At 44.4% G+C, this 141,658-nt stretch overlaps 11 protein-coding genes across 25 annotated transcripts in view; 3 read left to right on the top strand and 8 right to left on the bottom strand.

Annotated features, from left to right (window-relative positions):
* ube2m (ubiquitin conjugating enzyme E2 M) overlaps nt 1-5,994 on the top strand; it is a 7,669-nt gene extending 1,675 nt beyond the window's left edge. Inside the window, exons 2-6 of the mRNA XM_033645218.2 lie at nt 3,279-3,373; nt 3,486-3,524; nt 3,645-3,748; nt 5,178-5,241; nt 5,830-5,994. Coding sequence (XP_033501109.1) covers nt 3,279-3,373; nt 3,486-3,524; nt 3,645-3,748; nt 5,178-5,241; nt 5,830-5,970 — 443 coding nt within the window. The 3' untranslated portion in view covers nt 5,971-5,994. The remainder of the gene's footprint in view (nt 1-3,278; nt 3,374-3,485; nt 3,525-3,644; nt 3,749-5,177; nt 5,242-5,829) is intronic.
* Nucleotides 5,995-15,294: 9,300 nt separating this feature from the next.
* btr30 (bloodthirsty-related gene family, member 30) lies at nt 15,295-30,292 on the bottom strand. 5 transcript variants are annotated; one of them, XM_033645208.2, is made up of 13 exons: nt 30,204-30,292; nt 26,944-27,070; nt 26,365-26,814; nt 25,659-25,763; nt 25,485-25,580; nt 25,007-25,240; nt 21,665-21,848; nt 21,362-21,451; nt 21,150-21,176; nt 21,036-21,062; nt 20,017-20,192; nt 19,777-19,932; nt 15,295-17,503 (listed from the first exon to the last, which is right to left on the bottom strand). In XM_033645208.2, the coding sequence occupies exons 2-13, from the start codon at nt 27,061-27,063 to the stop codon at nt 17,297-17,299; spliced, it is 1,872 nt and encodes a 623-aa protein (XP_033501099.1). In that variant the 5' UTR covers nt 27,064-27,070; nt 30,204-30,292; the 3' UTR covers nt 15,295-17,296. The 5 variants fall into 5 exon arrangements, with proteins under 5 accessions (XP_033501099.1, XP_033501095.1, XP_033501098.1 ...); XM_033645204.2 differs by having other exon boundaries at nt 15,296-17,503; nt 21,647-21,848; XM_033645207.2 differs by lacking the exon at nt 30,204-30,292 and adding an exon at nt 29,603-29,623 and having other exon boundaries at nt 15,296-17,503; nt 21,647-21,848.
* Nucleotides 30,293-34,778: 4,486 nt separating this feature from the next.
* Nucleotides 34,779-37,028, bottom strand: LOC117268725 (scavenger receptor cysteine-rich type 1 protein M130-like). Its single transcript, XM_078161064.1, has 5 exons — nt 36,671-37,028; nt 36,304-36,594; nt 35,351-35,680; nt 35,023-35,102; nt 34,779-34,921 (listed from the first exon to the last, which is right to left on the bottom strand). Exons 1-5 carry the CDS (start codon nt 37,026-37,028, stop codon nt 34,817-34,819), a joined length of 1,164 nt encoding a protein of 387 aa, XP_078017190.1. The 3' UTR covers nt 34,779-34,816.
* Nucleotides 37,029-43,197: 6,169 nt separating this feature from the next.
* On the bottom strand, nt 43,198-49,779 carry utp18 (UTP18 small subunit processome component). The gene is made up of 13 exons (XM_033645210.2): nt 49,411-49,779; nt 48,789-48,934; nt 48,491-48,586; nt 48,355-48,419; nt 47,957-48,069; nt 47,491-47,616; nt 47,223-47,397; nt 45,731-45,831; nt 45,033-45,123; nt 44,734-44,857; nt 44,121-44,295; nt 43,884-44,026; nt 43,198-43,644 (listed from the first exon to the last, which is right to left on the bottom strand). Exons 1-13 carry the CDS (start codon nt 49,630-49,632, stop codon nt 43,620-43,622), a joined length of 1,602 nt encoding a protein of 533 aa, XP_033501101.2. The 5' UTR covers nt 49,633-49,779; the 3' UTR covers nt 43,198-43,619.
* A 7,876-nt stretch (nt 49,780-57,655) lies between these two features.
* wipf2b (WAS/WASL interacting protein family, member 2b) lies at nt 57,656-70,794 on the bottom strand. 3 transcript variants are annotated; one of them, XM_078161693.1, is made up of 8 exons: nt 70,640-70,794; nt 68,218-68,315; nt 67,348-67,627; nt 64,150-64,275; nt 62,883-63,542; nt 62,023-62,247; nt 61,088-61,189; nt 57,656-59,349 (listed from the first exon to the last, which is right to left on the bottom strand). In XM_078161693.1, exons 2-8 carry the CDS (start codon nt 68,281-68,283, stop codon nt 59,309-59,311), a joined length of 1,500 nt encoding a protein of 499 aa, XP_078017819.1. In that variant the 5' UTR covers nt 68,284-68,315; nt 70,640-70,794; the 3' UTR covers nt 57,656-59,308. The 3 variants fall into 3 exon arrangements, with proteins under 3 accessions (XP_078017819.1, XP_078017820.1, XP_078017821.1); XM_078161694.1 differs by having other exon boundaries at nt 59,162-59,349; nt 62,167-62,247; nt 70,640-70,778; XM_078161695.1 differs by having other exon boundaries at nt 59,162-59,349; nt 67,495-67,627; nt 70,640-70,778.
* Nucleotides 70,795-72,951: 2,157 nt separating this feature from the next.
* Nucleotides 72,952-80,613, top strand: LOC117268612 (uncharacterized). Its single transcript, XM_033645212.2, has 9 exons — nt 72,952-73,029; nt 76,868-76,964; nt 77,493-77,616; nt 77,748-77,905; nt 78,033-78,175; nt 78,250-78,427; nt 78,517-78,656; nt 79,648-79,810; nt 80,341-80,613. The coding sequence occupies exons 1-9, from the start codon at nt 72,986-72,988 to the stop codon at nt 80,404-80,406; spliced, it is 1,113 nt and encodes a 370-aa protein (XP_033501103.1). The 5' UTR covers nt 72,952-72,985; the 3' UTR covers nt 80,407-80,613.
* Nucleotides 80,614-86,997: 6,384 nt separating this feature from the next.
* On the bottom strand, nt 86,998-103,517 carry nr1d1 (nuclear receptor subfamily 1, group d, member 1). Its single transcript, XM_033645203.2, has 8 exons — nt 103,201-103,517; nt 91,804-92,067; nt 91,466-91,554; nt 91,187-91,331; nt 90,310-91,073; nt 90,001-90,186; nt 88,852-89,062; nt 86,998-88,670 (listed from the first exon to the last, which is right to left on the bottom strand). Exons 1-8 carry the CDS (start codon nt 103,271-103,273, stop codon nt 88,450-88,452), a joined length of 1,953 nt encoding a protein of 650 aa, XP_033501094.2. The 5' UTR covers nt 103,274-103,517; the 3' UTR covers nt 86,998-88,449.
* A 2,719-nt stretch (nt 103,518-106,236) lies between these two features.
* LOC117268615 (uncharacterized) lies at nt 106,237-108,178 on the bottom strand. 2 transcript variants are annotated; one of them, XM_033645216.2, is made up of 2 exons: nt 108,077-108,178; nt 106,237-107,390 (listed from the first exon to the last, which is right to left on the bottom strand). In XM_033645216.2, exon 2 carries the CDS (start codon nt 107,345-107,347, stop codon nt 106,418-106,420), a length of 930 nt encoding a protein of 309 aa, XP_033501107.2. In that variant the 5' UTR covers nt 107,348-107,390; nt 108,077-108,178; the 3' UTR covers nt 106,237-106,417. The 2 variants fall into 2 exon arrangements, with proteins under 2 accessions (XP_033501107.2, XP_033501106.2); XM_033645215.2 differs by lacking the exon at nt 108,077-108,178 and adding an exon at nt 107,654-108,052.
* Nucleotides 108,179-109,250: 1,072 nt separating this feature from the next.
* LOC144458610 (uncharacterized) lies at nt 109,251-117,484 on the bottom strand. Its single transcript, XM_078161380.1, has 2 exons — nt 117,437-117,484; nt 109,251-111,444 (listed from the first exon to the last, which is right to left on the bottom strand). Exon 2 carries the CDS (start codon nt 111,388-111,390, stop codon nt 110,413-110,415), a length of 978 nt encoding a protein of 325 aa, XP_078017506.1. The 5' UTR covers nt 111,391-111,444; nt 117,437-117,484; the 3' UTR covers nt 109,251-110,412.
* A 1,271-nt stretch (nt 117,485-118,755) lies between these two features.
* Nucleotides 118,756-138,094, top strand: med15 (mediator complex subunit 15). 8 transcript variants are annotated; one of them, XM_078161218.1, is made up of 18 exons: nt 118,756-118,918; nt 121,397-121,484; nt 121,583-121,634; nt 121,771-121,794; nt 121,963-122,127; nt 122,316-122,629; nt 125,666-126,025; nt 127,452-127,574; nt 130,938-131,093; nt 131,373-131,491; nt 131,569-131,696; nt 133,498-133,632; nt 133,735-133,798; nt 133,884-133,950; nt 134,249-134,406; nt 134,841-135,007; nt 135,098-135,196; nt 137,462-138,094. In XM_078161218.1, the coding sequence occupies exons 1-18, from the start codon at nt 118,851-118,853 to the stop codon at nt 137,596-137,598; spliced, it is 2,424 nt and encodes an 807-aa protein (XP_078017344.1). In that variant the 5' UTR covers nt 118,756-118,850; the 3' UTR covers nt 137,599-138,094. The 8 variants fall into 8 exon arrangements, with proteins under 8 accessions (XP_078017344.1, XP_078017342.1, XP_078017343.1 ...); XM_078161216.1 differs by having other exon boundaries at nt 127,452-127,601; XM_078161217.1 differs by having other exon boundaries at nt 122,313-122,629.
* An 871-nt stretch (nt 138,095-138,965) lies between these two features.
* thoc6 (THO complex 6) overlaps nt 138,966-141,658 on the bottom strand; it is a 3,360-nt gene continuing 667 nt past the window's right edge. Inside the window, exons 2-13 of the mRNA XM_033644047.2 lie at nt 141,263-141,354; nt 141,107-141,171; nt 140,925-141,028; nt 140,806-140,843; nt 140,657-140,705; nt 140,482-140,553; nt 140,287-140,389; nt 140,158-140,207; nt 139,911-139,973; nt 139,717-139,827; nt 139,498-139,626; nt 138,966-139,184 (exon numbers count right to left, since the gene is read on the bottom strand). Of these exons, the coding sequence (XP_033499938.1) occupies nt 139,104-139,184; nt 139,498-139,626; nt 139,717-139,827; nt 139,911-139,973; nt 140,158-140,207; nt 140,287-140,389; nt 140,482-140,553; nt 140,657-140,705; nt 140,806-140,843; nt 140,925-141,028; nt 141,107-141,171; nt 141,263-141,354 (957 nt within the window). The 3' untranslated portion in view covers nt 138,966-139,103. The remainder of the gene's footprint in view (nt 139,185-139,497; nt 139,627-139,716; nt 139,828-139,910; nt 139,974-140,157; nt 140,208-140,286; nt 140,390-140,481; nt 140,554-140,656; nt 140,706-140,805; nt 140,844-140,924; nt 141,029-141,106; nt 141,172-141,262; nt 141,355-141,658) is intronic.

Here is a 141,658-nt window from a genome sequence, read left to right as displayed (position 1 = left end):
CACACACAGGCCCCGATCATACACACAGGCCCCGATCACACACACAGGCCCTGATCACACAGACAGGCCCCGATCACACAGACAGGCCCCAATCACACACACAGGCCCCGATCACACAGACAAGCCCCGATCACACACACAGGCCCTGATCACACAGACAGGCCCCGATCACACACACAGGCCCCGATCACACACACAGGCCCCGATCACACAGACAGGCCCCGATCACACACACAGGCCCCGATCACACACACAGGCCCCGATCACACACACAGGCCCTGATCACACAGACAGGCCCAGACAGGCCCCGATCACACAGACAGGCCCCGATCACACAGACAAGCCCTGATCACACAGACAGGCCCAGACAGGCCCCGATCACACAGACAGGCCCCGATCACACAGACAGGCCCCGATCACACACACAGGCCCCGATCACACAGACAGGCCCCGATCACACACACAGGCCCCGATCACACACACAGGCCCTGATCACACACACAGGCCCCGATCACACACACACAGGCCCTGATCACACAGACAGGCCCAGACAGGCCCCGATCACACAGACAGGCCCCGATCACACAGACAAGCCCTGATCGCACAGACAGGCCCAGACAGGCCCCAATCACACAGACAGGCCCCGATCACACAGACAGGCCCAGACAGGCCCCGATCACACAGACAGGCCCCGATCACACACACAGGCCCCGATCACACACACAGGCCCTGATCACACAGACAGGCCCAGACAGGCCCCGATCACACAGACAGGCCCCGATCACACAGACAAGCCCTGATCACACAGACAGGCCCAGACAGGCCCCGATCACACAGACAGGGCCCGATCACACAGACAAGCCCTGATCACACAGACAGGCCCTGATCACACAGACAGGCCCAGACAGGCCCTGATCACACAGACAGGCCCAGACAGGCCCAGACAGGCCCTGATCACACAGACAGGCCCCGATCACACACACAGGCCCCGATCACACAGACAAGCCCTGATCACACAGACAGGCCCAGACAGGCCCTGATCACACAGACAGGCCCTGATCACACAGACAGGCCCAGACAGGCCCCGATCACACAGACAGGCCCAGACAGGCCCCGATCACACAGACAGGCCCAGACAGGCCCTGATCACACAGACAGGCCCAGACAGGCCCCGATCACACAGACAGGCCCAGACAGGCCCTGATCACACAGACAGGCCCAGACAGGCCCCGATCACACACACAGGCCCCGATCGCACACACAGGCCCCGATCACACAGACAGGCCTCGATCACACAGACAGGCCTCGATCACACACACAGGCCCCGATCACACACATGCACTGCACTTACTTTTGTTTTTGTTTTTTTTAATTGAATGCCAACAGTAAAAAAAAGTCTCGCTGCATCTTTGAATTGTTGCCTGGCAACAACCTCATCACCTGCCTACCCTAACCTTCCGTGAAATCAGTCTGCCGTTTATTTTGGCTGGTTAAGGTCTCAATCAAAGGAAGTGTTTCAGCAGCTGGAGGCGACTTTTTGTGACAGTTACTTATGAGAATTGGAGATGTACTGATACCACTTTTTCCTACCCGATCCCGATTCCTGAACCTTAGGTATCTGCCGATACCGAGTACCGATCCGATACCAGCGCGTAAAATAAAAAAGGATGGGATACGAATTGTTGTATGTCTCAACTCCTAAAACTCTGTGTAAAAAATAAGAAATAAATACATAATAGTAGAATGAATGCCATAAAACATTTTATTATTATTATCCAGTGTTGACACAGATCAAGACACAGATTAAAGTGCAGCCACACAATTTGGTAAAAAGACAATTTAAAGGCTACAGTAGAATGCTTTTTAAACTCTGCTCCGTTTCTGTTTGGTTTGCCTGTATCGTGTGCATGTGTAATGACGTGAGGTATTACATGGTATCGGATTGGTCATAGGCTGTACTCGCCGATACCCAATACCACATTTTAGGCAGTATCGGAGGCATTTCTGATACTGGTATCGGTATCAGTACAACTCTAATGAGAATGAAGCTTTTTGCGTTGCTACGCGCCTGGTGTTTTTGCGCTCTAAGCGCCTTGTGTTTTTGCCAGAGCACTCTGAACGGAGCAGAAAAGCGCTCAACGCCATCTCCACTTTTTTCCCCATTGTCCCCCATGGGATGATTTGAGAGGCGGGGCTTCTGTGGTGGTCATGACAACAAGACAGTGCAGTACTGTAAACGTCCATGATGGAGGAGAAGCTCCTGGACCAACTGGTGGTACTCCCCATGATCCAGCCTCTTTTTTAGGGTCTCATGTACCCACACAGATCTCTGTTTATCTGCTGACAGCCTCTCACCCTCAACCAGAGCTACAGACAGCACCCTCTGCCTCAACATGGCAGCAGCTACACACTGATTACTGCAGGATACACAAACTGTAGATTTATCACATGAAAAGGTTAGGGTGAGGAGGTGATGGCGTGGTTGCCTGGCAACAATAAAAAGGCGCAGCAAGTGTTTTTTATGAGTGGCATTTCATTTTTTTAAAAGCAATGTGGTGCGCTTCGTGTTTTGCAGCCTGCAGAACACTCTCTGTGGGATCGAGGCCTCAAACTACCGTCTTATTATGGGGAGATGACGTGAGGCGCTTTTCTGCTCTGCGTTTTCCAGCTCGAGGGGTTCAGAGTGCTCGGGCAAAAACACCAGGTGCATTGAGCGCAGAAACACCAGGCGCGTAGCAACACAGAAAGTTTCATTCTCATTAGTAACTGTCACAAAAAGTCGCCTGCAGCTCTTAAAGCACTTCCTGTGTGATCGAGGTCGTATCCTGGCGAACCTTGAACCTGTCGTCGCCGCTGACTGAGGTTCTCTTCAGAGCAACGTTAGTTTCCTTTATTTTACTCATTGTGTTTTACACGAGGCATCTGGAGTTGTGAACTATCATCAGGATTTTATCAACACTGGTTTAAGTTCACTTTGTGCCCCACTGCTGCTGTTTGCATCTTCCTCCTCTTCCTCTTCATCGCTCAGTGAGATGTGAACACACAGACATGAAGCTCACGTTGGCATCAGTCGGTCTCAGGCTCTCTGATGGTCGTCCATAGTAAACATCAAGAATCAGGTTAAACATGACAGGTCAGGACTGGTCGGGGTTTAGGCTCAGAGTAAGGTCAGGGGTCAGATTATGTGTGAGATCTCTGACACTGACAGAACGTCCCCTGCTGACAGTGATGATGTCACCTGATGTTACCTGACGTGTCTCTGTTTGTTCTTGTTTCAGACATCAATGAGTTGAACCTGCCAAAGACCTGTGAGATCAACTTCCCTGATGACGATGACCTCCTTAACTTCAGACTCATCATCTCACCAGACGAGGTGTGTGTGTGTGTGTGTGTGTGTGTGTGTGTGTGATTCTGTCCAGGACGAATCACGTTTCAGTGACGTATCATCAGAAGAACAATGAGTAACATCTGTGTCTGTCTTACAGGGTTTTTACAAAGGAGGAAAATTTGTCTTCAGCTTTAAGGTGAGAAACACCTGTCCCCTCTGTCCCCTCTGTCCCTCTGTATTTTACTGTGCAGCACTCTGGTTGTTTTCAATCCAGATGTCTTAATAAATCTGATTTGTAACATCTGTGTGTTTCCAGGTAGGACAGGGTTACCCCCACGACCCCCCCAAGGTAAAGTGTGAGACGATGGTGTATCACCCCAACATTGACCTGGAAGGAAACGTCTGCCTAAATATCTTAAGGTGTGTGCACGCCGTCAGTAACTTCAAATCTCAGTCTTAATTTAAGAAATAATCTGAACTCGAGGTCCTCGCACTCATTGATGATGTCACACGCCTTTTTCGGGGCAATGGGGGGCGTGAGCAAGTAACAAAACATGTAGCTCAGCGTGTGACGTAACCAGTGACGTGGGAGGGAAGCCGCGGCTGGTCAGTCCATCGGCGATTCTCTCATAAGTCGGCCCGTTCTTCACCGTCCCCGTCATCTGACGGTTAATGGCCTCTTCGTTTGCGAGGACAAGGAAGGCGCGCAATTCCTTGTTTCCCCAGTTGCTCATCTTTAAGGTGCGGACACACCAAACCGACATCAAAGAACTAGCGGTGACGAAAGCCAACTGTTGCGTCGTCTACATCACCTCACGTCGCCTCACGTCGCCTCACGTCGCCCTGTGTCAGTTGCATTTGAACACACTACACGGACTACATCCGACGGCCAAGTAGCACGTACGTTCTGCGCCTGCGTGAGAGAGAGCGGAGTGAGAGAGTGGTACATCCTGTCAGCCGAGGGGTTTCCTATCTGTGCAGCCGAGCACCGCAGCACCTCCACGGACTATTACATCCAGACGGTCCCGGTGTTTCCTCCTCAGGCTCCACTTCACTCAGCTGCCCGATAAACCCGCTGCTTCTTCCCACTTTAACCTGAATAACAAACCAGGGCTCGGTGCTCCGGTTGGATCCAAACGGAGAGCCGGGGCTAGCTCAGAGACTAGCGGAGGCTAACTGGCTGTGCTTCCCTCCGCTCACGCTGCAGCTAACGCTCCGCTAGCCGCTCCCAGCTAGCTCCGGTTTGTTATTCAGGTTAAAGTGTGAAGAAGCAGCGGGTCTGTGGGGCAGCTGAGTGAAGTGGAGCCTGAGGAGGAAGCACCGGTTAGCCCCGGTTTCACTACAGGCAGATTCACTCGCTACAGGGGCAAGGAAATAAAACCTGAACAGCCAATCAGAGTGATCTCTCTCACCGACAAGCTCCACACACCGCAAAAACTAGGGCGACGGACACTCGCAGACGGCCCGACTTTGGTCAACGGTCCACCGTCAGCTTGGTGCGTCAGGGCCTTTACAGTGTCTGTCAGGTTTGTGTTTCCCTCTTGCTATTAGCTGCTCGCTAATTCCTGCTATCAGCTGTTTCCTGTTTATCCACCGCCAGTGGCTCGCACATGCAGCGTCATCAACAGCTCCTCCTATGGCAGAAGGCTGCCTCGTTCTGTTTAAACCAAAAAGGGTTCTACCAATATGTCTACCCTACGAGGCGGAAAATTGGGCACCTTGGATCAACTCGCCAACCCGGCTCTGTGTCTAAACGCTCGCAGCTTGCCGGCAAAACGGCCCAACATTCACCGAAAATCTGGCAGTGTAAAAGGGGCTTTTGTAACTGTTTGGTTCTTGTCGTCCACAGAGAGGACTGGAAGCCTGTGTTGACAATAAACTCTATCATCTACGGTCTACAGTATCTATTTCTAGTGAGTTCACCACACACACACACACTCAGTTCACTGTTTAACATGTTACTGGATGTTTTAGTTAAAGTCTGTTTTCACTGTTGCAGATTTGGGGTCACTCTCAACAACAGGTGTAGGTCATGTGACTGACAGATCGTCATGTGCAATATTTAAGATCAATAATAAACACAGGTGATGTTTAGCATCAGTGTTTGTGACGTCATCATGTTGTTCGATCACGCAGTGAAAAAATAGAAAGTGCAGAGATTTGACCGACAAGTTACCGACTTGTCTCCGCTGAAGTTTTGATTCATGGACTTTTCGGGGGGGCAGCCATGAGACACAGTTTGAAATGTCAGAGTTCGACTAGTTCAACAAGTGTTCACTGATCAGCTTCATATGCTGTACGTTTAAGCTAACGATGCTAATGAGAGAAAGCAAATGACCACAGTAGAGGAACATGAAGAAGCTCAGCAGGGTGCAGGAAAGTTAAGGAATCATAATGTTCTGCAGTTCGTCCAGTGGATCCATTTACACAAGCTAATCCTGTAACTTCATGTGCCTCCTCCCACCTCCTCCCCTGCCCTCCTGCCCCCCCTCCCCCTCCAGGAGCCTAACCCTGAGGACCCGTTGAACAAGGAGGCGGCAGAAGTCCTGCAGATGAACCGGCGGCTCTTTGAGCAGAACGTCTATCGCTCTCTGAGGGGAGGCTACGTGGGCGCCACCTACTTCGAGAGGTGTCTTAAATAACTCGGCGTCCCATGATCCTCCAAACTCCCCCACCCCTCCCCCTACACTCCTCCTCACCTCCTGCTCCCCCTCTGCCTCCCCCCTCCCTCCCCCTTTTACTCCTCAGTCCTGCTCGTTGGCAGAAGCAGGAGCTGCGGCGACAGAAAGCAGCACGCCAGAAGACGCTTTTCTGTTTTAAAACAAAAGAAGACAAAGAAGCTCCCCCCCTCCACCTCCTCCTCCTGTCATCCCCCCCTCCTCCCCCCTCCTCCCATATTTCTCTCTGTTTTACTTCCAAGACGCAACGTTCAACCGTTTACACGCCACAGGGGGACGCCGATACACAACATACACCAGAACTGGACTGAAAAAGATGGCCGACAGTGAGCGGCGGCCGAGGGTGATGATGATAGAAGATGGGGGGAGGGGGAGGAAGGGGGGAGGAGGAGGAGGCGGGTGTGGGTGATTAGTGAATGTTGCTTGGGTGAGTCGATGATGATGATGGCGATGATGATACCCACATGATTTTCTTTTATTTTTTATTTTTTGTGAGGCGAAGATGCCTACATCTGGCAGGCGGTCAGAAGGACACGCCCCCCTCCATCTCGCCGCCGTTGGTTCGTTGTTACATGGCAGCAAACTCCAAACTTACAAACTTAAACTTTGTCCGTTTCAACAGGATTTCTGTGCAGGGCGTCTCCGGGTACACGGCTGGTTACCCTGACAGCTTAACAGCGCCTAGCAACCATGCAGCGCCCATGAGACTTCAGGAGGTCACTACGCTTGGATATTATTTGCCAAGAAATAGTTCCTCCTGATGCCATAAACATAGTTGTGTCTTTAGTTAGCACAACGAGGGGAGGGGCTTGTTACCATAGCAATAGGGGCCTGATGGAGTGGGAGGGGCTTGTTGGTAAGATTAGGAGGGGCTTTGAGTCTTGGTGAGAATAAACACTCCTCAAAACGTCGTAACAGTTTCCATAAGGCGAGACTAGAACTAAGCTTCCAGGCTGCAGTGACTCCACACCTGTAGCTACAGTGATGTCAGCACAGTGGGAGGGGCTTGTTCATAACAGCACTACTAGGCACGCCTTAAAAAGTTCCTGTAAGCAAGACAGCAAAATAATTTTCAGCCAACAGTTGGAGGTACACTGATGTCAGCGCCAGGGGGAGGAGCTTCTGAGTCAGGGTAGGAGGGGCTTGCCAGAGAGGGCGGGGCTTTGGAGCCACAGTGCAAACAGGTACGCCTTACAAAGTTCCCGAAAACAAGACCTCTGTAGTTTGGCCTGCAGTGATGCCACAGATGTGATGTCACAGTGTCTGTGTAGGAGGAGGAGCTTATGAGTCGCAGTGGGAGGTGCTTGGTAAAATGTGAGGAGCTTTTTAGTTTCAGCAATAGCAGATGCTTCTTAAAATCAGTCTGCAGGTGAGACAGGTGTGACGCGCTGAGACAGTTTGGAGTTTGCTGCTGAATCACACAAACATGAACACACACACACACACATACACACTCTCTCTCAGCGTCAGGGGGCGGAGCGTCGTGTCAGGTGGGCGGGGCTGTTGGGGTAGTGTGTTAGTTTAAGAGAGGGGGGGTGGGTGGGGTTTATGGGGAGGGGCTTTTGTTTTCATTGAGGGGGGGTTGTTGTGGGCGGGGTCACGGGGGGAGGGGCTTAAAATGTTAGGATTCTATTGTGTATATTGAAACCCCAGCTGTTCACATTGACTGCAATATGATTTATGTTAAATAAAATATGAACTTGAATGATTGTAACTGTTGTGACGTCCGTTTGACACCAGAACGTTTGTGTTTAACGACATGCTGGAGTTTATTAATCGTCTCCAGCTCTTTAATAATGAACTTAAAATGAAATGAGTCAGATTGTTGAGTGTGTGTTCTCAGTGAGGGAGCAGACACACCTGACCTTTATAATTATATTAATAATCTAATATAAAATCATTTATTTAAAAAGTAATATTGATCATAAACAAAAACAATGAAAGTTCTACTGTTTAAAAACTTCTTTAGTCAAACTTTCACTCACATAAACTTCAGCTCAACTTTCTAAAATGTTTCTGACAAAACAAAAGCTGTGATTATTAAAAGAATGAATAGAGTTGAATTCACAGATCATAAATCCCAAAGAAAACATCATCACCAGGGTTCTCCGGCAGCTCATCAGTGGCATTGTGGGAAATGTGGTCAATAGTGAATTTAAAGGGACGGTTTGGATGTTTTGGAGCAGGTTGTATGAAGTGATCAGGTGACATCATTCAGTTTGGAAAAGCGGACTGGAGTCAGACACTGAGGCTAACTGACATACTGCTGTGGGCGGAGTCAGCAACTAAATGGATCTCAGACACCTAAATAATCAATATTAGTTTAAAGAGGCAGCAGACAGCATCTTCTCCTAAATATATCATGATGAAAATAATGTGGGTTGCACAGGGTAGTGTCCACAGTAAAATCAGACTATCAGTGTTTACATAGGTTACTTAGTGGCTCTGCAATCTTTGCAATAAGCTTCTGCCACCAGTGCCGAAATTTGGCAGAAAAAATCTGCTTTACGGCAGGAAACACGTCATGTATTGTGAAACTGGTCGGTCAGCCAATCAGGGACTGGAGCTGGTCCTTATGAGGAGTTGGGCATGAGATAGTTGAGTCACGAGCACAATGGCAGACGGACAAAGTTTGGAGACAAGTGAAAAACGGCCTAGCAAAAGAAAAGGAGCTCCTCTGTGTGAGGAGGCAAAGAAGAGCAAAAAGGAGAGTGATAAAAGAAGAGGAAAAACAAGAGTAAACCTCAGTCAGGCGTTCAAGAGATGGAGGGAGCTCCGTGACCAAAGAGGCTTCAAAACCCATGTCCAGCTAGCTTTCTTTCTAATGGATCAGTAAGTAACACGGCTAAATGTTAGCTAGACCAGAGAGGACTGTACTGTACTGGCTGCTAGTTCATTCCTAGCTGGCCAGCATCGCAAATCGCCGCAACCAGGGAGCGGGTAGCGAGTGTTGGTCGGCTGACATCCTGGTTGCCATTCTACGGCAGCCCTCGGACAGTGATACCCCCCTCCCTTCCTTCTGTTCTCTTCTCACGGAGGCAGCTATCCACGGACATCGCCCAGCTAAGTTATGCCCAGCTAAGTGAACACTGGACTTTGTTTCCCATTCAATTTGAGCTCCAACCGGCCGCATGGTTTCCATACGGTAGTGTTTATTCTAGAATGGGGACTGTTTACATGTGCATATTGGTATAATTCCACTGTGTCTACTGTTGTTTGTACTGATACTGTACATATTGGTATCATTTACTGTGAGCTGTTTGTACTGGTACTGTGCATTCTGCTATAATTATTTGCTTTACTATTTGTTTTCTCTTCAGATAAATCTGATAATTGTTGCTCGGTCTCTTTACTCATTTATTTAGTAGAGTGTCCACACACCTTCTCATTCTACATATACATAGAGGTATACTGGTGGCTTTACAGCCTGCATTTTATTCATTATGTCTGATCCCCACGCTCAATTTGGTCGTTGCCACGATGCAACACCACTGACGCTAGGTGGCGCCAAGCTAAAAAAAACACGAATCCTATCTGTCGCCTCTTTAAGTTTATGTTATATTAATAATATTTTCACTGCTGCACTTTAATAATGTCACCTGAAGCTGTTATCTCTCTGCTCTCATCACAGTCAGACTCAACTGATAAAAACACAGTGAAGTGAGGAGCTGTTGGTCGACTGCTGCCTCCGTCAGGTAGTTATCTCAGTGGAACGGGCTGCGTGATGAGTTGAAACAAAATACAAGATATATAGACGAGGACAGTTTGTGTTATTTACTCTGTAACACTGGGTGTTATTGGACTGTTAATAAACTGGGCTTATTACTTATTTATTTATTTGGGTGGTAAACACACTGGGGATAGTTGCGTATTAGTTGTAAATAAATTTGGGAATTTGTTGAAATTAATAATTGAGTTCAAAGAAGAAATATAAAAAAGTCACAGTGACACAAACACATCAGTTAATGAGGGAGACAAAAGCATCACAGCACTGTAAAATAATAATGGACGTATCACGAGTTTTCAGGATTTATAAAGAGTTGTTAATTAGAAAAGTTGAGAGATTTTATTATAAAGGAACTATAACACCAACGCCTTTAAACAAACTGTGTGATGTAATGGTGCAGGTCTACAGAGGGTCAAGGGTCAAGGTGACCTCAGGGTCAACCCAACACCTCAGAGACCTGAACACTGAACAGCTTCATATGTGCCAACAACACACCACTATAGCCTCAGAGACATGGAGGGAGTTTGGGTGGGAAAATGTAATCTATTACACCTGAAATAAAGAGTAAACAACCTGGTCATGTTGGAGGAAAACCAAACACTCATTCTGGGAAAATGTAAATGTTGGAATTAAACACACTCTGGGATATTTAACGCCTAATGAGTTATGTAGCTTGTGTTATGGATTATGATCAATATCTGATGGTGGAAAACTCAGCAGCGACACAGGTTATTGAACTGTGAGGTTTTGTAGATATTTAGATTGTAGATTGAAAAGGAAAAGGCTGAAGCTGTACAGTTTATTTAGCCTTCCCTTAATCCGTCCCATCAATAAATGATTGCAAGAATGCTAACACCAACAAGAAGAAAAAAATTCGGAAATGTATCTATCAAGAAAACAAATAGTCAATAATTAACAAATGAAACATAGATAAGAGTCACAATACACATGATTAATCTGATTGTGCACTACACTTTTCATGTAGAATATATTTAAACTTCTTTTTAAACTGAAAGATATTTTTACTTTCTTTCAGTTCATCCGGTAAACTATTCCATAACTTCACCCCAATGACAGAAATACACATACTTATAAGTGTTGTACGAACGTTAGGTTGTTGGAAATTAAATTCACCGCTTAAATCATATTGCCTGTCTCTGTCAACAAACATTTTTTGTAGTAAATACTTTCTTGCCTTATATACTACCTGTGCTGTTTTAAGATCCACTATATCAGGGAACTTTGATACCCTTAATTTAGAAAACAGTATATTGGTGCGATGGTTGAACCCTACGTTATTTACAATTCTTATTGCCTTTTTCTGCATAGTAATTAAATCAAATAAACACAAGAAGTTTGTGCTCTAGAGAAAGGATCAGCACTCAGTGAATAACCTCCTAAGCCCTATGATAAACTATTATGGCAAGGCTTAACTATACAGACCAGTGAGCAGTGATAACTAACATGTCTTTGGGGTCATCAGGTGGGAACCTCCTTTCACCAGTGTTTCGTCTAGTTGGTCCCACGACACCTCCAGGAGGCTAGACAGTGATCTCTGGTGTCCCAGAGACACTCCCCTAATGCCAGGTCTCACTGCTCCCCACACCAACCCAATAACCTCCTTTACCTTACTTACACATGGCTTTCTCAGCCCAAACAGCACTGCCACCTTCAGCAAACCCAGGCTCCGTACATGCGAGCTCCAGGTAGAGACAGTGCTGATACTACCTTTCCTAGCACATTCACCATACTCTATTTCACACGCTACATAGCATAACTACAATATAAGCTAAAGTTAAAGGAGATAAATAAACTCACAGGATCAGCAAACACACTCACCTTGCAGCATGGCCTCAAACAAAAGGGATTCAAATAGGCCACTCCCACACTTAAATAACCTTCCTCTTCCTGGATTTCCTCCTGAGAGGAAGTGGATCTCTCCACCTGATCTCAAGGAGTTATGTACCCTGTTTAGTAGTTCCCCCTGCTGCCCCCAACTGACATTATTCCTCCTCATCCAAATCCACTGACTAGCTCTGACTGCTTCATCTGACATTTCCCTCACTGTCTTCCTCAAACTCTGTCCCCGCACTCCGAGTTCCCCCAGGAGCGAGACAGCTGATCTTGCTATGAATCCCCTACACCTTTCATAAAGTTTGGGACCCGTACTTAAAGTACATCGGACCTACACTGTCATCTGCTACATGACAGGGGTTTCCAGTCTCTGGACACTTCCTGTAAATTAACCCTCTGTCACCTTGTTGTCGGAGGTGATGAAGGTCGGGGATGATGTAATGCTCACCATTTTTGTTCCTATCAATTCTTTTTTCATTGCTCCTTTATTTTCTTATTTACAGTTACTCCTTCTAGTTGCCGTGTCGTGTCGTGCATCGTGTGTCATGCCATGTCATGTCATGTCATGTCATGTCATGTCATGTCATGTCATGTCATGTCATGTTCTGTTTTTTATGTAAAAATGCAATAAATATATTCTTTAAAAAAAAACAAGTGATGGAGGCAGCAGCTGACCAGCTGACCTGTGTTCACTGATGTTAAATCTCTGGCTGTGACCAGAGCAGAGATTAGAACTGAAGACAGTCACAGTGTCCCCATCTCAACAGGCTGTCTGATGGTAATGTAAAGTGGTGAAAATATTTTAAATAAAAGTGAACAGTTAAACTCACATCCATATTTTTAAGTGACTAAAACATGTTTCATTGCTGACCCGTCCACAGCAGTATGTTAATGAGCTTTCATATCAGAGTTTGCTGACTGACCTCGACTACAGGTAACCCATATGGAAAAGAAATAGAAAAAACTTATAAGAAGTTCCATCACCTTCAGTTTATGTTTTATGTATTGTGGCTCATATAAGGCTTATATGATCTACTCTTGAAAGTGGCCACTTTTGCATTTTTTTCATACAAGAAAATAAAAAGAATTACATAAGAATCATGTGTAATCTATGTATGCGGTATATAAGGAAAGTACATGTCAAAGTATGTTTTCCATACATGTTACATATAATTTTTGCAGTTTTTCCTATATGTCTGTTTTAAAGACATATGCTTTACATACAGTACAGGCCAAAAGTTTGGACACACCTTCTCATTCAATGCGTTTTCTTTATTTTCATGACTATTTACATTGTAGATTCTCACTGAAGGCATCAAAACTATGAATGAACACATGTGGAGTTATGTACTTAACAAAAAAAGGTGAAATAACTGAAAACATGTTTTATATTCTAGTTTCTTCAAAATAGCCACCCTTTGCTCTGATTACTGCTTTGCACACTCTTGGCATTCTCTCCATGAGCTTCAAGAGGTAGTCACCTGAAATGGTTTTCCAACAGTCTTGAAGGAGTTCCCAGAGGTGTTTAGCACTTGTTGGCCCCTTTGCCTTCACTCTGCGGTCCAGCTCACCCCAAACCATCTGGATTGGGTTCAGGTCCGGTGACTGTGGAGGCCAGGTCATCTGCCGCAGCACTCCATCACTCTCCTTCTTGGTCAAATAGCCCTTACACAGCCTGGAGGTGTGTTTGGGGTCATTGTCCTGTTGAAAAATAAATGATCGTCCAACTAAACGCAAACCGGATGGGATGGCATGTCGCTGCAGGATGCTGTGGTAGCCATGCTGGTTCAGTGTGCCTTCAATTTTGAATAAATCCCCAACAGTGTCACCAGCAAAACACCCCCACACCATCACACCTCCTCCTCCATGCTTCACAGTGGGAACCAGGCATGTGGAATCCATCCGTTCACCTTTTCTGCGTCTCACAAAGACACGGCGGTTGGAACCAAAGATCTCAAATTTGGACTCATCAGACCAAAGCACAGATTTCCACTGGTCTAATGTCCATTCCTTGTGTTTCTTGGCCCAAACAAATCTCTTCTGCTTGTTGCCTCTCCTTAGCAGTGGTTTCCTAGCAGCTATTTGACCATGAAGGCCTGATTGGCGCAGTCTCCTCTTAACAGTTGTTCTAGAGATGGGTCTGCTGCTAGAACTCTGTGTGGCATTCATCTGGTCTCTGATCTGAGCTGCTGTTAACTTGCCATTTCTGAGGCTGGTGACTCGGATGAACTTATCCTCAGAAGCAGAGGTGACTCTTGGTCTTCCTTTCCTGGGTCGGTCCTCATGTGTGCCAGTTTGGTTGTAGCGCTTGATGGTTTTTGCGACTCCACTTGGGGACACATTTAAAGTTTTTGCAATTTTCCGGACTGACTGACCTTCATTTCTTAAAGTAATGATGGCCACTGGTTTTTCTTTAGTTAGCTGATTGGTTCTTGCCATAATATGAATTTTAACAGTTGTCCAATAGGGCTGTCGGCTGTGTATTAACCTGACTTCTGCACAACACAACTGATGGTCCCAACCCCATTGATAAAGCAAGAAATTCCACTAATTAACCCTGATAAGGCACACCTGTGAAGTGGAAACCATTTCAGGTGACTACCTCTTGAAGCTCATGGAGAGAATGCCAAGAGTGTGCAAAGCAGTAATCAGAGCAAAGGGTGGCTATTTTGAAGAAACTAGAATATAAAACATGTTTTCAGTTATTTCACCTTTTTTTGTTAAGTACATAACTCCACATGTGTTCATTCATAGTTTTGATGCCTTCAGTGAGAATCTACAATGTAAATAGTCATGAAAATAAAGAAAACGCATTGAATGAGAAGGTGTGTCCAAACTTTTGGCCTGTACTGTATATGAACAAATACCATTATATATATGTTTTCTGTATGTAAAGTCAATATATTTTGCAGGGGAATTATGCTTTATTTATATGCTTTATATATGCTCATTAAAGGTAAAGTTCCACTGACTGTCACACACCTGAGTGTGTGAAATTTGTTCTCCACATTTGAATCATGTGGTGATCTAACCCCCAATTCCAACCCCTGATGTTAAGTGCCAAGCGGGGAGGCAATGAGTCCCATTTTTATAGTCTTCAGTATGACCCGGCCAGGGATCGAACCCATGACCTCCCAGTCTCAGGGCGGACATTCTACCACTAGGCCACTGAGCTGGTTATATGTCATTTAATAAAAACCAGTAGGCTATAAAAACATATATGAATATGTACCATTACATATAGTTTTTTTGTATGTTAAGGGACATAATGTCATGATAAACTATGTTTTCTTTATGTTTTTTCTATAAGAATTCTTAAATGTCAGCCTATGAAATTTGAAATAAGATTATAAAAAATACATACTTTATATACTTTTACGAATCTATACAGTCAGTTTCATATAAGTTTCTGTCATAAGAAACACATGACTCACATATGAAAGTGACAAGACTTAATTTGTCACTTTACTACTGCAATTGGATCAAACTGTGTAACAAACTAGCAGTGCACTAACTGCTTGGTCAGCTCCCAGAACAACTACTGTCTACCATTCAAATTACATAAATGTTGTCTTTCAGTACCTGTAATACTCAAAAAATGGCTGTTAGGCAAATTTTTAATTCAACGAACTTTATTCACAAAACAAATTAGGCTTAGTCACTTATATTGACTAATATTTACCACTGCTGAACAATAATCATTTCACATGGAACAGTGTGTTTGTTTTCAACAATCTGAGTACTGATATTACACAACAAACAACAAACAGCAACAAAGCTCAATTTAAGGGGATGCTTTACTTTTGGCACGGAGCTCTGTGATCTTGGCATTGATTGTGATGCCAATGCTGGAGGGTTGGGTCCCTGCCACCTCTTAAGAGTTGCATCTACAGTACATATATATATATATATATATATATATAGATATATAACTATTTCTACAAGAATGGGATGAATAGTCTTTTTCAATCTCTGCATTACATTGAATACATTCGACAGGGAATATTTGCTGTGTTGATTTAATCATTTTTCCTAACTTATTGGATATAATTGCTCCTAAAATGTTACAATATTACCCATGTAATAATTTTAGGAAAATTAATTAGTTTAGAGAGAAGAATATGATGCCTGGTTTTGCAAAAATGCTAAACTTAGCAACATTTTAACAGTCCTTTGTCATTACATGTTGAAAACCTGCTTTCAGTCAACTCATATGCTTTTCCCTTCAATTTTATTATCAGATTATGTTGTTTGTGGCACCACAAGTAAATCTTGTAAGTATTTTCTATAATACTTACAAGAGTTTAGTTTCACTGATTATTGTCCAACTCATATAAGTTTGATATTACATTTTTCTACTAAGGATATTGTATGTGGAATTACTGTCATATAATGTTCTTATAAGTACCCAAATCATACAAGTTTCATTTTATACAAATTTAATAAGGATCTTATATCTGGTTTCACTGTCGTATGCATTACATACAAGTTTCAGACAAAAGAGATACAAACTTTATAAGATTTATCTATATCTTTTCCATATGGGAACACACTGACTGTGGATCAGGACGTCACAAAAAACCCACATCAAAAAAATATGAACTGTCCCTTTAAGTAAAGCAGACAGAGTCGGTATCAACAGGACATTTCTGCTTCAAACACTTCATGCTTTTTAACTTTGTCTTTTATTCTGAAATGTACAAAACATAAAACTTATTTTGGAAGGTCCACAGGAAGGTTCAACACCATCCTGCACTGACATATATGACCAGTAGAAGGTGCACACTGCAGCCCGCTGACAGTCTGATCCAAAACCACCAACAGCTTCTGTTTTAATCAGATATTCTGTCACAGTGACGTTTAGACTCGTCACAGCAGGAAGTGTCAGATGACTTCAACCATGGATCAGTTTGATTAAATGTGCCAGTTCATGATGATGAAAATATGATGATAAGCAATAACATTTATGGTAAATACATAAAGTCAAAATGAATAAATGAAAAAATAAACCTGATTTAGCAAAGCACGCCCCCCATCATCATCATCATCATCATCATCCACGTAAAGAGGAAAATAAATAATTAAATGTGTAAAAACAAAAGAAGAAAGAAAGTGGGATAAAGAAAATCATTTTGCACATAACCAGTTTTATTTGATCTGACTGAAGGATAAAGTCAAATATTTCTTTACTTACTAACGATCAGTGAAATCAGTCAGAAACATTTGTGACGTTTTACTTTGTTTTTATTATTAATATTGTTTATTACAGACTCACTCACATGTTGCTTCAGACAGGCGACACAGGTGTCCTCATCAGCTGACAGATTTTTGTTCTTATTATGACGACGTTTTAAAACAACAGCTTTTCATGAGCTAGAATAATTTACTATGACACACTTTATAAATACATGTTCATAATTTGATTTAGTTTTAATGAGAATAATATTTTAGCCTGTTTCATGATGAACTTATTAAACTAAACTTTTTAGATCAGTAAACTCAGCAGATTTTCGTTTTGTGGCAGCGACTCGTCGACTTCTGTCAGATCTTTGAAATCTGTTTCATCTGTGGTGAGACTGTGTCTGTCCTGCTGGACGTCCCCACATCCACGTCCTCTGACAGCTGTTAATGTCCAAGTGTCCCCCTCTGTCTTCTCCCATTATGTCCCCCAGATTTGGACCTCCGTGTCCCCTCCTCTGATCACATCCCTCAGGCCAGTTGGTGCTGTGTGGTCATGAGGACCAAGGGGACCTCTTTGTCTCCGGTCCCCAGCAGAGGAAACATCTTCTCGGTGAACTCGGAGGATCCGGTGAAGCTGTAGATCTCTGAGCCAGACTTGACGTTATAAAAGGACACCTGACCCTCCTCCACGTCCAGGAACACGCCCACCTGACGCAACTTCGGAGAACTCTTCACCTGTACGATCCAACACAGAGTGCTGTTTGTTAGTCCTGCTGCGTGTCAACAACAACTAAACTATCACAACAACTAAACTATCGGACAACAGCTAAACTGTCAGACAATGACTAAACTATCACAACAACTAAACTGTCAGACAACAACTAAACTATGGGACAACAGCTAAACTATCAGACAATAACTAAACTATCACAACAACTAAACTGTCAGACAACAACTAAACTATCAGACAACTAAACTGTCAGACAACAACTAAACTATCAGACAACAACTAAACTATCACAACAACTAAACTGTCAGACAACAACTAAACTGTTGGACAACAACTAAACTGTCAGACAACAACTAAACTATGGGACAACAACTAAACTATCAGACAATAACTAAACTATCACAACAACTAAACTGTCAGACAACAACTAAACTATCAGACAACAACTAAACTATCGGACAACAACTAAACTGTCAGACAACAACTAAACTACCACAACAACTAAACTATCAGACAACAACTAAACTATCACAACAACTAAACTATCAGACAACTAAACTATCGCAACAACTAAACTGTCAGACAACAACTAAACTATCACAACAACTAAACTATCAGACAACAACTTAACTATCACAACAACTAAACTGTCAGACAACAACTAAACTATCACAACAACTAAACTATCAGACAACAACTAAACTATCGGACAACAACTAAACTATCACAACAACTAAACTGTCAGACAACAACCAAACTATCAGACAACAACTAAACTGTCAGACAACAACTAAACTGTTGGACAACAACTAAACTATCAGACAACAACTAAACTACCACAACAACTAAACTGTCAGACAACAACTAAACTGTCAGACAACAACTAAACTATCACAACAACTAAACTGTCAGACAACAACTAAACTGTCAGACAACAACTAAACTATCACAACAACTAAACTGTCAGACAACAACTAAACTATCACAACAACTAAACCGTCGGACAACAACTAAACTGTCAGACAACAACTAAACTATCACAACAACTAAACCGTCGGACAACAACTAAACTATCACAACAACTAAACCGTCGGACAACAACTAAACTGTCAGACAACAACTAAACTATCACAACAACTAAACTGTCAGACAACAACTAAACTGTCGGACAACAACTAAACTATCAGACAACAACTAAACTGTCGGACAACAACTAAACTGTCAGACAACAACTAAACTGTCGGACAACAACTAAACTGTCGGACAACAACTAAACTATCACAACAACTAAACTGTCAGACAACAACTAAACTGTCAGACAACAACTAAACTATCACAAGAACTAAACTGTCAGACAACAACTAAACTATCACAACAACTAAACCGTCGGACAACAACTAAACTGTCAGACAACAACTAAACTATCACAACAACTAAACTGTCAGACAACAACTAAACTATCACAACAACTAAACCGTCGGACAACAACTAAACTATCACAACAACTAAACCGTCGGACAACAACTAAACTGTCAGACAACAACTAAACTATCACAACAACTAAACTGTCAGACAACAACTAAACTGTCGGACAACAACTAAACTATCAGACAACAACTAAACTGTCGGACAACAACTAAACTGTCGGACAACAACTAAACTGTCGGACAACAACTAAACTATCACAACAACTAAACTATCACAACAACTAAACTGTCGGACAACAACTAAACTGTCAGACAACAACTAAACTATCACAACAACTAAACTGTCAGACAACAACTAAACTATCACAACAACTAAACTGTCAGACAACAACTAAACTATCACAACAACTAAACCGTCGGACAACAACTAAACTGTCAGACAACAACTAAACTATCACAACAACTAAACTGTCGGACAACAACTAAACTGTCAGACAACAACTAAACTATCACAACAACTAAACTGTCAGACAACAACTAAACTATCACAACAACTAAACCGTCGGACAACAACTAAACTGTCAGACAACAACTAAACTATCACAACAACTAAACTATCACAACAACTAAACTGTCGGACAACAACTAAACTGTCAGACAACAACTAAACTATCACAACAACTAAACTGTCAGACAACAACTAAACTATCACAACAACTAAACTGTCAGACAACAACTAAACTATCACAACAAGAGTTTAAGGTTTGTTTACATTATTTTCATGAAAACAAACTTTTAAAACAGTTTTTTTTCTTAACATAACATGATAATGTGATGTACTGTGTTTGGACCTTGGTGAGGGGCGGAGCAGTGAGCGCTCTCATCTGGCTGCCGCTCCACCAGATGGCGTAGTATCCGTTAGATGGGCTCATGTCGAACAGGCCTTTCCTGGGCGCCGACTCGCTGACCACGCCCAGCTTCCAGTCCTTACTCTCCCCAACAAACACCTGCCACAGGTGGACACAGAGGAGACAGTCAGGTCCTGGGCGGCGGCTCATGGACCAGTGTTACCTGTGCGTGGGGACGCTCACCTCCCAGTAGTGTCGCCCGGTGCTGAAGCTCTCTTTGGCAAGGACGCAGGACCAGACGTCGAAGCGCTGCTGACTGTTCCTGTAGAACTGGAGCTTCTCACCTCGCTTAAGCTGCTTCCTGTCCTCGGACAGGATCAGGAACGGGTACGCCGTCACCGGGTTCAATGTCACATCCTCTGGAGACAGAGAGGACATAGTGAGGGGACAGATCAACAAAGATCTGAGGTCTGACACCATCACCATCATCATCATCATCACGATCATTACCATCATCATCAATACAGTAGAAAATATTAGTAGTAAATACCATAAAAAAATTTAATAATAAAAAACTATTGTATAAAAAGATATAATATAGTAATTATATACAGTAATAAATAATCTATAGTGATCCATCTATAATGTATAAAATCTAATCTATAATATCAATGATAATAGATGATCTGTAAAAAGCTATAGTAATAAATAATCCATAATATATAATAATCTATCTATAATATCTAATCTTAAATGATATATAATCCATAGTCATAAATACTTTATAGTAATAAATAATCAACAGTCAATCAATTATCTACAGTCAAACAATCGATAATAATACTTAATCTAAACCAGAGGTTTCCAACTGGTGGGTCGTGGTCCAAAAGCAGGTCGCACTTTCTTTCTAACTCTAACTTGGAAAAACACATAATTTATTTTGAAGTAAAGTGAATTTTCAGCACAGAGCTTTTATTTTGAAGAGCTGTTTCCTGCTGTAGAGTGACTGACTAACGGACAGATACTGGACAGAGACAGGAAACTGTGACACAGACAAACACGCGTATGATACTGAATAAATTAAACTGTGGACCAGTCAGGAACCACTGATCTATACTAATACTCTATAATAAATAATCTGCAGTGATATATAATCTATAATTGTAAATATTCTATAGTGATAATCTATAACAGTGAATAATATTTAATAATAAAAGTATGATAAACAAATAAATAACAGTTAACAACAGTTGCAGACTCACCCATGTAGACTCGAGCCTTCTTATGTCCTGTGAACGACATGAAGCAGATTAACACGTCACATCATTCATACCTAATGTATTTATATTTATATTTATATTTATTAAAGGACGTACCAGAGACCGGCTTCATCTTCTTCATTTCTGAAGGGAGACAGAAAACAGACAATCAGTCATCCTTTCACAATAAAAGCCACAGACACACTGTTGCACACACAGTGATCAGACTGACGCAGGCAGATGTGTTAGGAATGATTCTGCAGGTGAAGAATGAATGAGTGAATGAATGAGTGATGTAATAATGGAGCAGCTGGTGTGGCATCAGTCACCTCTCAGAGACCACTGACTCTTCCTCAGACTGGTCGTGCTCCTGCTCAGACTGAGCATGCTCTCTGCCATCATCAGGTCACCTGACGACACTGAAACACAACAGACATGGTCAGTACCAGTCAGTACTGCAACAAGTCAGTACTGCAACGAGTGTCTTTCTTACGGGGACAGACGCTGTCCTTAATTTCAGGCGTCTGACATCATCACTTTAACAAACACTGTAAAAATCAGTGATGAAACGTCTCATTGATCTTGAACAGTTTCTGACACAGGCTGTAACTGACCGTCCAACTGTGACCCACCGGACCCTCTGGACCCTCTGGAGCCTCTGGGGTGGACCTCCCCCATCCTGATGTCATCCATCTTGTCCTTGACCTCAGACAGGGCGCTCTTCACCTCCCCCAGCTGGAAGTGGAGGGAGAACTCATCCTCGTCCACCTCGTCCTGCTGGTCCTCGGCCAGAGGAGCTGTGGCATCCTCAAAACTCTGAGGAGGAGAGACAGAGGGTGAGGAGGTGCTGACAGACTCAAGGTCCTCAGCAGGTAATGATCTATGTAAAGGACATAGAGACAGGGTGGACCATGTATCAGTGTTCTATAAAATGACTGTGCCACCAACATGGAGTCAAAAGTCTGACCTCATTTTATGAAGCTGCCAACATGACACAGGTAAGCTGTGTGTTTCTGCATCTGCAGAGCTCCAGACTTGAAACATTGAGTCACCATTTGTGACCATGGAGCACCGCTGCATAGCTGCCAACTCTCACGGATTCGCCGTGAGAGTCACACAATTGGTTGATTTCACACAGTCTCACGCCACACCTCCAATTTCTCACTCGAAAAAAAAAGTGCTGGTAGTCGTTCCACTCCTGTACAGTAGGTGGCGCCACCTTACATAACTAGGCTACTATTACCTACAATGACGAATGATGCCCTCCTGTTAGTATGAAGAGCACGGGCGTAGCGGACAGGGGGGTACACGTGGGATATGTCCCCCGCACTTTTTACAGCGTGACAACCGTTCAATTTGTTTTTAACATGTGGTAACGTCTTTTTCTGAGCCGTCTTTAAACGCACCATGAGTAGACGGCGCCAGGCGACATACACATGCTGTCGTCTTGTGATCTGAATCAATCGCACAGACCAGACATGTGCTGCTGTGTGTTAACTATGTTCAGCAAACCAGCCAGCAAGAAGCAAAAAACCTTGCACAGTTTCTTCCAAACAAACCGTGTAAGTTGAGTAATGCTGTTGCATGTAGATAATGTTACCTAAATGATGACTAATTAATAGATGCCAATATATCAAGTTAACAAGAACACTAATGTTATTGTTACCTATGTTAAATACCTTACTAGCTAGTTTCATGCTAGGAATAAACCCACTCCTCCTTAATAAGAACTTGCACTCACTATTGCTTTGCACATATATTTAATCTTTATTGCCACAGTATAAAGAGCAGGGTCAGGGAGGAGACAGTGGACCAGAGGCCAGCAAGGATGATCATGCAGGGTCCTCACAGGTGAGGAGAGATTATAACTGGCTGAGAGAAAATATCTAGAGCATAAAAGTGACTTGAGGTTAATTTCCACAGCTATGTCACCACTACTATTCCTAATTCTATTTATGAATTTCGCTTTGCACATTTATTATCTATATTATTGCAACAGATAGAAGAGGGACAGGGAGAAACCAGGCAGGTATTTGGCACTTAATTATCTGGCTACTTACCCTGTAGATGCTCAAGGGTCATTCTGTGTCAACTCAACCAGTGATTGGCAGCTAAAACTTTAGATTTTGATAGTATATAATTTTAAAGAACTAAAGTCGGTCCCCTGGTGTTGTACTGTGGCTGTTTGGGATTATGTGGTTACGTAGGTATTGCCCATCTCCAGAATGCTACCCCTCAACCCACCTGAATGCAGGAAATCACATCAACCACATCCAAAATTTTCTGGGGGAGGACCCCCAGACCCCAACTACACCACCATTGTTTCTCTCTGTATGGTATTTGTATGTAAAGTAATAGGCCCTATCCATCTCCAGCAGGTGCCGCAAAAGTCCGTTAGGATGCGGGGATCAGGATCACATCTACCAAATCAGTTAACAAACAAAAATTTTATGTGTAGGCCTAAACGACGAAATTGTGGTCGGCCCCACTGAATCTCACTCCAAGGTTTTTTGAAAAGCTGACAGCCCTGCTGCTGTGAACACATTAACATAAGAACCATGGAGCACCACTGTGACGTCCAAACACATCAACATGAGAACCATGGAGCACCACTGTGACGTCCAAACACATCAACATGAGAACCATGGAGCACCACTGTGACGTCCAAACACATCAATATAAGAACCATGGAGCACCACTGTGACGTCCAAACACATCAATATAAGAACCATGGAGCACCACTGTGACGTCCAAATACCATCAACATAAGAACCATGGAGCACCACTGTGACGTCCAAACACATCAATATAAGAACCATGGAGCACCACTGTGACGTCCAAACGCATCAACATAAGAACCATGGAGCACCACTGTGACATCCAAATACCATCAACATAAGAACCATGGAGCACCACTGTGACGTCCAAACACATCAACATAAGAACCATGGAGCACCACTGTGACGTCCAAACACATCAACATAAGAACCATGGAGCACCACTGTGACGTCCAAACACATCAACATAAGAACCATGGAGCATCACTGTGACGTCCAAATACCATCAACATAAGAACCATGGAGCACCACTGTGACATCCAAACACATCAACATAAGAACCGTGGAGCACCACTGTGACGTCCAAACGCATCAACATAAGAACCATGGAGCACCACTGGGACGTCCAAACACATAAAAACCATGGAGCACCACTGTGACATCCAAACACATCAACTTAAGAACCATGGAGCACCACTGTGACGTCCAAACACATCTACATAAGAACCATGGAGCACCACTGTGACGTCCAAACAAATCAACATAAGAACCATGGAGCACCACTGTGACGTCCAAACACATCAACATAAGAACCATGGAGCACCACTGTGACGTCCAAACAAATCAACATAAGAACTATGGAGCACCACTGTGACGTCCAAACACATAAGAACCATGGAACACCACTGTGAGGTCCAAACAAATCAACGTAAGAACCATGGAGCACCACTGTGACGTCCAAACACATAAGAACCATGGAGCACCACTGTGACGTCCAAACACATAAGAACCATGGAGCACCACTGTGACGTCCAAACACATCAACATAAGAACCATGGAGCACCACTGTGACATCCAAACACCATGACCATGAGAACTGGAGATGTGTTGGTTTGTTTCCTATGATTCGGCTTCGGTTCACAGGAAACTCATTAACACTTCCATCTTCAGGTGAGCTGTGTGTTTCAAAATGAAAGCACAAGTGGATCTGCTTTGATTGATTTAATTATAATGGTACCTTTTTTTGTAACTGTAGTTTATCTAATATTTTGATGGTATATTCAGCTGCGGTTTATATATCGTAGATGTATTGCGATATTTATTGTGAATCACAATAAAACATAAAAACACTGTGACACTATTTTGAAGCCAAGTCGTTCAGCCCTTCATGGAGATAAAGAAACGTTGAGTTCTCACCTGCAGGAAGCCAATATGATCCTGACTGATGGCCTGCACCTCCAGCGTGGCTCTCCTGTCCATCAGCTGGCTAAGCTCTGCCTCCAGACGACTCACCAGACCCCCTCCTTTTGACATCACAGCGTCCAGCTGGTGCTGGATCCCGCCCACCACCTGAGACCGGATCCTGTCCAACGCGCCAGACACTTCGTCCAAAAGGTGTTCCACCTCCCCTCGCTCCCCGTCTGCGTAGCTCTGATGATAAAATAATTATTATAATTAAATCTGTCTTTATGGATCTGTGGGAGGTTAATTAAACTTTAAATACAAACAGGAAGTGTTTGTCTGAATGCTGTGTATGGATGAACGGCTGAGAGGTGACAGTCAGTGGTGGAGGTGGTGAGCACACAGACTGTCCAGACTGAGCCTGTTCACTCTCCAGCTTTTAAATTAAGTTTAAAATAAAGTTTAAATCATAATAAAGACAAAGACGTGTCACCTTGACTCCCTCCAACTTCCTCTTCAGCTGAGTCACAAGAATCTCCTTCTCTTTCATCCGGTTCAGGATCTCCTGCTCCGTCCTCGCCACATGTTTCTGAACACACAGATGGACACATTCATTCATTCATTCACTCATTTATAGCAACAGTAACCTGTCCCTCCTGGTCTATACCTGTTTACTGAGTCTCTCGGTCTGGACAGAGACAGTTTTGTGTGTCCGATGTTCCTCCAGGACGCAGATGGCACAGATGCAGCGCTGACATGTCCGACAGAATACCTGGACAGGTGAACACATGAGAAGTGAAACAATCCTGTCTCTATTATAACAATCATAATAATCATCACCTCATCAGATCTGAATATAAAAACTAAACAGTTCCTTTTCCCGTTTAACGAGACAATTAAGTCGCAATGCCTTTAAATGAGACAATAATAATATCTCAATGTCCTTAAGAGACAATAATTAAGTCCAAGTGTAAACGAGTAATTCCTGCCCCGTGGTGTCACAGGAGGTTAACTTCATGTTGTCCACACAACTTTAAAAACGCACACAGTGGTGTTGTATCAGTCGGCTGAGTGGAGACATGGACAGCAGGAACAGTAGAGGACCAAGTACTGAGCCCTGTGGGACACCTCATTAATATAAAGAGTATCTGGGACCAGACAGATAATGTCAACAGGTCAGATAGTGATACTCAGGTGATGATGATGATGAAGAGGAGGATGGGGACAGCTGGAGGAAGTGATGTCAGTCAGACAGGTAACTATCTGGAGGAGGCGGTTTAACGGCTGATATCCTGATTTCTATAAAAACAGGAAGTTGTTTCTCTGAGGTCACAAACTGTCAAACGTCACAGTCAGTGTGTCTTTCTGCTCACCTCCAGCAGGCGGCGGTGTGTCTTGCAGGTGCGGCCCCTGAGGGCCTCCAGGGGGTCCATCAGTGGGTGTTTGGAGTAGAAGGGCGTGGTCTGGTGTGGCTGCAGGTGCTCAGTGCAGTATGCAGCGGTGCAGGTGAGACAGGAGCTGACGGCAGGCTTTTTTACACCTGTACACACATCACACCACACCACCTCCTCACCTGACGCCGTCACAAACGGGTTAGTGCCGCCGGCGTCTGTGGCAGTTGTCGTCATGGCGCCCGTCATTGCAGGCAGCCCGTCCCTGACGGGCATCGGTAACCCCACAGCGCCATAACGAGCCTGTTTGTATTTATCTGCGATGAGAGCGAAGACTTTGTTGACACTGAGCTGAGGACGTTCTTCAAACTGCCGCTTACAGAGAGGACAGGTGCACACGGGACTGGATGCCCAGTAACCTCCGATACAGGCCTGCAAACACACCACAGAAGAAGAAGGACAACGTTCACACAGGATGTCAACAAATAAACATGTCTCTCAGGTGTGTGTGTGTCTCAGGTGTGTGTATGTCTCTCAGGTGTGTGTGTCTCAGGTTGTCACCTGACAGAAGTTGTGTCCACAGGGGGTGGAGACGGGCTCATCGAACAGGTCCAGACAGATGGAGCAGGTTAACTCCTGCTCCGAGAACAGCTCTGGAGCCGCTGCCTCCGCCATCGTCATGCCGCTGCTGCAGGAGGACAACAGAGGACACATCAGAGGACACATCAGAGGACATGTCAGAGGACACATCAGAGGACATGTCAGAGGACACGTCAGAGAACACATCAGAGGACATGTCAGAGGACATGTCAGAGGACACGTCAGAGGACACATCAGAGAACACCAAAACAACATGAGGCAGATTTTTACCATCAACTTTAACTCCAAACAACCCGGGACAGAGACAGTCCACAGAGACAGTCCACAGAGACAGTCCACAGAGACAGTCCACTCATTCACCTCGTCAGCCAAATTAACCGACCGACGCCAACGACCTGCAGAAGAACTGCAGTAACTGAGTATTTAAAGTATTTAGAGTATTTAAATTTCCACCACAGCTGCACTTTGTTTGTATCCAACATGTGAAACACACGGAGTAAAGAAGAAGTGTGATGTCACAGAGTTTCACCTGTAGAAGACGACACGCCGTCAGTTAGAGACGGACCAGGTCAAACTACATTCCTCCTCTAACTGCTGAACTCCGACACACAAACTGAGCTCATGGCCAAAAATAACCTGCAGCCAGGTGAGTCTCTGACACACACCTGAGAGGACACACAGGCAGAGAGACATACGGGTGGACGACAAACAGGTGCAAAGGAGAACAGGTGTAAAGGTGTGAAGACAGACAGGTGTGAAGGCAGACAGGTGTGAAGACAGACAGGTGTGAAGGCAGACAGGTGTGAAGACAGGTGTAAAGATAGACAGGTGTGAAGGCAGACAGGTGTGAAGACAGACAGGTGTGAAGGCAGACAGGTGTGAAGGCAGACAGGTGTGAAGACAGACAGGTGTGAAGACAGACAGGTGTGAAGGCAGACAGGTGTGAAGACAGACAGGTGTAAAGATAGACAGGTGTGAAGACAGACAGGTGTAAAGATAGACAGGTGTGAAGACAGACAGGTGTGAAGGCAGACAGGTGTGAAGACAGACAGGTGTAAAGATAGACAGGTGTGAAGACAGACAGGTGAAGGAGTGTGCAGGTCTCTCTGTGTGTCTCTGATCAGGCTGATAATCACCTGCACTGACCAGGTGAGCGCAGGTAGAGAGGGGGCGGGGCCACGTCTACACACACACACACACACACACACACACACAGACTCATATCACAGTGAAACAGGAGGGTTTATTTGATTATAAGCTGCTGTGGCCAACAGGAAGTGAACATGGTCACCATGACAACTGCATCAAAACAACATGAGAGGTTGAATGTTGAAGTCGATGTGCATCAGTTGGATCAGAGACGACGACTGAATTGACAGTTCATATAAACTGTGTCAGCAGCAGAGAGGAAGTATGACGAGAATGTGTGTGTGTGAGACAAACACGTTTGTGATGGTGACGATAACATTTGTAACACAACAACGTGTCATGTCTGATTCAAACTCGCAGATTGTACGAGCGAAGCAGAATCTCTGAAGGAAGAAACAAGTTTTATAAAACGTTGAGGTCGGTCTGTGTGTTCAGACTAGCTTAGCTTAGCTTAGCTTAGCATAAAGACCAGAAACAGCAGGGAACAGAGGTCCTGAGAGCTGGTGCAGTTGGGACATGAACATGCTAACAGTTTCCCTCTGCTTCCAGTCTTTGTGCTAAGCTAAGCTAACAGCAGCAGCTGAAGAACAAAGGTCTGATACGACTCGGCCTCCTTCAGGGTCGACCTCCAGCTGTCAGAGTGTGTGTCACTGAACAGGCCTAACAGGCACAACCCAGGGGCCCAAAGCATCAGGGGCCCCGGGGCCTTCACCTGCAAAATGTCAATCAAATAAACAACCAGGAAGACACATTCAGTCACTACAGAGAGGACAGCTGTCACAATGAGACACAAACTGGCTTCAGAGACACTAAAGTCGCATCTCCACCAAACCCTTCAGAACCAGCAGTGACCCTTCAGACATGGTACCTAGACCCTCGGTGTGTTCAGACAGTCCTCTTAAATGTGGGCGGGGTTGTTGTCACTCACTGCTCCGTCCAGCACTCGCTGTATTTCCTCATCAGCGGTGACACAGATGGAAGTCTGCACCTGGTTTATCGTCCACAGAACGAGGCTGCACGCCCACATTTTCACAACAAAATAGAACAGGCTGCAGTGAGAGTCTCTCTCCATGGGATATTTAAAAATAGCAGCTTTGTGCATTTAGTCCTTCTCAGGCAAGCTCAGGGGTTTAGTGTTGCTGTAGCCCACAGGAAGTGAGGATTAGAATATATGACCTTCACATAATCCGCTCCAAATTAATCTATATTTTTAAAGTCATTACTAAAAGTGTGTGTCATATAAAAACTAAAGTGATGGTCAAAGTTGTCACAGTGAAATTTAAGGTGTGCTGATGGATTCACGTCATCAACTCATGCATTGAGTAACATTACAAGTTAACGTTCCACCTTAAAAGTTGCCGGCAGTCGGCCCAGTGAATGAAGTTATTTTTTTCTCTTTCATTTTATAGTTGTAGTTTACTGATGTATGAACAGAGGTTACATAAAACCAGAGTGAGCGTCCTCTACTGACCAATCAGACTGCAGGGTTTCTAGCTCCACCTTTTAGTACCAGATCTGTGTGCTAGGTACCCCAACAGAGGGGGGACCAAACATGGGGACGCTAAGGAACGCTTCTGTTGGGACCATCCACAACTTTCACTGTGGGAACAGGAACTATACGACTGCTGGGAGGAGGCGGGGCTACAACGAACAAACAAACACAAAATCACCACAAAGGCAAACAACAACAACAAACAGACATGACGATGATGATGATGATGATGATGATGATGATGATGATGATGATGAAGGAGCTACATGATGGTCAGCTCTGTGTAAACTCACACTGTTAAAATCAATCTACAGAATCAGTTTGAAGAAGCAGAGCTCAGCTGGCCGCTCCTCACCTTTAGTTTCTGTTGAGTCTCTGAATTAAACACACACTGAAGAAAAGAGATTCTCTCTCTCTCTCTCTCACACACACACACACACACACACACACACACCCTGGCTTCTTTAAATAAAGCTGACATCATTCTGTGGTGACACAGATCACAGATTTGTTGAAGGAGCAGATTTTAAACGTCTGAAGAGAAACTAGTGTCAGTTTGAGAGAGTCAAACGCTTCTTACCTTCCTGTCAGCCAGTCGACGTGTTTCTGTCACTAATCTGGAAACTCAGGTTAGCCTGTGACGTCACCGGGGGGGGGCGGAGACTCGCGCATGAATGACGGCAGGAGTTGCCAGGTGAGTTTAACAGGTGGAGATGATTTGTTTCTCTTAAGTATCACATCTGCCCAGGGAGTTCCACTCAGTGTGACACATGAGCTCATGTTTCATCTTTATTGCACTGATCAGTGAGACCAACAGATAAAAAATAAAAATAACTGGGAGGAAAAAAGTCACATTAATTTAAAAGAAAACAAAAAACACGTTTTTTTCCCCACATTTTTTGTTTTTCACTTTAACTTTTAAATTTAATTTAATGATTGTGGATAAACCAACATTTCGGATTTGTTTATTAAGAAGTTTAAATTATTTCTTCTTATATAACTTTGTTTGGACTAAAAAAATACAAAAATATAATTTATGTTCAGACAGAAATTAATTTTAAATAGAAGTAAAATAAATACAATTATAGCTGCTGCGCAGTGATGGCTCGGGTCCGGGCATTTTTAGGCAATTCTGAGCAACCTCTGGAACCTAAGACGGTCATCTACAGCTCTGAGCTAATTGGCAAGTAGCAACTCAACAGTGGCTTCACAAACTGAGTAAGCCATTCACTGTTGTCAGTCAAAAAAAAGTTCAGAGTGCTCAGAAGGTTCATCTAATCATGTGACGAAGGTGCTCTTTGGTGGGAACGTTGATATCAAAAAAGGGAAATCCAAGGCACTCTTCTTTAAATGTATAGAAAGCCTTTATTTAAAAAATGGCTGTTTCATATAGAAAAGGTTAAAACATGATGAAAGTAGGTTACAGCTCATGCGTTTCGGCACAAAAGCCTTCTTCAGGGTGTCCCATTCACTGTTGTGTAGGAAAGCAGCCATCCGTGCATGGAAAGGCAGATTTGAAACCACTGTAAAAAATTCAGTTATTGAGACAAAAACCTGAAAATACACATATTGCATCTAGACAGCATGGAGATGTTGGTAATTTGTTTGTAACAATGATTGATTTGCTCCATAAGTGAAAAACTGATGTTTAAAATTGCCATTTTTACATTGACTCCAATTGTTCACATTAGAGCAAAATTCAAAATGCTGTCAAAAATTCAGTTTTTGAGATAAACCTCTGAAATTTGCCACACATCATCTACCATGACTCTAGAATTTTGTCTTTTTTTCATGAACATTGAAGATTTATTTAGCAAGAATTTGCATGTATATGTTTACAGTACCATTTACAGTCAAACATTTTGATGCACTGTAGGCTCAATTTTTGATAAATCAAAAATCTGAGAAACATAGTTTGTGTAGGACAGTCTGAAGATGCTCTGTAGCAAGTTTGGTGTCAACTGAGCAAAAATTGTGGGAGGAGATAGGTTTAAGAAGTTTTACAGTTTTTGAAAAAAACAGAGTGATGAACTTCATAATTTTTAATAGGTTTAAATGTACAAAAGTTTCTTCAGTATTGGGGCTACAGTTTGATGAAAGTTGTGAAGTTGTAGCACGTATGGTTGATTTGTTATGACTTTTCAAATTTTTGAACTTTAGACGCTTGCTGTAGCGCCACCATCAGGACTATTGGCTTGAGTTTACAGCTGAGGATATCTGGCATGAGACTGGACCTTTGTGCAAAGTTTGGTGAGTTTTCACCCATGGGAAGTATGATTGAAGAAGAAGAATATAAAACACACAAAAATAGTTCAAATAAATTAATATTTTATTTGTTTAATAATTAATAGAATGAAACAAATATTTAAAATATAATTAAAATGAAATATATTTAAAAAATGTATTTTATATTTATCCATGTGTTCAGACTACAGATAAAGAAAATAAGAAAATAGATAAATAATAAAAAACTGAAATGAAAAGCGAAGCAGTGACGACAGCCAGTCGAATGTTTTTGGCCTCTGATCAGACAAGTCGTTGTTTTTTTTGCTCACGGGCATCGTTTAATGATCAGGATCACCTGACAGATTGTGTTCAACTGTTTACACCTGAACACACCTGAGGACCAATCTGAAGACACCTGGAGACAGACAGGACGGAGGACATTCCTGCTGCACCAGTGTAAGTAGGTGTGTGTGTGTGAGAGAGAGGTGGAGAAGCCTGTTTGGCGGTTGGTCCTCACAGCCTGTGAGTGGGTGAGCGTTGTGTAACTCTGCAGTGTGAAGACATTTCACTGAGAGGTTTGCTGTGGTGCACTGCCTGCAGAGCCACACCTCCCTCTACCTCTGCTCTCCAGCACTTGAATAGGCAGTTTATTCTTTATTCCACTAAATCAGACACATTTTGTTGGTCAGTCATTAAGACGGGAGCGAGCTTTACACGTATCACTCGACAATTTAAATGTGCATGCTTAATTTAATCAGGGCAAGCCACATCGCATGCCCTGCGATGTAAATATTGTACCCGTGTGCATCACGATGGCGATGCTTAAAAGATATATCCTTCAGACCTAGTTGGTGGTGTTTCCGCCCTTGCATGTAATTACGGTGCGGCATAAATTGCATGTTGCACTGTTAGAGCTTTCGACCGCTTCTGTCTCCGCCATTACGTCTTCTTTGTTGCTGAACGTGCTGCTGACTGACGAGCTAAAGGCTAATGATGTCGATGAATTGATCCAGTTGGAACCAGTTCTCGATTCCCATCCCTAACTAAGAAGCAAAATCATTAATTATAAAAATGAAGCAAACTTCTGTCCTTTGTATCAACAGGCTGGATGTGATGGAGATCTACAGACCAACAGTCGGAGGTTGAACCATCAACATAAACTACAGATCACCTGTAAAACATTTTAATAAATCAATCTATCATAATTAAACAACTGGAGACTGAGAACAAACTTATTTATAGGACTGATAATATTTTAACAAATCGACATTAAATCAGACAGGAAGTGCGTGTTTCTGTGACTTCCTGTACGGACTAAGGCTGCTGGAAACTGTCGGGCCTTCCTGTTTAAAGGAAACTTGTCCATGTGGAGGCAAAGAGCATGGATACTAAGAGGCGAAGCTCCGTGGAATTTTTGCCAACAGCCACTAGGGGCGCTGCTGCCATTTTGGACTGTTGCGCCCAGACAACATGTCAAGAGAGGAGAAAAAAAGTAAAAGAAAACAGTGTAGTGCAATTAACTGCAACAACTATCAGTGGAACACCTCGCACCTGGCCTTCCACCGTTTCCCGAAGGATCCCGACAGGTAAGAACTCCTGAGGTGTAAGTTTTAAAGTGTTTTAATGTCAATTTAATATGCCAGTTTTGGAGGGAAGATATATATATATATATATATATATATATATATATATATATGGCCTCTTGGACCATTTATATCAGAACTGATTACTGCTTTAGCATTAAAATATATCATATTATAATAGCCTATATATCATTATTATTATTATTATTATTACTGTCCCCTTACTGTACAAACTGTAAATAAATCTTTATTCCTGACTATGTGACGTCGCCATTAATGTGTTTCTAGTTAAAATATATATATATATATATTTTTTTTTTTTTTTTTTTGGTAGATTGGCTTATGGGGTGATTTTGAAGGAGTAATTAAGTTAATCTTCTCATAAGTGGATGTAATATGTAGAGATGCCATCTCGGCCGTTTTTCCTCGTTTTGTTTTTTTTAAAGTCTATATTTTGCTTTACAAAAACGTGAAAAAGCGGCTGTGACCAAGCTATCACGAGGTGAGTAGCATTGTAAGCATAATTAATAGCGATATACTTCAGTTTGTCTGTGTGTTTTTGTATGCAAGCGGGTCTGCTGCGGTCTGCTGACAGTCCAAAATGGCGGCGGTAGGACGAAACCATGGGCGAGTCTGTTGCTATGGGGCGTTCTATTGAGCTTCGCCAAAGAGCATGGACACCAAGAGGCGAAGCTCAATAGAACGCCCCATAGCAACAGACTCACATCCACTTATGAGAAGATTAACTTAATTTCTCCTTCAAAATCACCCCATAAGCCAATCTACCAAAAAATATATATATATATATATATTTTAACTAGAAACACATTAATGGCGACGTCACATAGTCAGCAATAAAGATTTATTTACAGTTTGTACAGTAAGGGGACAGTAATAATAATAATAATAATAACAATAATAATGATATATAGGCTATTTTAATATGATATTTTAATGCTAAAGCAGTAATCAGTTCTGATATAAATGGTCCAAGAGGCCATATATATATATATATCTATATATATATATATATATATATATATATATATATATATATATATAATCTTACCTCCAAAACTGGCATATTAAATTGACATTAAAACACTTTAAAACTTACACCTCAGGAGTTCTTACCTGTCGGGATCCTTCGGGAAACGGTGGAAGGCCAGGTGCGGGGTGTTCCGCTGATAGTTGTTGCAGTTAATTGCACTACACTGTTTTCTTTTACTTTTTTTCTCCTCTCTTGACATCTTGCATGTTGTCTGGGCGCAACAGTCCAAAATGGCGGCAGCGCCCCTTGTGGCTGTTGGCAAAAATTCAACGGCGCTTCGCCTCTTGGTATCCATGCTCTTTGGTGGAGGTGAGCTGAACTCCTGGGAGGTTCCTACTCTGCTCCCTGAGCTCCTTCCTCTTCAGCTGCAGGAACACCCAGGTTATAATCATCCAGCTCAGTGTTCTCCTGTCTGCCCACTGTCTGCCCCCTGCTGGCCTGGAGACACATAACAACACACAGACGACTTCCTGCGTCACTCCTCTCTTCACTTCAGTAAACAGACTGAGGGCTTCATATTGACAGAGGTGTGTCAGTACCTTACACTGAAGGCAAAGGACCATGTTCACCAACAGCAGAGTCAGCGGCAGGACAGCTCTGATGATAAAAGGTGTTGGATCTGAACAAACACACAGACAGTCGTCACACAGCAGCATCAGTTCAACAGATGGCCGACGGTACAGTGAAGCTCCTGCATCTGTTCAAATGTTAGTATTCATGTCAACACTCTGAACCAGGATGATGTGGAAACAGAAGGTTTTAAGTTTCCTGTTTGCTGGTCACATTTAAAGACTTTGTATAAGTTGCTGTATGACACACATGTGACACACTGACTGTGGTCAGCTGATCGTTTCATTGTCATCTTACCTGGGACGGTGACGGAGAGCAGACGGCTCTCAGAGGAGAAGTTATGAGACAAAACATGGACGTGATAAACACAGCTGTAGCTTCCTTGGTGGGAGGGCTCTGCAGCAGGAAACAGGAAGTGGGCAGAGTGATTGACAGCTGGCTGGGTGTAGTTGTGTGCTGAGTTGGAGGAGGTGAAGGTGAGCTGGAAGGAGCCTCCTGGGTACTGTGGCTGGATGGAGCAGCTGATGGTGAAGGCGGAGCCTCTGAACACCTGAAACCCCTGCTGCTGGGCCTCGGAGACCCCGTCCATGGAGGAGGACACAGAGATGTTTGGCCGAAGCAACAGGTCTGTAAATGCAGAGAGATGATTGGCTTACAGACAGACAGACAGACAGTCCAACTCATCCTCACTGTGACCTCGTCACATGTCCACGTTTGGTCATGGACTTTCCACGTCCACATATGACGTCCAAGGTACCCTGGGTGTGTTGGTTGTTGACGTTCTGGGACGCCGTGTCAACTTCAGCCTGTTACATGCATTGTCTGTTTTCAAAATACACTTCTGTTTTCACAGGAAATGTACAGTTTGCATACAGTCTCTTTCAAAATAAAAGCACTACGTTGGTACAACACCACCAACTGATGTTTTTTTCCTTCAACAACAAACACAACCAATCTCTCGATTTGAAGTCGGTGTTTGTTGGACCCATCCACCACCCCTCCCTACGGCCCTACTCGAACTTCCGCCACCTTAACTTTCATTGTTTTCCCACTGCGTTTCCCTCTGACACTGCCAGATGCTGCACATTGAACAGACAGACAGACAGACAGACAGACAGACAGACAGACAGAGGGCTTCCAGAAACAAACCAACTTCTCTACACTTCAGGATGTCATTGAGGGTCCCTGTGACAGAGGAAGGAGAAAACTAGAAACATGACTGTCATAGATGATGTCACTGATGGGCTTACCTGAGCAGGTGATATCCATGACATGGCTGGAGTAATCTAATGTTAAACACTCCCTCAGAGCAGATCCAGACTGGACACACTCAGGCCTGATCTTCCACACAGACCTGCCCAAGGAAGCCTTCATCCAGTCGACAGTCACAGTGGAGCCACAATCCAACTGTCCACAGATCACAGCTGTGTCCTTCAGGGTCCACGGATAGGGGACGATACTCACCGGCCTCCAGTCTCTCTGATCTTTGACCTCCAGTGTTCCTGCACAGCGACCTTGTCCTCCTGTCAACCTGACAGCCTCTGAACAGAAACCAGAGAGTCGTCAGTAAAGCAATAAAGTGAAATGAACCAATCAGAGCTGCAGCTCCTCTTCTACCTGAGCAGGTGAGTCCAACAGCTTTGCCAGGTGAGCAGGTGTTTCTATCTGAGCCTGAGCTTCTACAGTCCAGGAGAGCAGACTCATGGCCTCCACACTGGAACTCTTTGGTCCACATTGGAGCCTCCACTTCTCCATAGAGCGCCCCCTGGAGGACTGAAGGAGCCCCACAGCCAAGCTCCCTACAGACCACCTCTGCATCCTGCTGGTCAAAGTCAGCTTCACACACTGAGGACCACCTCTGGTTAGACTTCACCTCCAGTCTGCCTGAGCACAGACTGGTCCCATCCACCAGCCTGACAGAGTCTGGAGAGATAATAGAAGATAAAATAGAGACACAAAATAAAACAGATCTCATCAGTGATTCAAACTGGATTCTGGACTGGACTTATAACTCCACAGACTGCAGCTGTTTGACATCTACATTTAATACATTTTAAAGTCCAGTTCAGACCAAACAAACACCTACTGTCAACGCTCCTTTCTGTAACGTTGACAGGAAGTGACCGCCATGAGACGGCGTATCATCTCTAGTCAACGACTCTCTGTGCTTCTGATCTGTAACGTTGACAGGAAGTGACCGCCATGAGACGGCGTATCATCTCTAGTCAACGACTCTCTGTGCTTCTGATCTGTAACGTTGACAGGAAGTGACCGCCATGAGACGGCGTATCATCTCTAGTCAACGACTCTCTGTGCTTCTGATCTGTAACGTTGACAGGAAGTGACCGCCATGAGACGGCGTATCATCTCTAATCAACGACTCTCTGTGCTTCTGATCTGTAACGTTGACAGGAAGTGACCGCCATGAGACGGCGTATCATCTCTAGTCAACGACTCTCTGTGCTTCTGATCTGTAACGCTGACAGGAAGTGACCGCCATGAGACGGCGTATCATCTCTAGTCAACGACTCTCTGTGCTTCTGATCTGTAACGCTGACAGGAAGTGACCGCCATGAGACGGCGTATCATCTCTAGTCAACTACTCTCTGTGCTTCTGATCTGTAACGCTGACAGGAAGTGACCGCCATGAGACGGCGTATCATCTCTAGTCAACTACTCTCTGTGCTTCTGATCTGTAACGCTGACAGGAAGTGACCGCCATGAGACGGCGTATCATCTCTAGTCAACGACTCTCTGTGCTTCTGATCTGTAACGTTGACAGGAAGTGACCACCATGAGACGGCGCATCATCTCTCTCTATCAGCTTCTAAATTTCAATTTCACCCAATGTTGGCAGCAGCAGCAGGACGGTGAGCTCACCTCCATCTCTTTACTGTTGGGGGCCGACACAGACCGTCAGGTGTACTATAAACAGAGCCACACCGACGTCCAATGAAGAGAGCATATCTGAGCCTTTACTGTCATTGATAATGTCACTGATGGGCTTACCTGAACAGGTGAGATCCAGGATGATGGAAGCGTAATCTGGTTTTGCACATTCCCTCAGAGCAGATCCAGACTGAACACAGCTGGGCCTGATCCTCCACACAGACCTGCGGGACAGCTGACGTCTCCCTCTGGTAGACATAGCTGAGCCGCAGTCCAGCTGTCTGCAGACGACGGCTGCTGCCTTCAGGGTCCAGTATGATCCCTCCACTGGTCTCCAGAGTCCTCGCTGATTCAGCTCCAGTGTTCCTGCACAGTGACTGACTCCTCCCACCAACCTGACATCATCAGACTCTGAACAGAAACCAGAGAGTCATCAGTCAAAGAGCTTGATGATTCAGACAAGTCTTTACTTCTCTGTTGTCTCTGTGTACCTGTGGAGTTTTGTCCTCCTTCAGCCTGGAGTCCTGCAGAGGAAACCAAGAGACAAATATCAGAACCTCAGTCACCATTTCATCAGTTTACTGTTGGTTAGATGAACACATGAATACACAGAACACAGGTCAGTTTGTTCATAGTTAAAGGAGCATTTCTACATTTTAGGAAATGCTTTTTCAATTTAGTTTATTCAAAGTGAAACATCACAGAAGGAGACTCCCCCTGCTCCTCATTCCCTCATCAGTAACTTCAACCACAAGCTGCAGGTCATCTAACAGAAGCAGCAGTAAATGTGAACGCTGAACTGAAGCTGCTGCAGCCGTGAGCTGAAGGTACGGAGTTCTCCTCCCACTGAAGTCATCTCCTAATGGAGGAGAGTGAGGCAGAGGAACCTCAGGGTGCACTAACTCGTTAATTCTTGTCTCATTTGTGGTCAGTGAATTAATCAAATCCAGTGTCCCATATTTCTGTTGTCCAAGATCCTGTAGCTGTCACACTGTGTGGTGACGGACCTTCAGGTAAAATGACGACATTTATCAGCCAGAAACTGTAAAAATAGAAATTATTGTTGGATGTTCCTTGGACACGTCATGTGCTGCAAACTTGACGTATGAATAAATTGTTTGTACGACAAGAGTGAAAACTTTTAACTTTCAAACATCAAAAATCTAACAACTTGTTTATGGTGCAGGGAGGGTCATGGGTTTTCCAACAGCTGATTGTCCCAGTTTGGCACCAGAACAACATTTTAGGCGCCCCTGCCCCTCAGATGCAGACTGACCAATCATAGCGTGGCATCAGTCAGCTCAGACCAGGGTCTGGAATGCATAACCATGTGTCTGACACCGTGTCCAGGAACATGTGCACTGAGTATGGGCTGGAAGTCTCTGGAAGAATGAGCGAGCTGAGATCCTATGGGAGAAACTGGTGATGGCAAACCAAGCGGACATCGTGTTGATGGACAAACAACAGAAGAAGGAAGTGGTGATCGATGACAGCAACATCAGGAAGAAGGAGAAATACAAAGAGCTGAAAGAGGAGCTGATGTAGGGAGTAAAGGTGGTCATGGGAGCACTGGGAGCACTGGGGGCTGTGACCCCCAAACTGGGAGGGTAGCTCTGGCAGATTCAGGTCCAGCATCTGAGTTCTCTGTCCAGGAGAGAGCAGACGAAGGAACAGACAAGATACTGAACCCTCAGCCTGGAGTCTGATGTTTTATACACACTCAGTGACTGAGATAAAAAACATCATCAACAGATTTACCAACAGTTAATATGACGGTTATTTCCAGCTGTAATTCGACCCTCTGCTGATGTTAACACATCCACAGATATAATAAGACGAGTGTGACAGCGTTAATCTGACAGGAACATGTCAGCCTGCCAAGGTTGTCATAGAAACAGAAACCACAGTCTTGTAATCATTACCTGCAATCTGTCAGTAAATGTTCAGTGTCACAGAAATATAGTTTACAGAGTATTAGAAGTCCCCACAGAGAGGTCACCTGACCTACCTGGGGTGGGGACGATGACACAAACTGTGTGTCTCAGATCTTGTACTTCTAAGTTTGTTCACACTCATTAGTACAAGAAAATGCAGTGCACTACTGACGCACTCCAAAACAAAAGTTGAGTGTGGAATGATGGACACTTCTCACCTTCAATGGCTGCCATCTTTGTGACATAGCAAACTTCTCATCTTGTTTTATTTTTTCAACTGGGCAAGAGGCAGGGTTCACCCTGGACAGGTCACCAGACTATCACAGGGCTGACACATAGAGACAGACAACCATTCACACTCACATTCACACCTACGGACAATTTAGAGTCACCAATTAACCTGCATGTCTTTGGACTGTGGGAGGAAGCTGGAGCACCTGGAGGAAACCCACGCTGACACAGGAAGAACATGTCAGAGCACCTGGAGGAAACCCACGCTGACACAGGGAGAACATGTCAGAGCACCTGGAGGAAACCCACGCTGACACAGGGAGAACATGTCAGAGCACCTGGAGGAAACCCACACTGACACAGGGAGAACATGTCAGAGCACCTGGAGGAAACCCACGCTGACACAGGGAGAACATGTCAGAGCACCTGGAGGAAACCCACGCTGACACAGGGAGAACATGTCAGAGCACCTGGAGGAAACCCACGCTGACACAGGGAGAACATGTCAGAGCACCTGGAGGAAACCCACGCTGACACGGGGAGAACATGTCGGAGCACCTGGAGGAAACCCACGCTGACACGGGGAGAACATGTCAGAGCACCTGGAGGAAACCCACGCTGACACGGGGAGAACATGTCGGAGCACCTGGAGGAAACCCACGCTGACACAGGGAGAACATGTCGGAGCACCTGGAGGAAACCCACGCTGACACAGGGAGAACATGTCGGAGCACCTGGAGGAAACCCACGCTGACACTTTTTTCAAAATCACTTCCACATTATCAGGCACTCTTATCATGGACTGATCGTGTTTTATAAGTGCTGGTCGTACTGTAGTACTACTGTACTACTGCACCATACTAGCACTGTGCAGGAAACAAACACAGATTTTGGCTGAAGTAAGAACAGAGACTGATTCACAATCCACTTCACTGGAGTCCGAGCTGAACCACAAACCCCGCAGCCTCAGTCACAGATAACAGGAACCACATCGTGATGATTCAGGCTTTATGTGAATCTCATTTGACTCTTCAAATTAATCGATCCTCCTCCTTCTGCCTTTAAAGAATATTAAAATAAATACCACGGTAAAACGTAACACTGTTGATTTAATTAATGTGAGAGAGGAGCACTGGCTGAAAATGACTAATTGTGTGAATTCATAGGTGAATAAAGCCTCTGGACATTAGCTTCTGAATGAGAGCGTGACTCCTCCGTCCTTTCCATAAATCAGGGTCATGGATTATAAGGACCTTTATGATATTAAAGGACAATCATGGACATAATGGACCCACAGTCCCTGATACTGTTTTCCTGCTTCTTTTTATTTGTTTTGTTTTACACTATGTCAAAAATCTGTTGTCCCTTGTTTTGTCTGTTCTGTTCTTATCAAAACAATAAAAAATAAAGTCCGAAAATAAAAGAAATGGATTTGAAGGTGTGAATCTGTTTGCTTTGAGTCATGCCCACGGTTTCAGTGAAGCACACCTACTTATTAATCCATCTGAGATGATCACTGAGTATACATTAACTGATCAGATGTTAATAACAGATCAATAACTGACTGGAGGTAGAGAATAAACACCTGGCATGTGAGCAGTTGTTTCTCTGTTACAAATATTTAACACATCCTCTTTAAAGCAGAGGCCTACCTGAGCTCCACAGCATCAGCACCAGCACCAACCGGTGATCCACGTCCAGGTAGACCATCTCTCTGTCCATCTGTCTGTCTGTTTTCTGTAAGTCTCTTCACGTGCTGTCAGTGTGTGTCTGTCTCGTCACGTGCTCTGCTCGTTGTATGTCGTACAGGAAGAGGTGAAGTTTTTCCTCAAACATATCTGAAGGTGTCATCTTTAGTTTGACGGTGAAATGTCATCGTCTGACTGAAACTCTGTTACATGATCAGGAGCTACTTACACAAAACACATTAGGTTTTCTCCTTAAGTAGGGGTGTTGCACAGAATCCCTTGGAAGGTTTCCTTAGTTAAGTAAAAATGTTAAGGTATTTCCGGCATTGAAAGATTTTACTGTGGTAAATACTACATTGTGACACCTAAAGCCTTCTGTGCAATGGTGTAATTAACCTTAAGGGATTCTTTAAGTATGAGACCAGGATAAGGAGAAAACCATAAATATTTCAGTGAATATTTTAAGGAAACCTGAAGGAAAAGACTGATTTCATTTTAAGAAAGCCTTAACATGGACTTTAAGGAAAATCTTAACTAAGGGGGTTTTGTGCCCCTGGTTTTTCTGTCAGCCATGTTTGTAGTTCGATCAGTCAGATGAGGGGCTGCCGAATGAGCGAGATTCAGCAGGGGTTGGGGTCGTCACTCCTTGACACCGGAAATTAGTTTAAAGATATTTTGGGGTGGCATGTTAGCCTTTAATTGATAGGACAGACAGGTGTGAAAGGGGGAGAGACAGAGGGAGTGACATGCAGCAAAGGGCCACAGGCTGGAGTCAAACCCGGGCCGCTGCGGCAACAGCCTTGCACATGGGGCGCCTGCTCTATCCACTAAGCCACCGACGCCCTGGAAATTAGTTTAACATTTTCATCAGACAGATTCACAACTTTAAGGCTTTTATTGATGAAAAGTCAATAATTATCACCATATCAGATATCAGCAAAAAAATCCTAAACTAAAATAAATCAGAGAGCTGACAGAAGCATGTTTTTCTGTGGACTGAAGGTTTTAATACTTTCTATGTGTTCATGTCTCACCTGTACCTGATTTATAATAAAAAGACGTGGAGATCTGACTTTGACACTGTGGGACCTTTAACAATTAGCTTCAATTTAGCTTCCACACAGTTTTATAATTGAGACCTGTGGTGATTAGCCTGTTTGCTAACAAGATACAACACATAAATCAGACTTCACACTGTTAAAGGTGGAGATTTTTTTTGTCTTTAGATGAAGCATAACACATTTTATTGATAAGAATCTTTCATCTCACCAAAGGACACTTTGATACAGATAAAGGAATAAACAGGAAACATTAAAGGCTGATCTAAAAGATGAGTTTTCAGGTGTTTCCTGTTTTCATTCTCAGTATTTTCGGTTGTGAGTAAAAAACACAGACACACATGTTGAAGTGTTTCAGTTCTTTTATACAATCACATCATACAGAGAATAAAAAACAAACATGTCTCCACTCTTTCCTACGAACAACCTCTCAGTCCCGTCACTCCACAGGAAGTTTTCATGTTTCAGCCCCAAGAACTAAATATCCTGTCAACCCTCTGTCTCTTTTCCCAAATCATCCGTCAGTTCTTAGACTGACTGTTGACTTCTCTTCATTTCCACTAAACTCACCTTCCAGATTTAAAACTTTATGTCTGGAGTTTGAAATGTTTCCCTGCTGCTGTGTTAAAGGATGAAACCTCAGAGATGTGATGTGATGATTTAGAAAATGATCTGACAGGAATCAGCTGTGAAACTTGATTTGGTCCTTTGAGCAGGTCGGAGCTGAGCCGCAGAGACTCGAGATGTTTCAGCCTCGAGTTCTTCCTCAGAAGTCTTTGTAATGAAGCAACCTGAACACAGACAGACGTTCTATGTCATGTTTCATGCAGCACTGAAGGGACTGAAGGCCTCTCATCACTGACTGTCATAATGATGATAATAATAATAGTAATAATAATAATAATAATAATAATAATGATGACGAGACAAAGAAGAAGAAATAAAAACAACTCAAAACAGAAACAGGACCTGAGACAAAAATGACTTGATGTAAAGACAAACAAAAGGAGGAGCTGATTGGCTGTCTGACCTGAAGAGAGGGGCGTGTCCTTTGTTGTTAGCCAATGAGAAGAAGCCGCTGTGAGGGGAGAAGTCGAGGCAGCTGGCGCGATAAACGAACTTCCTCTTAGAGACGGGGAAGTTGGAGAAGACAGTGAGGCTGGGCAGGTGGACCTGAGGGGACACAACCAGGGGACAGACACGGGTTAATGTCCAGCTGTCATCATCATCATCATCATCATCATCGTCATCATCACCACTGTCTTACCAGTCGTGTGGCCTCGTCCTCGACTCGGGAGGCGATGGCCAGGATCTCAGATGAGGGGTTAAAGGTCAAAGAGGTGGCTGAGGTCAGCAGGTTCATCACAGCCTTCAGAGGTTTGGGATTGGCTGACTTTAGACACGCCTCCTGGGAGTACACGTTAACCACGCCCGACTGAGAGCTGCGACAGAGACGATCAATGTTACTACACATCAGATACACCAACAATAATAATAATTTTTTTTTTTTTCCCCGTTAAAGGGGTTTTTTTTTTGGGGAGTTTTTCCTGATCAGCTGTGAGGGTCATAAGGACAGAGGGATGTCGTATGCTGTAAAGCCCTGTGAGGCAAATTGTGATTTGTGATATTGGGCTTTATAAATAAAATTGAATTGAAAATTGAATAATAAATCCTCTGAAAATCAGGCTGTGTTTTAAAATCAGGCTGTGTTTTAAAATCAGGCTGCGTTCAGTTCACACAGATTTATTAAAATGTTTCAGACTGACCTGAAAGAAATAAAACACTTCATGACAGACATGTAAAGTCTGAACCGTCTCTGTCCGTCAGAGTCGCTCTGACCCTAAAGGAGGGGGACAAGATTATATGTGGGCGTGTCTTACCCGCAGGCCAGGTACTGTCCGTTCCGCGAGGCAGCGATGGACGTCCCCTTCACACAGCCTTCATCTGTGAACCTGTTAACACACCGACTGCTGCGCATGTCCCACACATACACCTCCCCGTCCTCTGCACGCACACACACACACACACACACACACACACAGTTTAATCACATGACTGACAGGATGTCCATGTGTGATGTCACACACTCCCTGAACCAGGGGCGACTGCTCTGAGACAACAACTTAAAGTGAGCCTCCACTGTTTGAGAGACCAGCAGCCGCCACTGCTCTGAACTCACCTGACTGGGCGAACACTTTGCTGCCGTCGTGAGAGAAAGCGACGCCGCTGACATCACCGTTTATCTTCATACTGCGAACCACCTCCTTCGTCTGACACACACACACACACACACACACACACACGTTATTAGTATTTTTTTTAAATATCTATTTAATTAAATGTTAAATAATCATATGATCATATTGTTTCCACACTGACGGGAATGTTTCTGTCTGGAAACACAAAATGCTTTTTTATTCACGTGTACTTTCTTTGCTGTGAACACACATGAGAATACACAGTAACAGAAGAAGAATAAATAAAAAAATCAAAAATAAAAAAATATGCAGAAGAGTTCAGTGGAATAATCTGAAAATAATAAAAAAGTTAACTGACTATACAATATAAAATTTATTGAAAGAGAATTTAAAAGATGAACTGCAGAGGGAATCAGGCTTTATTTTTATCTTGTTTTAAATTTTATATCTTTTAATTTTATTTATTTATTTTTATTTGTATTTTTTTTAATTCATTTTATTGTAGGTATGTTATTTTCTATTTTAGATTTGACTTGATTCTAATTGTATTTATTTACTTTTACTAAATCACTCAGATTCTGAGTGTTTTTAACGTGACTCATCATCAGGTCAGAGAGACGACGAGGCTGTGACATCATCACAGAGGAAAAACTGTCAAAAGAGAAGGAGGAGGAATCACCTGGAGCGTGAGGAGGTGCAGGTATCCGTTGGTCCCAGTGAGGAGCAGAGCGCCTCCTTCAGGACACACAGAGAACTCCTTCACTCTGGCTTCATTCAGACCTGAACACAAACACAGTCGACACGTTGACCTTAACTTGACCTCTGACACTGACCTCACCTCTCACAGTAACCTCACATCTCACACTGACCTCACCTCTGACACTGACCTCACCTCTCACACTGACCTCACCTCTGACAGTGACCTCACCTCTGATAGTAACCTCACCTCTGACAGTGACCTCCTCTGACAGTGACCTCACCTCTGACAGTGACCTCACCTCTGATAGTAACCTCACCTCTGACAGTGACCTCCTCTGACAGTGACCTCACCTCTGACAGTGACCTCACCTCTGACAGTGACCTCCTCTGACAGTGACCCCACCTGACACTGACCTTACCTCTGACACTGACCTCACCTCTGACAGTAACCTCACCTCTGACAGTAACCTCCTCTGACAGTAACCTCACCTCTGACACTGACCTTACCTCTGACACTGACCTCACCTTTGACAGTAACCTCACCTCTGACAGTGACCTCACCTCTGACAGTGACCTCCTCTGACAGTAACCTCACCTCTGACACTGACTTCACAGTAACCTCACCTCTGACAGTGACCTCCTCTGACAGTAACCTCACCTCTGACACTGACTTCACCTCTGACAGTAACCTCACCTCTGACAGTAACCTCCTCTGACAGTAACCTCACCTCTAACACTGACCTTACCTCTCACACTGACCTCACCTCTGACAGTGACCTCACCTCTGATAGTAACCTCACCTCTGACAGTGACCTCACCTCTGACAGTGACCTCCTCTGACAGTGACCCCACCTGACACTGACCTTACCTCTGACACTGACCTCACCTCTGACAGTAACCTCACCTCTGACAGTAACCTCCTCTGACAGTAACCTCACCTCTGACACTGACCTTACCTCTGACACTGACCTCACCTTTGACAGTAACCTCACCTCTGACAGTGACCTCACCTCTGACAGTAACCTCCTCTGACAGTAACCTCACCTCTGACAGTGACCTCCTCTGACAGTAACCTCACCTCTGACACTGACTTCACCTCTGACAGTAACCTCACCTCTGACAGTAACCTCCTCTGACAGTAACCTCACCTCTGACACTGACCTTACCTCTGACACTGACCTCACCTTTGACAGTAACCTCACCTCTGACAGTGACCTCACCTCTGACAGTGACCTCACCTCTGACAGTAACCTTACCTCTGACAGTGACCTCACCTCTGACAGTGACCTCACGTCTGACAGTAACCTCACCTCTGACAGTGATCTCACATCTGACAGTGACCTCACGTCTGACAGTAACCTCACCTCTGACAGTGATCTCACCTCTGACACTGACCTCACCTCTGACAGTGACCTCACCTCTGACAGTAACCTCACTTCTGACACTGACCTCACCTCTGACAGTAACCTCACCTCTGACAGTGTGGACAGGTGTGATCCGGCCCTCCATCATGTCGTACAGGTAAAACATCTTGTTCTTCAGGCTGGTGGCGATCACCGTCTGTCCGTCCTGGCTGAACTGAGCTTTGTGGATGGGGAACCTCTCCAGGTGGATGCTCTGGATCTTTGGGTTCGTCTTTCCATCCACCTGCAGGACCAAAGACAGACATCAACAATGCCCACCTGACTCCGTGTCCCCTTTCCTGTCTGACGTTAGAGAGAGCTGATTGGCTGTCTGTACCTGGAAGAGGGACACTGATTGGTCGAGGCCAGCTGTCATGACAACCTGAGCAGAGGGGTGGAACTGGACGGTGGTCAGTCTGTCCTCTGAAGGACGGGCACTGTTAGCATGAAGACATTTCTTCATCTGAGACGAGAAGGATTAAATGTAAACAAATGACTGATACAACAGGACGGTCACATGGTCACGTGGTCACATGTGATCATGTGACCAGCGCAGGAATATACAGATGACAAATCAGGATTTAAAAATCTAAATCAGAATATATTTCACAAAAAGAAACAAAATGTTTTTGTTCTCAGTGACTGAATAAAAACAAATAACAGCTACAAACAAGGACAACAACAAATCTGACTGAGGTAAACAAACATTCAGCTGCTCTGTAAACAACATCAGCAGCTCGCTGTCACTCAAGAAATGAAATGTTATTTATCACGACATTAATGAAGACTCTGATGTTTCTGACCCTCAGGATGCCTCTGGGCAGACTGTCTGATGACGCCACAAAGTTTCCAGTCCTCCTCAGCAGCTCATCATCTTCGTCTTCCTCTTCCTCCTCCTCCTCATCATCATCATCAGCTGCAGGAACACAGAAAGACACGTTTTGTTTTTACCAACAATTCATTTATTTTTCTACAAATATTAAAAAAGACAGAAAGAAAGAAACGTTTCCTTCTCACTGTCGTTTCTTTAAAGCGTTAATATTCTGTTCCCAGACACAAGAGCATCGCCCGTAACCATGACAACATGAAAGTCAGCTGCTTTAAGAATGAAGTCTGACAGCGAGCAAGTGTAGTGTGCTGAAAGAAAACTACATTTAATGAGCAGGTTCTGGAGGAAGAGGAAGTGTTACTGTGTTTCTACCTCTCTTCGTCTTCTTCACGCCGCTCTCTGCCCATGACGGCGTTCCTCCCATTGACTTCTGAAACCTGAAACACACCAGCAGGTAAATATGTGTACAGCTGTGTGTGTGTGTGTGTGTGTGTGTGTGTGTACTCACTGCTCTCTCATCCTCTGCTGCAGTTTCTGTTTGGACATGGTGGACTCAGCCTCTCCTCTGATCAGGTCACTGCGGTAACGATGCTTCATGTCCACCCTGAACCATTCAACACAATAAACCCCTGAGAGACCATCATCATCATCATCATCATCAATACAGTGTCATGACAGGAACATGTTGATCCTCACACATTCGTAAACGTGTAGTCACAAACACACTCAGCTGTGTGAGCCTGACACCAACAGCCTGATGACTCGCCGACTGGTGACAACACAAGACGACACTCAGCAGCACTTACTCTTCATCCAGCTCGTCATCCTCGTCCACCCAGGCAGCTTTTCTGGCCGGCTGGAGCTGTGTACGAGCCTCGTCCTCGTCCTCCGATTCACCGGACTCATCGTCTTTGTCCTCCACCAATAAGGTTTCAGTCTGCTCCTCGTCCTCCTGCATGGAGACATGAGGCATGATGGGTAGTCTGTCTTTTTATTAGTGGTTTTTATAAATGTATCAGTTTCTATTAGTCATTTATATTAGTTTTAATTAGCCTGGAGTGACAGGTTGTGTCACAGTGAGGTTTGTTAGCTGATAATAACCAGTGAGCCAGATTTACCATAAACAAAATGACAATCATTATATTCATCATATTTTGTGAGGCACAAGGATGAAGCTCATTAACAAGAGACGGTAAAATGAGCAGTTTTTTGAATGAAGTCTGGTTGAGAGCAGCACAAGACAACATGTTGTTGACATCTCAGTGAAGTGAAGTGATGCAGGCAAACAATTAATGAGCCGAATTCTTCAGAAACATCTGAACCTCATTAGCAGCTATCACACGTTGCTCTCAGACACGGTTATTTTAGCCCAGCACTAGGAGAACGTTAAATCATCAGGTTTCTGACCGGGGTCTGGTGACACGTTACCTCTACCAGTCTCTCCACCAGCTCGTCCTCCGCCCCGAACACCAGCTCCTCCAGCAGCTTCACCGAGCTGTCCTTCTCCCCCAGCACCGCCAGCCTCTTCACGTTCTTCTGCCGCTTCTGCTCCTCTTCCTCGGGGTCAACCTTCGGTGGTCGAGTCCTCTTCTTCTTGGCCGGTTCTCTCGGCTCCGTCTCCGGCAGCTTGATGACGTCCATGTCCGCCATGTTTGTTCTTCAAACTAAACCAAAGGTCCTGTCAGAAAACTACAGATTCACACCGTCAGCAGAAACACGAGACATAAAGTTAAACTTATTTAATTCATCTACTGCTCATGTTTCCACATGTGGTGGACACCAGTGTTTTCCTTCATGTGCTTCCGGATACCTGACCTCTGAACCCGGAAATGATAAAAGCCTGCCCCCTAGCGTTCACTGACAGTTAAGGCACAAATCATGGAAAGTTCATAATACTTAATAATACACAAAATACTTAAGAAAAATTATTACAAAAATATTCTCCCCAAAATACAAAATACTGATTAAAAATACAAAAAATACTTAAACTCAGTAAAATACTAATAAAAAAACAATAAAAAACAAAAAAGATACAAAACACAGATAAAAAATATTAACAAAAACTGACAAAATTACTAATAAAAGACAAATGATACAAAATAGTAATAAAAATACAAAATAATAGATATATATAAATAAAAAATTATTATTATAAAAAAATCTCCTCCGAGAACCGTCACCTTATTGTGGTGGAGGAGTTTGAATGCCCTAATGACCCTAGAAGCTATGCTGTCGGGGGCATTTTGCCCCTGGTAGGGTTTCCCATGGCAGATTGGTTCTGGGCGAAGGGTCAGACGAAGAACGGTTCAAAAGACCCTTCATGATGGATACAAACAAGGACACGTGTACCCGGCCTGGAGGGTTACCGGGGCCCCGCCCTGGAGCCAGGCCTGGGGTTGGGGCCCGTGGGCGAGCGCCTGGTGGTTGGGCCTTCGCCCATGGGGTCCGGCCGGGTCCAGCCCGAACCGGCTACATGGGCTTGTCCCCCTGCAGGCCCACCACCCGCAGAGGGATCCAGAAGGGTTCGGTGCAATGTGGATTGGGCAGCAGACCAAGGCGGGGGCCTTGGCGGTCCGATCCTCAGTTACAGAAGTTGGCTCTTGGAACATGGAATGTCACCTCTCTGGCGGGGAAGGAGCCGGAGCTTGTGGAAGAGGTTGAGCGCTACCGGCTAGATATAGTCGGCCTCACCTCGACACATAGTTCCGGCTCTGGAACCCAAGTCCTTGAGAGGGGTTGGACTCTCTCCTTCGCTGGAGTTGCTCCGGGTGAGAAGCGGAGGGCCGGGGTGGGCTTTCTGATAGCCCCCAGACTCTCTGCCTGTACGTTGGGGTTGCTTCCCTGCGCCTTTGGGTCGGGGAACGGGTCCTGACTGTTGTCTGTGCTTATGCACCGAACAACAGTTCAGAGTACCCGCCCTTTTTGGAGTCCGTGGGACGGGTGCTGGACAGTGCCCTGACCGGGGACTCCATTGTTCTGCTGGGGGACTTCAACGCTCACGTGGGACAACGGGACCTGGAGGGGCATGATTGGGAGGAACAGCCTGCCCGATCTGAACCCGAGTGGTGTTCAGTTATTGGACTTCTGTGCGGGTCGCAGTTTGGCCATAACTAACACCATGTTCAAACATAAGGATGTCCATCGGTGCACGTGGCACCAGGACAGCCTAGGTCGCAGGTCAATGATCGACTTTGTTGTTGTATCATCTGACCTGCGGCCATATGTTCTGGACACTCGGGTGAAGAGAGGAGCAGAGCTGTCAACTGATCCCCACCTGGTGGTGAGTTGGATCAGATGGTGGGGGAAGACGCCGTGCAGACCTGGCAGGCCCAAACGAACAGTGAGGGTCTGCTGGGAACGCCTGGCGGAAGAACCTGTCCAGATGATCTTCAACTCCCACCTCCGGGAGAGCTTTGACTGCGTCCCGAGGGCAGAGGGGGACATTGAGTCCGAATGGGCCTTGTTCCGCTCTGCCATTGTCGTGGCAGCTGTTGTGAGCTGTGGCCGCAAGGTCGCTGGGGCCAGTCGCGGCGGTAATCCCCGAACCCGCTGGTGGACACCAGAGGTGAGGGGAGCCGTCAGGCTGAAGAAGGAGGCCTACAGGGCATGGTTGGTCTGTGGGTCTCCGGAAGCAGCTGAAGGGTACCGGCGGGCCAAGCGGAGCGCAGCGGCGGCAGTCGTGGAGGCAAAAACTCGGGCATGGGAGGAGTTCGGTGAGGCCATGGAGGAAGACTATCGATCGGCTCCAAAGAGGTTCTGGCAAACCGTCCGGCGCCTCAGGGGGGGAAGGCGGCAACTTGCTCACACTGTTTACAGTGGGGGCGGGGAGCTGCTGACGTCAACTGGGGACATTGTCAGGCGGTGGAAGGAATACTTTGAGGAGCTCCTCAATCCCACCAACACGTATTCCAGTGAGGAAACAGAGACGGGGGTCTCGGGGGCGGGTCGTCCAATTTCTGGGGCAGAAGTCGCTGAGGTAGTGAAACAACTCCGAGGCGGCGGAGCCCCGGGGTGGATGAGATTCGTCCTGGATATCTCAAGGCTCTGGATGTTGTAGGGCTGTCCTGGCTGACACGCCTCTGCAACATTGCGTGGACATCGGGGGCAGTGCCTCTGGAGTGGCAGACCGGGGTGGTGGTCCCCATTTTCAAGAAAGGGGACCAGAGGGTGTGTTCCAACTACAGGGGGATCACACTCCTCAGCCTACCCGGTAAGGTCTACTCCAGGGTGCTGGAGAAGAGGGTCCGGTCGATAGTTGAACCTCAGATTGAGGAGGAGCAATGTGGTTTTTGTCCCGGACGCAGAACCGTGGACCAGCTCTTTACCCTCGCCAGGGTGCTGGAGGGGGCATGGGAGTTTGACCAACCAGTCCACATGTGTTTTGTGGATTTGGAGAAGGCTTACGACCGTGTCCCCAGGGGCATCCTGTGGGGGGTGCTCCGGGAGTATGGGGTTGGTGGCCCCTTGCTAAGGGCCATCCAGTCCCTGTACCAAAGGAGCGCGAGTCAGGTTCGCGTGGCTGATAGTAAGTCGGACCTGTTCCCGGTGAGGGTTGGACTCCGCCAGGGCTGCCCTTTGTCACCGGTTCTGTTCATAACTTTCATGGACAGAATTTCTAGGCACAGCCGAGTGGTGGAGGGTGTCAGGTTCGGTGACGGGAGGATCTCGTCCCTGCTTTTTGTGGATGACGTGGTCCTCCTAGCTCCATCAAACAGTGACCTCCAGCTCTTGCTGGGGCGGTTCGCAGCCGAGTGTGAAGCGGCTGGGATGAGAATCAGCACCTCCAAGTCTGAGGCCATGGTCCTCAACCGTTAAAGGGTGGATTGCCCACTCCAGGTCGGGGGGGAGGTCCTTCCTCAGGTGGAGGAGTTTAAGTATCTCGGGATCTTGTTCACGAGTGAGGGTAGGATGGAGCGGGAGATTGACAGGCGAATTGGGGCGGCGTCAGCAGTGATGCGGACGCTTAACCGGTCTGTTGTGGTGAAAAGGGAGCTGAGCCAGAAAGTGAAGCTCTCAATTTACCAGTCGATCTACGTTCCAACCCTCACCTATGGTCACGAGCTCTGGGTAGTGAAGGAAAGAATGAAATCGCGAGTACAAGCGGCCGAAATGAGTTTCCTCCGCAGGGTGGCTGGGCTCAGCCTTAAGGATAGGGTGAGGAGCTCAGAATCAGGGAGGGACTCGGAGTAGAGCCGCTGCTCCTCCACATCGAGAGGAGCCAGTTGAGGTGGTTCGGGCATCTGGTAAGGATGCCTCCCGGACGCCTCCCTTGGGAAGTGTTTTGGGGAGTACGAGTAAATAAAAAATAAAAACGACTATAAAATACTAATAAAACTAAATATATAAATACTAAATACTATTAAAACATGATACAAAATATAAAAAAATACACAATACTTAAAAAACTAAAACAAAATACTAATAAAAACAATAAAAAAGACAAATGATACAAAATAGTAATAAAAAAACTACATATATAAATAAAACGATAAAAACTAATATAAAACACTAATAAAACTAAATAAATTATACCAATATAAATACTAAATACTATTAAAACATGATACAAAATATTTAAAAAAAAAATACAAAACACTTAAACTAAAACAAAACACTAAATACAAATAAAAATGAATATAAAGTATGGACTATTGTTGGTTAACTTCTTTAGAGAACGTTTATCAATGTAAGAAAACATCATTTTGAAAAAAAAAAATCAACTGTGAACTGATGATCCATTTTGTTGTCCTGTTTTGTGTTTTTAAAATAATACTTTAAAAAGTGGTTTTATTATTATTATTATTATTATTAGTCATTGTTTCCTTATTATTTTGTCATTGTTCACTGTTGCTCCTCACGATATTAATATTTAAAAAAAAAAAAAAGAAGTCATCATGAAGACACGACTGGTTTCTACACCACTTTATTTTCTTACCTTCATTGATTCTTTCTATCATCATCATCATCATCATCATCGTAATCATCATCATCATCATCATCATCGTAATCATCATCATCATCGTCATCAGCATTTTGTGTTTAAATCTTTATCTGTCATCTGGCTGTCGAGACCTTCAGTATCTGATGATCTGAGCTGTGCTCCATGAGTGAACGGACTTCTGTTCATTAGAAATTAATTCATGCTGCTGTTTTCTGGTTAAAGTGTCAGACTATTTTTGCTCCAAATGATATCTAAAAGATCAAAGACTAAACAATAAACAAACAAAAAGGTAAACATCATCAGTAAACAACAAACAAAAACACGCAGTTCAGTCGTCAGATTTTTGAAACTTGAGACGAGAGGAAACTGGAGAGAATCAGAAAACGATCCAGAGTTTATTTCAGACAGCTGCAGTTAAATTACAGAGACCAGTAACACCAGTTAGCGAGAGCATGCTGTTAAACTGGGATCAAAACAAACCATCAGTCCCAGTTTGAATCTACAGCTACGATGGTCACTACAGTTAGCGCTACAGTCTGTCCTCACTCAATCATCAGTAACATGTTTCTGTTTGTTAATAACTTTTTACAGTTTATGACTCAACACAATTTACAGCAAACTGTTCGTAAGGCCAACAGGAAGTGGAGGGGAGGGACTTCCTGTTGCAGTTCAAAATGCTTTGTCACCTCTAACGCACAAAACAGAAGAAGAGCTACAACAACTCTTCATCAGACTTAAACACCCGTCACCTCTTAACCGTTCTCAGACACAAGTTCTTTGCTCAAAACCTGGAGAACACAAAGTTAGCAGATTTCAAAATGGAGTCTGGTTACCTCAATGTTTTTTAAGTTCAATCACAATGTGATTTTCAGCAAAAGTCACAACATGAAGTCAGAATTCAAAGAGAAAAAAATGAACAATAGGATGAAATAAAGTTTTAATGTGCGAGAGCGAGCCGGTCGTAACTTTGAGTTACCACAGAAACATAATAAAACATTAATACATCATTGATCTTTAATCATTTCAGAGAAGTTTCATATTTTTAAAAAAAAAAATCTAAATTCACCAAGAAAATCAGTTTTTTTTTGTTTCCCTAAAGAATTCAACCAGTTTTTTTAAAATGTATTTTTGCATGTTTTTTCCCCCTCTATTTGAACTTTAATTTTTCATGTTCTCAGGTTTGTACGTGTCTTTACTGTGAAACAAATCTGAAAAGAAGCTGCACCAATCACTCGGCCCCACAGAGCTGACAGGCAGCAGTGAATGTGACAGAGTGAGAGAGGACTGGAGGTGAATGAGTGAACGTCAGAGGTGACTTATATTTAACTGCGACTGAAACTCCACAAAGATCATAAAATAATCACTTCATTACATTAACGAGGCTCTCTGATTTTATTTCACCTGGAATCTTCTTTTTATCAACAAAACAGAAAAAAGTCACAAAATTCAAATAAAAACATGAATTCAACTGTTAAACAATTAAAAACTATAAAACCTGTGGTCGTGTGGCACCAAGAGAGGACAGGTGAACTCATTAATGACACCTGCGTCAGATTCATTAAGACGATTAGAGGACGGAAAATAAAGTTATTAAAAACTCGTCAACATTTTGGGAATAAAGTCGTAAATTTATCGATTAATGTCGAGTTAATATCATGAGAATAAAGACGTGTTATGAGAAAACAATCTCAATATTAAAGGACGAGTTTTAATGTTATGAGCAAAGTGAAAATATCGTAAAATCAAGACGCAAGTTTCAGAGTCAGAGTCAGATCTGAATGTTATGAGATGAATTTTATATTTTAAAAAAGTCCCATTATGCTGAGGACGCCTTCAGAAATGTTTTAACCACTTTAACTTTACAACTTTATTTTAATTATTTTACAACATATTTCTAACATAATTGACCTATGACTAAGCCCCGCCCTCAAACGTGATGAGCCAATCACAGTGCGTATAGCCATTCCCATACACTGGGACATTCTCTGCCTGGACGTCCATTGAAATGCATTACAGAAAGTCAGTTTGTTGGGTTTTATGAGCTTTTTCTGAGATTTGAAGTTTAAAAATGGTCAAACGGTGTGCATGGGGTACATGCAACTCTGACACAAGGTATCCTGAGAGGCTGGGCGACCACGTGTATTTTTACACTTTAAACCACATCTGAACCGAGAAAAGTGTCTCCTTTGGATAAAGTTGTGTGGTAACGTTAGACCACAACATCAACTCAACGTGAATAAGATTAACAATGATGTCTACATCTGTTCTAAGGTAAGTCAACATTGTGTTTGAGGCAACATATTGTCACTTTGCTGGAAAGAAATATAAAGTTATCTTTAACATCTCTAGCTAACGTTAGCTAAAGTTAGCCTAACGTTAGCTCCTAGCTGCGTTGTTCATCATGTCACCTTGTTTGCTGGGAGTTCATTAGCCTATTTTGTTCTAGTTTTGTACTTTGGTGATCGTACATCATTGTTAGCTGTTGTCCAAAGGGCTCTAGTTAAGCTAACGTTAACTTCTGGAGCTTAGCTTCATTAACTTATCTGTAATGGCAGAGATAACAAAGGTTGGCAAACGTTATGCTGAATGATTCAGTGTAAATACTGTAGCACCAAACTAACGGAGAGACACTCTTGGTAAAGATGGTAAAAAGGCCGTTATCCTTTTCTCATATTCTGAGCCAAAAACCTTAACTTCAGTGGCACTTTAACTTGTTGTCTTTGATGGTGACGGCAACCAGATGCGGTTCACAAGCGTACACTGTGACCTGTAAATTTTGGCTTGTAATTTAAGCTTTTCATCGACCTTCTCAACAATAAAATGATGAATATATCCCTCCAATGCGTAGTTTAGGCCCTTTTGGTTACTTCTCAATGACATCTGATCGTTATGTCTCCAAAAATCATCAGTTGCCTCCTGTGAAATGCCGTGTACTGTGACACCTGCCATAGCGCCGCTCACTGAATGTTGATAGTTTGTCCAGGTGAGTGGAGGGGGCGTGGCTTAGCCATAGGTCAATTGAGTTGAATCTCCAAATACTGACTTTTCTCAGAAAATCTCTGTCGTAACTTTTCACTTTGTTTCTGTAAAATTACAACTTTACCCCAAAATTAAAATGTGAGCCGCTGCAGAGGAAACACTGAAGGACAGATTATATCAGAGCTGCTGTGACAAGAACAAATCTGAGACTCAGGACTTCCTGTCGCAGTTTAAAACCCGTTGTGGCCTTTAATCGTAAAATACAACTTTATTCTCATGATACTGTTTTTTTACTTAACGATAAAATTTCTAACTTTTTTGTTCGTTCCTTTGACTTTTGTAAAATTTTGTCCGCATTTCCTTAAATTCAAACTTGTTTCTCCAAACTCCAGAAATTCCCAATATTTCCATGTTCCCGTCACATTGTCATCACCGGGAGTTTTTCCTTTCTGATTCTCAACAAATGAAACTTTTTCACATTTTAGTTGTAGAATTCTGAACGTCACATCTTTTAACATCGTTCATAATTTTCTTAAAACATCACAATATTTTTTCCTCACAGAGTTGGAGCTTTGGTGTGACGTCCGAGATCGTCTCATGAAACTGTCGACACGTCGAATCTGAACAAAAACACTTTGAATTCTGGGTAATTATTCAACACTGCATGTAGAAACTGGAGGTGCCGTCGTGCTGACGAAACACAAAGTAAAGACGACATGCAACAAGTTCAGTTTGTAGTTAGAGGACACAAGGAAGGAAGGAAGGAAGGAAGGAAGGGAGGATGGGGGGGGGGCAAGGAAAGGGAGGAAGCATGAAAGGAAGGGAGGGAGGGACCGGAGGAGAGAAGGTAAAGAGGGAGGAAAGGGAAGACATATAGAAGGAAGGATGGAGGATGTAAGGAAGGAGAGAGGGAAGGAAGGCAGGGAAGAAGTATGAAAGGAAGGAGGGAAGGGAGGACAGGGAAGAATGACAGAAAGAAGGAAGGAGGGAAGGGAGGACAGGGGGAGGGAAGAAGGGATGGAGGAAAGGGATGAATGAAGGAAGCAGGAATAGAAGAGTCCTTGCTGCAGGCAGAAGACTTCCTGTCCATCTGATTGTCTGTCCTTTCATCCCCTCCACCTCACACTGACATGGTACGCTGAGCGGCCTGCAGCAGCGTGAGGAGTCAGGTGAGTTAAGGTGAGGTTATATTCGTCCATCTTGGCACTTAAAGACTCGAGACGTCCTCAGAAACTGATCTGCATCACATCAGCTCATGTCCCGCCAAAATAAAGTGTGTCACATGGCTGACATCACCAGGACAGGCGTGAGTGACGATGCAGGTGAAGTATTTACAGGTGTTCTCACACGTCTGTCTGAGTGTTTCTCTCTACAGGTGAGTTCAGTGTGAGCTCGTCTTCATGGTTTATCGGGACCTTCGGTGTGAGCTCGTCTTCATGGTTTATCGGGACCTTCGGTGTGAGCTTGTCTTCTTGGTTTAACAGGACCTTTTGTGTGAGCTCGTCTTCATGGTTTATCGGGACCTTCGGTGTGAGCTTGTCTTCTTGGTTTAACAGGACCTTTTGTGTGAGCTCGTCTTCATGGTTTATCGGGACCTTTTGTGTGAGCTTGTCTTCATGGTTTAACAGGACCTTCGGTGTGAGCTCGTCTTCATGGTTTATCAGGACCTGTGAACACTAAAGGGACAGTTCCACATGTTTCCTCTTCCTGTTCAGAGATCTAAACGTCTGCCGCTGTGATGCAGGCTCCACAGTCAGCGTTAGCTTAGCTTAGCATAAAGACTGGAAACAGATGGAAACAGCTAGCCTGGCTCACTGACTGGGGCCTTCGTCCATGTGAACATCTGAGAGAAGAAGAGGACAGACGATGAAGAATGAATCACTCGTTCAGTTTCAGTTTGTCATCCCTCCATCCACAGCCTGAGTCACAAACTCTTCTTCATGTGTTGCTCAGTCGTCAGTCCTCCACAGGAAGAGGTGCTCGCTGCTCTCACCAACAAAAAGTGCAAGTGCAAAAAAAAAGTAAAGGGTTGTGCTGTCAGAGAAGAAGAAGGAGAAGAAGAAGAAGAAGAAGAAAGAGAAGGAGAAGAAAGAGAAGGAGAAGAAGGAGGAGAAGGAGGAGAAGCTGCAGATAAAACGAGTTGAGGTCAGTTCGCAGAGCGAGCAGCTCCTCTTCATCACGTTCACTCTGAAGACACTTCCTGCTCAGTCACATGATCAGATCTCTCCTCAGCCAATCAGCTGTGAGCGTAGATGAGGCGGTGATGGAGGCATCGAGGATGATGAAGCTGGACGCTGCAGATGTGACGTCATCAAACAGGATGGAGCAGTGTGTTAGTGAGTGTGTATGTGTGTGTGTGTGTGTGTGTGTGTGTGTGTGGTCCAGCTGTGATGTACTCTTCATAGTTCACCTTCCGACAGGAGGAAGTGGAGGAGCTCCTCTCATCACTGCAACAAACAAACAAACAAACAAACAAATAAACAAACAAACAAACAAAGAGCAGGTGAAGCAGATTAACTTCAGACATGGTACCTAGACCCTCGGTCTGTTCAGACAGTCATATTAAGGCCCAGACACACCAAACTGACATCAAAGAACTAGCGGCGACAAAAGCCAACTGTTGCGTCGTCTACGTCGCCTCACGTCGCCCTGTGTCAGTTGCATTTGAACACACTACACGGACTACATCCGACGGCCAAGTAGCACGTACGTTCTGCGCCTGCGTGAGAGAGAGCGGAGTGAGAGAGTGGTACATCCTGTCAGCCGAGGGGTTTCCTATCTGCGCAGCCAAGCACCGCAGCACCTCCACGGACTATTACATCCAGACGGTCCCGGTGTTTCCTCCGCAGGCTCCACTTCACTCAGCTGCCCGATAAACCCGCTGCTTCTTCCCACTTTAACCTGAATAACAAACCAGGGCTCAGTGCTCCGGTTGGATCCAAACGGAGAGCCGGGGCTAGCTCAGAGACTAGCGGAGGCTAACTGGCTGTGCTTCCCTCCGGTCATGCTGCGGCTAATGCTCCGCTAGCCGCTCCCAGCTAGCTCCGGTTTGTTATTCAGGTTAAAGTGTGAAGAAGCAGCGGGTCTGTGGGGCAGCTGAGTGAAGTGGAGCCTGAGGAGGAAGCACCGGTTAGCCCCGGTTTCACTACAGGCAGATTCACTCGCTACAGGGGCGAGGAAATAAAACCTGAACAGCCAATCAGAGTGATCTCTCTCACCGACAAGCTCCGCCGCCGATTCAACATGCTCGATCGGCCGAAAAGCCGCCACCGCCGAAGTGCTGACGGTGCGGGACACACCGCAAAAACTCGGCCGACAGACACTCACCGACGGCCCGACTTTGGTCGACGGCCGACCGTCAGCTTGGCGTGTCAGGACCTTTAAAGAAAATGGCCACTTTAGAATGAAAACACAGACAGTACTTACTGACCCTCATGCCAACACGAAGTCCAGTGTAGTTTTTTAATCCACAAAACGTATTCGGGGTATCGGAGGGTAACAGCTAGCCGGAATAACAGCTAAACGTCACGGCTCGTCTGTGGTAATCCATAATCCACGCAAAACTCGAGAACTAGCACCACCACTAGCCATCAGCTAGTCTCGTGCAAGTTGCCATGTAAACATAGCAGCCTGCAGGCTAAGTGACCACGGTGAGAAATGATGCTATAAAAGTGGAGTAAATTACGTCTTTTCAAGTCAGTGTTGCATGCTGCGGCTTAAGGGCACTTGGATTACGACGGACGAGCTGTTCTGACGTTTTTGAAATGCATTAGCGGAGTTTTATTACATTTTCAAAATGTGGGTTCCATGCACTTCAAGTGTAGCTGTTATCCTCCGATACCCCGAACGAGTTTTGTGGATTACAAACTACACTGGACTTCTTGTCGGCATGAGGATCAGTAAGTACTGTCTGTGTTTTCATTCTAAAGTGGTCATTTCCTGTGGGCGGGGTTGTTGTCACTCACTGCTCCGTCCAGCACTCGCTGTATTTCCTCATCAGCAGTGACACAGATGGAAGTCTGCACCTGGTTTATCGTCCACAGAACGAGGCTGCATGCCCACATTTTCAGAACCAACCACAACTCAGCCCTGAGCAGACTGACCGTCCTCTACTGACCAATCAGACTGCAGGGTTTTAACTCCACCTTTTAGTACCAGATCTGTGTGCTAGGTGTGTGTGTGTACCTCTGGTGGCCTTGCTGGGGTATATCTTGGCGAAGTGTCGGTACTCCTCTGGAGGAGGGAAGTCGTCCAGAGGATGGAACGAGTACTTGGACTCAAAATCATCTGCAGGAGGAGACGAGACGTTACATTGCTTCTGCTGTTTCTTCTTCATGCTTTTATTTTGACAGTTTGCTGAACAACACGACCTTCTGATTGATAAAGAACTGAGAGGTGTTGTTCCACCTCCACAGGGAGACAAAGGACAAGTCAGAGGATGGAGAGACTGATGAAGAAGAGGATGAAGTGGTGGAGAGATGAAGCTCAGACTAAAGGCTCATTTATGCTCCCTTTATGTACGAAAATGTATACGTCCATTTCAAATGATGTTACCGTCACTGCCCACATACTTCCATGTGTCCTTTACGTTGGCATGGATGTTAACCAATATATCCACCAGGGGGCAGCCCAGAGTCAAAAGTTTATGACAACAACAAACTCAAAAACGAACATGGCGACTGTGGAGGAGATATTGATAATGTACCTCTTGCATAAAAGACAAAAACAGAGGCAGCGTTGTAGGAGGCGGTGGTCGGTGAGGCTGTTAAATACATCGCGACTGGAGGACGGAGAATTATTTTCTCTAGTACTGCCGATGAGAGAAATTGAATTGTTATTTCTTCTTCGTGTCTCACTAGAGCTACGTATCGGGTAGTGACAGCAACACTGCCCCCACAGTTCCCAGTGGTACTGCTCCGTTTGGCCCGTATCCGTAAGCTTTATGGAAACATGCAGAAATACGGACGAAATGAACGCAGAGCACGGACAGAAGGCTCCGTCCATATCTGGAGCCATATTTAACGTTGAGCATAAATGAGCCTTAAAGATCATTTTCTGTCACAGTTTGTATCTGTTCATGATATCAATAATCATCTGTTCTGATGGAGAGGAACACATACCCACAAATGAGCGAGGAATGGAGGAGGAGGAGGAGTGTCCGTTGCGGAGAGGAGGGGGAGGTGGGGGAGGAGCAGCGGGGGTGCGGGTGGGTGGGGGAGGAGGTTTCCCTCTGGCAGGGGGGTCAGAGGAGAGGGAGGGGCTACCATGAGTCCTGTAAGGAGGCGGGGGCGGGGCCTCTCTGCCACCTGCCCTCAACGATGACGGCTGGGCGGGAACAGGAGGAGCTGAGGAGAGAGATCAATACAGACAATCAATGTTAGGGCTCAATACAGACGATCAATGTTAGGGCTCAATACAGACGATCAATGTTAGGGCTCAATACAGACGATCAATGTTATGGCTCAATACAGACGATTAATGTTAGCGATCAATACAGACGATCAATGTTAGCTATCAATATTTTATCTGTATAAATGTGGACAGTTTAACACCAGAAGTTAAAAACAAAAACAAACAGAAATAAGACATTTGATGAAAATGTAATAAATCTTAATAAATTATGTTAAAAATTAAAAATACTAAAACATTAAAATAATTGTAAAAATATAAAGAAATAAAATAAAGACTATTAGAATAATAATTGTTATTAATAATAATAAATAAAATAACGTATTAGGAACATAAAAATATGTAAATATGGTATAAAAAAAATTAAAAAATACAAAAAAAGTAATAAAACACAGAAACAGAACAAATTGAAATTGTTTAATAATAAATAGAGAATAAAGAAAGAAATAAAGGAAGTGATGTCATGGAGGTTTCCTGACTTTGATTCCGGAACCACTACATTTCCCATAATGCACCTGGATTATCTGATGACATCACTACAACCTGCTGATGTCCTGTGTTGAGTCCTCACCTGCTCCTCTGCCTGGAGTCTCTCTGACGGGGGGCGGCGGCCTGTTGACGCCCTGCTGCGTGGGGGAGGCGGGGGGAGGAGGAGGGGCGGGGCCTCGGGTTGGGGTGTGGCCTCCTGGTGAGGGGGCCGTCCTCTTGTTGCTGAGGGAGTTGTGACGCTGCGGCAGCTCGGGCGCCAGCTCGCCGCCAACTGTCGGGCCGTTAGCGATGCGGTAAGGTGGAGGGGGCGGGGCCAGGGAGGAGGAGGAAGAAGAGGCGGGGTTTCCTCCTGAGGTGGGAGGGCGTCTGCTGTTGCCAGGAGACGGAGGAGGTTTGGAGGGGAGGGGTGGGGTGTTGTTAGGTGTCGGGGGGAGGGGCTTCTCCCTGTTGTAAGAGGAGGAGGAAGTGGGAGGGGAGGGGGCGTTGCCGCGGCGACAGAGAGGAGGGGGTGGAGGAGGGGCAGAGGAGGAGTGCTTCATGCTGGTGGAGGGGGAGGAGGCTGCAGAGGAGGGTGAGGAGGGGGAGGGAGAGGAGGACAGGTTGGGCAGAGAGGGACGCTGGGAACGACTCGTTTCCGTCGGTGACAGCGCCTGAGGGGAGGGGCTCTCTGTATCGTCATGGCGATGGCTGGGGGGGCGAGGCGCTGCGGCCCGCGTGGACGGAGAACGTCCAGAGGAACTGTCTGTGAGGAAACATGGAGGCGTTAGAGTCAACGACTGTCGGCTAATACGCCATTTATGAAACGTGATGAATTACAACAACAAATAATATATACATAAATAACAACAAAACACAAAAACAAATATGTTTAAAAAATGTGACAAAACACTGAAACATAAAAGATGTTAAAAAACCAATAATAATAAATCCAAAAACAATAAAACGATAAAAAAACAGCAAATTTTAAAAATCAAATTATAAAAAGGGAATACAATAAAAATGTAAATTAATAGTAGAAATAAATTAAACCTACTCCAAGACAACAACAAAAGATAAAAAATGAAATGTAAAAAAATCTATTAGTAAATATACGGTAAGAATTAAAAAATATTTAAAAAGTAAACAAATAATAGAATTACAAAAACATAAGGAATAAAAAATGAAACTACAAATACAGTTAACAATTAAAAATAAAAATAAAACTATAAACAATAAAAACACAAAAATGATCCCAAAAATAATGAAAACACAACTTTAATAGAGATAAATATTTCTCTTATAATAAAACAAACACTTTTTTATCATATTACAAGAGCAATAACAGAAAAAATTAAAATTAACGTCTTCACCTCCGACGGGTCTCAGTTTGGGGACGCCGCCCGTGAACAGCCCTCCTATTGGTGGAACAGAACCTGATGGACTTCCTGCTGCGCTGCCATTGGCTCCACCTGTTGCTGCTCCGCCTCCTTTGGGCTCTGAGAACCACAACCATTGGACAGGTGAATGAGAGCTCCGCCTCCTGAGGGCGATGATGTGACGACACGCTACGATGACCTTACGATGACACTACAATGACATCACTGACTGTATGAGTGAGTGTGTGAAGGCGAGGGGGGGGTGCAGGTGAGATCAGGTGAGATCAGGTGAGAACGTCGAACACTGAGGTGAGATGAAGTGACATGAAATGAGGTGAGGTGAAGTGAGAAAAAATTAAATGAAGTGTTTACGCTCCCCCGCAGCTCCGATGACATCATCGACAGCACAACATGAGTGATAAACAAACAGCTGAAGTCGTTACATGACATCACAATCTATGACATCACAGGACAGCGAGCGCTGCACACAATTAAAGAACCTTTATTAACCACAGTAAACCTTAAAGATCTTATCTCAAGTGTTCGGACAGGAAGTGAAGCAGAAATTTAACCGCCGCACAGGTTGTTTGTTCTTCAAACAGCCAATGAGACGCCGGCGGCTAAAAGTCACTTGACGCTGTGTCTGAACGCTCAGGGCTCATTTATCCTCACTTTACGTACAAAAGAGAGACGTCTGTATCAAACACTGTTAACGTCACTGCACTCGTATTTATGTTGCCATGGATACAGCCAAGATGGCACCAAAGGGTGGAGTCAAAAGTTTCACACAACAGCAAATGAAGGTGGAGGAGGAGGTCATAACATTGTAAAGGTGAAGCAGTGTTTTAGTTGGCGTTGATCTGTGAGGTCATTAAACACATCACAGCATGGACGCAGAATTCTTTTCCCTGTCACTGATCTGTTAAGCTCCGCCTTTTTTTAAAGTACCTCTGTCCTCAGCGACGGTTGAATCACTGCCTCCACCCTCTCTGGTGCCTCTACTCCGTTTCTTATGTGTCCGTTAACTTTGAGAAAACGTGCACAAATATGGAGGAAACAAACGCAGAGTTCAGACAGACGAGCCCTCAGACTGTGGAGCTGTTTTTACATGTTCAGATCTCTTCTGCTGATTTTTACCTGTCGGAGCACGACACCTTACAGATATAAAAATAATCCCCCCCCCCCAAAAAGAAAAAGAAAACATAAATGTAAATTAATAGCAGGAATAATGTAAAAAAAAAAAAAGATAAAGATTAACAGAAAAAAAAGAGCAAAATATTATCAGTAAAAAATAAAGATTATTTACAAAAAAAGGAATTAAAATATAAATAATAATAAAAAAAATAATAATACAGGAAACAATTTAAAATAATAAAAAATCAAGTATAAATAAAAACCATATTATTAGCAGCATAAAGAGTTTAGTGACATCATGTTAATCCTAGCATAGCTCCGCCCACCTCTCACCTGAGCAGAGGTCTGATGAACCAAATGAAAACACCTGTGGAAGCTTTTAACTGGCAGTCCTGCTTTATTCCAACATGCTTTAATATCTAATTATCAAAGTCATCATTATAATATTAATTATTATTATTATTATTATTATTATTATTATTAATACTACTGATACGACAGGAGCAGAACGAGAGCAGCGTTGGAATAAACCAGATGTTTCCGTGCAGCCCTGATGGAGCGACACACTCAGTCAGGTGTTACACTCCTCTGCTGCAGGTAAACAGGAAGCTTTATGTGCCATCAGCTAGCTTAGCACGGCCACGTTACAGCCAGGTGTAGCAGCAGCTGCAAGCGCTAATAAGCTAGCTAATAAGCTAGCTAACAAGCTAGCATGCTAACAGACTGTGCTGCCTGCTGGGCTCTGTGACGTCACTGCGGAGGACAGAGTTTGACTCCAAACATCACGGTGGTTTGTGGTTTCAGAAGGAGCTATATGCTGGAACTATTTCCTGTTGAACAACAGCGTATCCATCCGCCCAGCACTGTGCAGCGTCTCCAGCTCTGAGGTCACTGCTCAGGTTTTTCTTCTTCTGTTTATGTGAGGTTTTATGGTCCTGAGTCAGGAGGTTAGAGGGTGAGATATTCACTCGTGGAGCGAGTTAACGTTCGACATACACAATCATGTTCATCTGTTTATTTACTGTGTCAGTGTTGTTGTTGTTGTTGTTGTTTGGACTGAAACTCTGTGTGACAATAAACAGATGGTTTAATATCCAATAAATTTCACAAGTATCATCAGTTCATCAGGCGCTCTGCAGGACGCTGCAGGATCTGTTCTAACCAGCCGCTCCATCACCTGTCCCCACCCGTCCCCCACCTGTCCCCAGCCGTCCCCCATCTGTCCCCAGCCGTCCCCCATCTGTCCCCACCTGTCCTGGACAGCCAGCAGACTGAAGGTGTGATTTGAACCTGTAATCGAAGCACTCCTGTGATGCTGTGTGAGCGAGTCGTCTGAATAAACATTTCAAACCACAATAAAAGTTCAGCGCAGAAGGCAAGAAAAGTTACATCAGTATTTTCAAAGTAAAAGTCACGAGGACACAAACAGCACGAACATCTCAGATGTGGAGGGACAGAAAAAAGTGGAGGACAACCACACAGTAAAATCAGCTGATTGAGAGTCAGTGACGCCGGCTTCACTTCAAACATGTTAAATGAGAGTTATGATCAGAATGAGTGTGTGAGATGTTTGCTGCTGTAATGTCGCTGCTTTCTACGACACACACACACGTGTTGTCGGTCTACAAGAGTTCACACTTCGTCCTGAGTGTCCGTTCAGTCTGTTTGTGTCAGTCGTACGAACACTGAGAAGCATTGCTCTGTGTCAGCCTGCTGTTTAATGTCTCACAGTCCTTTTTAAAGCGTGCTGATGTGACGTTCCTCTGCTGAGACGTGACACGATAAAAACAGCTGATGTAGGGTTAATAATCAGCACGCCCTGCCGTCAGAACGATAACAGGTTTCCTTTAACTCTCTGTTCAATAAATGCGTCGGTGTGACTTTAAATCGAACTGGAAAATAAAAACCAGTGAGACGTGACCAGTCTGTGAGGGTACGTCACTGAGTGCAGTCTACAGGGTCTGATCTCTACGTCTGGACAGGAAAAATGGCGGCTGGCTGACGTCCTGCTGCCCCCTGCAGTCGCCTTCTGACACCACACACGCTGTGTTGTCTTACTCTCTCTATCTGCGGCCGTCCTCTGCTGCTCCTCAGACGGCGCCCCCTGCTGCTGAGGCTGGCTCTGTTGCTGGTGTAGGTACTGGTATAAGCGAATGTATGGGTGATCAGTGGGAGGTGTTTGGCTCTTTGGTGTTTGGCTCTTACTGTCGAGCAGCGGCGCGCTGCGGTCGTTCACCACCGCTACCTTCTTCAGCTTGGCGCCTTTACAGATGTCCGACAGCAGAGCACCGCGACCTTTGGCCTCCTCTCTGCTCAGTTTGGGGGGGCTGCTGTTGGCCTGCCAAATCAAACAGGTGTGAGAGGTGGCGGCAGAGCTTTACCTGCTGCAGTGTTAACCTCACCTGTCACGTGTAATAAACCCAATGTACACGTTATTTATTGTGTTCATCACATCAGAGCAGCTCTGGATCAAAAACTACAAACTAGTGTTGGACTAGTTTAACAACAAGACTCTGTAAACTGTTCAACAGCCAGACTCAGACCTCTGACACATTTGTTCGGCTTGTTAAAACACAACAGGAGAGATTTCTGTGAAACGTCTTGAAGAAACTGGAGCCAGTCCAGCTGCCTACGATACAACTTTTAGAATATAAAGACACGCAGCAGATTAATTATCAAAATATATATAGAGAGGAAATTAAAACAAAGGAACTAAATATATTAAGTAATAAACAAATTACATCTATCTGATGTATCTATGGGAAATATATAGACTAAAGGAACAGAGTATTAAATATTGATGAGGTTTGTCTAACTATCTCTGCTGCTCTCATGTCGGCCTGCAGCTCTTCATCGTGATGATGAGGAGACTGAAGAGGTGTGTGTGTGTGTGTGTGTATGTGTGTGTGTGTGTGTGTGTAAAGTTACCTGGCTGAAGGTGGGGGGTGGTGGGGGTCCCCCTGGTGGTGGGGGAGGAGGGGGAGGGATGGGCATCCTGCAGCTGTAACAACACACACCTGATCACCCTGAAACACACAAACACACATCACATGTCTGTTATTCTCCTGTAGTAACCATAGAAACCAAGCAGGTGATGTCATGATGGCGTCCCCTGTTTGTGCATCAACCGGCTCACAGTGATACCATTTGGCAACTGGCAAAGTTGGCACCAGTTGGTAGCAGGTATCTGCTGGTGCAGAGTGGTCTCTGCCAGACAGTGACATTCAGTTCATATTGATGACTGATTGATTTAAAGGTCCAGTCTGTAGGTTTTATGGACATCTATTAGCAGAAATGTAAAATATTATATCGTGGTGTGAAGTCGACCACGTTCTCGGTGGATGTGGCCTCCGTCAAGGTTGTCCCTTGTCACCAATCCTGTTTGTGATCTTCATGGACAGGATCTCGGGGTCTTGTTCACAGTGAGGGTAGAATGGAGCATGAGATGGATCGGTGGGTCGGTGTGGCTTCTGCAGTGATGCGGGCGCTGCGCCGGTCCGTCGTGGTGAAGAGGGAGCTGAGCCAGAAGGCAAAGCTTTCAATTTACTGGTCCATCTCCGTCTCTACACAGTTGGCACACGGGAGAAGTTTCAGTCCTGCAGCCTCGTCACTTGATGCCACTAAATCCTACAGACTGGACCTTTAAGTATCTGCAGGCTGTACGGAGGACTGCACATGACAGAGTCAAGTTTCATTTACTCAACAGAAATGTCTTTTTATGGAGGATACAAAGTATGTTATCTTCCATGCTCCCATCAGCCACAACACTACACCCACTGACAGGTGAAGTGAAGCACATTGACTGTTTTGTTACAGTCCAGTGTTCTGTGAAGAAACCTTTGGTCCTGATGTGGACGTCACCAGACACGCTGCAGGAAGGTGCAACATGTCCCACCACAAAAACTGCTCAGTGATGACCTGAGGAACATGACAAAGAGCTCAAAATGTTAACCTGGCCTCTAAACTCCCCAGACCCCAATCTGATCGAGCACCTGTGGGAGGTGCTGGTACCCCACCTCACAATCCACAGGTCTCAAAGATTTGCTGCCAACACCCTGGTGCCAGACACCACAGGAAGTGGACCAAGAGGTCCTGCGCCCATGTCTCGACGGGTCAGAGCCACATCTGATCCAAGGAGGCCCCACTGTGGATCAGGGGTACCTGTGGGGTCCTGGATTGTCCCACAGATGCTCAGCCACATTTGGATCAGGTCGATGCTTTGAGCTTTGTGTCGCGCTCCTGGAGTCATTCCTGAACTGTCTGTGTGGTGTGACGTGGTGCAGTGTCCTGCTGGGGGGCCATCAGGGTGTGCTTTTGCCATGGGGGGTGTACAAGGTCTGTGACAGAGTTTTGGTGGGTGGAGCCTGTGAGGTGACGTCTACATAAATGTCGCAATACTTTTGCATCCCCTCGCAATAGTTTTGCATTCCTTTGCAATAACGTTTTGGATTCCCATGAGCCACCATTGTCACTTCCTCTTAGATGCCCGCATTGATCGGTGACCAACGTAAACTTGTATAAAGTTGGCGAGATCTCCTTTTAAACTGTAGTGTTGTTATTATCTTTTATCTTTATTATTGTTTTTCATGCCGTTGTAAGTAGCTGGCATGGTGCCGGTTCCCGAACCTAATTAAGCAAGCTACTTACAACGGCATGAAAGACTGCCGGGAACTCGAGGGAACGCAAAATTTATTGCGAGGGAACGCAAAAGTCAGTCCGAAAAAAAATCTCACGACTTGACCTTTAAGGGCCTCGTTTTAAAGAGAGGACTCTCAAGTATCTTCAAAATCCAGTTACAGGTTTGTTAAACCTTTATTCTGTTAGTGGAGACACAGAAAGGGCAATGTCACTGTTATCCATCCAGACCACATCAGACCAGGTCCTGGATCACAAACCTCTGGACTTAAACATGTCAGAGATGGACTAGGTTCACAGATAGACTCCGAAGACTGCTTAACATCCAGATCCAGGTTTCTGACTCATTTGTTCTGATTGTTAAATCAGAAAATGACAGATTTCATGTCTGTTTCTCAGCATCGTCAGTTAGCCACATTAGCTAGCAGCTAGCATCATCAGCACCGGCCTGACTCAATCTCTGCAGGATGCTAAGCTACCACCGTTAGCTTCTTTGCTAAAATCTTTTTCAACTGTTTAGCTTTATATTACACATTTGTCCAGACAGACACACGGACACAAACCGACCTGTTCGCCTCATGCGACAGTTCAAACTGTTATTAACTGATCTGCGGAGTTAGCTCGGAGGTAGCTGCCTCAGCTAACTGTGTGTTAGCATTAGCAGGAGGTCTGTGCAGCATCACCGACTCATCCTCACCGGGGGAATAAACCGTACCTGGGAACGTTACCGGCTCCTGCTGCTTAACTCATACTCTCATCGGACTGTTCGGTGTCTTCATGTCTCTGTCGGTGTCTCACTCTGTGCTGTATGTGTCCTCTGAGGACAGGTAGCTCCACCGTTAGCTGTTAGCCTCTCTGCTGCAGAGCTCCACAGTCAACACACAGGAGCACGTGACCTGAGCGCGAGGACATGCACTGCAGCTGCAACACACACACACACACACACACACACACACACACACACACACACACACACACTGCAGTAACAGCTCTGGTTTATACAAATAGTGAAAATAGTGAGAAATGTTCGTCACAATGAGCCACAGCCCAAAGTGTTCCCTTCACTTCAGTGTGTGTTTGTTTCATCTCAACACACACTGACATAATAGGCTCGAGGTATACTGTGATATAAAAGTTGATGGTTATCGTACCGTCTACATTTGGTACAGAGAATCTCTCCTTTATTTGAGGTATTTTTTGAGGGGAGACTTTTTACACAAACTTCCATGAACAAAATGTTTCTCAGGTTTCAGTGATAGTAATAAAACAATTGTTCAACCTTTCTGTTTACGTTCCTTTAAGGTGAAGGTCATTTACTGACATTATGAATACAGAAGAATCTTTAAACCTTTCTCTAGTTTGATAACATTTTTAATTCTAAATTAAATCCCTGAAACTAATGGAAAACACAAAAACAGTGTTCTAGCTGCACTTTATTATTTTAATAAAACTTCTACTCAAATAAACACAAGAAGTTTGTGCTCTAGAGAAAGGATCAGCACTCAGTGAATAACCTCCTAAGCCCTATGATAAGCTAATATGGCAAGGCTTAACTATACAGACCAGTGAGCAGTGATAACTAACATGTCTTTGGGGTCATCAGGTGGGAACCTCCTTTCACCAGTGTTTCATCTAGTTGGTCCCACGACACCTCCAGGAGGCTAGACAGTGATCTCTGGCGTCCCAGAGACACTCCCCTAATGCCAGGTCTCACTGCTCCCCACACCAACCCAACAACCTCCTTTACCTTACTTACACATGGCTTTCTCAGCCCAAACAGCACTGCCACCTTCAACAAACCCAGGCTCCGTACATGCGAGCTCCAGGTAGAGACAGTGCTGATACTACCTTTACTAGCACATTCACCACACTCTATTTCACACGCAACATAGCATAACTACAATATAAGCTAAAGTTAAAGGAGATAAATAAACTCACAGGATCAGCAAACACACTTTACATTTTTTTTTAGATTTCATGTATTATATCTGTAACACTTTACTGCTGCATTAATAAGAAGATACAAACTATAATTAAATAGTTAATTAAAAAAAGTAGCTGTAAGCAGATATTAGGATATTTCAAATGTTATTTAATGTTCAGTATTTGTTAGAATTTCTATTAAGACATATTTTATATTATTACAGCTGTTTTGCTATTTTACAGTTTATTCTAAATATATTTTTCATTATCTGTTCATACACCTTCACTTATCATTAACAGATGCATTAATAAACCCGATTATACATGATAAACAGTTTTTGGTGAGTGTTGGATATCTACTATTGGACCATTTGTTATATTTAATTATAAACATCCTTATTTAAAAAGAACTGTTCAATATTCAGCTTCAGCATTGAGATTTTTTGTCTGTGAGCTGCAGCCTCAGTCTCTTCTATTTTGCACATTTTACTTATCAGTTCTTAAAGAGATGCATTTGTAAACTTACAGAAAAATAAAATGTGTTGTATTTTTAAGGATCTTGGACATTACACTGCCACAATATCAACATCCATAACTAAATATTATTAGTTGATAACTAACTAACCATATTATTATTATTATTATTATTATTATTATTATTATTATTATTATTATTGTTGCTGTTTCTTGTATTTTTTGTACTTTTTTTTGCATGCCTAGTTTTTTTATTTTTAAGTTTCTAAATATTGAAATCTTTAATCTGACTCTTTCCCCTTGACTGCTGTAACACTGGAATTTCTCAATTGTGGGATCAAAAAAGGTGGATCTTATCTTTTATCTAAAACATATTTAAATGTTAGTATTTTAAATACATATCAGATCTCAACTTGTATTTTATCTTCAATATTAAAATGTTTAATTCAATCACAGTACACACTTCTGTCATTTATTTTATTTATTTATTTTTTTAATTGCTTTTTTTTGTTTAGTTCTGTATTTTGATGCAGTTTTATTTGCAGTCACCAGACGTCACTGTGAATGTCCACCAGAAACAGTGACAATAAAGGTTTGATTTCAATACTGTTTGATTGGCTCAACGCGCCAAACGTCATCATCAAGCGGCCAATCAGATCGCTTGATGTGCCGCGGATATTTGAAAACAGAAATGGCCGAAGCTCTGGCGTAAGTGTTTAACATTTAACTTTATATTTAACATTCACGGCTCAGTAGGAGTCACACGGAGAGCTTAACATGTTATTTACCGACCTGACGGTGTTTCATGTCTCACATGGGTCAGTTTGTAAAACTGAGCGGCTGAAAATATGAGAATTAACGGCTCCATTAGTGAGCTAACTGTAGCTAACTGAAGCTAACCGACGCTAACTCAATCAATCAATCAATTTTATTTATAAAGCCCAATATCACAAATCACAATTTGCCTCACAGGGCTTTACAGCATACGACATCCCTCTGTCCTTATGACCCTCACAGCTGATCAGGAAAAACTCCCCAAAAAACCCTTTAACGGGGAAAAAAACGGTAGAAACCTCAGGAAGAGCAACTGAGGAGGGATCCCTCTTCCAGGACGGACAGACGTGCAATAGATGTCGTACAGAACAGATCAGCATAATAAATTAACAGTAATCCGCATGACACAATGAGACAGAGAGAGAGAGAGAGAGAGATGCAGGACAGACGGTAATGACAGTAGCTTACAACAACATTAATGAAAGTAATAATATTATAATTAATAATAATATATTAATATCTGGTAGTATATATGTGTGACAATAGTCATATGTGTATAATAACAGTAGAAGTATGACTAATGACTAATGATGGCAGCAGCAGCAGGAGGCATCTGGCAGGACCACGGCAGCAGCACAACCACACACGTCACGCTGTCCAGGCACCGCTGTGATATGAGTTAATCTGAGAGACAGTGGAGCACAAAGGCTCCGGAGAAGAAGCCGAGTTAGTGACATCCAGAATGGCCGAGTTAGCAAGATGCAGTAATAGAATACGAGAGAGGGAGAGAGAGAAGGAGAGAAGGTGCCCGGTGTATTATAGGGGGTCCTCCGGCAGACTAGGCCTAAGTCAGCCTAACTAGGGGCTGGTACAGGGCAAGCCTGAGCCAGCCCTAACTATAAGCTTTATCAAAGAGGAAAGTCTTAAGTCTAGTCTTAAATGTGGAGACGGTGTCTGCCTCCCGGACCGTAACAGGAAGATGATTCCACAGGAGAGGAGCCTGATAGCTGAAGGCTCTGGCTCCTGATCTACTTTTGGAGACTTTAGGGACCACGAGTAACCCTGCGTTCTCAGAGCGCAGTGTTCTGGTGGGATAATATGGCAATATGAGCTCTCTAAGATATGATGGAGCTTGACCATTTAGAGCTTTATAAGTTAACAGTAGGATTTTAAATTCAATTCTGGATTTTACAGGGAGCCAGTGCAGAGAAGCTAAAACAGGAGAAATATGATCTTGTTTCTTAGTTCCTGTTAGTACACGTGCTGCTGCATTCTGAATTAGCTGGAGAGTTTTTAAGGACTTACTAGAGCTACCTGATAATAGAGAGTTACAGTAATCCAGCCTAGAGATAACAAAAGCGTGGACCAATTTTTCTGCATCTTTTCGGGTCAGGATAGGCCTAATTTTCACAATATTACACAGATGAAAAAATGCAGTCCGTGAGGTTTGCTTTAAATGAGAATTAAAAGACAAATCTTGATCAAATATTACTCCGAGGTTTCTTACGGTAGTGCTAGAGGCCAGAGCAATGCCATCTAGAGAAACTATGTCATCAGATAAAGAGTCTCTGAGTTGTTTGGGGCCAAGAACAATAACTTCAGTTTTGTCTGAATTTAACATCAGGAAATTGGTGCTCATCCAATTTTTTATGTCTTTAAGGCAGTTATGGAGTTTAGTTAATTGATTACTTTCTTCTGGCTTCATCGATAAATACAACTGAGTATCATCCGCATAACAATGGAAATTCATAGAGTGATTTCTAATGATGTTACCTAAAGGAAGCATATATAGAGGAAATAGGATTGGTCCGAGCACAGAACCTTGCGGAACTCCAAAACAAACTTTAGTACGTAAGGATGATTCATTATGAACGTCAACAAACTGAAAACGATCAGATAAATAAGATTTAAACCAGCTTAGTGCAGAACCTTTTAGGCCAATTAAGTGATCCAGTCTCTGCAGTAGAATTTGATGGTCAATTGTGTCAAACGCCGCACTAAGATCTAATAAAACAAGTACAGAGACAAGTCCTTTGTCTGAAGCAATCAGAAGGTCATTTGTAATTTTAACTAGAGCTGTCTCAGTGCTATGATGCACTCTAAATCCTGACTGAAATTCCTCAAATAAATTATTATCCTGGAGAAAATCACACGGCTGGTCTGCTACTACTTTCTCAAGGATCTTTGAAAGAAAGGGAAGATTAGATGAATGCTAAATGAAACTAACTGAAGCTAACGGCTGTTGTTGATGATCTCAGCAGAGCCCCATTAATCGTTCAACAATAACCGAGTTATCCGGATATTTGACATGAATCAGGATTCTGTCGGTCTGTATCTGGACCTGCTGTCATGGCAACACGTCCTTAACACCTGCTGGAGGTTTGACAGTTTGCTGTTCACTGTCAAATCTAAATGATTCACTTCATGAGGTTCATCATGTGAGTGCTGATAGTAACATGCAGGTTATTGTAAAGTCACCACGATCTGTAATGATCACATTTACATTTTCAGAATGAAAACTGACCTGAACTGTCACATGATAAAACTTAATGGAATTAGAATTAATACATTTGAAGTAATCATAAGTAGTGATGCACAATATTGGATTTTGTTTTTGCCAGTATCCAAATATGCTGACGTCTTATTTTGCTGACAAGAGACACCAATATATCGATATATCCACTTTTACCACTCTTTCTTTTCTCTCTTTTCTTTTTCAAGCTGATATTGGCTGATATGATGACGTGCTGATAGTATCATGCATCCCTAACAAAAAGCCAAATTTATTTAAGAAAGTGTGAATGAAAAGGCAGAAAAAGATTCTTGCATGACAACGAGGAGAACCTCATCAATCACGCACCAACATTAGACGTAGACAGGTTGAAGTGTGGAAACCCTGAGAGTTACTGGCAGTAACACCTCAGAAACTGAGATCAGGTTGATGACACACCTACCTCATGTAACTGTGGTCACATGATCAGCACTCAGCCAATCATATCAGTGCTGCTCATTGTTTCAACTCTCCACTCATGTTGCTTTTATTTCAAAATAAGAGCACACTGTTACCCAAGCTTCATAAATCAATCCTCAGACTGCTGTGAGAGAATTAAAGTAGCAGAATGAACAGGAATATGATATATGACATGATATGACATGACATGATATGACATGACGTGACATGACACGATATGACATGACATGACACAATATGACATGACACGATGTGACATGACACGATATAACATGATACGACATGACACGACACGATATGACATGACACGACATGACACGATATGACATAATACGACATGACATGACACAATATGACATGATACAACATGACATGACACGATATGACATGATACGACATGACACGACATGGCATGACACGATATGACATGATATGACATGACACGACATGGTTGACACGATATGGCATGATACGACATGACACGACATGGCATGACACGATATGACATGATATGACATGACACAACATGGTTGACACGATATGGCATGATACGACATGACATGACATGAGATGATATGACATGATATGACACAATACGACATGACACGACATGATTGACACGATATGGCATGATACGACATGACACGACATGAGATGATATGACATGATATGACACGACGTGACATGACATGACATGATATGACATGATGATATATTAGTTAAGAAGAACAGGGTTGTGTGAGTCAGAGTGTATTAATTTAACACCCATGATGCTGTGTTGTGTGTATGTGTGTATGTCAGTGTGCTGCAGCGCTGTGATGCGACTCTCCTGGATCCCTGCAGAGACTCGGAGCATCCGGACTGTTCTGAAGCAGCCAGGATGGTCCTCCACCTGACGGTAGGTCTCACTCTCTGCACTGCTGCTTCGAGCTTGTGTACACACAGCACTGGAAGAATTAGTCAAACATTTTACTGCAGTAAAAGTACTAATACCACAGTGTAGAAAAACTCTGATACAATTACAGGTCCTGCATTCAGAATGTTACTTAGTAGAAGTACAGATGTGTTATGATAAAATATCATATAATCAAAATACTTTGCACCCAAATGTCAAGATCTGTATCTGAATCCATCAACAGCACGGGAGGGGAATCCATTTATTGAGCCAAGTATGTGCGACTCCTCTACGATAGGTGGAGATATGCACCCTTTCAGCTTGTTAGTATTGGACCTTTTTCCTGTTGACCTATTACGTCACAGACCAAACAATGGACAAACAAGTTAGCTACGGTTAGCTAGCAGCTAACTGCTACCATGGTGGACAACTTTACAGCTCTGTACATTTGGTCCGTTCAAAAAGTCACAGCTCTGGATATGTGTGTGTGTGTGTGTGTGTGTGTGTGTGTGTGTGTGTGTGTGTGTATAGGACAGCCGTCGTGTCCAGAAGGTTCTGGGTCGTCAGCTGTTTGTTCTGGACTCTGTGATGTCTCTACTGGAGGGTCTGGAGTCTGCCCAGCAACTGATGACACAACCCTGCCCCCCCCAACCTGGTACACACAGAGCTGTACAAATATTGAGGCCTGAATGTCCAGCATTGACAACAGCTGTGTCTTATTTTTTATACGTACGTTTTTATAACTCTGTGTGTGTGTGTGTGTGTGTGTGTGTGTGTGTGTGTCAGAGGGTGGGGCTCGGGGCAGGTGGAAGGCCCTGAAGGCAGAGAGCAGGTCGGGGGTGGAGGAGACGGAGGCTCTGCTCAGATCTCTGCAGGACAGAATCCAACAGATGAACAACAGACGACACACACTGACACACCTGATCCAACAGCTGCACAGCAAGGTGCACACACACACACACACACACACACACACACACACACACACACGACTTCTCTCCTCATCTCATTTCTCCTCCTGTCCATGTTTCCTCTCTGTGCCCCCTCTCCTTATCTCCTTGTCTCCTTCAGAGGCAGCATCATGAACAGCTGGCGGAGTCTCTGCTGAAGGCCCAGAATGCTTTGCAGTCATGTGATCATCAGCTGACCAAGCTGAGGGCGGAGTCAGAGGTGGCGCTCAGTCACCTGATCAGCTGGCAGCGACTCAGAGATGAGTGAGTGTCATCAGGTCACATGACCTTAACTCTGTCGTTCTGATTGGTCACTAACTTCCTGTCGCACCTGTCAGGCTGCAGGTGAGCGTCTCCGCCGTACAGGAAGTCATGCAGATCAACCTGTTGTCCTTCAACCAGTCAGAGCTGTGTGTGGAGCTCAGGCCACGCCCCCCCTCTCACCTGTCCTCCAATGAGCTGGAGCCGCTGAGGCTGACGGTCACCTGGAGCCACGACGACCGCTTCAGACTGCAGGTAACTGATCCAGCTAACAAGACATCATGTTATCAAGGTGTCTGCTGATTGGTCAACTCCTCTTAAAGTGACAGCGTGTCTGTCTGCAGGTGGACGAGGGCTCAGCTGGTCTGGTGGAGGACTGCGTGTCGGGCCGACGGTCTGAGCTGAGAGCTGCCCTGCTGGAGATCATGCAGTGTTACGTTGGTCAGGTGGAGCTGCTGTCTGAGATCCAGAGATTAAGATCCAGGTGAACCTCCACTTCCTGTTTGTGTGAATGTCAGAACCTGAACTCTGATGGTTCCCTCTGTCTGGTCTTTGTGTTAAGCTAGGCTAACAGTTTCCCCTGCTTCCAGCCTTTGTGCTAAGCTAGGCTAACAGTTTCCCCCTGCTTCCAGCCTTCGTACTAAGCTAGGCTAACAGTTTCCCCTGCTTCCAGCCTTTGTGCTATGCTAGGCTAACAGTTTCTCCCTGCTTCCACTCTTTGTGCTAAGCTGGGCTAACAGTTTCCCTGTGCTTCCAGCCTTTGTGCTATGCTAGGCTAACAGTTTCTCCCTGCTTCCACTCTTTGTGCTAAGCTAGGCTAACAGTTTCCCCTGCTTCCACTCTTTGTGCTAAGCTAGGCTAACAGTTTCCCTGTGCTTCCAGTCTTTGTGCTATGCTAGGCTAACAGTTTCTCCCTGCTTCCACTCTTTGTGCTAAGCTAAGCTAACAGTTTCCCCCTGCTTCCAGCTTTTGTGCTATGCTAGGCTAACAGTTTCTCCCTGCTTCCACTCTATGTGCTAAGCTAGGCTAACAGTTTCCCTCTGCTTCCAGTTTTTGTGCTAAGCTAGGCTAACAGTTTTCCCTGCTTCCAGCCTTTGTGCTAAGCTGGGCTAACAGTTTCCCTCTGCTTCCAGCCTTTGTGCTAAGCTAGGCTAACAGTTTCCCTCTGCTTCCACTCTTTGTGCTAAGCTAGGCTAACAGTTTCCCTCTGCTTCCATTCTTTGTGCTAAGCTAAGCTAACAGTTTCCCCCTGCTTCCAGCTTTTGTGCTATGCTAGGTTAACAGTTTCTCCCTGCTTCCACTCTTTGTGCTAAGCTAGGCTAACAGTTTCCCTCTGCTTCCAGTCTTCGTGCTAAGCTAGGCTAACAGTTTCCCCTGCTTCCACTCTTTGTGCTAAGCTAGGCTAACAGTTTCCCTCTGCTTCCACTCTTTGTGCTAAGCTAGGCTAACAGATCTGTTCTCTTCTGTGTCTCCAGTTTTGCCATCGACTGGCGTCCTGCTCAGCGTGTGCTGGTCTACCTGAAGTCGGCGTCGTTGGTGTGTCACCTGGAGGTGGAGGAGGGATACCCGAGCAGCGGACGAGCCCGGCTGCTGTCAGTACGGAGGGACGGACAACCTGTTGACACACCTGGACTGAAGGTAACAGCAGTAACAGGAGTAATCCATTACAGGGTAGAAATATAAAGGTATTAGCATGAAAATAAACCCAAAGTCCACAGAATGCAGATCAACACATGTTGTATTGTATAATTAGGGCTGTCAGCAGTAACAAGTTATTTGTGATGTGATTAAGGTCTAAACATAATGTGTTATTATACTCTTTGATTGCGTGCTGCTGTTTTGTCCCTTGGATGCACCCTTACTTGTAGTCAAGCTGCTGCAGCAGCTTCCTGCTGTTAAGATCAGTCCTTTGATTCTGATTCTGAGACTCAGTTATCGACGTGTGATTTTAATTTACTGACAGTGACGTGAGACTGACCTTACTCTGATATATAACTGAACTGATCTCTCTCTTTGTCTCTGTGTCTGTCTGTCTGTCTGTCTGTCTGTCTCTGTGTCTGTCTGTCTGTCTGTCTGTCCATCTCTGTGTCTGTCTGTCTGTCTGTCTGTCTCTGTGTCTGTCTGTCTGTCTGTCTGTCTGTCTCTGTGTCTGTCTGTCTGTCCCTCAGCCTGACAGAGCTGACCTCAGTCTGACTGAGTGGTTGGTGTTTCTGTGCAGCAGTCCTCTGATCTGACTCCCTGTCTGTCCTCTCTGTCTGTCTGTCGTCCCTCTCATGTCCACTAGATGTCTGTCTTTCTCTCTTTTATATTCCACCAACAGCAGCTTCAGACTCAGCTGTGACAATGATTCAGACTCTCCTCTCTCGTTTGTTCCTGTTGGTTTTTTATATAAAAATAAATAAACCCTTTTTCAAACAAGAAAAAATCCACTGGTGATTCTGACGTGTTTTGTAGATATATTTATCAAACCTGTGAGATCACATCAGTCAGTGTTCGTGGACGACACAGCAAACATGACACAAACAAAGAGCTGGTTTTGAGTCAAGGCTTTTATTTTGGAAGGGTGTGCATCCACATGGTGTTTGTCCTCAGCAGAAGAGCGGTGGCAGGGTGCTGAGAGCACCTCATAAGAACGGGCTCCCGGTGCTTCTTCAATGACGTGCTGCATGTGGGTTTTGTTTCTATGACAACATGACAGTAACGTTAGCTAGGTAGCTGCCTGACCAAAGGGCCAAGAGACCATCTTGATTTAAAAATTGATTGATTGCTAATTGATTTTTAATCTGCTCAAAACTCATTTAAATGGCTTGTTTATACAAACGTGCTGCAGTGATTGTGATGTCACACGTTATCAGCTGTTCAAAAGGTCAATAAAAGGTCATCATGTGTCACTGATCTGGTGTTTATTAGGTGACACAACACAGGTCACTGTGTGTGCGTGTGTGTGCGTGTGTGTGTGTGTGTGTGTGTGTGTGTGTGTGTGTGTGTGTGTGTCTGTCTGTATCATGTAACACATTGACACACGTCGCAGTTCAGCACTAACAGGAAGTGATGTATGAATCAGTGTGTAGTCTGAAACTGGGACGCAGCCGTGGCCCTGCCTGCTGGCTCCTCATTGGTTGGTGAGGTTTTCAGGCAGCTGACCAATCAGAGAGCAGAGTGTCCACTCGTTATGAGGCCTCAGTTTGACCCACTTCCTCCTCCTCAGACTCACTGGTTCATCGAGTCTTAAATAATCAGCTAAATATGTGTTGGTGTCATCATCTTCATCATCTTCATCATCATTATTATTATTACTGTTATTAGTATATGTGTTTATTTAATATTTTATATTAATTTTTGAAAGAAAAAAGGACTGTTAAATATTGTGTTTTATGTCACTTACTTTCTTTATGTTCACTTTTGTTTGTCCTTCTTTCTTTCTAGACGTAGTTTTATCATTTACAATATTAATTTTGGAGTTACTCATATATATATATATATATATATATATATATATATATATAATATTATTATTGTTATTATTTATATATATTATACATTATTATTATATATATTTATCAAAAATCCAAACCTAATTATTCCTAAACACAAATACCTAATTTGTGTTTCTCTGTTGTAGGTTGTAGTGTGTAGCAGCAGTCAACGTTTGTTGCCTCAAATAATTAAACATTATAACTTATAAATAATAAATTATATTTGGTGTAATATATGTGTATGGTCATTTTATAGATGTTAATTTTATATATTATAAATTTGTAGTTATTTGTACTGATGTTAATTTTAAGCTAACTGTTGATATTAATATTAAAGATATTTTCTAGATGTTTAAAATAATTCATTTTTAAATATTTTAAAAGATTTTAATTCAAAAGATATTAATTTATAGATATATAAGAACTTTAAGACTTTTTATAGATATTCATTTTAAAGATGTGATTTTACAGATATTAAGTTAATAGACAGTTACTTTATAGATATAGGGAAGAAATTATTTTGTTTAGATATTTTATAGGTAATAATTTAAAGATTTTTTTTATAGATATTTGAGAGAAATTCATTTTTAGATGTTCTTTTCAATTTCAATTTCAATTTCAATTTTATTTATAAAGCCCAATATCACAAATCACAATTTGCCTCACAGGGCTTTACAGCATACGACATCCCTCTGTCCTTATGACCCTCACAGCGGATCAGGAAAAACTCCCCAAAAAAACCCTTTAACAGGGAAAAAAAACGGTAGAAACCTCAGGAAGAGCAACTGAGGAGGGATCCCTCTTCCAGGACGGACAGACGTGCAATAGATGTCGTACAGAACAGATCAGCATAATAAATTAACAGTAATCCATATGACACAATGAGACAGAGAGAGACAGAGAGAGAGATGCAGGTAATGACAGTAGCTTACAACAACATTACTGAAAGTAATAATATTATAGTTATAGTTCTGGCTACTGTGGTACAATATGTTGAAAGTATGTATTAATATCTGGCAGCATACATGTGTGACAATAGTCATATGTGTATAATAACAGTAGAAGTATGACTAATGACTAATGATGGCAGCAGCAGCAGGAGGCATCTGGCAGGACCACGGCAGCAGCACAACTACACACGTCACGCTGTCCAGGCACCGCTGTGATATGAGTTAATCTGAGAGACAGTGGAGCACAAAGGCTCCGGAGAAGAAGCCGAGTTAGTGACATCCAGAATGGCCGAGTTAGCAAGATGCAGTAATAGAATACGAGGGAGAGAGAGAGAGAGAGAGAGAGAGAGAGAAGGTGCCCGGTGTATTATAGGGGGGTCCTCCGGCAGACTAGGCCTAAGTCAGCCTAACTAGGGGCTGGTACAGGGCAAGCCTGAGCCAGCCCTAACTATAAGCTTTATCAAAGAGGAAAGTCTTAAGTCTAGTCTTAAATGTGGAGACGGTGTCTGCCTCCCGGACCGTAACAGGAAGATGATTCCACAGGAGAGGAGCCTGATAGCTGAAGGCTCTGGCTCCTGATCTACTTTTGGAGACTTTAGGGACCACGAGTAACCCTGCGTTCTCAGAGCGCAGTGTTCTGGTGGGATAATATGGCACTATGAGCTCTCTAAGATATGACGGAGCTTGACCATTTAGAGCTTTATAAGTTAACAGTAGGATTTTAAATTCAATTCTGGATTTTACAGGGAGCCAGTGCAGAGAAGCTAAAACAGGAGAAATATGATCTTGTTTCTTAGTTCCTGTTAGTACACGTGCTGCTGCATTCTGAATTAGCTGGAGAGTTTTTAAGGACTTACTAGAGCTACCTGATAATAGAGAGTTACAGTAATCCAGCCTTGAGGTAACAAAAGCGTGGACCAATTTTTCTGCATCTTTTCGGGTCAGGATAGGCCTAATTTTCGCAATATTACGCAGATGAAAAAATGCAGTCCGTGAGGTTTGCTTTAAATGAGAATTAAAAGACAAATCTTGATCAAATATTACTCCGAGGTTTCTTACGGTAGTGCTAGAGGCCAGAGCAATGCCATCTAGAGAAACTATGTCATCAGATGAAGAGTCTCTGAGTTGTTTGGGGCCAAGAACAATAACTTCAGTTTTGTCTGAATTTAACATCAGGAAATTGGTGCTCATCCAATTTTTTATGTCTTTAAGGCAGTTATGGAGTTTAGTTAATTGATTACTTTCTTCTGGCTTCATCGATAAATACAACTGTGTATCATCCACATAACAATGGAAATTTATAGAGTGATTTCTAATGATGTTACCTAAAGGAAGCATATATAGAGTAAATAGGATTGGTCCGAGCACAGAACCTTGCGGAACTCCAAAACAAACTTTGGTACGTAAGGATGATTCATTACGAACGTGAACAAACTGAAAACGATCAGATAAATAAGATTTAAACCAGCTTAGTGCAGAACCTTTTAGGCCAATTAAGTGATCCAGTCTCTGCAGTAGAATTTGATGGTCAATTGTGTCAAACGCCGCACTAAGATCTAATAAAACAAGAACAGAGACGAGTCCTTTGTCTGAAGCAATCAGAAGGTCATTTGTAATTTTAACTAGAGCTGTCTCAGTGCTATGATGCACTCTAAATCCTGACTGAAATTCCTCAAATAAATTATTATCCTGGAGAAAATCACACAGCTGGTCTGCGACTACTTTCTCAAGGATCTTTGACATAAAGGGAAGATTAGATATTGGTCTATAGTTGGCTAACACCTCTGGATCCAGGGTGGGCTTTTTTAGGAGAGGTTTAATTACAGCTACCTTAAAAGACTGCGGTACATAGCCTGTTAATAAGGATATATTGATCATATCTAATATATGAGTGTTAACTAAAGGAAAGACCTCCTTAAGTAGCCTAGTTGGGATGGGGTCTAAGAGACACGTTGATGATTTAGATGAAGAAATCACTGCGGTCAATTCTTGAAGAGAAATTGGGGAGAAGCAATCTAAATATATATTAGATTCTACAGCTGTGTTTGAGGTTAGATAGGTAGGCCTACCATCTGAGGGCAGGAGGTCATGAATTTTGCCTCTAATAGTTAGAATTTTGTCATTAAAAAAGCTCATAAAATCATTACTGCTAAGGGCTAAAGGAATACAAGGCTCAATAGAGCTTTGACTCTCAGTCAGCCTGGCTACAGTGCTGAAAAGAAACCTGGGGTTGTTCTTGTTTTCTTCTATTAATGCTGAGTAATAGTTTGCTCTGGCATTGCGGAGGCCCCTCTTATAAGTTTTGAGACTGTCTGTCCAGATTAAACGAGATTCTTCCAGTTTGGTTAATCGCCAATTCCTTTCAAATTTTCGCGATATTTGTTTTAACCTACGGGTTTGAGAGTTATACCAAGGAGCAAACTTTCTTTGCTTTGTTAACTTCTTTTTAAGAGGAGCTACAGAGTCGAGCGTTGTTCGCAGCGAGCCTACGGCGCTATCAACAAAATGATCAATTTGGGAGAGGTTAAAGTCGGCATGGGAAACCTCTGTTACTGAAGGTATTGGTATTGAATTTAACGACGAAGTAATCTTTTCCTTAAATTTTGCGACAGCACTATCTGATAAACATCTAGTATAGTAACTGTTGCTGAGTGGCGTGTAATCGAGTAAAAAGAAATCAAAAGTAATCAGATAATGATCTGATAGCAAGGGATTCTGTGGAAAGACTTTTAGGTCATCAATTTCAATTCCATACGTCAGAACTAGATCGAGGGTATGGTTAAAACAATGAGTGGGTTCATGTACACCCTGACTGAAGCCAATGGAGTCTATTAATGAGATAAACGCGGTAGCCAGGGAGTCATTATCAACGTCGACATGAATGTTAAAATCGCCTACAATAATAACTTTATCTGATTTAAGAACTAAACTGGATAAAAACTCAGAATTCAGATACAAATTCAGAATACGGGCCAGGAGCACGGTACACTATAACAAATAAAAGTGGCTGTGAGGTTTTCCAGGTCGGATGTAAAAGACTAAGAACAAGGCTTTCAAATGAATTATAATCTAGTTTAGGTTTAGGGCTGATTAACAGACTAGAGTTAAAAATGGCTGCAACTCCCCCTCCTCGGCCGCTGCCTCGAGGAATGTGGGTATTATTATGACTGGGAGGAGTGGACTCATTTAGACTAACATATTCATCTTGACACAGCCAGGTTTCAGTGAGACTGAGTAAATCAATATGATTATCTGATATTAATTCGTTTACTAACACTGCTTTAGACGATAGAGACCTGATATTTAACAGTCCGCATTTAATTCTCCTGTTTTGTCTTTCTGTCACAGAAGAGGTTTTAATTTTTATGAGGTTGTTATGCACAACTCCTCTTTGTTTAATTTTAGATTTAAATAATTTAGGTGGTCGGGGGACAGACACCGTTTGTATAAAACTATGAAAACTATGGCTGGGTAACTGAACTAGAAGCTCAGAGAGGCGTTTAGGACTGCAACTCTCTGTCCTGGTCTCAACTCTGGGTTGTCAGGGATTTAAATTACTAATAAAATTTGCCAGGTTCCTAGAAATGAGAGCAGCTCCATCCAAAGTGGGGTGAATGCCGTCTCTCCTAATAAGACCAGGTTTTCCCCAGAAAGTTTGCCAATTATTAACAAAACCCACATCGTTTGCTGGACACCACCTGGACAGCCAGCGGTTAAATGATGACATGCGGCTAAACATGTCATCACTGGTCAGATTTGGGAGGAGTCCAGAGAAAACTACGGAGTCCGACATCGTTTTTGCATATTCACACACCGAGGCAATATTAATTTTAGTGACCTCCGATTGGCGTAACCAGGTGTCATTGCCGCCGACGTGAATAACCATCTTACTGAATCTACGTTTAGCTTTAGCCAGCAGTTTTAAATTTGACTCAATGTCGCCCGCTCTGGCCCCAGGGATACATTTGATTATGGCCGCTGGTGTTGCTAACTTCACGTTTCTCAGAATAGAGCTGCCAATAACCAGAGTTTTATCCTCAGCGGGTGTGTCGCTGAGTGGGGAAATATATATATATATATAATTATAGATATTAGTTTTAAAAATATTTTGTCAACATTTATTTTTTGTAGGCAGTTTTAGATATTCATCAATAGATATTTATTGTACAGATTTTAATTTTTAATCTTGTTATTTTATAGATATTTTTTGGATATTCAAATTTTATATTTATACTTTTTAAATATTAATTTTTGCAGATATTACTTCATAGATGTTATTTTACAGATATTGATTTTAATATTATTTTATAGGTATTTTCTTAAGATATAATTTTATATAGTGAATAATGAGCTGATGACGCAGCTGTTAAAGTTCACTCTTCAGAGACACAATAAATCAGACAGTTTATATATTTATGTAAATAATATCTTTACACCATAAAACACATTAAAATACATACATCAGAATATCTCATGTCCATTAGATGCGTTTCATACTCAACACTGTTTGTGCCCCACACACGTGATACAGTCATAATATTTGCACAGGCATATTGTTCATATTAACAAAAAATATAATGTGTCAAATCTTTGTGTGTCAAACACAGTTCTTCAAACAGTTCAAGCTTCAGCAGATATTTATGAATATTTACAGACTTATACACAAGTTCATTAGAGAGACGAGCTGTAACGTCGGACTCTCTGAAACACATCGTCCCTCTGTCTCATTGGTCCATGGAGCTGTCTGTCACAGCCACTCCTGCGTAGCATTGGCTGGTGTCGGTCGGGAGATGATGGCGTTAAGATGGCGTCATTAAATCCACACTGTTTTTTGTTTTTTTTCTCTGCACGTCAACATGGAGTTTGGAAGCTCTGGATGTTTCCCGATTTGTAATAGATGGTCTCGTTTAGCCTAGCTTAGCACAAAGGCTGGAAGCAGGGGGAAACTGTTAGCTTAGCTTAGCACAAAGGCTGGAAGCAGGGGGAAACTGTTAGCTTAGCTTAGCACAAAGGCTGGAAGCAGGGGGAAACTGTTAGCCTAGCTTAGCACAGAGACTGGAAGCAGGGGGAAACTGTTAGTTTAGCTTAGCATAAAGACAGGAAACAAAGGGAAAGTGGTAGCTTAGCTTAGCATAAAGACGGGAAATGAAGGGAAACTGTTAGCTTAGCTTAGCATAAAGGCTGGAAGCAGGGGGAAACTGTTAGCCTCCATCTGAACAGATCTCCACCTTCCAACAGTTTAAACTCTGAGTCGCGTGACATGTATCAATCAGGTGAAGAAACAGAAATATAAACAGGAACTCTGTGGTTTTAGTAGCAGTTAGCGTTGAAGCTAATTGTTGACGTCATCACTATCAAACTGAATCTGAGTTATTAACCCTATAAATACTAACATACCCGTTAAAGTGACAACATTGAAGTATTCTGAGAGAGTAATTTCTGTGTTCATGAATGGCTGGTGATTTATTTCCTCCTGTTTGTGCTAAGCTAGGCTAACACTGAGTCCTGGATTCACACAGATTAAAATGTCTGACTGTTCCTTTAACTTGGCCCGTCAGTGTGCTAGGCAGGCTACAGACTCTTATTTTGGCGGTGAGCTGCATGCTGAGCAGTTGAACTGTTGATGACATCATCACTGTCAGTCATTGCAACGCTGACGGAGTTGGCGGCGATGACATCATCAGCACATCACTTGTTACGATGATGTGACGAGCCAACGTCACAGCGATAGAAAGCACCATATGATGTCATAGTTATCATCAAGGACCACAGGAAGTGACACTGATCTGAGTCTGAACAGAGTGCGGTGAGGTCATCGGTGAGGTCATCGGTGAGGTCATTGGTGAGGTCATCAGGCGTCGATGCGGAAGGACAGCAGCTTCTCAGAGTGCATGTTGTTGAGTGTCCGCAGGTCGGGCAGCTTCAGCAGCAGTTTGGTGAAACGCGGCGAGTCGAGGTTGTGATGGTTGTTGCCGGCGTCGACGGCGGGTTTGTTGACCAGCGAGCGAAGCGCTTTGATGAGGTTCTCCTGCAGCTGCTCCACGGACGCCACGTTCTCGATACCAAACCGGTCTGAAGAGCAAGAGAAGAAGAATAGGAAGTGTTATTACTCAAGCTCAAACAGATTTTAAAAGAAAGAACGTTAATATGAATGAATGAATATGAATATGAACAGCTGATTGTATTGAAGATACTGGGGATTAAAGTTCGGTTGTGTCATCGCCGTCTGTGATGAACTGTGACGTTCACTGACCTGCCGACACCAGCACCACAGCAGTGAACAGCCCCAGCTCCTGGGCGCTCAGATCCAGCACAGCCAGTTTGTAGCTGAAGTCAAACATGGCTCCCAGCAGCTCATTCATCCCCATCGCCCGCAGCTCCTCCAGCCTGTAGGTGGCGCCGGAGATGAAGGTCACCGTCTGCTCCTTCACGTCGAACAGGGACGCAAAGCGCACCATCAGCACCTGGAGGAGGAAGATGATGTTGGATGAGCTGCAGTTCCTGTAACGGCCACAAGAGGCTGCAGACAGGAAAACACCCGACATCTTTCTGGGAATATAAAGTCAGTGCGTCTCGTCTCAACATCAGTTCGTCATTTTGGGAAATTCACCTGTTCTCTCTTTTCTTTTAGCAGGTTAGCTTAGCTTAGCATGAAGACTGGAAACAGGGGGAACAGTTAGCCTGACTGTCCAAACATGTTATGTCTCGTTTGTTTCATCTGCGCACAAACTGAACAGAGCGAGTGATTTCCTGAAGTCTCCACTGACAGGACTTCACTTCCTGTGGACAGAGCCAGGCTAGCTGGTTCCTGTCTTCATGCTAAGCTAAACTACCACTTTCTGTTAGTTTCCTGTCTTTATGCTAAGCTAAGCTACCACTTTCCCTTCGTTTCCTGTCTTTATGCTAAGCTAAGCTACCACTTTCCCTTTGATTCCTGTCTTAATGCTAAGCTAAGCTACCACTTTCCCTTTGTTTCCTGTCTTAATGCTAAGCTAAGCTACCACTTTCCCTTCATTTCCCGTCTTTATGCTAAGCTAAGCTACCACTTTCCCTTTGTTTCCTGTCTTTATGCTAAGCTAAACTAACAGTTTCCCCCTGCTTCCAGTCTTTGTGCTAAGCTAGGCTAACAGTTTCCCCCTGCTTCCAGTCTTTGTGCTAAGCTAGGCTAACAGTTTCCCCCTGCTTCTAGTCTTTGTGCTAAGCTAAGCTAACAGTTTCCCCCTGCTTCCACTCTTTGTGCTAAGCTAAGCTAACAGTTTCCCCCTGCTTCCAGTCTTTGTGCTTAGCTAGGCTAACAGTTTCCCTCTGTTTCCAGCCTTTATGCTAAGCTAGGCTAACCATCAGTCTGAACATCGACCTCTCAGCAGCAGAGAGAAGATTATCGAGACTCCGCCCGTCGTACCTCGAAGGTGCCGGCCTTGAGCAGGGTGACCTGGTCGTTCTGGGTCAGAGCACTGAATCCTGGGATATGTTTGGCAAACTCCACCACCTCTCTGACGGCGGGGGTGAAGGACAGAGAGAAGTCCTCCCAGATCTCCTGAGGGGTCTTTGAGGGGTCGGCGTGAGGCTGCATGTTCATGGGACAGGCCTGGAGACAGACGACACGTCTCTGTTTACGTTTACAGTTCAATTCAAAAAGCTTTATTGACACCAACATTTATGTGTGTTGACAAAGAACAATTTAACTGGGTTTGTTTTGATTGGCTCTTACCAGCACTATCCCCGTGCGGTTCTTCATTGGACACTTCTGCCCCGGGGTCACATGATCGCCGAGCCTGTCTCCTCCAGTCACGTTACTGTTATGCTGGCTCCGCCTCCCGTTGCTGTGGTGATGGTGGTGTGTGCCGTTGCGACCGTTGTCTTGTGGCAGGTAGCGCCCCGCCCCGAGGTTGTTGTTGTGGTGATAGATGGTGTTGAGGTCGTTGGCGTGGTAACCATTGGGGCAGCGGTTGGGCCCCCAGGGCTCTGCCTCCCCATTGTGGTGGTGGGCGTGGTTATTCTGCTGCTGCTGCTGCTGAGGTGGCGCGTAGGGATTGGTCAGCTTGTCATGGGCGTACAAGAAGGTCTCTCGGTGAGCACGGGCAATGGCGCTGATGGTGGAGTCCAGCCCCGGGCTGGGAGGCGGGGAGGAGGAGGATGAGCACGAGGAGGAGGAGGAGGAGGAGGAGGAGGAGGGTGGGCTCTGACACGGGGGAGGAGGAAGAGGAGGAGGTGAGGAGGAGGAAGCAGGGGCGGGAGCTGAGGGGGAGGAAGGAGTGAGTGGCAGGGCGGAGGGCTGGGGCTGAGCAGCGATGGTGACGCCCGGGCAGGGAGAGGAGGAGGAGGAGGATGACGAAGATGACGAGGAGGAGGAAGAGAGGCTGGCGAGCTGGAAGTCGTTCTGCAGCTGGTTGTTCACCATGTTGTTCATGGCGCTCTGCATCTCTGCCAACATCCTCTGTTTCTCACGCTTCGGGATCCGACCGAAACGAACCGCTGTGAGGAGGAAGAGGAGGAGATGTTACAGATCAGAACTGTAATCACAGCAAAACTAAAATACTCTTTCTTTAACTACATGTTCCTGTTGTCAGACAGACAGGTGTACTCACCGTCGCGGCTCATGCCCACAGACAAACACTTCCTGAAGCGACACTGCTGACAGCGGTTCCTGTTGATCCTCACGATGGTGCAGCTCTCATTCTTCACACACTTCTTATACTGGATGTTCTGTTGGATGCTGCGCCGGAAGAAACCCTACAGACAGACAGACAGACAGCTTTAATGGCTGTGTGTCCCACAGTTTGGTGTTCACGTTTTCTTGAAGTGTTCAGGATCAAGTCTACTCAGGAGTTCTTCTAGTCTGCTCGAGGTCTTGATGTGTGTCTCACCTTGCAGCCTTCACAGGCGTGAACTCCGTAGTGGAAACCTGAAGCTACGTCACCACAAACTTTACACAGCAGCACCATGCTGTTCAGCTCTGCAACACACACACACACACACACACACGTCAGAGTCACATGGATTTACTGCACATTTAAACTGAGCTCTCTTCACTTAAAGGAACAGCATCTGTGTTTCAGTAACTCAACACTTGTTAAATTAAATTCATGATGAAGACTTTGTTTTTGTCTCTCGACTCCGTCGTGAACCAAGAATCCAAAGAGGATCAAATCTGTTTCGTCTCGTGTCACACTCAGTCCTACTGGTTTATCTGTCAGCTCCTTACTGGTCAGACTGGCCACAGACTTGCTGGGCGACGCCCTCAGGGAGCCGCCGCTGTCGTCTCGGCCTCGAGGTGAACCTCCTGCTGAGGAGGAGCCATCTTCTCCTGCGGAGCCTGAGCTGCTGCTGCTGCTGAGGGACGAAGAGGAGGACGAAGAGGAAGAGGAGGTGAAACAGGGCTGGGAGTTGGAGTTCTCGCTGTACATAGAGACTGGACTGGTCCGAGCCGGAGAGCCTCCACATGAACCCACGTAGGAGATCACACCTCCTGCAGACAGAGGAGGAGGAGGGGGAGGGGGAGGAGGAGGAGGGGTGATAAACAGCAAACAAACAAACAATAATCAGAAATTAAATATTAAAAATATAAATGAATGAACCAATAAAAACAGACAAACGGCTGTAAATTAAAGGTCCAGTGTTGGAGGAGTCAGAGGCTGTGGGAAAACCAAGATGGCCGACATTATAACATGTATCTAAAACCAGTGTTTGGTCAGTCCATTCGACATCATCATCATCATCATCATCATCACCATCAGGATTCAGTGAGCTTTCAGCTTGTTAGTATTGGACCTTTTTCCTGTTGACCTATTACGTCACAGACCAAACAATGGACAAACAAGTTAGCTACGGTTAGCTAGCAGCTAACTGCTACCATGGTGGACAACTTTACAGCTCTGTACATTTGGTCCGTCCAAAAAGTCATGGCTCTGGATGTAGATTTCTCCATGTTGTTACCGGCTTCTTCTTCTCTTACACATTTAATGCTATTGGACTTCCGGGTCAAAGCCCGGGGCGGAAACTGTGGAGCATGCTCAGAGCGCCTCGGCCAGTTTGGGTCTGATTGACTGTATACATGCAGGAGTCACATGATCTGGGTGTGTTAGTCCCACTGTGACACATTCACTGCAGGAACATTTCACTCACACTGACATGTTCACAGGGGTTTTAAATAAATCAGTTTTCTCTGTCGTCGTGGAAACGTGCTGAGTGACAGACGACTGTTCATGTTTTTTGTTTTGCCTTTTTTGCAGAGACATTTATTGACAGCATTCGACATGCAAATATTTCACCAGAACAAGTTCGCCCCAACAGTGTTGCTGCATCCTGAGTTTAGTCCCGCCCAAGACGACTGTGATTGGTTTAAAAATATACAACCAAGTGAGCGTTAATGGATGATCCCAGACCTCCGTTCAACTGTGGAGACAGTTATTGTTGATGAACATCAGAGATGATGAAAAGTCCGACTGCGTGACATCAGTGACGACAGGAAGTGACAGGTGACGGGGGACGACTGTAACGTGACACAGAGACATGTTGCTGCTTCAGTCTCATCTACAGATGTGAGAGCAGTTTTCATCCTGCAGCTCCTCCTCCTCCTCCTCATCTCTGTGTGCACCCACGTGTCAGCGCTGCACGTGACACACACACACAACACACACACACACGTTGCTATCTGATCATCATTCTGATGGTTTACCCAGATAATAACTGCTGCATGTATCCACTCAGTGCGACTGGAGTCAGACTCAGTGTTCTGTGCACGCACCACTTTTTCTTTCGCAGGCTTTCACCAGGAAGAAGAAGAAGAAGAAGGAGATGATGTAGCAGCAGATCAGTTACTCCCGGAAAAACAAACAAACTCTATGGCAACTGAGAAGCAGAAGATGCACTTCTGGACGGACGAGGAAACTATGGTCATGCTCCGACAGCTACAGGAGCTAAACATGTTGAAGTTTATGGATGGGAGGAAAACACGAAACACAGATTTATTCTGAACAAGAACTGGAACTAGTTCAGTACGCACGATATTAAAAAGGACACTGCGCTGCCTATCAGACGTACTTTACTGCATGTTTACTCAGACATGACGAGAAGACCGACTTCACTGATGAGCCGAGCTATGAGCTTAGCTCCACTACTGTATCTGTCTGAGGTTAGCTTAGCATCAGCTAATATTATCTCGGTCACTTTCTCTCTGACGTTAGCTTAGCATTAGAGCTTAGTCGGGCCCAAAAAATCCAGCCCGACCCGGCCCGAGCCTGTGCACAAGCCTGTGCCCGTCCAATTAACTGTAATTATGGGCCCAAGCCCGATTTAAACCCGACATTTTTCAATAAGTTAGCTGTTATAATTAAGAGTATTAAACCACAAGTCTTGTTATTTGAATGACAGAAACACAGGATCGTAATGAATGGCACAACACAGGAGCATGATTATGTAATAAAACAGGTGTTTATTTTAGGATCCAGGTGGTGAAGGACTGTGCGCGCACAATGTTGCAACATTGTAACTGAGGGCCGAATTCACAAAAGGATTGCGTGGCTTTTGCGGCTGCTAAACCGGTAAAAATGGAGCAAACAGATATCGTCTAATTCACAAAGCACGCGCAGAGGGTGAAATGCTCCACTAACTGCGCTGCCAAGCAGATTGCGTCTCGGTGCTCCGGTGTTATTTGCACGTATTTAAATGAGGTAATATGCATATATTTGGCGCAACAATTGCCCCTTTCTATGCAAATGAGCCTCATTGATAAACAACGTCTAATTCACTAACACCAGCGCTAATAGCCACACGCAGTTTGAGTGAAGTAAATAACGTCTTTAGAAAGCTGGTGCAAACTGGGCGCTCCTCTGTGGAAGCCTCTCGCCCAGACTTTCCAGTGATCGTGGCAGCAGTGATCGTCTGTTAAATCAGTCTGTAAATAATATTTTGACATTATTATTATAATCATTATTACTTTAATGGCATCCGAAGATATTGATGCGTTGAACAGGTGACAGTCTGCGGTCGTTCTCAAAACGCACTTCTGTCACGCACTTCAAAAGCAACTTTCAATAATTTATTTTATGGTTCCATAATTCATATTAAATTGAAAAGATAACGAAAAAACAGCTACAAGTGAGAGGGAATAGTGATAAAGTGGTCAAACTTGGTCAAATCCACAGCCTCAACCCATCCGACACTGTTAGACTGACTCACCAGCAGACATCACTACATGAGGGTTTACAGTATTCAGTACTTTGCCAAACAAAGTCTGCCATTGTTCTGCCACGGTGTTCTTGGTGCAAAGCCAGCATTTATACTTTGCCATGTGGCTAATTGCAATCAGGGGCAAATCAGGGGCAAACTGCACTCAGCTGCCAAACTTTGTGGGCGTGTTTGCGCTGGTATATCATTAGCGCAATATCCTTTGTGAATAGGACGTTAAGATGGAGCAAACTGCGGGTGCAAGTGAAGTGCAATTCAAGGTGCTATCAGCGGCCGCAGTTCATTCTTTGTGAATTCAGCCCTAAGTTTGTTGTAACTTTATGTGTCATACAAAGTGTGGTTTAATTTTATTTTTTATAATACTGTAGCGTCCGCCAGGACATGTGGAAAGGATGACGCAGTTATTCGGCAATTAAACCACTGTTTATTACTGAACAGTACAGGTTACTGTTGGCTGTAACCACACCAAAACAACCAACAAACAACAACTTAGCTGTAACTCCATCTGTGCACTCCTGCTCTCTCCTCCAGCTCGCTCATACCAGACATATTGGATGAAGCGAGATACCCAACTCAGCTCACTTCCTGATTCAGTGACGTCAGCGCCACGCCTCCGTAGGAGACTTGCGGCAGCTCTGAATGTATTGTCGTCAATGAGGAAAATGAACGTGATCACAATTTATGGTCAATTCTTTCGCCTTATAGTCACTAAAGTAAATATTGGGTTCGTTTTCCACAAGCCACACATCTTACCAACATTCTGACACTAAAGCTGCATTTTTCATCCGCACAGATCAAGAGAAAGTTAACTTTGTTTGAGCCCTGTCCGTCTCAGAATCTCGCGAGATCTCGTGATCTTGATAAACAGGCGGTAAAATCACAGTTAGTTTACAAACAGTTATTCACCGCCAGTAATAAATAAAAAATGCCCAAGCTTTGTGCAACAATAGGCTGCAATAATAGGAAGAATGTATTTTCATTCCTCCTGCTTCTCGATCCACATACACAGACATCCACAGAGCCTCTGTTCAACACTGTAGTGGTGGTGGTGGGTGGGGGAGGGAGAACAGGCTCTGATTGGAGGGAGAGCTAACCACGCCCACTTAGGAGACAGGAAGAGTAACCGTTTTCTTAACATTGGATAAGCCTACAGTGGGGTATCTCCCTTCATCCAATGTCTCTGCTCATACACACACCAGCACTCGCACTCACACAGCCCTCCTCATCCCCGTCACACTCGCACCCCGCACCTCATTCAATCCCAAACATGCCATTAACTCACAGAACATTAACATTATAACAGAACATTTACTGCAGGGTCGCTACAACACACAGCCCATAACATTATCAAATCATAGCTTTAAAAAAAAAAAAAAAAAGTCATATCTGACCAGGCCCGGCATGGGCCCGTCGGGGGGGGGGGGGCTCCCAGCCCGACCCAGCTTGGGCCCGCGGGCCGGGCAGAGAATCTAAGCTCTACTTACCATCAGCTAATATTATCTAGGTCACTTTCTCTCTAAGGTTAGCTTAGCATCAGCTAATATTATCTAGGTCACTTTCTCTCTAAGGTTAGCTTAGCATCAGCTAATATTATCTAGGTCACTTTCTCTCTAAGGTTAGCTTAGCATCAGCTAATATTATCTAGGTCACTTTCTCTCTAAGGTTAGCTTAGCATCAGCTAATATGATCTAGGTCACTTTCTCTCTAAGGTTAGCTTAGCATCAGCTAATATGATCTAGGTCACTTTCTCTCTAAGGTTAGCTTAGCATCAGCTAATATGATCTCGGTCACTTTCTGTCTGAGGTTAGCTTAGCATCAGCTAATATGATCTCGGTCACTTTCTCTCTAAGGTTAGCTTAGCATCAGCTAATATTATCTAGGTCACTTTCTCTCTAAGGTTAGCTTAGCATCAGCTAATATGATCTCGGTCACTTTCTGTCTGAGGTTAGCTTAGCATCAGCTAATAATATCTAGGTCACTTTCTGTCTGAGGTTAGCTTAGCATCAGCTAATATGATCTAGGTCACTTTCTCTCTGAGGTTAGCTTAGCATCAGCTAATATGATCTCGGTCACTTTCTCTCTAAGGTTAGCTTAGCATCAGCTAATATGATCTTGGTCACTTTCTGTCTGAGGTTAGCTTAGCATCAGCTAATATTATCTAGGTCACTTTCTCTCTGAGGTTAGCTTAGCATCAGCTAATATTATCTAGGTCACTTTCATTCTGAGGTTAGCTTAGCATCAGCTAATATTATCTCATTCACTTTCTCTCTGAGGTTAGCTTAGCATCAGCTGATATTATCTCAGTCACTTTCTCTCTGAGGTTAGCTTAGCATCAGCTGATATTATCTCAGTCACTTTCTCTCTGAGGTTAGCTTAGCATCAGCTGATATTATCTAGGTCACTTTCTCTCTGAGGTTAGCTTAGCATCAGCTAATATTATCTAGGTCACTTTTTTTCTGAGGTTAGCTTAGCATCAGCTAATATTATCTCAGCCACTTTCACTCTGAGGTTAGCTTAGCATCAGCTGATACTATCTCAGTCACTTTCTCTCTGAGGTTAGCTTAGCATCAGCTGATATTATCTCAGTCACTTTCACTCTGAGGTTAGCTTAGCATCAGCTGATATTATCTAGGTCACTTTCTCTCTGAGGTTAGCTTAGCATCAGCTGATACTATCTAGGTCACTTTCTCTCTGAGGTTAGCTTAGCATCAGCTGATACTATCTCAGTCACTTTCTCTCTGAGGTTAGCTTAGCATCAGCTGATACTATCTCAGTCACTTTCTCTCTGAGGTTAGCTTGGCATCAGCTAATATTATCTCAGTCACTTTCTCTCTGAGGTTAGCTTAGCATCAGCTGATATTATCTAGGTCACTTTCTCTCTGAGGTTAGCTTAGCATCAGCTGATACTATCTAGGTCACTTTCTCTCTAAGGTTAGCTTAGCATCAGCTGATACTATCTCAGTCACTTTCTCTCTAAGGTTAGCTTGGCATCAGCTAATATTATCTCAGTCACTTTCTCTCTGAGGTTAGCTTAGCATCAGCTGATATTATCTCAGTCACTTTCTCTCTGAGGTTAGCTTAGCATCAGCTGATATTATCTCAGTCACTTTCACTCTGAGGTTAGCTTAGCTCGTGTTTGATAATGATGATGTAATCAGTTGTCTGACTGGGTCACATGACACAAACATCACAACATTCTGTACAGATGTGTTCTACCTCACACACACGTTTGACACAACAGTAATCTGATTACGCGTCAGATCAGTCTGAAGTTTTCACGCCACAGCTGTAGGAGTGTGACGGTCATGTGAGTGCTGGTCTTTGTTTGTAAACATGTAAACAGCATCATCACATTTTCATGAACAACATCTCAAAACTTTCCAGGACTTTTCAAGGACCCATAGAAACATTTTCATTTCAAGCATGTGAATCACTGCGTCTGCTGCACCTGTCGTCATGGTTACAGTGCTTTACTACACAAACACACACACACACACACACACACACACAATGTCTCACTTCCTGTTCAGGCAACGTCTAAACCTGTGGTTCCCAACTGGTGGGTCGCGGTCCAAAAGTGAGTGGACTCTGAATGGACCTCAAGTGACTCAAGTGTAAAAAAGAAACAACCACACTTTATTTTGAAGTGCAGTGAATCTCCAGCACAGAGCTTTTATTTTGAAGAGCTGTTTCCTGCTGTAGAGCGACTGACAGACAGAGACAGAAAACCAGCTGGACGAGACATCTGAACATGAGAGTGACCCTGATTAAACTGTGTGGACCTGATGACTGAAGGCTGGCTGTGCAGTGATGTAACAGTTAGTTTGATCACCATGGTAACAGTTAACTGAGACAGAGGATCAAAGGTCAGGGTGTGATGTAATGAGACAGTAGAACATCCTGACTGAATGTGACAGCACCAACTGTTTAACGGCGGCTGCAGGACGTGCTCAGTGTAAAAAGTAAAAGTATGAGACTTGGATCGCACCCCCACCTGACACTGACACAGGAAGTGAATCTCAATGAGGTCGTCTCAGTTTGTCAGGTGATAAATAATGACGTGATGAGATTTTCTACCCCAAAGGTCAAAGGTCAGCTTGACTGTGACATCATCATGTTTTAACATCATATCTCAGGAACAGAAGGGGAGACATTTGGTCAGATACTGAATTGGTGACTCTAATCTTGAAACTGTGCTGATTGTATAGATCTTCTGTGTGTGAAGCATCCGTGTTTTCACTGACATGGATGGAGACTGTCAGAGACACTGGACTGGTGGGCGGAGTCATACAACCACAGGGTGGACTGGTGGGCGGAGTCATACAACCACAGGGTGGACTGGTGGGCGGAGTCATATAACCAGGGAGCGGTGACTCTAGGTTTTAGGCCCAATCCCAATACCCCCCCTTGCCCACTACCCCTTGGCCCTCAAAATGCAGCAACGAGGGGTAGGGGTTGAAATCTTTCCCTAGGAATTGGGACACCACTCACTACGTCACTGCATCGGTTACGTTCACGCATACGTAACTATTTTAAACAGGAAGCTGTGAGCCATCTACATTTCCAACCGGCATCTACAACGCAAGGGTAACGTTAGCTACTATTATGCTTGCTACTAACGTACCATTAGAGTAATAAGATATGTACGACAGGGGACTTCTGCTGCTGGTTAGCTGGTTAGCCTCGTAATGTTAGCTGCTTAGTTAGCTAGCTAAGCAGCTAACATTACGAGGCAGCGTAGTTATGCTAGCTGGCGTGTTATCGTAATGTGAAAAGTCCGACAATTTTGCAGAACAGGACAGATGACAGACACCAGATAGTGCGAGCTGGCTAACTAGCTAACAAGCAACCTGACGACGGTAACGTTAGCTATGTATGAACTTTTTTCCTCGTTTCTCGCTCGGTGGTAGCCATGGCGACGTCTACCCCTCGCTGGAAAGTCAGCATCTGAAATCCCTCGCTCCGAAGGGCTAGTTTCATACCCACTACCCCTCGTTATGCCCCCTACACACAAAAAGGAACTGGGACACCACTACCCCTCGCGGGAACACGCAAATGTAGGGGTAGGGTCAAGGGGGGGTACTGGGACGGGCCCTTAATCATGATTAATTAATTGATTGTTAATGAATGAATTTAAAAAAATAAAGAATGAAAATGACTGAGGAAAGTGTTCACAATCTGCTGTGACGTATTATATCACAGAATTATTCCACATACAGAGAATATGTCTGTAAACATCAGTGAACTCACTGAGTTTAATGTGATTCAACCGGCTGCTGCTCTGTTTCCTTCCTCCCTCCTCCTCCTCCCTCATGTGGACTGTGGAGGAGGCTCGTGTGTTGTCAGTAGTCACGCCTCTGAGCCACGTGTGTCCTCAGACACACACTCTCCTCCCTCGGCTGCGCTCACGTTCCCTCCATTCATCTCAGCACACGCAGGCAGGACTCATGGACTTGTGAGGACCCTCAGTGATGTCGCACAAATACACACTGAAGTGTTTTAAAACCAGGCGTTCCTGCAGATACTTACAAGTCTTTAAAGACACTGAATTCATCTATTAATTTTATTTTATTCTAATTATTCATCTATTAAAACGTCCTCCGTCCATCAGGAGTCTGATAAATGCTCCGACAGTGACAATTTGCTCTAAGTCTCACAGCACCTGGTGACATCTGTTCTCTTTACATGATTTCCTGAACGCCTCTCACGTCAACAGATCACATTTAGTTTCCAGCCGGACGCTCTCTGTCTACTCGCCAGCTGTCTCTTCACCGGACTCAAAGGAAGTAGACTGTGGCTGTAAACCTGCTGTCCGACACTTGTTTCGGCCGGCGTTCTCCCGTCTGTCTGCTGTCTGTGTGTTACTGTCTCTGAACTCCCTTCGCTTCAGGAAACAACAACCTGCGAGCTGTCAACTGTAGAGTTTGGACTCAGATTTGCATCGTACTTGAAGTTGCGTCTGCTTTGTTGTGTCAGTGAACTGTTGTAAAGATCTACAATGAATAAACCAACTTGTGAACACAGCTCAGAAAAGCTCAGACTCAGAGGACGCTTGTGATGCTGATCTGTGTTCTGACAGTCTGTGTTCTTGTGTCACAACGTTCAAACACAACCTCCGTTCAATCCTATCTGTGCCGTGGGTCAGATCTCAGACCGTCCTGACGTCCTGCCAGATCAGCAGACTTCCGGTTGCTGCCGTCAACAGAGCCACTCTCCTCTTAAGGTGTGGACACACCAAACCGACATCAAAGAACTAGCGGTGACGAAAGCCAACTGTTGCGTCGTCTACGTCGCCTCACGTCGCCCTGTGTCAGTTGCATTTGAACACACTACACGGACTACATCCGACGGCCAAGTAGCACGTACGTTCTGCGCCTGCGTGAGAGAGAGCGGAGTGAGAGAGTGGTACATCCTGTCAGCCGAGGGGTTTCCTATCTGTGCAGCCGAGCACCGCAGCACCTCCACGGACTATTACATCCAGACTGTCCCGGTGTTTCCTCCGCAGGCTCCACTTCACTCAGCTGCCCGATAAACCCGCTGCTTCTTCCCACTTTAACCTGAATAACAAACCAGGGCTCGGTGCTCCGGTTGGATCCAAACGGAGAGCCGGGGCTAGCTCAGAGACTAGCGGAGGCTAACTGGCTGTGCTTCCCTCCGGTCATGCTGCGGCTAACGCTCCGCTAGCCGCTCCCAGCTAGCTCCGGTTTGTTATTCAGGTTAAAGTGTGAAGAAGCAGCGGGTCTGTGGGGCAGCTGAGTGAAGTGGAGCCTGAGGAGGAAGCACCGGTTAGCCCCGGTTTCACTACAGGCAGATTCACTCGCTACAGGGGCAAGGAAATAAAACCTGAACAGCCAATCAGAGTGATCTCTCTCACCGACAAGCTCCGCCGCCGATTCAACATGCTCAATCGGCCGAAAAGCTGCCGATGCCAAAGTGCTGACGGTGCGGGACACACCGCAAAAACTAGGCCGACAGACGCTCACCGACGGCCTGACTTTGGTCGACGGCCGACCGTCAGCTTGGTGTGTCAGGACCTTTAGAGAGTCTGCACGGTTAGCACGAGCTAACACAGCAGCAGCGCTAACACGACACAGAAACAGCTCGACTCTGTTAAACCAGTTAAAAACCATCAGGTAACGTTAGCCATGCGATGCTAACAGTTAGCCATCCAGTTAGCTAATTTAGTCGACATGTTTCCAAAGCTCCATAACCAGCTGCATCATTCACTCACTCATTCATTCACATTTCACTACAAACTACAGACTCTGCAGTGGGCTGATATTTATGACTTTGCAGCATCAGTGGCAGCAGTGGGTCACAAGTAAGACTCGGATCTTTGCACTCAAGTCCCGAGTCTTAAACTTTGAGGTTCAAGTCGTAAACAAGTTATAATAGTCTCTTCACCACATGTGAGACATTGTGACAGCAGAGTGTGTCATGGTTGTTGGATGTTTGGTCAACTTCATGTATCAGATCCACACACACACACACACACACACACACAGGAGGAGGAGGAGCATTACGTAATGAGCTCAGTCTGACCGGCAGCCAATCACAGCGCGCGGAGCTGAGTGAAAACAAAGCGCACATGGCCCGGTGTGTCGTCCATGTGAACCGGCGGCGGCGGCGGCGGCGGCGGCTGTGGTGCTGGGAGCGCGCATGCACGCGCACATCCCTGCCTGTCCACCTGACACCGAGCGACCCACCGACCGACAGTGTCATCGTGACCCACTTCCTCCAACACAACCGGGATCACGGTGCCGGTCCCCGTGATGGTCCTCACACACACATGATGAGCGCAGAGAGGAGCGAGGCGGCACAGCGGAAACACTGGCAAAAAATACACGAATAAGAGCTTAATGCGCGCGGACTGAGCGGCGGGAAACACTCATTAACATCATCATCATCATCATCATCATCATGTTCCTGACAGGTGACACAGACAGGTGACACCGGAGGAGGAGCCACAGCCCAGTGACACCTGTATTCACCGCCTGACGGTTCACAGCTGAGTCTGCGCTCCGTGTGCCGCGCGGCAAAAAGCTCCAGCTTCTCTGTTGGTGTTTAATCATTCATTCATTCATTCATTCATTCATTCATTTCATTCATTCATGTCCCATAGCTTCGTGTTATCCGGGGTCCAGCCCTCCGCAGTCCTCCGAGCCGACACATCAAACACAGACGCGTTTTGACGCGCGGCTTGCCGCTCACACCTGCCGCCTCAAACTGCCGCATCAGATCTGACACGTCCCAAAACTCAAAATCCAAATATGCACACACACACACACACACACACACACACACACACACACTTACCACGCTGCATTTCATAAACTCAAGTCAAACACACACGCGCCGCGCGCGCTCCAGATCTGACGTCACTTTGATTTTGGGATAAGAAGGTGTTGTTTACCTGAGCTGCTGCTGCTGCTATTGTTATTGTTGTTGTTGTTGTTGTTGTTTGTGTCCATGGCAGTCGTTGTCATCCTGGAGTCCGTCAGTCATGCACGAGAGCGTTTTTTAAAAGTCTCCTCTGAGCTCATGACGAAGAAGAGACGCGGCAGCAGCAGGAGGACTGAAGAAGAAGAAGAAGAAGAAGAAGAAGAAGAAGAAGAAGAAGGATCCACCTGAGTGTGTCTCAGAGCACAGGTGATGTCTGTCTGTCTGTCTGCTGCACGAGGAGCCTGCTGTCACTCGCTGCACGCGCTTCCCTCTCTCACTGTTTTTTTTTCTTTCAAACAGGGCGCGCGCTCCGCTGGATGATGACGTGAATGTGCGGGGGCCACCGTGCCCGCACGCGGCAGAAAACGGGACCATGTGACCGCGGGGAGAGCCTCGTGCCCCAGTGACACACTTTCCCGCCCCTCTTCTCTCCTCTGGGTTGTAGCTCCGTGTTTAAAGCTCCGAGCACGTGGAGCTGCAGCCCGCTGCTCAGATGCAGGGGGTTGTGGGATATGTAGTCACCTCTTCATCTGGGTGCAGGCTGGGGTTGTTCTTCATTTGTATTCATATTACTACAGATTTTTGGAGGCATGTTTTCTTTCAACATTTTGGTGATTTTATATACTTTAATTCTTTTGTAGTGATTTTAGTTTTACTTTAAAAAATATTGGTGATTTTTTTTAGTCTTTAAAACTTTTGTTTATTTTATTTAAAATGTTTTTTCCTTTAAAAACTAAAAAAGTTTTGAGGATTTGCTTTTTTTGGCCATTTTTTCCTTCAACAACAGGTGATTTTCTTTTTTTCTGAAAAAATTGTTGTTGTTTTTTTTCTTTTGTTCTTGTTAGAAACATTTTTTTAAAAAAACATGCAGGTTTGGAAGCCAGAATAACCCCATGTACGTATCACAGCCAGGAACTATTGTTGGATATTTAAATTTCTGACAGTCTTTGGACACATCATGTATGACGTTGCTTCCATCAGAAAAAAAAAACCCATAACCAAATCTGAGCTTGAAATAGATATATTTATATTATTATATTTGATCACAATTTAAAATTTGGACAAATATAAACTGTTTGCACGAACGAGAAGAGTGAAAATAAGATTGTCTCTGTTAAGCCAGTTCCGGATGATTTCTCTCTTGAATGTGGAGGGGAAGATTTTCTTTAGTGTAGTAGTGCAGAGATTAGCTAGCTACTTAGAAAGGAATAGCTTAATAGATACCATGGTGCAGAAGGCAGGAATACCAGGTTTTTCAGGGTGTTTAGAGCATACTAGCATGATCTGGCACCAGATTCAGGCAGCGAAGATTAAGAAAAGGGACCTGCATGTAGTATTTTTAGATCTTGCAAATGCGTTTGGTTCAGTACCGCACAGCCTCATTTGGAGTGCGTTTGACTATTTCAGAGTGCCACAGGTAGTTGTTAACTTAGTGAAAGCATATTTTCAGGATATTAGGTTGTGTCTAAGTACGGCAGGTTTCACAACAGGTTGGCAGAGGCTAGAAATAGGCATCATGGCAGGGTGTACAATTTCTCCATTAGCATTTACTATGGCGATGGAAGTAATCATCAGGGCTTCTAAGTGGGTGGTAGGTGGAGAGAGACGGCAGAATGGGTTGCATCTTCCACCAGTTAGGGCTTACATGGATGACATGACACTGGTGACCACAACAATGCCATGTACAAAGAGGCTACTAGAGAAGGTAAATAAGAACCTCAAGTGGGCCAGCATGAAAATCAAGCCTAGTAAATCTAGAAGCATCTCGATACGTAGAGGGAAGTTAAGTGACAGTAAGTTTGTCATAGATGATGAGGAAATCCCAACAATTAGGGAAAAGTCAGTAAAGAGCTTAGGTAGGTGGTACAATGTGGAGTTGAATGATGAGGAACAGGTGGTGAAATTTAGGAAAGATGTGGCAGAAGGATTGGATAGAATAGATAAATCAGAACTTCCAGGAAAGTTGAAGTTGTGGTGTTCGCAGTTTGGGCTATATCCTAGGTTAATGTGGCCATTGTCAGTTTATGAAATTCCATTATCCGTAGTGGAGAGAATTGAAAGGTCGGTTAGCTCCTACATTAGGAAGTGGTTGGGCGCTCCTAGGTGCCTAAGTAATGTTGCATTGTATGGAAAAGGGATACTTCAGCTGCCAGTATCTAGTTTAACAGAGGAATTTAAATGTACCAAGGTCAGGACAGAGCTGTTGTTATCTGGGAGTAAGGACGTGGTAGTTAGGAGTGTGGTTCCAAATCCAACCAAGGGGAGGAAGTGGAACCCAAGATCGGCAGTTCAGGAGGCAGAGGCAGCTCTTAGACATGCAGAGATTGTAGGTAATGTTCAGTTTGGCCGGGGAGGCCTGGGGCTTGGCTCAGGCAAAGCAGTATGGAATAAAGCAGGTCCCAAAGATAAAAGAAAGCTGGTTGTAGAACAGATATGTAGACAGGAGGAGATATTAAGGGGTGCAAAGGTAGTGGCCCAGGCTAAACAGGGACAGTGGTTGAATTGGGAAAGTGTAGAGAAGAGGAAGCTTATCATAGGGCTTAGGAGGTTATTCACTGAGTGCTGATCCTTTCTCTAGAGCACAAACTTCTTGTGGTTATTTGAACTGTTTGCACGAACAAGAAGAGTGAAAATGAGATTGTCTCTGTTAATGTGCGTTTTGAATCAACTAAACTTTACATCACTTCACAGAAACTCTGCCCCCCAATAGTGGACACTGACACAGACACACCACCGCACAAGTATAAATGTTTAAAAAGGGTTAAAGCCGACACACGATTAATCTGCCTTTAAATGAAAAATATGCATTTTTGGTTTTGGGGTGAAATGTCCCTTTAATGGTTCAGGTCAGTTGTGATGAATCAACATCCTGTTCTGTCTGAACCAAACATGAGAACAAACATGCAGCGTCCACAGAAATATTGAGAATGATTCTTCATTGATTATTAATGACATGTTCTGCATCACTGTAAATATCACACATGACTTCATACAACAGACTGATGTGACTTTACTGCATCACTTCTTCTTTATGTGTCTTTATTCAACTCACCAAATAAACACTATGTGGTCATAAGTATGTGGACAGCCCCAGGTCCAAATCAAAACATCCATGAGACAAGTCCGATTCAAACTGGTCACATCCTTCGGTCCCTGTGGTGTCTGTCTTCAGATTTATCAGCCTCTCATCAGACATTAAAGGAGCCTCTCTGATCGACCAGCTGCTGCAGGTTCTGTCTGACGTCACCAAAGTACTGCTGAATCTCACACCACTGCCTGCTGTATCTGTGCTCATAATACGCCTCAAAGTATTTGTCATAGCTGCCGAAAGGATGCATATCATAGAGTTTTGAATCTTCATCCACATAAAATTTACCTTCAGGGACCAAGACGTGAGTCATCCGTTTCATGGAAGACTTTTCCTCGATCATCTCCTTGTGCTTCCTGAACAGCGGGTCAATGTCGCTCTGGTATACTGAGAGGATTCTCTCCACAGGGTCGCAGGTTTGAATCCCTCTGAGTCTCACCAGGTGAATCAGCATCTGGACGTGGAAGGCTGCCCCGTTCACCCAGGCCTTCAGAGCCGGAGACGTCATGTGTCCGTCCTTCACCATGGAGTTCTTCAGCTTGGTGAGGGCGGCGCTCAGCTGGCACTCGATCCGGCTGATGTTGCTCCTCAGTTCGTCGTCGTCGTTGATGTGCATCATGCATCTCTTCAGGCACTCGTCGATCTGGTCCCAGACCTCAGACGCTTTCTCCTCAGCAAACACACATCGCAGAGCGTCCTTCGTGCTCTCCTCAGGTGGACTGAAGGTAATGACATCGATGAAGACGGCGACAGCCAGCGCTCCGAGGCCCGCCAGTTGAGGAGCTGTCTCCAAGCCAGCCAGCTTGTCCACCAGGTTCTTGATCAAGTCTGCAGCGACATCACCCGCCTCCATTTTCCTCGTCTCGTAGTGTTGCCTCAGGTTGTCTGAAGACTCAAGACTGGTGAACATCTTGATGCTCCTGCTGACTCTCAGATCTGGACCCTTGTCAAGCTGCTTCAGAAAACGTTCCAGTCGTTCCCTCTCAATCTGCTTCATACGCTCCCTTTCTTCACTCAAAAAATTACCCATCGTCTTGTTTCAGGGTCGGCTCAAAGATGGAGGTTGTAGTGTTCTGTGTAACAATGAAACACACACAACAACACAGTGAAGATTTCCATCTGAATTATTTTAGAACCTTGTTTCTGCAGTGTCACAGCTCGTCTCATATTTATTTCTATTCTATTTCTTAAACAGAACATAAGTTAAACCAGTGCAACATAAAGAGTGTAAATCAGTGACATCAGCAGCGTTCTGTGTTGTTTGAGTGTAAAGTGACGTGTGATGAACAAAGAAAATGACACCAAAGAAAAAACTATATCAGAGAACAGACCATACCTCCAGGCCGAGAGAGAAACTGACTGACTCCAGCAGCTGATACATATATCTGAGCAGCAGCAGCAGCAACACAGGCAGTGTGAGTTAATTAATGATGCACTTCCTGTTTCCCTCCTTAAAGGAAAAGGCAACCCAAACGGGAAGGCAAGAGGGCGGTCACAACATTCACTGAAGCTCTGTGTTTGTCCTCATGTTGAGGCGACATGAATGAAGTCATACAGAGACACAGGAAGCACAGCTGGGTGTGACATCACATGACCTGGGACCTGTTAGCTTTAGCTTCAGTTCAGACTCTGAATACTTCACTGCAGACAGGTGACAGAACTGAGATCAGCTGTAACAGATGAGTCCTGTTGATCAGAGGGTGAAGTGGTGAACAGGTCAGAGGGTGAAGTGGTGAACAGGTCAGAGAGCAGTTTTTACCTGATATGAGCTCAGAGAGACTCGTCCAGACATGATCTCAGCTCCAGTTTGTGTCTAACGGGTATTTTCTGTCCGTTGTCTCACTGATGTCTGAAAGTGAAAGTAAACCTAGGGTTAGGATTAGATGAACTCCAACAGAGCGATGGCGCCCCCTGCTGCTGCTCAGCTGCACTACAGCACAGTGGATCTGTCAGAGCACTGTTGGTGGTGAGATCCTTCCAGTGTAGACCAGATGAGATCCCCCGGTGAGAAGTGTGAGTGTTGTTGTGATAATACTGCAGATATTCTGTGGTTATTATCACACTCTTTGGAGGAGACACGGTGGGAACAGTGAACAAGTGAATGGAAAAATGGAGGGATGAGTGGAGGATGAAAGGGTTAAAAAAATCGAGAGAAATTCAAGTGTGAATCAGAATATACAAGATTCAGATTCTGCTCGTTTAGGTTTCAGATTTCTGCACCAGTGATGTCTCTTCAGTCATTGATGATGTCATTTCAGTCACGCCAACTTTATTGACAAGGTATGTGAACACATGACACCAATCTTATATCAAGGCAACAATCACCAACAACATCCGACGTCTGTGTTCAGCTGTTCTGCAGACTGTAACCACACAGTGCAAGAGAATGAATACTGAGGGGGCAGTGTAATAGATTACATTTATTCAGCTGATGTTTGTATTCAAAGTGACTTATTTAACCACGCAGATACATCCAACAAGAATCATGCTAAACACATTTGTCTGCACACACACACTGTGACGACACACAGCTGGTTAAATATCAGTTACATTCACTGTCCTCTGATCATCAGTGATGTCTTCACTGTTCCACTGTCATCTGTACATTAGCTGTCAGCCTTTAGCCATCAGCCTTCAGCTGGTAGCCATTAGCTTTTAGCCTTTGTTTTTTTAAGCTGTTTCTGTTGCTGAATCAGTTTGACATCCTGATTATCGACCGTCTGTCTCAAATTACTTTTTTATTTTTCCTTTGATAATATTTCTTCACGTAGTGACAGAGTGGGTTTCATGCTAACTCTGACAGTGTGACGGACCATCGCAAAGGGGCGGGGCTTAGCAAAGGGTCAGTTATGCTTTTTAATTGCTTGTTTGCCATCATGTGACTATTATGATATGCAAAATTCAGATGGAGGACAGGAAGTGATGAAGCCATGTACTGTGGTGTGAGCTGGTTACAGAGGAACATGACGACATCAGAGTGTTGGATGAACTTGGTGGCAGCTCGTATCATCAGAGAAGTTAAACTCATGGTTCATGTGATCCATTAAAATGGAGAAAAGTGATTTTTCTATATTTTAATAAAGCTGCCTTTGGTTTAATTTATTCTTTCAAGCTTTATTCCTTCTCGTCTTACCTGAGTTCTGTTGTATGTTTGTGCTCCATAGATTTACTTGCAAACTACAACTGTTTAGTAAGTTAAAGATGCGTTGCTGCTAACGACAGCTTGAAGTGGCGATGAGGTCTTAAAGTTTTTTGGAAGGTCTTAAAAAAGTCTTAAAAAGGTATTGAAATTAACCTCAGGATCCCTGAATATACCCTGGACAGGAGCGTAGCTATGTTTCCCGGGTTCTATGTTCCCCACTTACACAAAAAAGGTTCTATGTTTCCTGGGTTTTTTTAGTAAGCGAGAAACCCTTTTTGGTTGAGTGGGGAACATAGAACCCGGGAAACATAGGAATGACCCCACTTGCTAACATTAGCCAACTTTGGCTACTATTTTCTACTTGTTAGGTCAACTGTTCCGTTAGCTAACAATACTGGCTAATATTAGCTAACTTTAGCTGCTATTTTATAGATCAATTGTTTTCAGAGGTCTGTCTGGTGAGTTGTTGTTAACAATCTGGGTCATGGCCTAAGTCACAGACAAGTCGTCACAGTACATTGTGATTATATCCAACTCAAAGTGTGTTGAGTTTAATGCTTTAATGTTTAAGTTTGACATTAGCTGACTTAGCTCCTTCAGACACAAGTTGTTTTTTTATCCACGTGCTGCTGTTTTTTTTCCCCCTTCACCTCTTTACGTCTTATTTTCAGGACGTAGCAGCCTTAGTTGTTTTTTCCTGATCTGACTGATTGCACAGTCGTAAACAGCACAAATCATAAGCATGTTTGGAGTTAGTCGTCTCTGCCTCGAGTTACCTGCCCTCCATCTGGACAGTGCACCACTGTATGATGTCATATGCATCAGCAGCTATTGTTGTTAGTGTTTGAACTGGTCTCTCCCAACCAGAGAACCAACCAGTGATGTGTACTGGTTGTTTTGGGAAAGGTGATGGAGAGAAGCGATTCCCTTTTGTTGCCGTGATGTAGAGTGATTTATGGAGATCCAACATCCTCCCATGAGGATGCAGTGTGGTGGAGGTAAGGAGATACATTAAAGGAGCCTCTCTGATCGACCAGCTGCTGCAGGTTCTGTCTGACGTCACTGAAATACTGCTGACTCTCACACCTCTGCCTGTCGTACCTGTGCTCATAATACACCTCAAAGTATTCGTCATAGGTGTTTCTGGGATCTATAACGTGGCCCATTGAGTCTTCATCAAACAGGTAGTGAACAGGTTGGTCAAATAAAACCACCACTCTCATGTAGCATTTTTTCCTGATCATCTCCTTGTGCTCCTTGAACAGTGTGTCCAGGTCGCTCTGGTATACTGAGAGGATTCTCTCCACAGGGTCGCAGGTTTGAATCCCTCTGAGTCTCACCAGGTGAATCAGCATCTGGACGTGGAAGGCTGCCCCGTTCACCCAGGCCTTCAGAGCCGGAGACGTCATGTGTCCGTCCTTCACCATGGAGTTCTTCAGCTTGGTGAGGGCGGCGCTCAGCTGGCACTCGATCCGGCTGATGTTGCTCCTCAGTTCGTCGTCGTCGTTGATGTGCATCATGCATCTCTTCAGGCACTCGTCGATCTGGTCCCAGACCTCAGACGCCTTCTCCTCAGCAAACACACATCGCAGAGCGTCCTTCGTGCTCTCCTCAGGTGGACTGAAGGTAATGACATCGATGAAGACGGCGACAGCCAGCGCTCCGAGGCCCGCCAGTTGAGGAGCTGACTTCAAGTCAGCCAGCTTGTCCACCAGGTTTTTGATCAAGTCTGCAGCGACATCACCCGCCTCCATTTTCCTCGTCTCGTAGTGTTGCCTCAGGTTGTCTGAAGACTCAAGACTGGTGAACATCTTGATGCTCCTGCTGACTCTCAGATCTGGACCCTTGGGGAGTCGCTTCACAAAATTTTCCAGTTCTTCCTTTTCCCTCTCCTTCAAACGCTCCTCTATTTTGCTCAACAAGTCACCCATTGTCTTGTTTCCAGAGTCGGATCAAAGATGGAGGTTGTAGTTTTCTGTGTAAACCTGAAACACACACAACAACACACAGTGAAGTTTTCCATCTGAATTACCGTAGAAAGTTGTTTAAACATTCACTGACGCTTTGTATTTCTCCTCATGTTGACGCAGCTCAAGTTCACACCTTACGACTTGTTGTCGTGCTGTTCACACGACACAACCTGCTGTCTTTAATCGGGAGTCTGGAAGTTGCCACATTACACACAGTACACATTCAAAGATATTTCACTAGGAGGAGTCCACATGAGTCTGTCATGATGACTCGGGGTTGGGGGAGTGCTAACGAAATATTATCAAAGTCAGAAAGTGACAAAGCAACATTCTGAGTGAGATATTAGCATAAAATCATACAGAAACATTTTGTGCAATAGTCCACCTTCCACCCTCTCTCCCTCCCTGTCAAACTGCTCTGCAGAAGTACACACTCTGTAGTACAGTGAGTCTGGATTCCGACAGGAGTAACAGAGTGACAGAGAGTGAAGTGGTGAACAGGTCAGAGAACGAAGTGGTGAACAGGTCAGAGAGCGAAGTGGTGAACAGGTCAGAGAGTGAAGTTCAATTCAATTCAGTTCAGTTTTATTTATAAAGCCCAATATCACAAATCACAATTTGCCTCACAGGGCTTTACAGCATACAACATCCCTCTGTCCTTATGACCCTCACAGCTGATCAGGAAAAACTCCCCAAAAAAACCCTTTAACGGGGAAAAAACGGTAGAAACCTCAGGAAGAGCAACTGAGGAGGGATCCCTCTTCCAGGACGGACAGACGTGCAATAGATGTCGTACAGAACAGATCAGCATAATAAATTAACAGTAATCCATATGACACAATGAGACAGAGAGAGAGAGAGACAGAGAGACAGAGAGAGAGAGAGAGAGAGAGAGACAGAGAGAGAGAGAGAGAGAGAGACAGAGACAGAGAGACAGAGAGACAGAGAGAGAGAGAGAGAGACAGAGACAGAGAGAGACAGAGAGAGAGAGAGAGAGAGAGAGAGAGACAGAGAGAGACAGAGAGACAGAGAGAGACAGAGACAGAGATGCAGGTAATGACAGTAGCTTACAACAACATTAATGAAAGTAATAATATTATAGTTATAGTTCTGGCTACTGTGGTACAATATGTTGAAAGTATGTATTAATATCTGGCAGTATACATGTGTGACAATAGTCATATGTGTATAATAACAGTAGAAGTATGACTAATGACTAATGATGGCAGCAGCAGCAGGAGGCATCTGGCAGGACCACGGCAGCAGCACAACCACACACGTCACACTGTCCAGGCACCGCTGTGATATGAGTTAATCTGAGAGACAGTGGAGCACAAAGGCTCCGGAGAAGAAGCCGAGTTAGTGACATCCACAATGGCCGAGTTAGCAAGATGCAGTAATAGAATACGAGAGAGAGAGACAGAAAGAGAGAAAAGGAGAGAAGGTGCCCGGTGTATTATAGGGGGGTCCTCCGGCAGACTAGGCCTAAGTCAGCCTAACTAGGGGCTGGTACAGGGCAAGCCTGAGCCAGCCCTAACTATAAGCTTTATCAAAGAGGAAAGTCTTAAGTCTAGTCTTAAATGTGGAGACGGTGTCTGCCTCCCGGACCGTAACAGGAAGATGATTCCACAGGAGAGGAGCCTGATAGCTGAAGGCTCTGGCTCCTGATCTACTTTTGGAGACTTTAGGGACCACGAGTAACCCTGCGTTCTCAGAGCGCAGTGTTCTGGTGGGATAATATGGCACTATGAGCTCTCTAAGATATGACGGAGCTTGACCATTTAGAGCTTTATAAGTTAACAGTAGGATTTTAAATTCAATTCTGGATTTTACAGGGAGCCAGTGCAGAGAAGCTAAAACAGGAGAAATATGGTCTTGTTTCTTAGTTCCTGTTAGTACACGTGCTGCTGCATTCTGAATTAGCTGGAGAGTTTTTAAGGACTTACTAGAGCTACCTGATAATAGAGAGTTACAGTAATCCAGCCTTGAGGTAACAAAAGCGTGGACCAATTTTTCTGCATCTTTTCGGGTCAGGATAGGCCTAATTTTCGCAATATTACGCAGATGAAAAAATGCAGTCCATGAGGTTTGTTTTAAATGAGAATTAAAAGACAAATCTTGATCAAATATTACTCCGAGGTTTCTTACGGTAGTGCTAGAGGCCAGAGCAATGCCATCTAGAGAAACTATGTCATCAGATAAAGAGTCTCTGAGTTGTTTGGGGCCAAGAACAATAACTTCAGTTTTGTCTGAATTTAACATCAGGAAATTGGTGCTCATCCAGGTTTTTATGTCTTTAAGGCAGTTATGGAGTTTAGTTAATTGATTACTTTCTTCTGGCTTCATCGATAAATACAACTGTGTATCATCCACATAACAATGGAAATTTATAGAGTGATTTCTAATGATGTTACCTAAAGGAAGCATATATAGAGTAAATAGGATTGGTCCGAGCACAGAACCTTGCGGAACTCCAAAACAAACTTTGGTACGTAAGGATGATTCATTATGAACGTCAACAAACTGAAAACGATCAGATAAATAAGATTTAAACCAGCTCAGTGCAGAACCTTTTAGGCCAATTAAGTGATCCAGTCTCTGCAGTAGAATTTGATGGTCAATTGTGTCAAACGCCGCACTAAGATCTAATAAAACAAGTACAGAGACGAGTCCTTTGTCTGAAGCAATCAGAAGGTCATTTGTAATTTTAACTAGTGCTGTCTCAGTGCTATGATGCACTCTAAATCCTGACTGAAATTCCTCAAATAAATTATTATCATGGAGAAAATCACACAGCTGGTCTGCGACTACTTTCTCAAGGATCTTTGACATAAAGGGAAGATTAGATATTGGTGAAGTGGTGAACAGGTCAGAGACTTGTCCAGACGTGATCTCAGCTCCAGGTTGTGTGTGACGGACTGAACAGAGTGATGCTGCAGATGTGTTTTCATCAGCCCCACCCTCACCCTCAGCTGCACCATTAAAGAGACATGAACACATTAATGCATCAATAATCACAAGCCAACACTGTGATATAAACATTACTGTGAGATGGGCCACTCTATATCAGGATGTTAATACTTTTATTAAAGAACTGAGAAAAGGAAAGGATGACATCATGACGATGTCATGTTTCAGACCTGGACAAGTTGTGTCAAAGCACACACAAGATCAAGGTGAGTTTGCGTGAAAAGACAATCAAGGCTGACACGATTCAGACTCTAAACATCCCCAATACCCAAACTATTCCGTGTCAAGAAACCCAGAAGGCCAGAACAAGTTGGAGTCAAAATACGCATGAGATCGTTATAAGTCTAATTTGAGTCAAAACACCAACAAAACAATCAGAATCAAATAAACCAAAACGAGCCTGAGTCACCAGGGCCCTATTTCTGTCCCTGTGGTGTCTGTCTTCAGATTTATCAGCCTCTCATCAGACATTAAAGGAGCCTCTCTGATCGACCAGCTGCTGCAGGTTCTGTCTGACGTCACCAAAGTACTGCTGAATCTCACACCACTGCCTGCTGTATCTGTGCTCATAATACGCCTCAAAGTATTTGTCATAGCTGGTGTTATAATCCAGGATATACCACTTTGAATCTTCATCCACCAGATATCTATTATTTGGGGCCATGAAGTAAGGCTTCTCTCTCAGACTGCACTTTGCCTGGATCATCTCCTTGTGCATCTTGAACAGTGTGTCCAGGTCGCTTTGATAAGCCCAGAGGAGTTCTTCCACAGGGTCGCAGGTTTGAATCCCTCCGAGTCTCACCAGGTGAATCAGCATCTGGACGTGGAAGGCTGCCCCGTTCACCCAGGCCTTCAGAGCCGGAGACGTCATGTGTCCGTCCTTCACCATGGAGTTCTTCAGCTTGGTGAGGGCGGCGCTCAGCTGGCACTCGATCCGGCTGATGTTGCTCCTCAGCTTGTCTCTGCTTTGAATGTTCATCATGCATCTCTTCAGGCACTCGTCAATCTGGTCCCAGACCTCAGATGCCTCCTCCTCAGCAAACACACAACGCAGAGCGTCCTTCGTGCTCTCCTCAGGTGGACTAGATGAAACAATATCGATGACAATGACAATGGAGAGCGCTCCAAGGCCCGCCAGTTCAGGAGCTGGTGTCAAGTCACCCAGCTTGTCCGCCAGGGTCTCGATCCAGTCAGCAGCGCTTTTGCCAGTCTTCTTTTTCCTCTTCTCATAGTGTTGTCTCAGATTGTCTGAGGAAGTAAGACCGGTGAACATCTCAATGTTCTTGTTGACTCTCAGATCTGGACCTTCGGCCAGTTGCTTCACAAAATGCTCCAGAAAGTTACTCTCGATCTCTCTCATGTGCTCCTCACTAATGGTCGGATTACAAAACACATTACCCATCTCCTTGTTTCAGGATCAGGTGACAGATGGAGGTTGTAGTTTTGTGTAACACTGCAAAAAAAAAAAACCCACAACAACAGTGAAATTTGTCATCATGATCTTTAAACATTGTCTCTACGTCAACTGAAGCTTTGTATTCCACCTCATGATGAAGCAGCGTCCATGAGGTTGTGGTCAAAACTATCACAGTGTTTGGGGGGTAAAGAAACCCCAGAACAAGTTCATGGTATTAAATTCGCGTTTTTCTGGACTAATGTAAGCTGCTAACGTTAGCATGTCCACCAAACCAGCTTAACACCTACAGTTGTAATGTAGCGTTACGTTTACTTCAAATCAAAGAATGTAAAATGAGCCCGCTCCATTAGAGGTAAAAATCCAGATCTAAGAGACTATTCTTATATAATGTTGGCATGACCTGAGACCTGTTAGCTTTAGCTTCAGTCCTTTGGGTTTGGTCTCAGCCTATTAGCTTAAGCCTCAGTCTGTTAGCATGATATACTGACTTCAGACATGTTAGCTTTAGCCTCAGTCTGTCAGCAAGATATTTAATGACCTGAGACATGTTAGCTTTAGCATCAGTCTGTTAGCTTTAGCCTTGAACTGTTGGCATGACATCATGACCTGAACCTATTGGCTTTGACCTCAGTCTGTTAGCATGATATCATGACCTGGGACCTGTTAGCTTTAGCCTCAGTCTGTTAGCATGACATCATGACCTGGGACCTGTTAGCTTTAGCCTCAGTCTGTTAGCATGACATCATGACCTGAGACCTGTTGGCTTTGACCTCAGTCTGTTAGCATGACATCATGACCTGTTAGCTTTAGCCTCAGTCTGTTAGCATGATACCATGACCTGGGACATATACATACATATATATATATATATATATATATATATATATATATATATATATATATATATGTATATACATGTATACCAAAATACAGAATATACAAACTTTTAAGGCCTTTTTGAGGGTTTGGATCTACCCCTCTGTCTCTAACACACACCCACGTCTTAAATCAAGCATGATGTCACGTACAATACGTAGCCACCAGGTTCTTAAAAACAAGCAACACAAGAAGTGATACAACTGATCAGTTAAATAAAATAATCAAACATGAGGACTTGCTGATCTTCATAAGCAAATCAAATTTATTTATGTAGGACATATAAAAACACCAGCATTTGACTAAAGTGCTGTACAAATTAAAATAATTACACGTAAATATACAGAATTAAAATAGGCACAAGAAATAAACAAACTCATAGAATAGAAATATATGGCAATACATTTTAAGATATGTTTATTTTACTATTTAGTTTATATAAATTTCAAAGAGGTGCATTTGATTTGATGTAATATAATTTTGAATATACAAATTCAAACTCTTATTTTTTTATTTCTTTTTGCCGCAGGCTCGTCTTCAAACTATAACAGGTTATAAAACCGATTCATATCTGCTCTTATTAAATATTTTCATATTAACAATAATGTCTCTGTGAATAAAGCTGAACAGGTTACAGACCTGAGATCAGCTGTTAAGGATGATTCCAGTAGTTGTTGATCAGAGAGTGAAATGGTGAACAGGTCAGACAGTGAAGTGGTGAACAGATCAAAGAACAGTTTTTACCTCAGCTTAGAGAGACTTGTCCAGATGTGATCTCAGCTCCAGTTTGTGTGTGATGGACTGAACAGAGTGATGCTGCAGATCTGTTTTCATCAGCCCCACCCTCACCCTCAGCTGCACCATTAAAGAGACATGAACACATGAATGCAGGCCTGATATCAGACAGAAGTGTCAACTCATTAGACTCAGTCACTCCTTCAGAATCAACCAGCTCAAACTCAGTGGAGTGGGTGGATTCAAAGGTTCCTTCAAATGTCAATGTCGGATGTTTGTGATAAACTGAAGGATGAAGTCTTCCTTTATACATACAGCACATACTTTACCTTCAATGTGCTGATAATTACAGAAGATATTAATCCCACAACTGGGAAATGCACACGTTACAGCAGCTCAAGAGTCATTACATCATAGGCTACGTCGGTCAGGTTTGAATGTAGGTACTTATGGCAAGCCGTTTTAACATTTAATCACTAAGTTTGACTATCCAAAATTACCATTATAGATATCTATAACGTAATTTTGCCTATTAGTAATGTCATTGTGACTAGTCTGAATTTTAATTTAAGATATCTGTAACGTCATTCTGACTAGGCAAAACTACAGTTACAGATATCTGTAATTCAGTTTTGACTAGTAAGATTCAAACTATTTTTGCCATTCATGTGTATGGGGTTTGTCATTATAGATATCTACAATTACATTATGACTATCTATAATTCCAGTTTGAGATATCTACAACGTCATTTTAACTAGTCATAATTCGAATTCAAGATATCTACAACGTCATTCTGACTGTCTGAAACTCAATTCAAGATATCTAGAAAGGACCATGTAGATATCTTCAATTGATGATAATTAAAGATATCTTGAACTTGAATAAGGAATAGTCAAAATTAAGTTGTAGATATCTCAAACTGGAATTACAGATATCCACAATAACAATTGCAGATATCCACAACTACATTGGAGATATCTATAATGACAAACCCCATACACATGAATGGCAAAAATAGTCTGAATCTTACTAGTCAAAACTGAATTACAGACATCTGTAGTTAGAGTTTTGACTAGTCAAAATCTAATTACAGATATCTTGTTTAAGAGTTTTGACTAGGCAAAATTATGTTGCAGATATCAGTAATGAATATCCAGTCTAGCGATTAAATGTTAAAACGGCTTGCCATAGGTGCTTTAGTTGGAGTACTTGTACAGTGTAGTATTAGTACTTTGATTGCAGTACAGGATGCGAGTACTTCCTCCATCCTCCACAGTTCACAGTTCAGTCCAGCAGGCGGCGGTAGCGTTTATCAACAGAAAAAAAACGGCAGCCGCCATTTTCGGAGCGGAAGGAGGAAGAGCAGAGAGAAAACATTCAACTCCTCAAGTCTAAATCCTCCTGAAATCTCGAACCTGTGTGATGGAGGTCCCCGGGCCGGACAGCGACTGGAGGAGTCCTCAGTTCCGACAGAAAGTCGTCGCTCAGATGTGAGATATTTACTTTCATATGTAGCACTGCTGGCTAATTCACTGTTTGCGTTAGCCCAATGAGCTAAGCTAACGTTAGCTCGGCAGGAAAACACGTCATAGCAAACTTTGCTTTAAAAAATCAGTAAATTAACACCGACTCGTAAAAAGACAAAGTTAACACAGGTCGATACACATGACAGGACACATGAGGTTAAAGGTCCGGGTCCACTCTTTAATTCGGCCTGCTTAAAATGAACACAATTATTGTTAATGAAAGTATATATCAGATTTTAATATTAGCATTGTCAGCTGCTAACGTTAGCTCACTCAGCGGGTTAACTCTTCACACTGTTAGTATCACTCCTTAAATCTGTACTGATGAACTTTTAACAGGAATATTTCTTGTAGTTAATTTAAACAGTTAAATTAAAATCATTGAACCAAACCAAATTTCATGTGTTTCACTTTTACATGTGAAATTATTAAAGTAAAACTTATTACAATTAAACAGTAAACACGTTGTATTTATGTACAATATATTTACATACGAACACATTACGTTCATGTGGTATGTATTTATTTGTAAACACGTTATACCTATATACTATATACATATATGAACACATTATCTTTTTATATTTAACAACGTGAGGCTGTGTTTGAAATCAGATATCAGTTTTTCACACAAACAGAAAGACTCTTCTTTTAAGTAGCATAAATATTAGTTTTGTACATGAATAATATTTATGTAGGCAAACTTGTATTTCGAATGTGCAACATGTTGTGCAATATTTGCATATTTACAACATAAAGATAAGTGGCTTTTACAAGTGCAGTGAAAATATGGCTTTACATTAGTTAAAGGTGTGTTAAATATGAGTTACAGCTGTTATAAATCTCACATGGACAATGCAGTGTTTGCAGTTTGTTTTGTAGAACTCTTGATCATCATATGTACATGTAATAAACTTAAAGAGGCAACAGATAGGATTTTTTTTTTAGCTTGGCGCCACCTAGCGTCAGCAGTGTTGCTCGCACTGTCGCAACGACCAAACTGAGCGTGGGGATCAGACATAATGAATAAAATGTAGGCTGTAAAGCCACCAGTATACCTCTATGTATATGTAGAATGAGAAGGTGTGTGGACGCTCTACTAAATAAATGAGTAAAGAAACCGAGCAACAATTATCAGATTTATCTGAAGAAAAATAAATAGTAAAGCAAATAATTATAGCAGAATGCACAGTACCAGTACAAACAGCTCACAGTAAATGATACCAATATGTACAGTATCAGTACAAACAACAGTAGACACAGTGGAATTATACCAATATGCACATGTAAACAGTCCCCATTCTAGAATAAACACTACCGTATGGAAACCATGCGGCCGGTTGGAGCTCAAATTGAATGGGAAACAAAGTCCAGTGTTCACTTAGCTGGGCGTAACTTAGCTGGGCGATGTCCGTGGATAGCTGCCTCCGTGAGAAGAGAACAGAAGGAAGGGAGGGGGGTATCACTGTCCGAGGGCTGCCGTAGAATGGCAACCAGGATGTCAGCCGACCAACACTCGCTACCCGCTCCCTGGTTGCGGTGATTTGCGATGCTGGCCAGCTAGAAATGAACTAGCAGCCAGTACAGTACAGTCCTCTCTGGTCTAGCTAACATTTAGCCGTGTTACTTACTGATCCATTAGAAAGAAAGCTAGCTGGACATGGGTTTTGAAGCCTCTTTGGTCACGGAGCTCCCTCCATCTCTTGAACGCCTGACTGAGGTTTACTCTTGTTTTTCCTCTTCTTTTATCACTCTCCTTTTTGCTCTTCTTTGCCTCCTCACACAGAGGAGCTCCTTTTCTTTTGCTAGGCCGTTTTTCACTTGTCTCCAAACTTTGTCCGTCTGTTATTGTGCTCGTGACTCAACTATCTCATGCCCAACTCCTCATAAGGACCAGCTCCAGTCCCTGATTGGCTGACCGAAGCCACTAAGTAACCTATGTAAACGCTGATAGTCTGATTTTACTGTGGACACTACCCTGTGCAACCCACATTATTTTCATCGATGCTGTCTGTTGCCTCTTTAAGATTGTTTTCATTATTAATCTGAAGGTTACAGGGTTCAATGTTAAGGTTTTTTAATTCATCAATCTGGGAAAAAATCAAACTACTTGACTTCCAAATTGTTTTCTTTATGAACTATTATCAAACAACAACAACAATCTATCAGTGCTGCTTCTGTGCAACGTTCAACAGAAATGAGAATGAAAAGAAATATGAAGAAAATGTTTGTGCTGTAAAATGACCTCCAGAATGTTCCAGATCCCCAGTGGAGATATTTAAAGAGCTTATTTTCACATTTAAGGAGCAACAAACTGAAATATCTGTTTCATAAAGTTCAGTTTTTAAATCAGAATAAACACGGAGGTGATGTATAGACGGTGAAAGACAGGTGAGGAGTGTGTGTGTTTTTGATCAGTGTGTTTTCTATGTTTCTCTCCAGTGAGGACGCGATGAGGAAGGCGGGAACTGCACACACCAAGTCCAGTAATGACATGGAGAACCATGTTTACGTTAAAGCCAAATCCAGAGTGAGTGCTGTGTCACTGCAGGAAGTTGGTCAGACTGCTGGGAGTGATGAACGATAACAATCCAGCGTGTTCTAACAGGTCTCACTCTTGTTTCCCAGGAGGAGTATTTATCTCTGGTGGCGAGGCTGATCATTCACTTCAGAGACATCCGTGAGTATTTGAGCTGTTTCATTTGAAGGCTGCGATCTGAAAACTGACTCGTAACACAAGAGTCTGACGGTCCACTGCTGATGTGAAGCATCCGACGCTGTTCCACAGTTACTAATCACTGGTGTCTTATTTCCAGATAAGAAGACTCTGGGAGGACCAGGTAAGTGGACTCTGTCTTTGTCTCTGTCTGGGTCACTTCCCATTGAGTTCTTTCTTTGCTGTGTTCTGTCCTCTGCTGGACCTGTCACTACCAGACTCATGGTGTTCATGGTTTCTGCTGTGCATGTTGGAGCTGCGTAATATGATCTGTTGTCTACCCTTCTGCTAGATCCCATGAATGCCCTGACTAACCTGACAGGGGTTGGAGGGGGCCCGGGCGCCATTGGCATGGGGCCTCGCCCCACCGGTGCTCCAGTGGGTGGCATGGGGGCCATGGGGCAGATGCAGATAGGCCAGCATGCCATGGCAGGGGTGGCTGGAAACCCACAAGCCAGTGAGTGTGTTTCCTCCATGTGGTGTGTGTTTGCTGTTCGGTGGATGTCGGCTGCGTCAGAGCTGCTCTTACCTTCAGTCTCTGCTTTGGCACGTTTTGTGTGTTTGAGACTCCAGACTCTCCTCAGCCTGGTTCTGAGCTGTAGAGCGGCTCTGTCCTTCATCTTCTTCTCGCTCACCCTGCAGTAGGGGGTCCAGGCCAGATGCCGATGCAGCAGATGGTGCAGGCGCAGCAGCAGCAGTCCATGCAGTTCCAGCAGTTTCAGCAGGCCCAGCAGCAGCAGCAGCAGCAGCAGCAGCAGCAGAACGCCATGCAGCAGCAGCAGCAGCAGCAACAGCAGCAGCAGCAGCAGCAGAACGCCGCCATCCAGCAGCAGTTCCAGGTGCAGCAGCAGCTGAGGGCGCAGCAGATGCAGCAGCAGCACCACCAGAATCAGCAACTTCAGCAGCAACACCAGAACCAGCAGCAGCAGCAGGCCCAGAACCAGCAGCAGCAGAACCAGGTATACAGTCAGTTACTAGCTCCGTTTACACTGCCAGATTTTCGGCAAATGTTGCAAGCGTTTAGATACACAGAGCCGGATTGGCGAGTTGATCCGAGGTGCCCAATTTTCCGCCTCGTAGGGTAGACATATTGTTGGAACCTTTTTGGTTTAAAAAGAACGAGGCGGCCTTCCGGAGCTGTTGATGACTTGTGGGAGGAGCTGTTGATGACTTGTGGGAGGGGCTGTTGATGACTTGTGGGAGGGGCTGTTGATGACTTGTGGGAGAATCCGAAAATCCGATTTTTGACTGCTGACTGTCCACACTGTTTTTAGCAAGTGTCCAAATCGGATTTGGCTCTGTTCAGACTGGGCCACATTATTGACAAATCTGACAGGTTGCTGTGGCAACGACTTTGGAGCAGAGGCGTCATCTAGCGTTTATTGTGTGATGTCATATAAGGAGCTGTTCAGACTCAGACACATCTGTCCAAATGCGATTTGAAACTACCTCCCAAAGGTGGTTTCGATCTGGTTTGCAAAAATCGGATTTCATGTCATTAATGACTGTTCAGGCTTCATAAGAGCCATCTGGTTCCAATCTAGATTGGCTAAAAATCGGATTTTGGCTGGCAGTCTAAACAAGGCCTTAGTGCCTTTTTCGGGCTTGTTTTGCTTATATTCTTGAAGCAGCAGTACAACAACAATCTTGTTCTGCTCATGCTTCGTCTGTTGAGGAGGAGAAGGGAGGTAGAAGACATACGCCATTGCGTGCTATATACGCCATTGCGCCGCTATATACATCATCTCGCGCGCTATATACATCATCTCGCCGCTATATAAGTCATCTCGCAGCTATATACATCATTGCGCGTGCTATATACGTCATCTCGCACGCTATATAAGTCTTGCCGCTATGTACATCATCGCGCGCTACATAAGTCGTCTCGCGCGTTATATACATAATTGCGCGCACTATATACGTCATCTCACACGCTATATAAGTCTCGCCGCTATGTACATCATCTCGCGCGCTATATAAGTCATCTCGCACGTTATAGAAGTCATCTCGCACGTTATATAAGTCATCTCGCGCGCTATGTAAGTCATCTCGCCGCTATGTAAGTCATCTCGCCGTTATATAAGTCATCTCGCCGCTGTGTAAGTCATCTCGCCGCTATGTAAGTCATCTCGCCGTTATATAAGTCATCTCGCATGTTATATAAGTCATCTCGCACGTTATATAAGTCATCTCACCGCTGTGTAAGTCATCTCGCCGTTATATAAGTCATCTCGCCGTTATATAAGTCATCTCGCCGCTATGTAAGTCATCTCGCCGTTATATAAGTCATCTCGCCGTTATATAAGTCATCTCGCCGCTATGTAAGTCATCTCGCCGTTATATAAGTCATCTCGCCGTTATATAAGTCATCTCGCACGTTATATAAGTCATCTCGCCGCTGTGTAAGTCATCTCGCCGCTGTGTAAGTCATCTCGCCGTTATATAAGTCATCTCGCACGTTATATAAGTCATCTCGCCGTTATATAAGTCATCTCGCCGTTATATAAGTCATCTCGCACGTTATATAAGTCATCTCGCCGTTATATAAGTCATCTCGCCGTTATATAAGTCATCTCGCACGTTATATAAGTCATCTCGCCGTTATATAAGTCATCTCGCCGTTATATAAGTCATCTCGCCGTTATATAAGTCATCTCGCCGTTATATAAGTCATCTCGCCGTTATATAAGTCATCTCGCACGTTATATAAGTTATCTCGCCGCTATGTAAGTCATCTCGCCGTTATATAAGTCATCTCGCACGTTATATAAGTCATCTCGCCGCTATGTAAGTCATCTCGCCGTTATATAAGTCATCTCACCGCTGTGTAAGTCATCTCGCCGTTATATAAGTCATCTCGCCACTGTGTAAGTCATCTCGCATGTTATATAAGTCATCTCGCCGCTATATACGTCATCTCGCATGTTATATAAGTCATCTCGCCGCTATGTAAGTCATCTCGCCGTTATATAAGTCATCTCGCCGCTGTGTAAGTCATCTCGCATGTTATATAAGTCATCTCGCCGCTATATACGTCATCTCGCATGTTATATAAGTCATCTCGCCGCTATATACGTCATCTCGCCCGCTATATAAGTCATCTCGCCGCTATATAAGTCATCTTGCACGATATATAAGTCGTCGCCGCTATATAAGTCATCTCGCCGCTATGTAAGTCATCTCGCACGTTATATAAGTCATGTCGCCGCTATGTAAGTCATCTCGCACGTTATATAAGTCATCTCGCCGCTATATAAGTCATCTCGCCGCTATGTAAGTCATCTCGCACGTTATATAAGTCATGTCGCCGCTATGTAAGTCATCTCGCCGCTATATAAGTCATCTTGCACGATATATAAGTCGTCGCCGCTATATAAGTCATCTCGCGCGCTATGTAAGTCATCTCGCCGCTATATAAGTCATCTCGCCGCTATGTAAGTCATCTCGCGCGCTATATAAGTCATCTTGCACGATATATAAGTCGTCGCCGCTATATAAGTCATCTCGCGCGCTATGTAAGTCATCTCGCCGCTATATAAGTCATCTCGCCGCTATGTAAGTCATCTCGCGCGCTATATAAGTCATCTTGCACGATATATAAATCATGTCGCCGCTATGTAAGTCATCTCGCCGCTATGTAAGTCATCTCACACGTTATATAAGTTATCTCGCACATTATATAAGTCATCTCGGGTTCTGCAGGGTACTGCAGGGTTCTGTAGTCCAGAGGGTGGACATCCTGATCTTAGCTTTGCTGACACAGTGATTATTTCTGGTTAACAGTTGGTAATTCTGCTGCGCTGTGTGTTGGGTAATTAACAGAGTACCAGTCTGAAATGTTAAAGTACGTTAGTGCATTTCGGTAGTGACAGGTCAGGAGCTGATACTGGTTCAGTGACAGTTCTCCACACCCGTGCCCAGTTGGTACTAGTTTTCTGTGGCTGATGAAGACAAGATATGACCTCACTCCTGTCCTTCACATACTGTGTCTGCAGATGCACCAGACGAGGATTCAGCAGCAGCAGATGGTTCAGCTGCAGCTCCAGCAGCAGCAGCAGGCTCAGGCTCATGCCCAGGCTCAAGCTCAGGCTCAGGCCCAAGCCCAGGCCCAGGCTCAGGCCCAGGCTCAGGCCCAGTCCATCCAGCACATGGTTCAACAGCAGCAGCAGCAGCAGCAGGTTCAGGCCCAGACTCAGCCTCAGCCAGGTCAGATGCCTCCACACTCTCAGCAGCAGCAGCAGCCCGGCATGGTGCCTCAGTCTCTGGCCGGACCAATGACGTCGGCTCAGCATGTTCCCATCAACTCGCTCAGTCAGCAGCAACAGCAGCACCAGCTCAAGATCCAGGCCTTCCAGGTGAGACTGTTCAGGTGGCGTCGGTTCTCTGTGTATCTACAGTCTGTAAGAATCCTGTCTGAAACACCTGCAGCGATTAAGGAAATCTACATGAGTTACTGTGCAACCTTTTTATTTTGCTTCTTAAAACCCAAATCTGTTGACTTCAGAGGTGAACTGGGAACCACTGAATAATGTTCGAACACTACTGCGTCTTCATCAGAGTTAAAATGGACAAACACAAACACATGTATCATTGGGTAGTAGGTTAAACAAGATTTTAAACTGTACGATGGATCCAAGTGTCAGTCCCATCATACTCTATAATCACATTGTACTTAACTGGTAAAGAACTGCTCCATCCGGTTCAGCTGTTGTTTCTGGGCGTCTCTCACTCAGGTGTTCTGTCCAAGTCATCTTGTATCCTGAGTGTCTTCACTCACCCTCACCCGATATATTGTCAGTGGCAGTTATGCCCTCCTCTTCGTCACGTGCCTGATTCTGTAGTTAAATTCTGCCCCTGCCTCTCGCTGTTGCCTTGGACATTACTCTTAGGTTGTGAGCTCTTCGTCCTCATCTCATTCTTGCATATCGTCACACATCTGCAGACCTGGGGTAAAATCCTGTTACGTAAGTGTCCATCATGGGTGGTTACAGTGATGGTCTGTCCTGAGGGTTTATCATCCTTGATCTGTCTTGTAATATATCTTTACATAGCGATTAATGACAGGTTCCTCTTTATGAAAGATCTGTGAGTCAGTGGAGTTGCTCTCTGCTTCTTTTCCTCCCTCAAGGCACCTCCCACCAAACTGAACCTTAGTTAATTGGTTTCTGCAGATTTTTAAATGGACACCCCACTTCCTTGATGTTTCATCGCTGGATGGTAGAACCAGCGTCCTGGTGCTAACCCCGCCGTCCAGCCACTCAACACTGACACTGTCTTTAAACCACAGGAGAAGCAGTTATTTAATATTTTCTATTAAAGGACAGGTTCAGTATTTTTGTCCTGAAACAGTAGTCAGGTGCTTCCTGCAGTCAGCAGTGATTCTGTGTAAAAGTACACTCTATCTTAAGTTAATAGCCTCTTTCACATCGCCTGTTCAAGGAAGGAATGCCACGCTATCTTCCTCCTCGCCGTTCCTTATAACAGGTATGATAGCTGAATGAGGGGACAGAGGGTTTCTCACCTTTAAGATGATAGCAGAGGAAGGAACAGCACAATCGATGTCTGTGTGAAAGGGACAGCTGGCAGGATGGTGTGTGTGTGAAGGTTTGACAACATGTTATGTGTACAACCCGCAGCGGGCAATTTTAAAAGTAGCAAATCTGCAGCTCAGACAGCGTAGAGTTCAGTATTCCTGCTTACCTCACCTCTGCTTGCATGCTTTGCCTTGTGTGTGTGTGTGTGTGTGTGTGTGTGTGTGTGTATGTGTGTGTGTGTAAGCAGGCCCGTGCAGCCTTGCAGCAGCAGCAGCAGCAGGTCCAGCAGGCGCAGCAAGCAGCCCAGCAAGCTGCAGCTCAGGCGCAGCTCAACGCAGCTGCTGCAGCCGCCGCCGCCGTACCTGGACAGGTGAGACTGCAGCCACCTCAAGCTCAGGTGCTTCATGTGTAGTAAATGTGAATGAAGTCACATGACGCAAGCAAACATTGTGTTCCAGGGTTCCCATTGTCATGGAAAACCTGGAAAAGTCCTGGAAATAGTGAAAATAATTAAAAGTTTTGGGAAAGTCCTGGAATTAGTTGTTTGTAATGACATCGTTACAGTAATCGTCTGTGGATAATCTTCCACATAATGTAACATAACGGCCAGTTTATTTTCTGTGGCTGGCGACATAGCGTAGCTCAAACATGCGTCAATGCGTGACAGCGTTTAGTTCACCATCAAATACGTTCCGGCATTTTCTACCTGTGTTTAGTCTCTCTCTCCATGTATGCCACAGCTGAAATTATCTTTAAATATAATTTGAATCTGTTTGAGAAACACTGCTCAATAGGGCTGCAACGATTAGTATTAAAATAATCGGTGACTAATTAAGTAGTCAACTAATCGGTTTGAGTCATTCTTCATATAAAAATACTATAAAGTACCCAAAATACTCTTATTGCAGCTTCTTACGTTCAAATATTGACAGCTTTACACACTCCCATGACGGTGAACTAAAACATGAGTGGTGTGAGTACGAAACAAGACATTAGATGACATAATTTTGGGGTTTGGGAGAGACAGACCGACGTGTTTCAACATTTTACACATTTTTCGATAAAACGATTCGTCGACTAAGAAGAAATAATTAGCAGATTAGTCGACAATGAAAATAATCGTTAGTTGCAGCCCTACTGCTCAAGTGTGGCAAGAAAAAAATTATTAAAGTCGTAGAAAACTTTTGAAATGTGTGAGAACCCTGAATGTTGACTGGGACTCTTTTGGTTTGACCTCTTAAACACGACTGATCCACCAGGAGGCTTTAAACTTAAAGGAATTAAAATTTTTGTTTGGAACCAGCAGTAACCCTTCAGACACGGTACCTAGACCCTCGGCCTGTTCAGACAGTCCTCTTAAATGTGGGCGGGGTTGTCCACAGATCTTATTTCACACATGTACCCAAAAACACATTATAAAAAAAACATTGACTTCAAGACGAGGGAACAGGAAGCGCTAAAATGCTAAGTCACTTCTGGGTTTTAGGACTCATTCCAGTGGCGCTGTAATGACTTCAGTTAACTGTATGAAAGGCTGTCTGACGTTAATTTGAAGCGCTGAAATTATTCCAAAAATAGTGTACAGTTAAACGGATTAATTAACTAATAACTTAATAAATTGTTTTTTAAAGGGCCTTTTTCAGGTGGCTAAAAACAAACTAACTAAGGCAATGTTTGCTCAGCACCGTTTTATTTTATGTTTGTGGCACAAGATTTTCTACTCTGAAGTTGCTGTAAATAAACACTGTGATTCACTCTGTAGAATTGAATGGAATTGAGAGACTTGAGAGAGATTCTGAAGGAAGCAGCAGCAGCATCATGAGCTCCTGAAGATGTTCACCTATCTGTTATAAATGAGATAAACTTTTACTTCTGACAAAATAAGAAAAAACAACAGTTGATTGAAGGAATTACCCCCCTGGAAGAAAGTAGAGCATCAGGAATCTTGAAATAAATAATAATGTTCAACTGAAAAGCCAACAGAAAATCTAACCAACTGCCAAACTGACCGTTAACTGTCCTGCTCGCTGAGCGACTCCAGACTAAGCAGAGGAATATAGCTAAAGACTCAAAGGAGTGAGTACATCAGAGATATGATATAACCTTAGAAACGATTTAGAAAAAGTTAACTACAATACCTGCTGAATACCAAATAAGCTAAAGCTAGCTTTGAGAACAAAAACAGCTAGCTAAAAACAAGCTAAGCCCTAGCAACTGTTGCCACGGAGCAGCAGCAGAGTTCTGTGGCTTCAACCAGAGCCTGTACAGAGAGTTCATAAATTCAAAGTGCTGTTGGTCTGTTCCGTTTGGTTATTCACAGCAGCGTTTCTCTAGGAGAAGTCGAGCGTATGCTGGACACTGTTGTTTTTTCCTTGGCTGAGTAGTAGTTCTTCAGAATGGAGCCAAGTGAGGTAGAGTTTGAAATCTTAGACTAGTAGATGGCATGCTACTTATTACGCCACCGACAGTGGTTGAAATAGCATTAGTCAGCTAAAATTAACGAATAACTGTTTAAACAGTTAGCTAAAAGTGACTGCTACACAGTTGAAATAGCTTTAGTTAGCTAAAAGAAATAGCTAACTGTTGAAACAGGATAGCTAAAAGTAACTGCTAAACAGTTTAAATAGCTTTAGTTAGCTAAAAGATGTAGCTAACTGTTGAAACAGTTAGCTAAAAGTAACTTATACACAGTTGAAATAGCTTTAGTTAGCTAAAAGAAATAGCTAACTGTTGAAACAGGATAGCTAAAAGTAACAGATAGCTGGTAAAACACTTAGCTAAAAGTAACTGCTAAACAGTTTAAATAGCTTTAGTTAGCTAAAAGAAATAGCTAACTGTTGAAACAGGATAGCTAAAAGTAACAGATAGCTGTTGAAACAGGATAGCTAAAAGTAACTGCTAAACAGTTTAAATAGCTTTAGTTAGCTAAAAGAAATAGCTAACTGTTGAAACAGGATAGCTAAAAGTAACAGATAGCTGTTGAAACAGGATAGCTAAAAGTAACTGCTAAACAGTTTAAATAGCTTTAGTTAGCTAAAAGATGTAGCTAACTGTTGAAACAGTTAGCTAAAAGTAACTTATACACAGTTTAAATAGCTTTAGTTAGCTAAAAGAAATAGCTAACTGTTGAAACAGGATAGATAAAAGTAACAGATAACTGTTGAAACACTTAGCTAAAAGTAACTTATACATAGTTTAAATAGCTTTAGTTAGCTAAAAGAAATAGCTAACTATTGAAAGCTATTGAAACACTTAGCTAAAAGTAACTTATACATAGTTTAAATAGCTTTAGTTAGCTAAAAGAAATAGCTAATTATTGAAAGCTATTGAAACACTTAGCTAAAAGTAACAGATAGCTGTTGAAACAGTAAAGTAACTGATGAATGGTTTAAATAACTTTAATAGTGTTTTAATAATCACATCATGTATCTAGTGTATCTGTCTAAGGTTGACTCACACAGTAACAGACGACTGTTAATGAGGTTTTGTGGCATTTTGTTTTACGGAGCCATTTTAATGACAATGTTCGCTTTCCAATGTGCAAATGTTTCACTAAAACAAGTTCCACCTCCGACACTTGTTTGCAAGAGCACCGTCGCTGCATCCTGGGCTTAGGAGGTCTGGATCAGGGTCCTCACAAGTATAGACACAGTCCTGTGTGTGCTGCAGTGTTCTCCTGCCTGCTCTCTGCTCACCTGTCCTGTCGTCTCTGTCGTGTCTCTGTCCTCTGAAGTTGGTTCGCCCTGGGATGCAGATTCCTCCCCGGCTGCCTCGGCCTCCCCTCAATCCCTCCATCCCTCCTCCAAACGCTGCTGCTGCCGCCGCCGCCGCCGCTGCTGCCGCCGCCGCTGCAGCTGCTGCGGTGGGAGGACAGCCAATGACACAGCAGGTATTTATCCTCAGTCTGACCTCTGACCCCCCAGAGCTGAGCATCAGTCAAAGATAAGATGCAGGGTTTGTATGTAAATGCAGTCAGAGCTGCAGCGATTGATCGATTCATTGATGTCGATCAAAAGAAAATTAATCTGCAGCTCTTTGGAGAATCTTTGAATTCAGTATTTGGAGTAAAAAACACATTTGATGGTTTGAGGATTTTAAAGATGAGAATCTGCTGCTACATATCTCTGATTGGCTAATTCTTCTTTTGTCCAATCACTGTCCTCCACAGGTACAGCAGCATTCCATGATGTCATCACCTTCACCTGTACAGGTGCAGACGCCACAGTCCATGCCTCCGCCCCCCCAGCCGTCACCTCAGCCCCCCACCTCACAGCCCAACTCAGCCAGGTACAACCAGGTGTTCACATTCACCAGCACCCAGCACCGACTATGATTCTGTTTCTAACAGCACTTCCTGTCTCCAGCTCCGGTCCCACTCCGTCTCCGGGGGGTTTCCAGCCCAGCCCCTCCCCTCAGCCCTCACAGAGCCCCGCCAACGCCCGGACCCCCCAGAACTATGGAGTCCCCTCTCCTGGACCGCTCAATACTCCAGGTACACACACCTCTATCACCAGGAGCGAAAACACAAAACAAATCTGTGACAGTTTGTGACGCCTGCGTGAAAGATAACGAACAGGTTTTATGACGTCACTTCCTGTTGGTGAACTGCAGAAACTGTTTGCGACCTGCTTCAGTGGCTCCGTTAGAAATATCCACAGATTTTGGAACGGCATCTAAATCTTTACTATCTTCAGAGATCACTGACAAGAGTACTGATCATTATCCTCACCTGTCCTCACCTGTCCTCACCTGACCTCACCTGACCTCACCTGTCCTCACCCCTCCTCACCTGTCCTCACCTGTCCTTACCTCTCCTCACCTGTCCTCACCTGTCCTCACCTCTCCTCACCTGACCTCACCTGTCCTCACCCCTCCTCACCTGTCCTCACCCCTCCTCACCTGTCCTCACCTGACCTCACCTGACCTCACCTCACCTGTCCTCACCTGTCCTTACCCCTCCTCACCTGTCCTCACCCCTCCTCACCTGTCCTCACCTGACCTCACCTCACTTGTCCTCACCCCTCCTCACCTGTCCTCACCTGACCTCACCTCACTTGTCCTCACCCCTCCTCACCTCACTTGTCCTCACCCCTCCTCATCCCTCCTCACCTGACCTCACCTGACCTCACCTCACCTGTCCTCACCTGTCCTTACCCCTCCTCACCTGTCCTCACCCCTCCTCACCTGTCCTCACCTGACCTCACCTCACTTGTCCTCACCCCTCCTCACCTGTCCTCACCTGACCTCACCTCACTTGTCCTCACCCCTCCTCACCCCTCCTCACCTGTCCTCACCTGACCTCACCTCACTTGTCCTCACCCCTCCTCACCTGTCCTCACCTGACCTCACCTCACTTGTCCTCACCCCTCCTCACCTGTCCTCACCTGACCTCACCTCACTTGTCCTCACCCCTCCTCATCCCTCCTCACCTGTCCTCACCTCTCCTCACCTGACCTCACCCGTCCTCACCCCTCCTCACCTGTCCTCACCTGTCCTCACCCCTCCTCATTCCTCCTCACCTGTCCTCACCTGTCCTCACCCCTCCTCACCTGTCCTCACCCCTCCTCACCTGTCCTCACCTGACCTCTCCTCACCTGTCCTTACCCCTCCTCACCTGTCCTCACCTGTCCTCACCTCACCTCTCCTCACCTGTCCTCACCTGTCCTCACCCCTCCTCATCCCTCCTCATCCCTCCTCACCCCTCCTCACCTGACCTCACCCGTCCTCACCCCTCCTCACCTGTCCTCACCTGTCCTCACCCCTCCTCACCTGTCCTCACCTGTCCTCACCCCTCCTCACCTGTCCTCACCTCTCCTCACCTCACCTGTCCTCACCCCTCCTCACCTGACCTCACCTCACCTGTCCTCACCCCTCCTCACCTCACCTGTCCTCACCCCTCCTCACCTGTCCTCACCTGACCTCACCTCACCTGTCCTTACCCCTCCTCACCTGTCCTCACCTGTCCTCATCTGACCTCACCTCACTTGTCCTCACCCCTCCTCACCTGTCCTCACCTGACCTCACCTCCTCACCCCTCCTCACCTGTCCTTACCCCTCCTCACCTGTCCTCACCCCTCCTCACCCTTCCTCACCTGTCCTCGCCTGTCCTCACCCCTCCTCACCCCTCCTCACCCTTCCTCACCTGTCCTCACCCCTCCTCACCTGTCCTTACCCCTCCTCACCTGTCCTCACCCCTCCTCACCCTTCCTCACCTGTCCTCGCCTGTCCTCACCCCTCCTCACCCTTCCTCACCTGTCCTCGCCTGTCCTCACCTGTCCTCACCTGACCTGCAGGTAACCCCAGCTCAGTGATGAGTCCGGCTGGAGCCACGTCTCTGGAGGACCAGCAGTACATGGAGAAACTCAAACAGCTGTCCAAATACATCGAACCTCTGCGCAGGATGATCAACAAGATCGACAAGAATGAAGGTCGGTCCTCAGCGTTCAAAGCATTCATCCATTTATCGATTAATCATCTGAGTCATTTTGCAAAACAGAAATAATAGTTTGTGTTCCTGTTGGTGTGGACAGACAGAAAGAAGGACCTGAGCAAGATGAAGAGTCTGTTGAACATCCTGACTGATCCAAACACCAGGTAACAGCTGATCACTGACGTCTCCTCACCAACACACTGATCCATGTCCGTCCACTCAGCTGTGTGTCTGTCCTCTGACCTGCAGGTGTCCCCTGAAGACGCTGCAGAAGTGTGAAATCGCTTTAGAGAAGCTGAAGAACGACATGGCCGTGGTGAGAACAGAACAAACCTGTGCTGTCGTCACAGTGCTCAGCGTCACCAAAAATCCAGGAATATGTAAAGTCCAGTTCAGACCAAAGACTCGTGACGAGATGAAACCATTTCAGAACGTCACTGAGGGTGTTTGTTTCAACTCGTCTTGTCGTGTCTTTGGTCTGAACTGGACTTTAAGGAGGACAGAGTGCAGATACGAGTCCATGTTAACAGCAGAGACGATCAGTGAGGTGACATCACCATCCTGTAAACTCTGAATGACACTTTGAATGTATAAATTTGTCCCTATCCCTCCAGCCGACCCCCCCGCCCCCCCCAGTGGCCACCAAGCAGCAGTACCTGTGTCAGCCGCTGCTGGACGCCGTCATGGCCAACATCCGCTCTCCAGTCTTCAACCATTCTCTGTACCGAACCTTCGCCCCCGCCATGACCGCCATCCACGGACCCCCCATCACGTACGTCTCACCTGTACATGACGTCTGCAGTCAGAGCACATTTAAAGGTTCAGTCCAACAAAAACACAGATGCTGATTCAGTGTTCTGAATCGACTGAAGAAAGTTGACAAGACGGGCGAAGAAACTGGTGCTCACTGTACTGTCAACAAAATGACCACAACGACCGCCATCTTGTTTTGCAGTAGTGAGCGCTGATCTCACTGACCAACACGTTTCCTGTTATCACTTCATAATAAAGTTCAGCTCGTGTTTCGCCAGTTAATGACTTTTAATGTGAAGCTGCAGCAGTGGGAAATGTGTCAGCGCTGTGTGACATCACTCTGCAGCAGATAGAGGCCGAGTTTTATTTACATAAAAATAGTGTGTGAGGTTAAAACACAGCTGTCGGTGCAGTTTGAGTGACAGACATGAACATTGTGTGTCTGTTCCTCAGGGGTCCCAACATCTCCGGGAGGAAGAGGAAGCACGAGGAGGACGAGCGGCAGACCATCCCCAACATCCTGCAGGGAGAGGTGGCTCGCCTCGACGTCAAGTTCCTCGTCAACCTGGATCCTTCGTTCTGCAGCAACAATGGCACCGTGCACCTCGTCTGCAAACTGGGTGAGTCGGACACAGAAACCTGGCGCCGACTCTGAGCCGACGGCGGCAGGCCACATGTTTTAACCACGTGTTTGTTCTCTTGTCTCTCAGATGATAAGAACCTCCCCAGTGTTCCTCCGCTGCAGCTCAGCGTTCCTGCTGATTATCCTGACCAGAGTCCGTACTGGGCCGACGACGGGGATCAGTACGGTGAGACAGCTTCAGCTTCAGCACACTGTGACATCACTTTAAAGCTGTGTTTGTTATTTTACAGTAATATACAAAACATACCAACTATCTGTCTAAATGAGTTAGACTGAGGGTTTAGAGAACAGCAGAATATCTGGGTGGTGACTTCACCATCAGGCCGCGGACCAAAAGGGCCCAACAGTTGGAGATCCGTTTCTTACAGTTTTCTTTCAATGCTTCATTTAATGCTCTCCTCTCTTAGATACGTCCTGACCTCGTCTGTAAAGCTTTCCTGTAACTTGTGAGTGTTCAGACTTAATATGAGCGAACAAGTTACATTTACGAACGCCCAAACTCGACCTTGAGCGAGGTGTTTTGTCTCAGGCACACCCTGACCTGGCCTCGATCTGCCCCAGGTCAAAGGCCACTGTAGTGCTTTCCTCTTTTTATTCTCAGAGAGTAGAACTGAGCTCACTTTAGAGTATAACTCTTTTTAGCTTAGCTTTTATATGCCACGGTACGATACTTTTCTATAATACATCAATGATATTTCAATGGAATAAATTACTTATTGACTTATTCATACTTCAAAAACAGCATCAGTAAGTGATTAACATAGGGGGGATCAAAATAAAATAAATAAATAAAATCTAAATCAACCAGCCACCCTCCTCTCCTGACAAATAAAGAATAGTCCCTTCATAAGTAAAGAACAGTCCCTAAAGTGCAGTGAGGTTTGTGGACACAAAGACTTTTGGGCAGTCATGACAACAAGTTATTCACCTGGAGCCGGACTTCTCTGTCGCCAGTAAGCCCTTATCATACGCCGCCGTATTTGACAGGAATACGTATTCCTGTCCATGTCTGTGACCCCCGTTCAACCCACAACCGGCGGGATTCGCTGTTTAGTTTCTGATGCTGGTTGAAATCTGTACTCACACAACGTGCTGAATGATTTATTTTGCCCAAAACTATGTTTAGTCGCGAGTGCGGTGATGGACAGAGTAAAATATCGCCACACTGCCGACATTTTACTTTGTCACCGCACGCTTTTTGATTGCGTTATCAAAACACGCTGCTATTATTCGGCCTTGCTTTTACTTATTCCACCGAATACCGAATGTGTGTTTCTTTGCAATATTAGGCCGAATATATTCGGTGCATCTCTAAATAGGAGCCTTCCCCCACTCCCCTCACCGCTGCTCTCCTCACTATACTGGCTTCTGCGCTGTGCAAGTGCACAGATGTCTCAGAGTGGTGGTGCATTTGCAAAAATGTTTTGAAGGAGTTTTGAAGGAGCAGCAGCGGCGTGTCGTGGAATGTAGTGGAAACACTGGGTTATGTTCACACATACGTAACTATTTTAAACAGGAAGCTGCGAGCCATCTACATTTCCAACCGGCATCTACAATGGAGTCTCCAGTTGAGTTCATCCTACCGATCGCGTTTGCTGCATTCATCATGCTTCGTTTGGTGAACGACAGACGACAGGGGACTTCTGCTAGCTAGCTAACCAGCTAACATTATGAGGCAGCATAGTTATACTAGCTGGCGTGTTATCGTCATGTGAAAAATCAGACAATTTTGCAGAACAGGACAGATGACAGACGCCAGATAGTGCGAGCTAGCTAGCTAACAAGCAACCTGACGACGGTAACGTTAGCTATGTATGAACTTTTTTCCCCGTCTCTTGCTCGGTGGTAGCCATGGCGACATCTACCCCTCGCTGGCAAGTCAGCATCTGAAATCCCTCGCTCCGAAGGGCTAGTTTCATACCCACTACCCCTCGTTATGCCCCCTACACCTACACGCAAAAAGGAACTGGGACACCACTACCCTTCATGGGAACGCGCGAATGTAGGGGTAGGGCCAAGGGGGGGTACTGGGACGGGCCCTTAGTGTCTGACACACCTACAGCTTTCTGATACACATTAACGGTGTTTCCCGTCACTTAAGCTGCTGTTCTCCTGTCAGTCACACAACCAGCTCTGGCCTGAATCAGCATCAGATCGTTGAGCTGAAGTCCCATCAGGGTAACAAGTTTATATCCAGTCTCTCACACACACACACACACACACACACACACACACTCATTACACAATAAGAGTTAATACCAGGACATTTACACAATATTATCATGTTTAGATCTGAAAATACTGACTCATGATTCTGTTCTAACTCGCGCTGTGTCCTGACTGGGTGTGACGCCAGTGCGCGTCAGTGCCTAAAGCTGTGTTGATTGATGAGGTGATGACCTGTGATCACATGACCTGTGACCTCCTCCAGGTGCAAACAGCTTCCTGCAGACGGTGCACAGAAACATGACGTCCAAACTGCTGCAGCTTCCTGACAAACACTCAGTGACGGAGCTGCTCAACACCTGGGCTCAGAGCGTCCGCCAGGCCTGTCTGTCTGCCGCCTGAAGCCCCGCCCACCACCTGACTGCACCCGCTGCACACACAGTAACACACACAGATACTACAGTCTGATCTGACACTTTAACCTGTTTCCTGTTGGACTTCTGTCATTCATACAGAGCAGCTGCTGTGCCCCACACTCATCTTAGTCCCTGAACGCCCCTTCAGGTGGGCTGATATCATGTGATCTGATGCGTTCAGGCAGACTGACAGAGCAGATTTTAGCAGAAGCAGCTTGTACATAATATGAACTGTGTGTTAGAAGAACCCAAACATCTGAACTGTCATTTATCCTGACCGATATTCTGGTCCCTGAACGCATCACACTCTGCTTCTGTTTGTTGTTTAGTTTCATGAGTTTCTGTTTGACATGTGAGTTCAGTTTGGGACCACAGAAGAAGAACTCTAACTCAGCTTTTCAAACTGAAAATATAAATGTTTTGTTTTTTTGCTATCATAAATAAAAACTGTTCATTTAAACTTTCTGTTAAATCCAGAAAAATGTTTCAGTCTTTGAAAATAAATAATTAGTTTTTATTTCAACCAACAGGAAGTTCACTCATCATGTAACGTTTCATTAGAGCGTCTGGAATGTTTTTATAATACGCTGTCCTCTACCTGATTTTGGCACCAATAACAATATAAACTAGAACTGAAAGCAGTCATGAATGGGGTCCAAGCCTCCCCGCGCACCTCGGCCTCCGCGCCCCATGGAGCCCACAATAGTCGGCCCCAAAGGACGACAGGCTCAGGGCGAGCGTCAGGACATGCCAACATCTGAGCTGCAGTATTCACTATAATGGGAAGTACCAAAGGCTGAATGTGTTTGTTGCGTTAAGTCACACCCACTTTGACCAATCATTACCAAACTTTGCAGCTGACCTCAGGACTGACCCCACATCATGCTCACTAATTTAAGTACAAATCTGATCAACTTTTATGGAACGTCATATTTCTGGGTTTACAGCTTCCACTAGTGGCCAATTTGGGCCAAATTTGGCACCGAGCCTCTGAACGACCTCTAGAACATGTGTGTTAAGTGTCATGTTGATATAATGTAGTCTGACAAAAATATGCAACAATGTGTGTATTTTAGCTAGCAAAATGTTTTTGTCGTCAATAATTCGCACATTTTTTTGACCGGGCAAAATTGTTTTGATAACTTTAGATCAGGTCCATCTTGAGAGTCGAGGTGCCAAGTTTCATGCAGTTTGGACAAAATCTGTAGGAGGAGTTTGAAAAAGTAGGTTTTGCAGTTTTTGGTGGGAAAAAAAAGTTAGGTGGAAGTGGGCGGGGCCATGCACACGTGATGCATTGCCTTGGACCCCTAATAACAACAACAATAATGACAACAACAATAATGACAGTTTGTATAAAATGAGACAAAAATATTTTATTCAGACTAAATGATACAAAAGTTTTTAACGTCAGTAAAAATACTGACGGACACACAAACATTCTTCATTCAACCTGTGTGTGTGTGTGTGTGTGTGTGTGTGTGTGTGTGTGTGTCAGAAGCTGAGTGAGAACGTTCTGTACGACAGGTTCGTGAACACGTCGATGTGGTCGCTGCTCCCTCCCACCGTCAGCACCTGCACACAGGAAACAGTTATTATTATTGATCATGTTTCTGTTTAACAAGCTGAACATCTGATTCTGTGATGACATCACATCTGTGTCTCCGTTCTGAGCGTGCTCAGTGAGAACAGGAAGTAATCATGTGTAAAAAAAAAAAAAAAAAAAAAAAAAAATCTATTTTGTGCCGGCGATGAGTTTTAGAGAAAAGTAGAAGCTCTGATGAAACGAATGTTCCTGAGACGGTTGACCAGCTGCTGGTGGACGTGTCTCTGTGTCCACAGACATCACGTCCTTAGTGTGGACGCCATGATGCGTTCAGTGTCTCACCCTGTGCTCGGAGCTGTTGGTGTTGAGCTGCAGCGTGTTGAGGCTCTGCGGCGTACACGGGATCTGAGCTTTGACGTCTCCACCCATAAGACAGTGAGACACAAACGGGCCTTCACCTACAGCCAGGATCTGAGGAGGAGGAGGAAGAGGAGGAGGAGGAGGAGGTTCAGATCTTGGACACACTCATCAACACTAACACCCTGAAGGCAGCACTCTCACCATGTCCTGGTAGAAGGCGGCCTGTCTCTGACAGCCGCTCAGAGGGAAGATGGAGGTGGGCGACAGAGAGCGGAGGTGCCACAGAGACAGAGATGGACCTCCACCACACAGCTGGAGGAGGAGACGCACAGTAAACACTGAGTAGACAACAAGTAAACAACAACAACAGTCAGCGTGTGCAGGTGTTTTCTTACCATCCAATCAGAGTCAGTCGTCACACAGCTGATCCATTTACCGTACTGAGGCCGGGCGCAGCTCTGAAACAAACCACAGCCACTCAAATTTCCTACTCTGATTACAGACACTCGAACACATCATGAGACAACTGCACCTTCACACACAGGAGGAGGAGGAAGAGGAGGAGGAGGAGGAGAGTAAAGGACAGTCATATATGAAGGAACATGTTTATTATGACAGTTGAACATAAAGCAGAGTTCTGACCTCGTACTTGTAGACCTCGATGCAGTGGACACTCTGACCCGTCCTGCTGTCTGAACGACATCATCATCACCATCATCATCAGTAACACTAATGTGACCTACGGACAGACGAGAGGCCGCCGTCACTCACCCCACATCCTCACTGCTCCGTCCTCGCCCCCCGACAGGATCTCTGCCTCCCGCTCTCTCACGCTCACACAGTGGACATAGTCCGAGTGTCCCTGGAGGACAGACTGGAGACACAGAGACAGAGTCAGCTGCAGGGACGCAGAGGACAATGATGATGATGTCATCATGTCGCCACACAGGAAACTGCACGTGTCACCTTAAAGACTCCGTGCTCCAGGTCCAGGATGTGGATGTTGTTGTCTCCTCCTCCAACGACCAGACTGTTGTCCTGAGAGACACACAGCGTCACTCACAGGAGGTAAACAACAACAACAACAACAACAAGTAGACTAGACTGATGTGATCCAGGTCAGTGTCTCGTGTGTCCTCACTCTGGGGCTGATGACCATGGAGTTGATCTCTGGGATCTCCAGACTGGATCTGAGGACAGAGACAAAGACCTCCGTCAGCCGGCTGTTCCGTCACTACTGTAACACATGACAACATGAGGACGAGCGGACAGAAAGACGGCGTGTCTCACTTGTAGTTTGGTCTCTTTGTCCACAGAGGTTTGACGTTCTGAGGAGACACAGAGACAAATGTGAGACGAAGGTGAGTCTGTCTTTACCTCATGACCTCCGACCTTAAAGAGTCGCTCACCTTCTTGATGAGCTCGCTCCAGCTCCAGGCGCTCACCTCTCCGTTCCCTGCGCTGAGGAGGTGACAGTCGGTGGAGAGGAGCGAGAACACGGGGCCCTCGTGAGCTGCGGGACGACATCAGACACATGTCCATCAGTATGAAATCATGTCACTGGACACTAACAGGGACTCAGGTGACTCACCTGTGAAGGTCAGAACAGGTTTCTGACTGAGCGCCGTGGCGTCTGGACTCAGAGCTGCAGACAGGCTGACACACAAACATCATGATGATTATTATTATGATTCACAGTAACACGTGTGTGTGTGTGTGTGTGTGTGTGTGTGTGTGTGTGTGAGACCTGAACACAGCAATCTCTCCATAGTTGTTTCCAGCTGCCAGAAATCGACCGCAGGGAGAGAAACTCTGAGAGAAGACGGACATGTGGAGGAGCTGCAGACAACAGGACTGATTTAATACTTAGATTTATGACCAGCTGTTATTATTAACCCTTTATTTACCTCCTCTGTCCCACAGGCATGAACACACTCGACTGTTTCACCCTCCAACATGTCTTTAACGTGACCGACATTCATTTTCTAAAAGTCCAGGCCAATATTCGCCACGTTTTACCAGCAACAAATGGAGCTGACTTGTGACTACAACCTCTTCACTTACTGAACCATGACCCGAATGAACCAGGAGAGTCTCTTTAACATAAACAATTATTTAAACGTGTTATGCTGTTTGAGTATTT

This window comes from Epinephelus lanceolatus, chromosome 18 (assembly GCF_041903045.1).
Source record: "Epinephelus lanceolatus isolate andai-2023 chromosome 18, ASM4190304v1, whole genome shotgun sequence".
In the NCBI taxonomy this organism is placed as follows: domain Eukaryota; kingdom Metazoa; phylum Chordata; class Actinopteri; order Perciformes; family Serranidae; genus Epinephelus; species Epinephelus lanceolatus.
The sequence above is the reverse complement of the archived record's forward strand: the minus strand, read 5'-3'. Positions and strand labels throughout refer to the sequence as shown.

Coding starts and splice junctions, on each gene's coding strand:
- btr30 (XM_033645204.2), bottom strand. CDS start 27,063: ATGACGATGGCGGAGGCAGCGGCTCCAGAGCTGTTCTCGGAGCAGGAG. Junction 19,933..20,016: donor CCGGGCGACACTACTGGGAG/GTGAGCGTCCCC, acceptor CACCTGTGGCAG/GTGTTTGTTGGGGAGAGTAA. Junction 17,504..19,776: donor CTGCTCCGCCCCTCACCAAG/GTCCAAACACAG, acceptor TGGATCGTACAG/GTGAAGAGTTCTCCGAAGTT.
- LOC117268725 (XM_078161064.1), bottom strand. CDS start 37,028: ATGAGATCTGTTTTATTTTGTGTCTCTATTTTATCTTCTATTATCTCT. Junction 35,103..35,350: donor GCTCTCCGTCACCGTCCCAG/GTAAGATGACAA, acceptor GTGTTTGTTCAG/ATCCAACACCTTTTATCATC. Junction 34,922..35,022: donor TCCTTTGCCTTCAGTGTAAG/GTACTGACACAC, acceptor ATGTGTCTCCAG/GCCAGCAGGGGGCAGACAGT.
- utp18 (XM_033645210.2), bottom strand. CDS start 49,632: ATGGCGGACATGGACGTCATCAAGCTGCCGGAGACGGAGCCGAGAGAA. Junction 45,832..47,222: donor ACCTGTCCACACTGTCAGAG/GTGAGGTTACTG, acceptor GTTTGTGTTCAG/GTCTGAATGAAGCCAGAGTG. Junction 44,296..44,733: donor GGACAGTACCTGGCCTGCGG/GTAAGACACGCC, acceptor TCTCTGTCGCAG/CTCTCAGTCGGGCGTGGTTA.
- wipf2b (XM_078161693.1), bottom strand. CDS start 68,283: ATGCCCATCCCTCCCCCTCCTCCCCCACCACCAGGGGGACCCCCACCA. Junction 63,543..64,149: donor CAAACTGAGACCCGTCGGAG/GTGAAGACGTTA, acceptor GTTTCCTCACAG/ACAGTTCCTCTGGACGTTCT. Junction 62,248..62,882: donor GACTCCAGGCAGAGGAGCAG/GTGAGGACTCAA, acceptor CTCTCTCCTCAG/CTCCTCCTGTTCCCGCCCAG.
- LOC117268612 (XM_033645212.2), top strand. CDS start 72,986: ATGTGCCGCGGATATTTGAAAACAGAAATGGCCGAAGCTCTGGC. Junction 77,906..78,032: donor TCCAACAGCTGCACAGCAAG/GTGCACACACAC, acceptor TGTCTCCTTCAG/AGGCAGCATCATGAACAGCT. Junction 79,811..80,340: donor TTGACACACCTGGACTGAAG/GTAACAGCAGTA, acceptor TCTGTCCCTCAG/CCTGACAGAGCTGACCTCAG.
- nr1d1 (XM_033645203.2), bottom strand. CDS start 103,273: ATGACAACGACTGCCATGGACACAAACAACAACAACAACAACAACAAT. Junction 89,063..90,000: donor TCAAGGCCGGCACCTTCGAG/GTACGACGGGCG, acceptor TTCCTCCTCCAG/GTGCTGATGGTGCGCTTTGC. Junction 88,671..88,851: donor TGTGGTGCTGGTGTCGGCAG/GTCAGTGAACGT, acceptor CTTGCTCTTCAG/ACCGGTTTGGTATCGAGAAC.
- LOC117268615 (XM_033645216.2), bottom strand. CDS start 107,347: ATGGGTAATTTTTTGAGTGAAGAAAGGGAGCGTATGAAGCAGATTGAG.
- LOC144458610 (XM_078161380.1), bottom strand. CDS start 111,390: ATGGGTGACTTGTTGAGCAAAATAGAGGAGCGTTTGAAGGAGAGGGAA.
- med15 (XM_078161215.1), top strand. CDS start 118,851: ATGGAGGTCCCCGGGCCGGACAGCGACTGGAGGAGTCCTCAGTTCCGA. Junction 118,919..121,396: donor CAGAAAGTCGTCGCTCAGAT/GTGAGATATTTA, acceptor GTTTCTCTCCAG/TGAGGACGCGATGAGGAAGG. Junction 131,094..131,372: donor GACAGCCAATGACACAGCAG/GTATTTATCCTC, acceptor TGTCCTCCACAG/GTACAGCAGCATTCCATGAT.